Source organism: Neovison vison, chromosome 13, assembly GCF_020171115.1.
Source record: "Neovison vison isolate M4711 chromosome 13, ASM_NN_V1, whole genome shotgun sequence".
In the NCBI taxonomy this organism is placed as follows: Eukaryota; Metazoa; Chordata; class Mammalia; order Carnivora; family Mustelidae; genus Neogale; species Neogale vison.
The window spans coordinates 107,008,944-107,153,122 of NC_058103.1; the positions used below are offsets into that span (position 1 = coordinate 107,008,944).

Here is a 144,179-nt window from a genome sequence, read left to right on the forward strand (position 1 = left end):
ACTTGCAGGCAAAGAATAGCTCCCTCCACACCTCCCCTTGTATTTAGATGCATTTTTGGCTAGTGTTTCTACTAGAAACCCCATGTAATCATCTTGCAGTCTTCCTTTCTCCACTGCAAGCATATGATCTCATTCATGTGTATTAATCACATCACAGTTGGCACTAATCAAGGCAAGACTACAAATAGGGAAGGGATGGGGGGAAGGAACATTTACATCAATTAATTTTAGCAGCATCTTTATTGCAACAAAGAACCTGTAATAAAATGCAACAAAACTAATGTTTCACTTTACATGATTAAAAGCCATGTAGCTGAAAATGAGAAAACCCATAAACTTACTGGAGACATGCAATTCTTTTTATACAAGTCAATGCTTAAAACAGCAGGCACTTTATGTTCTAAAATTAAAGACCTGAACTCCAATTGTGCTGAACACAACATAAATTTGTATTTGGGTTATTCAAAAATAAACATACAAATATTACTTTTTCTCTCTGTGAGGGACTTCTGAAAGTCCCTTCTGATTACCTAGAACCGTCTCTTGACAAAATAAGAAAAGCAGGAGCCAGCACCTAACACTAACATGTCTCTATAATGTAGGCTGCAAGGTGGATAGGTGAGGCTGGGTAGGGTTGGGAAAGCGGGAGTCAGGGAAGTTTCCTTACTAATTTATGTCTGCTGGGAATGGACACTCACCTGCAAATCTCTTAGTTTAGACATGGCCATGTCTCTTTTCTTACTTCAAATAGCTCTAAGTTAGGCTCCCAGGCTTAAGCAAGCACTCTATTCTATACCCCAATTCCCAAATCCCCCACTACTAGGAAGACACATTTAGGGTTAACAGTTTTAATTAACTTCAGAATGTCATATACTAATTAGAAGTACTGCTTCATTAATAAGCATGCTTAGCATTTACTTTAGAATGGAAAAATTAACCATTTTATGTTATCTTTAAAATGTTTCATAGGAATATATTAATAAATACTTCTTTAAAATTTTGCCTTTTCTACATATCATTTAAACTACCATGAGTCAGGGCATCTGGATGGAGTCTAGTACCAACTGAACACTAACTGGCTGCATGGCCATGGGTATATTTTCTCCTCTCTCTACATGTAGCTTCCTCCTCTAACCAACGAGAACATTAGATTATATCAAAGATACAACAGCTTGAAAAATTTATGATTCTACAAGAGTGAGAGATCTTACAGGAGTCAATCCACCTAAAGAGAGAATTATGTTACAGACAGGTGGGATATACTTTCTGTAAGGAATAAAATAAGTAAGTAAAAAAAAGTAAGCATCAATATCTATATCTCATTCTGTTAAAAAGTAATGCATGCATTGTGACTTCATCCTCTTGTACGAGTCTTTCGAAATGAGCCAGCAATGGCAACAAGAGAAGACCCTTCATTCCAAAATGAATCTCCAGACAAAGAGGATACATAGTTTACGATACCTTCTGCTTCTTTCAGAGTAAGAAGGGCCCAGCAGTGATCACAGATGAGCAGCTACATTGGCTACTGCTTTAGGTGTCTGTGTCAGTCCAGTGTAAAAATCACCTATTATTTTCTCAATCCAATTCCATTCTCTTCAGAAGACTTTGTGAAAGTAGCCCACAAACAACTTCGGGATCACCCTGGAAAGACTGTTAGAAATGCAGATTCCTGGTCTCCACCCAAATCAATAAATCCAAACTTCTAAGAGTAAAGACTGCATTTCTTTTTAACAATAAGCACCCAGATGAATCTTAAGGAGATTCTGAGTCCCACTGCTCAACAATGCATAAGCAGCTCTACCTGATAATGGCTGCTCGAGTGCACCTGTTTATCAAGCCTGCAAAACCCACCTCATTGGATGTTTAACCCAGTGCTTTTTGGCTCTTTCCAAAAAATGTTGCTACTTTTATATACTCTTAGCCTTTCAGATGTTACCCTTCAGGGTGTGAAGAGTTTTAGTGACATTTCTACTGATTGTTTAAAATGACTACAATGTTTCCCACTTCAGTTTTTAAAATGAAACTCAGTCAAACCGTCTTTCTGGATGTGAAATCAGTCATATATTTTCCCCCTACAGAAGGAGAATGGCATTTAATGAACTGGAGCTTATAACAGAGGCATCCCTTGTCATAAGAGGAAAGGAGAGGCAAGAGGAAAACACTGGTGAATTCAAGAGTACATGAGGTTCTTCAAGGTTTGTTTCGGTAAAATGAGAGATGCCATTTGAAAGAAAGAGCCTTACTGGGTAAGAGGTTTCAAATGAGTAGATGTCTAAAAACGACTGGATACCATTTCCACTTTGCATATTATATAATAGATCCCTAGAGGGATAGATCCCTGGAGGCCAATCAGTTCACAAAAACCACCTTTGATAGTCAGATTGTATACTTAAATCAAGGGGGAAAATACTTTCTTGGGAAGAAAAATTACCCAAATCAATTTAATTTAACATTGAAAAAAATATAAACACACCTTGGTATGGGGAAATATCATAAACAAGAAAATCAATACATACACAGATAATAAGGGAAAGTGTGGTACCTATGATACAGTATAAATACACAAACAGTAAAACCCAATCCCCTTCCCAAGGACAAAACCACCAGGTCACCCTGCCATTTCTGGACCTCCCCCACCTCCCACGTGGCTCTCAATGATGAATTCATCTCTGATGCACGGTCATCACCCTTACTAATGGAGGCTGTGCTCTCTACGAGAGAAATCTACTCTCTGTAGTAGTGAGAAAGAAAAAGAGAGCAATTTTTCTTAGAGCGTTGTTTAAAAGTACCAGAAACAACTTTCCAAACACTGAGGCGTGTGATAAAAAGGGTCAAACTCACAGGTGCCTTCTCTGCTGCTGGCAATGTGACCCAATAACACCCAAGACTCTAAAATGACAGACTCCAATCAGCACCTGAAAGCCTATGAGCTCCCTTAACAGTCGAGTGCTAGGGCTAAACTAGGAAAATGTCATGGCCATTTCAGACATTGCTTAGAGGCTCTGAATGCTTAAAAATAGAGCCATGGCTAGCTGGGCATCAGTTTATGGTGGAGAGGTGGTCTGGATACCTCTTGAAGTTCACAATATCTAAGATGCTCAAATAATTTAAAAAGTTTAAATTTGTAAGGTTACCAAAATGAAGATGAAAATAACAAAAAAAATGAAAATTAGAAAAATAACTAAGGAACTTTTCCTCCCTGAATAATGTTAGTCTGTAACTGTGTTGGAAAGACAGTGATTTCTTCATTCTGGTTTCCTTTAACTAACATTCTAGCAGTTTAAATTTCACCCCCCAAACTTTTTCATAAGGATTTTTGGTCATATTTTACTTCTACTTGGTTCTTAAGCAGATCCTCTCCTTTTCCTCCCCCTGTCATTCTCCACACCCTGGCATCTCCCATCCTACCACAATTCCCTTCCATCACCCTAGAACGTTGGAACATTTCAGTAAGGAAATACTCAATGGAAACTAGCCCCACTAAATTTTCTGAAGAATACAAATCAATGTGTACTTTTCCCTTTTCTTAAAGAAGATATTGCCTGCAAATATTTAAGCTCTAACCATTTGATTAAAATTTTTCTGCCTGTAATTATCAATATTGTAAGACTAATTAAACCATGCTACATGTACAGTTACTTGCCTTTGTATGAAAGGAAAAACCCACTCTGTCATATCATCAGAGAGAACTATTTATAATAGATACAGCTGAAATTGGCTAAAATTGGTCAGAGCTTGAATGAAACAAATTAAGTGTTTTTAGGAGGCCACTAAGTTATCCTTGGAAAGTCATTAATGACTGGTTAAGTCATAGGTTTAATAGTGATTAGTTTATAACATGCTGGATACACCCCAAGCAATGAAGCATAAGCTATTCAATCACATTTAAGTGCTATCAAATCTGTAACTAGTCAGAGTTTCTGGAATTGAACCAAACCAATCACTAATAACATCATATTTTAACAAACTCAGAAGTATACCGTAAAAATACACTAATTAAGTCCATGAATTTTATAATGCTATTAAGAAGTGAAAATAAGGTAGTATGGATACATGGTGCTAATGTCCTATTTCTTTCAGTAATTCTCATGGTATTGCTGGGTCCTTTAGAAATACGTGTCATTCAATTTTGTGTGTGTGTGAGGTTATTAGATTACTATCCACAAGCTGCAGGCGCCTGCATGGCAACAAATGTACTTTCAGAAGTAGATGTTATGTGGCAGGTATCAAAGTGTGATGATCAATCCCATGTTTTCTATCGATTAAACCTCCTCATTTGGTTAAATAGCCAGTGTATACCAGAGTTCTACACAGGTCAAAACTAGATCACTTTCAGAGCAGCAATACGCGATCCAAGGTTTTCTTGAAGGTAGTGCAAAAGATGCAGTTCATAATGTTCTCCAGATTCAGGGACTCTTATGCTGTGTCTCTCCTGAGGATAGATCTTAAACAACAATAACAAAAAAATCAAAATACAGAAAGTGAGAAATGAATAATACATCTCCTTCCAAAGCTTTCCATAGAGTTTCAGCAGGATTAGTAATACAGAACACAGCCTCTCCAAGATACTACACACATATATCTGACACAAAGGCCGCTCCCCTTTTTATCATTCCTTGTGCACTCCAAGGCTTACAGAAGGATTTATGTATAGATCATTGGGTCTCCAAGTGTGATCTAGAGACATCTGGGCTCCTTAGAACCCCTTTCAAGGGATATGCAAGGTCAAAGCCACTTTCAGAACAATTTGCCTTTATTCACTGTGTTGGCATTTGCACCAATAGTGCAAAAGCAATGATGGGTAATAAATGTGCCAGTACCTTAGCATCAATCAAGGCAGTGACATTAAATTGTATTGGATGTCACCGTATTCTTTACCACTACACACCTATAGTAAAAAACCCAAAGTTTATTAAACTGCAACCCTTGAAGAGATGTCTTTTTAAATGTTCTCTGGTAGGGGCACCTGGGTGGCTTAGTCATGAAGCATCTGCCTTCGGCTCAGGTCATGATCCCAGAGTCCTGGGATCGAGCCCAGCATCAGGCTCCCAGCTCAGTGGGAAGCCTGCCTGCCTCTCCCACTCCCTCTACTTCTGTTCCCCCTCTATGTCTCTCTCTGTCAAATAAATAAATAAAATCTTAAAGGAATGAATGAATGAATGTCATGTGGCGATACAATGGAAAGAAAGCAGAAAGCACTTCCACTATTAGTGGTTCTAAAGGAAAAGCACTTATGAAACTGAGTTGCAAGCCACACTGCCACTTCTTTCTTTTTTTCTTTCCAAGATTTTATTTATTTATTTGACAGAGAGACAGAGAGAGGGAACACAAGCAGGGGGAACGGGAGGGGGAGAAGCAGGCTTCCTGCGGAGCAGGGAGCCCAATGTGGTGCTTGATCCCAGGACGCTGGGATCATGACCTGAGCCGAAGACAGAGGCTTTAACCCACTGAGCCACCCAGGCACCCCGCTGCACTGCCATTTCTTAAATGGAACTCCATTTTCAACTTGAAAGAGTGACAACTTGAAAGAGTGACTGGTGAAACAGAGTTGGGTATCTGGCAAACATCTGCACAAAAATGAATGAAGTGAGCTGGTCACTTCAAGAACAACACTGATAGTATTCATCACCAATGATGAATTTTGAGCTTTTAAGTAAAAATTAGAATTCTGGAAGACAGGACGCCTGGGTGGCTCAGTTGGTTAAGCAGCTGCCTTCGGCTCAGGTCATGATCTCAGCGTCCTGGGATGGAGTCCCACATCGGGCTCCTTGCTCGGCAGGGAGCCTGCTTCTCCCTCTGCCTCTGCCTGCCTCTCTGTCTGCCTGTGCTCGCTCTCTCTCCCTCTCTCTCTGACAAATAAATAAATAAAATCTTTAAAAAAAAAAAAAAAAGAATTCTGGAAGACTTGCATCTGCCACTATTAGCTCACGAGCTTCCCCAAACTTAAAGACTTTTCTGATGAGATCAGGGGTGTAATATTAATATATGTGATTTAAATAAAATAAAATAAAAGATAATGTAAAGAAAAATATATATATATGTGATTTAAAAAATACCGTATAATGAAATGAACCAACACTGAGAAGACTGACCTCACACAGTGAACCAGTATCTTTCAGATGACCAATGTATATGTAAAAAATCCATTAGAAGAACAAGATCCAACAGATTTTAATGTAACATAGTATGACATGTTTTATAAGTGGTGTCAGACTCCACACTAAAACTAACCTTTAAGAAACTAAGATCTGTCCAGTTTTGGTGTAGTAGCCAAGAAGAATATCCACAATTATCTGAAAAAGCTAAAATACTTCTCCCCTTTCTTAACTACATATTTTGTGAGGCTGAATTTTCTTCATGTAATAGTTGCCCCTTATCCACAGGGGCTACATTTCAAGACCAACAATGGATACCTGAAACAGCAGATAGTACCAAACCCTAAAGATAGTGTATTTCTTCCCATACATACCTACAATGAAGTTTAGTTTTATTACTTACTCAGACACAGCAAGAGATTAAAAACATAACTGATAAGAAAATAAAACAACCGTTAACAACATACTGTAATAAAAGTTACCTGATTGTGTGGTTTCTCTAAATATCTTGTACTATGCTCACTCATCCTGCGATGATGGGAGATAAAGTGCTTATGTGATGAGACGAAGTGAAGTGAGTAACAGGCCCTGTGATTTAGCGTTGGGTCACTAGTGACATGACATGATGTCAGAAAGAGGATTAACCATGCCTTCTTTTTTTTTTTTTTTTTTTTTAGAGAGGGAGAAAGAGTGTGGAGTGGGAGGGGCAGAGGGAGAGAGAGAATCCCAAGCAGTGCCCACATTCTGCATGAAGCCTGACATGGGGCTCCATCTCACAACCTGAGACCATGACCTAAGAAGAAAGCAAGAGTCCGACGCTTAGCAGATTGAGCCACCCAGGAACGCCAACAATCATCTGCTTCTGGACTTCGGTTGGCTAGGGTTAACTGAAACCTCAGAAAGTAGAACTGCACATAATGGGAAACTACTGTATACTTTAGCCAAAACAACACTTCCCAACAGACTGTGTATGGAAGTAGATGAGAGAATCCAGGTGTCTTCCTTAAGCAGACATTAAAGGGATTTTACAAAAATGTAAAAACAATGCTATTTCTTTCTTTTTTTTGTATTTTGGACAACAGTTTTTCTCCCCCACAAAAATTATGATTTGTGTTAACATGTAATAGTTGATTATTATTTTTTTTAAAAAGTATTTTAAATTTTTCTTAGTTTTGGGGATGCCTAGCTGGCTCAGTTAGAAGACCATGCGCTCCTGTTCTCGGGGTCGTGAGTTCGAGTTCCATACTGGGTGTAAAGATTACTTAAATAATAAATAAACTTTAAAAAACAAAATTTTTCTTAGTTTTAATACGTTCTTTGAGAAATATGGTCAGACAAAACCCACATAAACAAAAGCTCTTTGGTGTGCATAGGGGTCCTGAGACCAAAATGCTTGAAAACTGCTGCTACAGACAAACAGCTCATAGTTTATCTACATAAATCCTAAATTTCAACTGAGACATGAAACGGAAAAAGTAGTATTTTTCACTCTTAGGAATAATAATCTGTGAAAGAAGTACAAAGGAGGAAAAAAATGAATAGGTTATCTTTTAAAACCCTTTTTTTTTGAGTAATGGAGCAATGAAGGTGGTTAACCTATGGCTTTCTATTCCAATGTCAATATAAAAATTATAAAATTAAAATAAAATAAAAAATATAAAATTAAAAGACCATGTAAAGAAAAGCAAAGGAGGATACTGAATAGACTCCTGTCATTTTTTCCATGGTTACAAACTGAAAGCAGTTACAGATACACAAGTCATATAATCTAGTACTTAGCCCATATAGGTCATATAGGTCAGTTCTTAGTCCAACTTCAACAGAATAGGCCCATATTGGTCATATAAGCCAGTTCTTACCCAGCTTCAACAGAATCTTATTTTTTACCCAACTAGAGGCGCTACTAACTATGCCTATGACTTTAGATCTCTTAAGGAGAGAGCGGCCACAGCTGAAAATTCAGCCTTACTCCATAGTTAATTATATTTCAAAGTAATCAAATCACTAATCACTACTTAATTCAATCAGAAAATAAAAAACTCACCTGTAAATCATATGGCTTTCCAGCCCTCACTAAAAAACTCAGTAATATACTGGTGTGTGCAAAATGGACATTCTCATCCAAGAATCCATGTAAAAGTAGTAAACGATTTGGTCTAGAGAAATGAAAATATCACAGGATTAGGCAAAATAGAGTTCTTGGGAAAACCACTTAACTCCTTTGATCACAATTAACTATTGTTACTATTATAGTTATGTAATATATACAACTATATATAGTTATGTAATATAAAATACAATTATATAAAAACATATATAACTATGTAATACAGTTAATGTTAATAATAAAGTTAACTTCCTTATACTATAATGTTAAAATAAGAATTCAACTTTTTTTTTTTTTTAAAGATTTTATTTATTTATTTGACAGACAGAGATCACAAGTAGGCAGAGAAGCAGGCAGAGAGAGAGAGAAGGAAGCAGGCTCCCTGCTGAGCAGAGGGCCCGATGCAGGGCTCGATCCCAGGACCCTGGGATCATGACCTGAGCTGAAGGCAGAGGCTTTAACCCACTGAGCCACCCAGGCGCCCCAAGAATTCAACATTTTCAATAATAAATTTATAATACAGTAACCAGACACTACATGTAATGAAAAATTGTGTTTAATTTCTTATGAAGATATTGGCATATATCAATAATCATAGCACGTTCCTAGAGAAAGAAAAATCATAAACGTTGTCTATAGAATATATTTAAGCAGAAACATAATTTTTCACCTTGAAACAGTTATGTATTTAAACTTCTTTCAGCACAGTAATTGCTTCAAATATAAGTTGTAATAAAACCAGATTATATGAACTGGTCTGTAATTCAGCTTTGAGAACTAGTCATGCCGTTTGAGCAGTCTATAAAATATTAGTCTTGGTTTTACAGTATTTGTAGTTTTCATTATTATTAAAGACAAGTTTTAACACTACAATTTTAAATTTATAATCTTAATTTTAAAGCTTGAACTTACTCAGAGGGAAACTTTTCTGCTTGCATGGCCACAGATCCTAAGTAATAGCCCTGCTCATTCTGGTCAGGGTGGCCCATATAGCGTTCTGTGTAGCCTGTATCATAGAAGATCCACAGAGTGACTGGGGCCCCAGCAATAGCAACCTACAGAAGACAACAGTAACAGTCAAGTGTGATCCAAAAAAACAATGGCTAGCAATAAGAATGTGTAACTGCAAATTTATAGGCTAAAATTATCCTTAGGCTTTGGCCCCACAACTGGGGCTTACATGGTCTCAAGCAACTCAGAAAATCAAAGTGAAGTGCCAAGGTTAAGAACTTGATACTTTGTGAGTCAGTTAGCTTCATGCTCCACAGGTATGCCACATACTAAATCCTTAACCTGGGCTAGCTGAAATACACACGCCGGTCCCTTTGTTAAAAGGGGAGACTGAACTAGACAGAACATGTGAATGGCTCAGTGCAAACTCATTCCTGCTGCTGGGGGAAAAAAGTGTGACAAGTCTCAGCTCTATATAGGAAAGTAGCCATTTCTTTTTTCTTTTTTAGCCTCTGTTGGCAGTTCAGAATTTTAAACAATGAATGAAATATATTTAAGCACTAAACACTTTCCCCATTTTAAGGTTCCCACACAGTTTTATATTTAAATATTCTAATTACTTTCTCAACAGCTGCAAGTCTGGGAAAATTATGGCAGTTTTCAGAGTTTATTTTGTGGTTATTATAAAGAGTATCTGAATATACATGCAAAAGCAAAAACCCTATCATTTTCGTTCTTAAAATTATTTTTTACTGTAAGATAAAATCATGTTATTGAAATAGTAAAGAAGAAAAACATTTCTTTTTTATTTTTTTTAAGAAGAAAAACATTTCATAATTGCCATTCTCTTAACAACTTTTAACATCTTTATGTATTTCCTTCCAGCATATTTTTCTAGGAAGTTATTTATAAAATTGTAACCATCATTTATATATTTAATAGGTTATTCCCTCAATAAAGATTTACTTAGGACCTACTATGTGCCAAGAATTGTGCTTGGTTACTCAGGTTATAGTGATATGCAGGGCACACAAGTCCCCACCCTCAGAGCTTGCAATCCAGCAATTAAATTAGTAATTACAATTCAGTGTGTGTGTGTGTGTGTGTGTGTGTGTGTGTGTTTTACTAATCATGACTATCTCCCACAATCTTTGGCGTGTCTATAAATAGCTAACAACTGGCCATCAATTTGACAAGTGTTTTTTAATACATACATATAGATAGATACGTAAATATATATCTCACATGGCTGTTAGATACACAAATCTTAACATTCCATAATACTGCAAACTCTGTAAACCTTCAGAAAATAGACACTTCCTCATATCCTGAATTGACAGAAAAGTCAACCTCTATTGCAAAAAGAAATACAGTAGGAAGTCACATACCCTGAAGATATCTGACCTCTGCATTAATGCCATCAGGGAGAGGTATCCTCCGTAGGACCAGCCATGGATGCCCACACGATCTAAGTCAATGAAATCATATTGAGAAGCTAGATACTGGAGTCCTTCCACCTGATCATCAATTTCTATTTGACCCTGTCAAAAAAGGGAGAACATTTCACTGATTCTGATAAATAGAAGTCTCATTACCAGAGTGTTTTTAAAGCTGAAAATGGTTTTTACTAAAAATACCTGTAGTTTTAAAGAATTAATTATAAATTGAGATTCTGTTGCCCAAAAAAAAATTATTTTAAACTCTATTCAGCGATAGGGGCCTATAGTTTCTGTTGCTAGCCAGTCCTAGAGTTTAGTTTCCCCTTAGTCACAAAGATCTTTCCTACTGAGACCCAAATTGTCCCTCGCTATATGGGTATTTCCCCCTTCCATTTGTTCTGTTGTCTGCTAAGAGGTCAGCATCTTCCTTGTAACAAGCCTTCCTATACCCAAAGACAAAAAATCAGCCCCCTTAAATGGTTGACTAAATTTACTTCTTCTACGTCTAGGAACTGAACATACACTACTTCTTTAATGTCCTATTAAGTCCTAATTCCTACCACCACCACCCTGTCTGTATTACTAGGCCTGCCAGTGCACACAATCTCACTTCACTGAGCCAAAAACAAAAATAAAAACAAAAAAACTTACATGAGAATACAACATAAGGTCAAAGAACTGGCTGTGGGAGAAAATCCCATGTCTTACTCAGCATGTCCAATACACTGGCAAACACAGTAACTGCCTTACTGTGTAAAAGGAACATCGGATTCTCATCATTTCCCAAAGCAGCAGAAAGGACATGGGGCATCTCTAAAAGGTAGCATTTAAAGCTTCCTGTAGAGAGAAAGAGGCTTGTCACAAGGAAGGCACTAATCAGTTGGTTTCTCTCTTCACAGAGGACAGAACAAATCTCAATTATTCCTCTCAATAGGGCACAGGATGCTGAAAACTACGGTGCTCCTTTCTGGCTAAGCTGGATATACAACATAGAAAGAAAGGGTATTTCTCTGTAAAAGTGGTTCTATCTCAGCTCCCTGCAGTTATATACAGGTAAACAGGTAGACGTGAGCTAGACTACTGAATATCAAGTTGCATCTTCCCTCCCAACCCTGAACTCTAACACAGACACACACAGACAAACAGACACACACACATTCTCTCTCTCTCACTCATTCACAGCCCCTTTTCCCAACTTCCTCTCTGAGATTTCATACCAAACAATGAAACACAAAATGTAAATGTCTTTAAAAGAAAAATGTTTGTATGCTCACACACCATTTTGTATTTAAAGGCGCCTTCAAATTTAAGCCCTCGGTGACAGGATCCCCTGTTGTCTATCACTACAACCACATAACCCAGAGAGGCTAGGGTATTCAAGCGGAAATACTTGACTCCTTTAAATCGATTATTCACCAACTGCACCTGAGGAAGAAATACAACTTCAGTGAAATTTATTATATGGTAGCATAAAAAAGCATTAAGAGGCAGGATGCTGTGGAAAGTAGAAAGCTTGAATTTTTTGTATTATTTTGCTTTTAAAATAAAATTTTATTTTCTTGTAGCAAGAACACATCACAAGATGTACCCTCTTAACAAAATTTTAAATGTACAATACAGTATCATGAGCTATAGGACAACGTTGGACAAATCTCTAGAACTTATTCATCTTGCATAATTGAGACTTTGTACTAGGCGATTAGCAACTCTCCTATTCCCCCTCTCCCTCATTCATTTTTAAGTTAACTTAAATTTCTCATGTTTATGTTGTTTCTTTTTCTTTTTCAACTTTACAGTCAAGGTCCAGGGGAATTACTGAGCAACTATAGACTTTAAAACTGCAACCAAGATACTCATTACATACGAGACAAGAGATTTAAACTGCCCCCTAGAAAAAGGTACTAAAGGGGCGCCTGGGTGGCTCAGTGGGTTAAGCCTCTGCCTTCAGTTCAGGTCATGATCCCAGGGTCCTGGGATCGAGCCCCGCATTGGGCTTTCTGTTCAGCAGGGAGCCTGCTTCCTCCTCTCTCTGCCTGCCTCTCTGCCTACTTGTGATCTCTCTCTCTCAAGTAAATAAATAAAAAAATTTTTTTTAAATAAGTAAAAATCTTAAAAAAAAAAAGTTACTAAAATCATTATTGCTACCCTGAAGAAGTGTGTCATTCAAATGACGGAGACAAGGATATTAAGATCATTTTTCTTTCCTACCAGTCTCTTCTGGGGTTGTCCCTGACCAGTAGCAGAAAAATTTAATATTTTAATGAAACACTGTGACCAGTTCAGTTTCCTTTTTCCTGTTATACAAATCAGTGCAAAAAGTATTATAATTCTTAAACCACTTATCACACTATCATGTTTAAAACTGACTGAGAAACTAAACACACGTTTAGTGCCTTAACAGAAATAAACTAGAGAAAAGAGGGGGCGCCTGGGTGGCTCAGTGGGTTGGGCCACTGCCTTCGGCTCGGGTTGTGGTCTCAGGGTCCTGGGATTGAGTCCCGCATCGGGCTCTCTGCTCAGCGGGGAGCCTGCTTCCTCCTCTCTCTCTGCCTGCCTCTCTGCCTACTTGTGATCTCTCTCTGTCAAATAAATAAATGAAATCTTTAAAAAAAAAAAAAAAACTAGAGAAAAGAGGACTACATTTTTTTTAAAGTTTTTTATTTAAGTAATCTCTACATCCAACATGGAGCTTGAACTCATGACCCCGAGATCAAGAGTCACATGCTCTTTTGAGCCAGCCAGGTGCCCCTAAAAGAGGACTTTATTTATATATTTGACATAGAGAGAGACACAACGAGAGAGGGAACACCGGCAGGGGGAGTGGGAGAGGGAGAAGCAGGCTTCCTGCAGAGCAGGGAGCCCAATGCGGGGCTTGATCCCAGGACTCTGGGATCATGACCTGAGCTGAAGGCAGATGCTTAATGACTGAACCACTCAGAGGACTCAGGCACTCAGAGGACTTTAATTGATACAGAAAAACTTAGAGAAGGTTAGGGTTTGGTGGACATGAAGACAAACATTAAACAATGACAAAGAAGATTCTGGCAAAAATGAAAGAAGTTTTCATGTTGCTGTTTTTTTTAAAGATTTTATTTATTTGATTGACAGACAGAGATCACAAGTAGGCAGGGAGGCAGGCAGAAAGAGGGGGAAGCAGGCTTCCTGCTGAGCAGAGAGCCCAATGTGGGGCTCGATCCCAGGACCCCAAGATCATGACCTGAGCTGAAGGCAAAGGCGTAACCCACTGAGCCACCCAGGTGCCCCTTATTTTGTTTTTTTAAAATTTATTTATTTAGAGAGAGCGTGAGTTGGGGAGAGAGGAAGAGGAAGAGGGAGAGAGAGAATCACAAGCAGACTCCCCGCTGAGCACAGAGATCTATGCAGGGCTCTATCTCAAAAGCAGGGCCCAGTCTTACAACTGTGAGATCATGACCTGAGCCGAAACCAAGAGTGGGACATTAAGAGACAGAGCCACGCAGGTGCCTTAAAAATGAAAAGTTCTTTTCCTGGCTGAAACCAACAGGAAAACCAATTCAGCAATTTAAATAAGACACCATCTTCACACAATAAATACATACTGAGCATTTATTAGGATAGACTAGGTTGTGCATGCTATGTGTAAAGAATCTTCTCTTTTTATGTAGAGATTTTATTTACTTATTTGTCAGACAGAGAGAGAGGGCATAAGCAGGGGGAGCAGTAGGCAGAGGGAGAAAGAATCTTCTCTTTTTGAATTTCTGGATATCCAGTACCTCTGTAGCAACTGCGAAACTGATCTTCCTGTTTCTACTCTTGTCCTCCTACAGTCTATTCACACGGTAGCAGAGGGATGATTTTAAAATGTAAATTACATAAGACTTTATAGCTTATCTCCCTCCAACTGATAACGAGTTTAGACCTTATTCTAAAATCCTTACCATTGCCTTTTAAGACTTTACATCATCTGGCCCTTGGCTATTTCTCTGACCTCACCTAATACCAAATCTCTACTTGTGCACTATATTCTAACCTTATTATCAACTATACCAACTTGATTCTAATCCCAGGACCTTGACATTTACTGTTGCCTCCGTCTGCAATGCTCTTCCCTCAGATCTTTAAGGTGATTCACTCCTCCTCATCTTATGTACATACCCTCAGAGACCTTCCCTGAACTTCCTACCAGAACTCCCATTTTAGTCTCTTTGCCACCCCCTTTCCCAATAATTATACATAGCACTTTCATTATATTAAGTTATATCATTTATATATCTAGTCACTTATTATTTCCCTCATTAAACTCCATGAGGGTGGGACATTAGTCTGATTTGTTTGCTACGGTATCCTCACAGCCTAGAACAATAGCCACATAATAGGAACTCAAAGACTTTTTGCTGAATAAATGAATGAAAAATGGAGATAGGAGAATGATGTCTTCCCTTTCTTTTTTTAAAAATTTTTTAAAAAATTTTAATTCCAGTATAGTTAACAGTGTTTTCCCTTTCTCTCTTGGGAGGAGGGGCAAAAAGGAAAGGAGTTGAAAAAAGAAATAGTAGGCACAGAAAATGAGTATTTAAAGAAAACAACTTCAGGGTCCCTAGGTGGCACAGTCGGTTGGGTGTCCAACTCTTGGTTTCTGCTCAGCTCCTGGTCTCAGGGTCCTGGACCAAGCCCCATGTCTTGCTCTGTGCTCAGCAGGGAGTCTGCTTGAGGACTCTCTCTTCCTCTCCCTCTGCCCCCCTTCTCCCCTCCCTGCCCCATGTGCTCAAACCCACTCTCTCTCTCAAATAAATAAATCTTAAAACTACTTCACTTCTTTGCCTGTTTCCACACACAAAATTGGCCCAACTGCCTGATACGAACATGTGCCCCAAGAGCCAGTGTTTGTGCCTTTGCAGCCAGAGGTCTGCTATTTCTGAAGGAAGATACTTAAACATAATGGCCTTTGCCACTGAGAATTCAGAAGTCTCCTTCAGTACCAGTTCTACAAAACCTGTGCCCTGCTATCACTAAGCCCGTTTTCTTGTTCATTTGTATTTATAAAACAGTGTCTAGCACATACGAAACATCACAAGGATTTGTTAAATAAACATTTTAAAACATACAGCTGTTATTAATAAAGAGTTCAAAGAACTAAACCTAGATGACTTTAATCAGATATATTTGCTTTTTTTGGATTTTACTTTTGTCCAACTATAGACATTGCTACATTTAGTGACAAAGTAATTCACTTCGTGTTACAAATTGTGACACTGTTGCCAGTCAGTAGATTCCCACTTTGACCTGAATATATACTAAGGAACATGATTTGGACTAATAATAAGATTTAATCAAAAATTTATTTTTAGGGGTGCCTGGGTGGCTCCATCAGTTAAGCAGCTGCCTTCGGCTTAGGTCATACTCCCAGGGTCCTGGGATCAAGCCCTGCATCAGGCTCCCTGCTCAGCAGAGCCTGCTTCTCCCTCCCTCTGCCTGCTACTCTGCCTACTGTGCCCTCTATCTCTGTGTCAAGCAAATAAAAAAACCTTTTAAAAAATATTTTTATTTATTATTATTTTTTAAAGATTTTATTTATTTGACAGAGATCACAAGTAGGTAGAGAGGCAGGCAGAGAGAGAGAGGAGGAAGCAGGCTCCCCGCAGAGCAGAGAGCCTGATGTGGAGCTCGATCCCAGGACCCTGGGATCATGACCTGAGCCGAAGGCAGAGGCTTTAATCCACTGAGCCACCCAGGCACCCTATTTACTATTTTTTTACTTGAAAGAGAGAGCAAGCCCGAGCAGGGGGAGTGGCAAAAGAGGAGGGAGAAGCAGGTTCCCCAACCAGCAGGAAGCCTGATGCAGGCTCAGTATCAGGACTCTGGGATCATTGACCTGAGCTGAAGGCAGATGCTTGACCTACTGAGCCATCCAGGCACATGCTGTGGCTTTTAAAACATTAGTAACATGGAATAATGTAAAGGAATCCTTTAGTCTTAAAGATCCACATAACCAGTTAGTCTTAAAGTGTATTTGTCACATATATCATATATCATTTCTTCACTGGAAAGGAGAAACATCCTTCTTACTAACTTCTTACTTACTTAGCCTTAATATAAAAATAATATACCAGAACATGTAAAGCTTCTGAGAGTGTCTTATAATTTCTTTCTTAAATTTCTTTGTATTAATCCCAGATTAATTTTAAGTATTAAATTTAAGTATTAAATTAATACTTAAATTTTAAGTATTTATTCATTTGAGAGAGAGTATGCAAGTAGAGGGCTAGGGCTCGAACTAATGAATCTGAGATCACAACCTGAGCCAAAACCAAGAGTCAAATACTTAACCAAATGAGCCACGCAGGCACCCCAAGACTTTTTTTTAAAGTTTACAAAGATTTGGTTTCAAGTTTTTAACAGAAGGCTAATTTGACTATTTATAGTTTTGTTTATCATTTATGTATAGATGAGTATAATACAAATGTGAATCATGTTTTGTTTATAAAACAACTTAACGATGGCAAAGTGATTTAACTTAATCTATGCTGTCATTGCTGAGATTTTGTGGCTTATGCAGTTATTTTGCTTTTATGTTATTTTTTGTATGTCTTTTTCTTTTTTTTCTATTTTTAAAGTACTACACCCGAAGTGGGGCTTGAACTCATGACCCCAAGATCAACAGTCACATGCTCTGCTAACTGAGCTAGCCAGGGGTCCCTACTTTTTGGATATCTTAGCATCCAGATACCTTTCCAGATATTGATTAACTGGATATAATTATAAAGGATATTTATGGAGGCAAGAGCTGCATTATAAAAACAGGATAACTATATTCTATTTCTTTAAGGCCCTAACAGTAAGATAATATAATCAATAAACTTTTTTTTTTTTTTAAAAGATTTTATTTATTTATTTGACAGAGAGAGACCACAAGTAGGCAGAGAGGCAGGCAGAGAGAGAGGAGGAAGCAGGCTCCCTGCCGAGCAGAGAGCCCCATGCGGGACTCGATCCCAGGACCCTGAGATCATGACCTGAGCCAAAGGCAGCGGCTCAACCCACTGAGCCACCCAGGCGCCCCTCAATAAACATTTTTTAAAAGTGCCAATTAACCAATGCACGTGCCCCAAATACCTTACTCTGATAGTCAACAGGATTTACTTAATATTCACATGCTAATATTTAATCAAGAAAAAGGAAAATTCAGGTGTAAATTTCTTACAATGCTGAATGGTACTGTAGCAGTTGCCTACCAAGATGGTAAAAGTATTCTGGTCTGCTTGAGAGATACAGACTTAGAATGAAGAGGGGGAATTCATCAGGCTACCAAGTCTTCCGAAAATATCTATTAAAACTCTTTTTATTGGGGCGCCTGGGTGGCTCAGTGGGTTAAGCTGCTGCCTTCGGCTCAGGTCATGATCTCAGGGTCCTGGGATAGAGCCCAGCAGCGGGCTCTCTGCTCAGCAGGAAGCCTGCTTCCCTTCCTCTCTCTCTGCCTGCCTCTCTCCTGTTTGTGATCTCTCTCTGTCAAATAAATAAATAAAATCTTTAAAACAAAACAAAAAAAACCACCTCTTTTTATTTACCAAGACAGTTAACTACTTAATTTCACTTCCCAAACAAGTTTCTTCTCTACATAAAAGGTAACGTATTTATCTGCTGACATGAATATTCCATCCCCCATTACAGTTACAGTCCTACTGTAAATTAAGAAACTGACACTGCTTTATAAATTAGCCATGTAACAAAACCCAACTTCTAAATAGGAATTAGAACACAAGCCAAAGTCAATAACAGCAGAGGCCCAACAATGCTCTTAACTTGAACTGACTAGACATTTAAAAAACAAATCACCTAAACACACTCACACGTATATATACAAATATGCCCACCTCAAAGGTGGGTGGAAGGACAGGCGAAATGAGTGATGGGGATTAAGGAGTGCAGCTGTAATGATGGGCACTGGGTGATGTATAGAATTGCTGAATCACTATACTGTACATCTGAAACTAATATAACAGTATATATTAACTATACTGGAGTGAAAATAAAATAAAATAAGGAAATACACCCACCTGAGGACCACCATATATGAACAGCACAGTGGGGTATTTCTTTCCAGGCTGTAGATCATGAGGTTTGTACAGCATCCCATACAATGTAAATCCAGTAGTACTTTCAAAAGAGAAAATCTCTGGAGGGGTGTAGTCAGGAAGAGGACCTATGAGGAGATAACAAAAAAAAAGTACATAAAAGGAGTTCTTATGGGAGCTCTGCAATCTGAGAGCAAGGACAAGAAACCATGACCCCACAACCCCCCCCCAAATAAAATGACCATCCCCCTTGCCAGTGATAAGAAATTACTCAAGAACATTTATCTTTACGAAAGAAAATTAAATGAACATATATATTAAATTATTTCAACAAGAGGTACACAATAATCTGAATAATCCTTACAGCCTAGGAGGTGTTTAGATGCAGAAGTATACAAACACTTTGTGCTTGATTCAATGTAACTTAATGATGGTTAAGCCATATATCTGACCAGAAACTGGAAGCACAAATTTAACTCGGTTTAACTTGCTCATAGCAGGTACTCAATAAACATTTGTTTCTGATCACCAGAGAGTAGGCCTAACCAGGACCCAGAAAAAAATGAAAGTGATGATCAGTATTTGATTTAACAAAGCTATACAAACCTGTCCTAAGTCTCTGTACACTGGATGATGTCACAGTCTAAGCAGAGATCATCACCATATTACAAATCTACCTGCGGACACTGGAACATGCCCTGTGGTTTTGCACTAGTTTGTTAATCCCTCCGCAGCTATTCATGAAGGAAAATGCTTAACAGGAAAAAGGATTTGATACATAACATTTTTTGTTTAAGAAATCAAGCATTTAAAAAACAGGTAATTCACAGTGCTATTCACTCCCTATAGAACAAGTGTTCTATCTTTTATTAAAATGGCCACTGTAGGGGCGCCTGGGTGGCTCAGTGGGTTGGGCCGCTGCCTTCGGCTCGGGTCATGATCTCAGAGTCCTGGGATCGAGTCCCGCATCGGGCTCTCTGCTCAGTGGGGAGCCTGCTTCCCTCTCTCTCTCTCTGCCTGCCTCTCTGCCTACTTGTGATTTCTCTCTGTCAAATAAATAAATAAAATCTTTAAAAAAAATAAAATAAAATAAAATGGCCACTGTAAGCGCTTAAAAAGTTAAGAAAGCTACCAGCTTGTTATTCCCTAAAGCTGCAGCTTCCCTGCTCAGTCTTATTAGTTCCATGTACATTTTCTTCATCTGTTTAGCTGGGAAATTACCCAAACATGTGAACAAATCATTTTTTAGCTGATATTGTGACTATTTTATTCTTATTTTCAAAAAAGCCCTCCAGGGACATTTGGCTGGCTCAGTTGGAAGAGCGTGTGACTCCTGATCCAGGGGTCATGAGTTTGAGCCCCAAAATGGGTGTAAAGATTGCTTAAATAAAAAATAAAACGAAATTCAAAAACTTCAAAAAGGCTTCCAAAACTGCTTTTGCTTGGAATGGGAGGTAACCCATTTTATCTGGTGGCTGATAGAACAGGAAGGGTGGGATCAATCAGAACTCAGAAGCTCAGGGCCAAGTGGTGGTGAGAATTGAGAATTGTGGACCTATGAAATGGGTTTAGTGCACTTATATACAAATCCTGCATAAAATTGGGTTCAGGAAAATGAGTACCTGCTGAATCCAAAATGGTGGCCCAAAATTCCTTTGTTTTGCAAGTTGGGTCATCTTCAGGACTTGACAGCTTGTAAAGGGACACACAGTGTGGGTTCTTCTGGTTACTATACTTACTTATAAAGAAGTCACAATGCTAGAGAAAGGAGAAACAATTACTTTTTCCCCATGGAAAAATAAAAAGGTGCTACATCTGTCCTGGTGCTAGAGCAGGAATGTGGTTAGAGTTGGACCATTTATGTCCATATACAATGCTGAAGTTAAGAGTAGACTTTTTAGGGGCGCCTGGGTGGTTCAGTTCGTTTAGCGTCAGCCTTAGGCTCAGGTCATGATCTCAGGGTCCTGGGAGAGCACCACATTGGGCTTCCTGCTCAGCCAAGAGCCTCCTTCTCACTCTCCTCTGCCCCTCCCCCTGCTTGTGTGCACTCTCTGGCTTTCTCTCAAATAAACAATTTTTTTTTTAAAGGTAGACTTTTTAAAGTTTTTCCTCAGAGGATCAGACTTCAGCAGGCCAATTTCACTGATTTTTACATTATTCTAAAGGAGTATAACATAAGCAGAAGGTTTTTATATGATAGGAAACTCTTTTCCAACAGGGACTTAATACCTGGCTTATGCAGCAAGAGTGGGAATAGCCACGGTCAGTCAGCCTTGTCACCTCTCCAGGGTTTACATAACTGACCACGTATAGGTGATGTTCCAAAGGAGAGTCCTTGGTGCCTTCAAAATATACCAGCTTCCTGACTTCATCAACCTGGATCTGTAAAAAAAAAACAATAGAAAAATCAGTGCTAGCAGGACACTGGCCAGCTTAGTAATTCAACAAACAATTCCCAATTTTATTTAGAATCATTTTAGTCACCCTTTGACTTGTGCCTCTTAAAAAATTTTGCTACCAATGTTAATAAACCTGAGCTGGTTTTGCTTATGACTTTTACCTAAGAATAGATTTTGTCCACAAGGAAAAAGGACATTTGAATTGCATGCTATTGTTAGTTTCCTATGTGGTTGAAATGTGGGCTTTTCTTAAAATGCGAGAGTTATTTCATTAAAATTACAACACTTTACAGGGAAAAAACATACCTATATCGCAGCTTAGGTCAACCATTCATGCATATATAAGAGTCTAATTTTAGAAATCTGCATATTTCTCAGTGCAGTATTATCTTAGGCAATACTTTTTTGGTTTTTCTTTTTTTTTTTACAAACTTGCAAAAGTACTTTATCTATGGGGTTGGGAAGTAACAACTCAATTACAATTTTAATACTGGTATAGTTTATAAATAAGTATAGATAAAATATTTTAAGTCTTGGGGCACCTGGGTGGCTCAGTGGGTTGAGCCTCTGCTTTCGGCACAGGTCATGATCTCAGGTCCTGGGATTGAGCCCCACATCGGGCTCTCTGCTCGGCGGGGGGCCTGTTTCCCCTCTCTCTCTGCCTGCCTCTCTGCCTACTTATGATCTCTCTCTCTGAGTCTAATAAATAAAATCTTTAAAAAAAATCTCTCACTGTCTCTCTCTCTCTCAAATAAATAAATAAAATCTTAAAAAAAAAAATCTTTTAAGTCTTCATTCAGAACTCAAAAAAACTGTAAGTAAACTCACAGCTGAAGTCATTTAATATTCTTCACAAATTATAGGAGTCTAAATAAATGGCTTTTATTGTCCCTTTAAAAAATCTTCTACCAGTATACTCAAACAGTGTTTAATGAAATTCAAATTTTTTTACACAGCAAAGAAAACAAAGATACATTTCCAGAAGCAAGTATTTTAAAATGCCACATTTTCTCTAAGAAGCTGTTTCTTCATTATTAATTATATTTTAGCACACACAGGGATAGAAAGAAACACAGTTGAGATTAAGTAGTGACATATACAGAAAGGATACAAGGGAGAGGAAATGCCAGAACAAACATTCATGAAGTTTCACAGGCATGTGTCAATCTGCGCAAATGGTTAGGATAGGTTCTGCTCTTGACCTAGCAGCTGACCTTTCAAAACTGGAGAAATTACTGGTTAATTTCTCCCCTGATTTAAAGGTTCTTTCTTTGCTTCATGTGACTACTTTTATTAAACAGAAGTATCAGAATCACTTTGAGAGGTTTGTGAAACAAACTGCTGGGTTCTGCCACCAGAATTTCTGATTCAGAGGGTCTGGAGTGGACCCAAGAAATTACGTTTCTAAAATGTTCCCAGGTGATGCTTAGGCTGTGCAGCTGGTCCAAGGACCATACTTTGAGAACCACTCTCCAACACTGAGGAGAACATGGGCTTAAAAGGCTCAAAGCTTTACCCAATTATTGCCATTTGAAATCTTTGGGTGGGAATAAGGTCATTGGCAAAAGCAGAGGAAAATGTAACTTAAAAAAAATAAGGCCAGGGGCACCTGGGTGGCTCAGTGGGTTAAAGCCTCTGCCTTCAGTTCTGGTCATGATCCTAGGGTCCTGGGATCGAGCCCTGCATCGGGTTCGCTGCTTAGCAGGGAGCCCGCTTCCTCCTCTCTCTCTCTGCCTGCCTCTCTGCCTACTTGTGATCTCTGTCAAATAAATAAATAAATAAAATATATAAAAAAATAAGGTGAGGATAGAGGGGATATGGAAGAGTAAGAAAGAGAGACACAAACACATTACATAAGTAAGCATGACCGAAAAAAAAAAGAAGAAAACTAAATAAGAGTGTGATCTATGTAAATACAATTCTGTGGGTTCCCTCAGTATTATCCAACCATTACACAGCAGGAACTTTACAATAGTATAATTTTTTATTATCCACAGCAAGACTGTTCTCAAATGATAATAACACCCAGTTTCCTTAGACAGAAAAGATATATTTGGATATATAACCAGAAGGCCATGTGAGACTCTCAGTGGACATTAGACTTTAATGGTTACTTGTGATATTCTGAAGTTTTTACCAATAAAACCAAACCTGAAACCCAGATCTTCACTTTTTCTCCTTTACCACCTTGGGGACCAAGTGACTTCTATGGCAGCCAGTACACATAATCCTTTAATAAATCTCCAAGTCAGTTTGAGGAAATCAAAGGCCTTCCCTAAATTCTGGTAGCATATACATCAACTTAACTGAGTGTATCACACACATAAAGGGTGAAGTTCTTAGAGTTCTCAGGAAACTGACCACCTAACTGAAAGTACAAATAAAACACAAGGTACTGGGGGGCACCTGGGTGGCTCAGTGGGTTAGGCCGCTGCCTTCGGCTCAGGTCATGATCTCAGGGTCCTGGGATCGAGCCCCACATCGGGCTCTCTGCTCAGCAGGGAGCCTGCTTCCTCCTCTCTCTCTGCCTACCTCTCTGCCTGCTTGTGATCTCTGTCTGTCAAATAAATAAATAATTTAAAAAATCTTAAAAAAAAAAACCACAAGGTACTATAAAAGGCAAAAGAAAAAATAATTAGAATTCATTGAATTGCTACAGAAAGCTGCATGCTAAGAGGAAAGAGGGTGGGTTTTCCTCCTTTTCCATATCAACCTGCACTCTGTGTATATGTCCACCACTCTTTGAAGTTGCTGGATAGAACTTGAAATTTGTGAGATAAAATAAACAGGTAAGTGAAAGAGAAGCACTACCTCAGAAGTAGTAAATGCAATTTCTAAAGCAGAAATGACATGAGCCATCCAAAAGAGATACAAAAATAATTTTCAAACAATATCTCAACTTACAACTTTGGCAGACTCAGAAAATATGGACCAGCCCTTTCCTTATTAAGTAGCAACACTATAGTTGAAAATGGTGAACCTAAGTAACCAGAACACATCGAATACCAAGGCTATAAAATGGGTGATTTATAATTTTAACTAAGATTCTTCCTTTCTAAAACTTGAGTTCTTCTAGGCCCTAACTTAATATTGTCAAAACACTGGGGTCATATGAAGTTGTACTACAGCTTTTCTGTACAGCATAAACACAGCAAATGTTGACCAAACACATCAGGAAAATAAAAGAGCATACGTTAGATCCATGCCGGCCAAGAACTTCCCATTCACCACTGGTAATTGCTATTTCCTCTTTGACAGGACACTTGAAATCACCTAAAGATAAACATAGTTATCATTCAGCACTCTCTATCAGACTATAAGCAAATGAAACAACAAAGAATATTACTCTAATATTACTCTAAGTTAAACAATTCAAGTTATATCTGGGATAATGAAAATGTTTTGAAACTAGACATAGGTGGTGACTGCACAACAGCAGGAATGTACTAAATGCCACTGTTCATCTTATTTTTCTTAATGTTTTAATTTTCATAAAAAAGTAATCTCTATGCCCAACATGAGGCTTGAACTCAAGACACTGACATCAAGAGTCATATGCTCCACCACCTAAGCCAGGCAGGTGCCCTGCCACTATTCATTTAAAAATGTTTGTTCAAGGGATGCCTGGGTTGCTCAGTCGGCTAGGCCTCAGACTCTTGATTTCAGCTCAGGTCATGATCTCATGGCTGTGAGACTGAGCCCCAAGACAAGCTCCACACTCAGTGGGGAGTCGGCTTGAGATTCTCTCTCCCCCTCTCCCCCTTGAACCCTCCCCAACCATAAATATAGAAATCTCTAAAAAAAAAAATAAATAAGGGACGCCTGGGTGGCGCAGTTGGTTAAGCAGCTGCCTTCAGCTCAGGTCATGATCCCAGCGTCCTGGGATCGAGTCCCGCATCGGGCTCCTTGCCTGGACGGGAGCCTACTTCTCCCTCTGCCTCTGCCTACCTCTCTGTGTGCCTGTGCTCACTCTCGCTCCTCTCTCTCTGACAAATAAATAAATAAAATCTTTAAAAATAAATAAATAAATAAATAAATAAAATGTTTGTTTAAAATGTTTATTCCATAAATGAAACAAGATGGGATTGGGAGGGAGACAAACCATAAGTGACTCTTAATCTCACAAAACAAACTGAGGGCTCCTGGGTGGAGGGGGGTTGGGAGAAGGGAGGTGGGGTTATGAACATTGGGGAGGGTATGTGCTATGGTGAGTGCTGTGAAGTGTGTAAACCTGGCGATTCAGACCTGTACCCCTGGGGATAAAAATATATGTTTATAAAAAAATAATAATAAAATAAATAAATAAGTTAAAAAATGTTTATTCTAAAGTGGTTAATTTAGTGTTATGTGAATATTTCACCTTACTTTGAAAAAAGTCTATAGTTAAAAAAATCCAAGTTATGAGTCTTCACAATACAATGGAATAATGGTAGAAGGATCCCTGTATATCAAGTAAAAACAGCAAAATAGCTTCTTTTTTCTTTTAAGATTTTATTTATTTATTTGACAGACAGAGATCACAAGCAGGCAGAGATGCAGGCGGGTGGGGGGGGAGCAGGCTCACCACCGAGCAGAGAGCCCAATGTGGGGCTCGATCCCAAGACTCTGGGATCATGACCTGAGCCGAAGGCAGAGCCCCCAACCCACTGAGCCACCCAGGAGCCCCAGCAAAATAGATTCTGATGGCAAAGCGAGAAAAGAACTCAAAAGCAGCTGTATTCCTAGACCTAGCTCAGGAAACCCATTTTAAATGGGTTTTAAAACCCATTTTAAAGTCTAATGGGTTGGTTGACAAGGCATTTTCTCTAGAAATGCAATGAACTACTTAAAAAGCCACAAAAGAAAAATTTTTATACAATTGTTCCTCATCTGCCAAAAATAAACTGGGTATTACCATGGTAAATGCCAACATGTCCCATTTGTCTTTAAGAGATTCTGTCTGGGTAAAGACAACTCTCTCGGTGGCTGGTGGCTGAAGCAGGAGGTTAAAAAATGGAAACCATTTCTCTTTGCCTAATAGCATTGTGGGAAGAGATAGACAGGGACAGACTGAGATGGTGAGATGGTGAGATGGTATGGGAGTCTTAACTAGGGGTCCTGTAAGGTTAAAGAAATTGATTTATTTTTTCTTAGACACAAAAATTCAACTTAGTACTTTAAATTTTATGTCCAGGAAATCTATATAAGTATTATTTGATATATATATGAAACAAGTACTGATTGTTTCACATTATAGCCACTTGAGGAAGAAGAGGGAAGAGGAAGATGAAGTGGTATTAAGGAAAAAGGAAGATTTGGAGCAAGAAAGTCTAAGAAAGGAGTGGAAGGGAAAGAAGAGGTATATAAACTAAGGGGCCCAGAAAGAGACACTGAGAGGGAACAAAGAGGCCAGGCTTTAGAGACGAATGTTAACTTCCTACATTCTTCAAATTTTAAATTACAAAATTTTAAGTAACCAACATTTTGTCACTGTTTCCCAAATACTGTTTTAGTTAATTAATTACTATTCACAGTTCTTTGACCCGTCTTCATCACTAAAATTTCTGGAAGGTGCCTGGGTGGCTCAGTTGGTTAAGCCTCTCCCTTCGGCTCAGGTCACGATCCCAGGGTCCTGGTAGGGAGTCCTGCATTGGGTTCCCTGCTCAGTGGGGAGTCTGTTTCTCCTCCTTCCTTGCTGCTCATGCACTAAAATTTCTGGAATTTCTTAAGTGAATTTAATTTATCAACAATAGAGGAGCTGGTAAGGGCAATGTCACACTAAGGGTCAAGTTAAACTAAGGTTCTCAAGGAAGAAATTCTTTGCCTTGGATATACAAGATCCAGACTGCCTTAAAAAAATTAGGCCGAGAAAAGGAACAGAGTCATAGGCAGTATTTATTTTGTTAGTCCTAAGATGTAGCTCATGTTTCCCAAGTAAGAAGGAAATTTAAAAGGACTTGTTCAGGGGCGCCTGGGTGGCTCAGTGGTTAAGCCGCTGCCTTCGGCTCAGGTCATGATCTCAGGGTCCTGGGATTGAGCCCCGCATCAGGCTCTCTGCTCAGCAGGGAGCCTGCTTCCTCCTCTCTCTCTGCCTGCCTCTCTGCCTGCTTGTGATCTCTCCCTGTCAAATAAATAAATAAAATCTTTAAAAAAAAAAAAAAAAAGGACTTGTTCAGAAAAACATGCAAAGTTTTTGCAAAGTTGGCAAAGTTGGCGAAGGATTCAAACAGACATTTCTCCAAAGAAGACATAGAAATGGATAATGACAAATGAAAAGATGCACAATGTTACTAGTCATTAGGGAAATGCAAATCAAAGGCACAATGACATGCCACTTCATACCACTTCACTAGGATGGCTATATCCAAACAAACACACAAACAAACATACCACACAGAAAAATAACAGGTGTTGGCAAGGATGCTGATGAACTGGAGCCCTTGTGCACTGCTAATGGGAATGTAAAATGGTGCAGCTGCCATAGAAAAGAGTATGGTGGTTCCTCAAAATATTAAAAATAGAACTGCCACTTGATCTAGTAATTTCACTTCTGGGTATACACCCAAAAGAACTGAAAGCAGAGTCTCAAAACAGGTATCTGTGCACCCATGCTCATAGCAGCGTTAGTCACAATTGCCAAAATGTGGAAGGAACCCAAGTGTCTGCAGAGAGATGAATGGAAGACATAATGTTGTCTCTACATAGAGCTTTTATTTAGCCTTAAAAAGGAAGGACATTTTCACATGCACTATGACATGGATAAAACTTGAGGGTATTATGCAAAGTGAAGACAGACATAAAAGGGCAAATACTGTATAATCCCAATTATATGAAGTATCTAGAATAGTCAAAATCATACAGACAGAAAGTAGTTGCCAGTGGTTGAGGGGCAGAATTGGACAACATAATTATATCAATCTGAAGAGCTATAACTATATTAGCTTCAGTGTAGATGCAGACAGTATTGAAAAGAAAAAAGAAAAAAAAGGGGGGGGCGCCTAGGTGGCTCAGTCAGTTAAGCAGTTGACTTTTGATTTCTGCTCAGGTCATAATCTCAGTGTCCTGGGATGGAGCCCCATGTTGGGCTCCCTGCTCAGCGGAGGGGAGGCTGCTTCTCCCTCTTCCTCTGCTCCTCTCCCTGACTCATGCTCTCTGCCTCACAATGCTGCTCTCTCTCACTCTCTCTCATTAATAAGTAATCTTAAAAAAACCCACAGTATGTAAAACCAAAAACAAAACTAGGAGGTAAAAATACCTAATAACTAAATAACATTTTAAAACAGCCTTTTCAGTCTAAATATGACTTCGGCTCACTTTAAGCAAATTAAAAATTACAGTCAAGGCAAAAGTAGAAAGCAAAAATAAGTAATTCCTTTCCCAGAGATTACTCAATAGTTTCTTATACAGCCATCAAGAACACTGTCCTGTAATTTCACATATGTATTTATACTTTAGCTTCACTTACATATTAAGTTTAATGAAGCGAGTACTGATGCTTATAGAGTATATAAAGTATACAAAAGAGGCATTATATTATCCTGCCCCTCCCACTTTCTGCCCCCAACAAACAGATGTATTTTCTAAATAAGAAAGGACTTCTTACTTGGGGCAGGCAGCCCACCACTGGATCGTTTGTATTTGCTCTCCTTTAAAATGGATGTGATTTTGTATAAATGACGGAAACCTGTTTTGCATTCAGAGGCAAAAATAAATTCAATTTCATCTTCATGACTTTGGGGAAAAACATGAAAGATGTCATGGATCTGTAAAATGAATAGCTTAATTTACTATACACATTAATGAAAATACTACATAAACAATTCAATTACGCTAAAGAAAGAAGAATTAATTGATATACATTCTGAAACATAAGTAACTGTCAGTGCTAACATAAGTAACTGTCATTCTGAAACATAAGTACTGTATATTTACAATATAGATTCTATCTTGTCCTTTCAGATTTATCTCACTTTAGTCACAGACTTCATCACTGAGAAATAAACATTCCCAAATGGTGAAAAAAGAAAAATATGACCAAAAGCTTTTTCTTACTCATTATCTCTATAATCCTTTGAAATATGACATGAGGTTTAATGATATAAATCTTATTGCAGAATCTTATTCTTATCCAAAATTTTATGACTTTTCTTTTCCAAAGAGAAATACTATAAAAGTTGAAGGGTGAATCATATAAAGCCTGTACTCAGCCAAGAAGTGATCTGGCTTCATTTATTTTGTATCTTGTTTAAGAAAATTATAAACTCACTCCCAACTGGTAAATTTTGGTATAGTTTGCCAACTTGAAAGAGAAAATCTCTTCTATATTTCCACTCAGGTCCTCCTCAGAGGTGCTGATGAGGTGTTTTTCAATACCTGATGTGTCCGGGAACAAGAGAAAATTTGTAGCCGGGAGATGTCATTTCAGTGACATCTTTCTATCTACAAATATTTTGATTTACAATGTTCAAACTAAGCAAATAATATTCATGTTTACTCTGAATTTAAAAGATTCATTTTGATAGTTTGCTATAAAACTTTACTTGCTCTAGCATTCTGAGAAAATATATAACCAAGTACAGAAAAGCATACATACATTTATCCAGATGTCTGTGGTTTCTTCATAGATAATTAGTGGCGTCACAGAGTCAGGCACCGACTCGATGAGTCTCTGTCTTTCCATGGCATCATCTTCTACTGGGATAAATAATTCAGGTGAGATCAACACTATCTGTAGGCGAGTTTGGGAGCGATCTAGTAGAATGGACCAAGCACTATTTAAACAAAACAAACAAACAAAAAAGCACCAAAAATAAAGCCATCTCTCAGAAAATGAATATTCCCCTACTCTCTCCTCTAGTACCCATCCGTTATTTCTGTAATCACAATTAAGGAACTGCTTTAGTAGATGTTAAATTATCACTTACAAATGGCTAATTAAAAGTATTAGCTTTTTCTATACTTATTTTTTACAGTTAGGCTTGAGTGGAGTTTTTTAAAAGGTGGTTGTCTTTAAACTCCTAAAACCACATATGATCTATGACACTGTTTTCTCCCCTTAGTGTCAACAACTGGCAGTCTTGTGAAACTCTGGTTGCCTACCTTAGGAACTACATATAATCTCCTTCACATAAAATCTACAAAAATTTTGCTTAAATTATATAATAACAAAATACAGATGTCCTTACATGTAAGCCCTAAGGTCATACAATTTAACCACAGAAAGTACTGAAACCATGACTGGCTATGTAAAAGACAGAATGAAAACGCAATGTTCCTATGCTTACAAGATTACAAATCTGCAAGCTCACTTAGCTCAGGAGAAATTCTCTGTGCAGAAATAACTACTCTGCAAATTTACATGTGAAAGCATCTTCAACTGAAGGACAGGCCTAGTAACACACATTTCTAAAGTTCTGGATTCTAAATTACTTGTAAAAGAGTGACAATTTAACATACGCACTATTTTCCCTCTGGAGTCCATCCAGCTCTGGCAATATATTCAACTCCTTCAAACAGAATCTCAAAAGGTTGAATTAGTTCCTTATCTATGACATCGATAATCTATTTAAAAAAAAAAGGAATCAAGTTACAGAAGACTTATATCAGTAACTAGCTTACTAGTCTACTTAATCATTATCTTTAACAACATGACATTTTTTCAGACTTAGGTATTTAAAAAGGCACGAGATACAGCAAAACCAGCAGTAAGTTGTGGGTTACTTACATTGGTGAGCTCTTCATGTCTAAAAAAGTTCTAAGCACAAGAATTAGTACAGTCTAAAAGTCTTTTCCCATGAGTTTATATATACTAACAGAGCCCTTGCTAATAACTGGTAAAAACAAGTTTTAATCACTTTATTTAGACTCTAGTACCAAAGAAAAATAATAATCCCTAGTTCCCAACATTTTAGCCTAAATATGATTTGTGTAATATATTAGTGAAATGGCAACTTTTCCCTTTAAAAATCCAGCCAACACAAAAAGTAAGTTTAAAAAAAAAAGGGCAGGGCGCCTGGGTGGCTCAGTGGGTTAAGCTGCTGCCTTCGGCTCAGGTCATGATCTCAGGGTCCTGGGATCGAGGCCCGCATCGGGCTCTCTGCTCAGCAGGGAGCCTGCTTCCTCCTCTCTCTCTCTGCCTGCCTCTCTGCCTGCTTGTGATCTCTCTCTGTCAAATAAATAAATAAAATCTTTAAAAAAAAAAAAGGGCAAAGGATCTGAATAGATAGTTCTCCAAGGAAGATATACAAATGGCCAATACGCACATGAAAAGATGCTCAATGTCATTAGCCATCAGGAAAATTTAAGTCAAAATCACAATGAGATACAACTTCAAGCTTATTAGGATGGCTATAATAAATACGACAAACAACAGAAGTGTTGATGAGGATGCAGAGATTGGAAACCTCACACAATGGGAATGTAAAATAGTATAACCACTTTGGGTAAACAGTCTGGCAGTTCCTCAAAAGGTTAAATAAACATGTAGCTATCATATGACTGAAAAATTCCACTTCTCGGTATCTATCAAGAGAAGTGAAAACACACACAGATTCATGGTTGCATTATTCACAATAGCCAAAAGGTGGAACGCCCTAATTGTAACTGGTAAGCGGGTAAATAAAATGTGGTGTAACCACACAGTGGAATATTTTTGGGTGATAAGCAGCATGAAAGTGCTGGGGCGCTTGCCTGGCTCAGTCGGAAGAGCATGTGACCCTTGATCTCAGGCCCCATGTTGGGTGTAGGGATTAAATAAATTAACACAAACTTAAAAAAAAAGAAAGATAGTGCTGATACATGGTGCAACATAGATGGAGCTTGAAGACATGATGCTAAGTGAAAGAAACCAGACTAGATACTGTATGATACCATTTATATGAAGTGTCCAGATTAGACAAATTTACAGACAGAAAGTAGATCAATGGTTGCCCAGTGCCAAGGGACACAGGAAGGTTGGAAGGTGATGATTAAAGGATGTGGAGTTTCTCCTGAAATGTTGAATGATGAAATGATGAAAATGTTCTAAAACTGACTGTGGTGATGGCTTCTGTGAATATACTAAAAGCCATTCAAAACTTTAAATGAGTGAACTGTATTGTATGTGACTTATCTCTCAACAAAGCTGTTAAAGTCTATTAGAGAAGACTGGGTTTTTTATTGTTTTGTTTTTTAATTAGGTTCCACACCTAGCATGGAGCTCAGCGTGGGACCTGACGCACCACCCTGAGATCAAGACCTGATCTGGGATCAAGAGTTAGATGCTTAAGGGTGCCTCAGGGGCTCTGTTGTTGTGTCTGCCTTTGGCTCAGGTCATGATCCCAGGGTCCTGGGATTGGCCCTGCATCAGGCTCCCTGCCCAGCCGAGAGCCTGCTTCTCCCTCTCCCACTTCCCCCACAACTTGTGTTCCCTCTCTCACTGTCTCTGTCAAACAAATAAATAAAATCTTAAAAAAAATTAAAATTAAAAAAAGGCAGAAGCTTAACCGACTGAGCCACCCAGACTTTTTTAATTAATCTTGTGTGCATTCAGCTTATAAGCATTTGACTATCCAAATGTAAAGCAGCAATACAAGGGAAATGTGGGACATCCAACACAGAAGGTGAGTCACTAGTCAATGAATGCTGTCTTTTAAATATTGATCTGGAAAATTAACAATGGCAAAGAGGAAAAACTTTTAGAAAGACGTGGTAAATACGCATATCCCTATATTCCTATCTTGGGAACCAGCAAAAAGTTTCCAAAGTATGGTCCACAGACATCTCAGCAAGTTAAATGGGTTTAAAAAATTAAAAAGTGTATCTAAGATATCTACTAGACTGACACAAAAAGTCAACTTGGCATTTTATACTTACTCTTCCTTCAGCATCAATTATTATTTCTGACATCTTAAAGGTGACTTTTGGATTTGCTGTGCCTTTAGAAAGAGACATGAATAATAATCCATAATCAAAATTATTCAAACTAATTTTGCCAGATCAATCCCTTTCATACTTTAGTTAAGTCAGGAATATTGCAGAGTCAGGGACTTACTGTGTAAGAATCTCAGAACTTCAATTCAAATTCATAATTCTCAACATAGGTATAAAAAGTATATATATACTTAAAAACATCAAGAGTCAATACAAAATAAATAGGAGAAATTCTGTATCATTTTGTAATTGACATGTAAACAGCAAAATAGAAAAAAAACCATTGACTTATTATGAACATAATCCCTTAAAAATCTTAGTTTCCTAGCAAAAATTCCTCTTTTTTCATTCTTGAAGTAACCAGCTTTGTGCACTTACAAACCTTTGAAAAGAATTAAGTAAGATCAGCCTGTGATTAAGAAATCTACTTCAGTGACACTTAATGAATAATCTATCTTTACGAAAGCTGTAAATGACTAATTTGGCCATACCTTTGGATGACTATAGAGAGAATCTTGTTTGGAAAGTAGAAATGAGTGAATATAAATGTCAATGGAATATAGTACCTGTTTTAGGATAACGGAATGAATCTGCCCTCCTTGTTTCCAACATAGGGGATGTAACATGAATAATTTCCACCTCAGATTCATCATTTTCTTCATACAGAATTCTTAGAATTTTGCTGCCACTGGGAGCTTTTAAAAGGAATTTAAATATTGAAAATTTAGAAGAATTATTCCAGAGAGTAATCATAACCGACCACTCCCTCTAGTAGTATATTTCCCATAGTGAAAAATAAATTTATGTAAACACTGCCTTTTTTTTTCCCAATTTATTTATTTTCAGAAAAACAGTATTCATTATTTTTTCACCACACCCAGTGCTCCATGCAAGCCGTGCCCTCTATAATATCCACCACCTGGTACCCCAACCTCCCACCCCTCCGCCACTTCAAACCCCTCAGATTGTTTTTCAGAGTCCATAGTCTCTCATGGTTCACCACCCCTTCCAATTTACCCAAAAGCACATACCCTCCCCAATGTCCATAACCCTACCCCCCTTCTCCCAACCCCCCTCTCCCCAGCAACCAACAGTTTGTTTCGTGAGATTAAGAGTCACTTACGGTTTGTCTCCCTCCCTATCCCATCTTGTTTCATGGATTCTTCTCCTACCCACTTAAGCCCCCATGTTGCATCACTACTTCCTCATGTCAGGGAGATCATATGATAGTTGTCTTTCTCCGCTTGACTTATTTCGCTAAGCATGATACGCTCTAGTTCCATCCATGTTGTCGCAAATGGCAAGATTTCATTTCTTTTGATGGCTGCATAGTATTCCATTGAAACACAGCCTTTTGCATATCAAAGTCTCACTACTTTGCACTAGGAAGGTGAGTTACTACTAAATCACTCTTGCTCATTAAAGAAAGGTAAAACCTGAAGATAATGATATCTTTTGGGGGAGTGGTGGTGGTTGTTTTAATTTAAGTAGGCTCCACGCCCAACATGGGGCTTGAACTTATGACCTGGAGTTCAAGAGTCACATACCCTACTGACTGAGTCAGCCAGATGCCCCTGTACCTATACATATTTAACAGGGTAAGCACACCTAGGACTTCAGTCCATGCATACCTTAAAATGCATTCCTTGTTGAAAAATAAATTACTCAATTATATGTATAATATTCCCTGTAACAAAAATGCTATTTTTAAAAATTTTTATTTATTTATTTGAGAGAAAGAGAAAGAGCAGGGGAGAGAGGCAGAAAGAGAGGGGAAGAGAGCCACAAAGAGATTCTGTGAGAGCAGATGTGGGCTCAATTCCATTACCCCGACAGACACCATGACCTGAGCTGAAACAAAGAGTCGGACACCCATCCAACTGTGCCACCCAGACACCCTGAATATAAATGCTAGTTAAACAGAATATAGCTTTCTTTTTATGGTTTCTCTAATTCATGTTAGAATCTTGTTCTAACAAACACAGTTATGGCAAAACATTTTACATCTGAAAACTGAATGTCCAAATCTAAGACATGGCTTAAAAATAAGTATTTTTCATGGTCCCTCAGAGAAATGTTCAAAATAGGAGCTGCTGGGGTGCTCAGTGAGTAAAGTGAGCAACTTTTGATCTTGGGGTTGTGAATTCAAGCCCCACACTGGGCAAAGAGCTTACTTAAAAAATCAAAAATGCAATCCATTATTATGTCATGAAATCTATTAATGGGTAGTAACAAGCACTTAAATATACAATGAACAAAAAATATACAATATCAGAGTGCATTACACATAGAGGTAAATATTGCTTCATAAGATTTGTTTTTAGTTTTTGTATACAATATATCTATAAAACATTAGGCTAGAATATAAAGCAAATTTCTAACTAGATCTTCAGAGAAAGCTGTTTCACAGGCAATAAAATACTTGTGAATTCATCCAGCAAAGGGAGGAATTTGTGCCCTTTTCCTGATCCATTCATACACTAATTTGGCCATACATTTATGCACTCCAGTCAATCCTACGTTTTTACAGGAATGCACTGGGTATAGGATTTTCTTTTTATTTTGTCACCAATATTGCCACTAACACCAGCCTCTACATGAAAGACTGGCAAAAAGAGTTAAAGACCAGAGTTATTAATGCAATTACTTTTTTATTTTTATTAGAATTACTTATAGTGGGATATAACCTATATATTCTAAATAACTACTGATAGGATACAATCTTCATGACTTCATAATCTACTATTCAGGACTTAGCATCGAGCACTTAACTAACTGGCAGCTGAATCTCATAATATTTTAGTTAACTTCTATTATTTTGAACCCCCTTACTTGTTTCAGCTTCTGGACACCACCAGTAGCCAGAGTATCTATCAAATTCTTCTTGAAGAACAAAGGTAGCAACTCCAGCTGATCTGGGATCTTCTTCCATGTTGGCTAGCTCTAGACAAACATAAATAGCAAAATTATCACAGGAAGTTCTCTAACTTTTCATAGGTACTAAGCACAATGATTTGCATGCTGAATGAAATCTGCATGCATAATGAAATGTAGCTGTAGTATTGTGGGGAAGTCTGGAGCCAAATGGACTGGATATAAATCTGAGCTCCATCATGTACTAACAGACTGAACTTGTGCAAATCAACCAACCTCATTCCACTGAAGTGTCCCATTTGTAAATGGGAATAAGAGTCGTTAGGGTCAAGTGAATTAATTCACATAAAGCACTTAGAACAAAGCCTGAACCAAAATACGTGCTCCATAAAAGTCAGTTATTATTTCCCCCATTTAGCTACTAGCATCATGGAAAAAAAGGATACATGGAAACAGGCACAGTGATTTGTAACTTCTACCCAAAGAAGTCCAACTTTAGACCTAGAATGGGTCTTAAACATCATGTAATCTTCATCCTTCTTCCTCTCTCCCCTTCCTGCAGTCAACTTTTATCTGTTTTACACTTTCCAGTAAATAGTTTGAAGGGAACTCTTGCTTTAAAAATAACCCTCCCAGGATGCCTAGCTGGCTCAGTCAGTTAAGAGTCTGCCTTCAGGGTCCTAGGATGGAGCCCCCCTTCCAGCTCCTTGGTCAGTGAGGAGCCCGCTTTTCCTTCTGCCTGTCGCTCCCCTTGTACTTTTCCTCTGACAAATAAACAAATGAAATCTTTGAAAAAAAAAATATATATATACTCCCCCCCAGCCCATCCCAAAGTCATAAATTTTATAAATATCATGACATGGAAGGCTGCCTGAACAGCTCAGTTGGTTAAGCATCTGCCTTTGGCTCAGGTCATGATCCCACGGTCCTGGGACCAAGCTCTGTATCAGGTTCCCTACGCAGGAGGGAGCCTGCTTCTTCCTCTATCTCTGCTGTTCCCCCTGCCTGCGCTCTATGGCATGCGCGCGTGTGCATACACACACACACACACACACACACACACTTTCTATGTGTCAAATAAATAAATAAAATCTTTAAAAAAAAAAAGATTTCGTGAGCGCCTGGGTGGCTCTGTGGGTTAAGCCTCTGCCTTCGGCTCAGGTCATGATCTCAGGGACTTGGGATCGAGTCCCGCATCAGGCTCTCTGCTTGGCAGGGAGCCTGCTTCTTCCTCTCTCTCTCTACCTGCCTCTCTGCCTACTTACGATCTCTCTCTGTCAAATAAATAAATAAAATCTTAAAAAAAAAAAAATTTCATGACATGGAGAAATATTTGTAATATACTTGGATTTAAAATAGCCCTATTACTAAATGGCATGTACACTATAATTTCATTCATAAAAATGTTAAACATACATTTTAAAAAAGTGTTGGGATATAAACCAAAATGTGGTTCTCTCCAAATATGAGACAGACTACGGAGAAGCATTTTTTTATTTTTATTTTTTTTAAGATTTATTTATTTATTTATGAAAGAGAGAGGGAGAGAGAGCGAGCACAGGCAGACAGAGAGGCAGGCAGAGGCAGAGGGAGAAGCAGGCTCCCTGCTGAGCAAGGAGCCCGATGTGGGACTCGATGCCAGGACGCTGGGATCATGACCTGAGCTGAAGGCAGCTGCTTAACCAACTGAGCCACCCAGGCATCCCAAGGAGAAGCATTTTTTAAAAAAACTGTTTATAATTAACAAAATTTTAGGTGTGCTATCTGTGAAAAATGTATATATTTGTGTAACCGATCACACCCTATCAAGACATATGATATTTCCAACACCCAGAATGTTTTCTCCTGCCTCTTCTCAGTCAATACCCATTCTCACTCCAGAAGCAAACATTCATCTGATTCCTGTCACTAGAGGTTAGTTCTGCATATTCTAGAGTATTATATAAGTGAAGTCATACTTTGTCTGCTTTTTGAGATTCACCAATATTGTTACATGTATCAACAATCCATTCCTGTTTATTGCTGGATGGTATTTCAGAGCATACCACATTTTGTTTTGTTTTTTAAAATCCATTCACCTATTAATGGTATCTGGGCTGTTATCGTCATTGTCATTTATTGGTGATATGAATAAAGATACTATAATCTTTCTTGTATAGGGGTCTTTGTGGGTGTATGCTTTCTCTTGAATAAAGACCTGGGAGTGGCATGACTGGATAGTATGATGAGTGTTTAACTTTATAAGAAACTGTCACATAGTTTTCCATAGTATTTGTATTATTTCATATTCTAACTAGCCACGTGTGAAAATTCCTCTCCAACATTTGTGTTCTTAATCTTTTTCATTTTAGCCATCCTAATGGGTGTATGGTAATGTCATAGTGATTTCAATATTATAGACAAGCATCAATGTGTTGTTTTTGGTTATCTGTATTTTCTATATAGTCAGACAAATGTGCAACATGATTCAATAATCCCCTATCCAAAAATTCTGAGTCCAGAAGTGTTTGGAACTCAGAATTTGGGGGATTTTTCATATTTATCATATATCTACTATGTAATTATGTAACATCTCTGGCAGGATAATCAAATACCCTGTAATTGAATACACTAATATTCCTGTAGCAAACTTATGAATAGACGCACTAAGTAGAATTAAGATTATAAATAGCCTCAGGTCAGTTCAGGATAGGTTTTGCCAGCAAATGAGTTTAAGCTCTCAGCTACTGAAAACTAAGCTCAAGTTTTTGTTTTTTTTTTTTAAGATTTTATTTATTTATTTGACAGATCACAAGGAGGCAGAGAAAGGGGGAAGCAGGCTCCCCGCTGAGCAGAGAGCCCAATGCGGGGCTTGATTCCAGGACCCCGAGATCATGACCTGAGCCGAAGGCAGAGGCTTTAACCCACTGAACCACCCAGGTGCCCCCTAAGCTCAGTTTTTAAAAGTTTTTTGAATTTCGGAATTAATGATATAGGCAAAACCAGTGTTCGGTTTTCCTGCATCTTTCAACTACCCCAAAGTTATACCCACCATATTGTTTCATATTTGTTCTCTTTTGGATGTGAGAACCACTCATTTCTATCTCCCTTTCACTTACTATAGACTTCAATTATTAAGAGTTATTTATTACATGAATAAAAGGTATCGCTTTGTTCTTCTGATGGTCAATATATCATTTGAGAGTGGAGGCTGGTACTATATTACTTTCACATTCCTTTTCATACTAGGCAGAAAGGAAACACTTGCACATGTTCACTGACTAACCCCATCAGAAAGCCAACTTTCACTTGGAAACTTACTGTAAGCAGAGTTAAGAGTGAAGATGCTTACTCTGTACCTATCTTTCTACTTAAACACATCATTCTTACTAGGTTTCAGACACCATCCTAAACACTTCACAAATATAAACTCATTATAACCTCATAAGAGCACTATAAATGACACACCTTTTTAGATACAGAAACAGAGATTGGTTAAATAACTTACTCAAGGTCACAGAAGTACAAAATGGTAGATCTAGAATTCAAACTGGAATGGTTCTAGACTGCATTTTTATTTTTTAAAAGATTTTATTTATTTGACTGAGACAGCAAGAGGGGGAACACAAGCAGGGGGAGTGGGAGAGGGAGAAGCAGGCTTCCCGCTGAGCAGTGAGCCCCTTGTGAGACTCAATCCCAGGACCCTGGGATCATGACCTGAGCCGAAGGCAGATGCTTCATGACTGAGCCACCCAGGAGCCCCTAGACTGCATTTTTAACAAGTACATTAATCTTGAAAATAATAAACATACCACATACCTATATGCACAGAAAGGAAAATAATAGTAAGAACAATACTATAGCATCCTGCAGGGTGCTGGTGCTTTCTACTTTAAATTTTGTCAAGAAAGAGATAGAGGCGGAAGGAGGGGGAGAGGGAAAGTATTAAGCAGGTTCCACGCTGAGCACAGATCTCACAACACTGAGCTCATGACCTGAGCAGAAATCAAAAGCTGGATGCTTAACCCACTGAGCCACCCAGGCGCCCCTAAATTCTGTCAATCTTCACAATATCCTGTGTGGAAAAACAATTCTACAGAAGAGAAACTAGACTAAAAAATCTTAATTCTATCGGTTACTGTCAGAGCTTTGCACTCCCAGCCTCAAGTAGGATAACTAGTACATAATGAGAGTTCAATGTTTGTTAAAGCATAAAGAAACAGTAAGGATTTCCAACTTAGATTTACTAATCATCAACCTAATCCTACTGTCATTGGTAGCCGTTCTGATTCCCTGACTCCAAATGGAGATGCAAAACATGTACTTTTCTTCCTTCCTTCCTTTCATTCATTCTTTCTTTCAATATTTATTTATTTATTTGACAGAGAGAGAGAGAGAGAGAGAAAGGGAGAGAGAGTGGGAGCAGGGAGGTAGTGGTGGGTGGAAGGGCAGAGGGAAAGAGAGAAGGAGGAAGCAGCCTCCCTACTGAGCATGGAGTCTAACACGGGGCTTGATCTAAGACCCTGAGATCACGGGGTGCCTGGGTGGCTCAGTGGGTTAAAGCCTCTGCCTTCAGCTCAGGTCATGATCCCAGGGTCCTGGGATTGAGCCCCACATCGGCTTCCCTGCTCAGCAGAGAGCCTGCTTCCCCCTCTCACTCTCTGCCTGCCTCTCTGCCTACTTGTGATCTCTGTCAAATAAATAAATCAAATCTTAAAAAAAGAAAAAAAAAAAAGACCCTGAGATCACGACCTGAGCCAAAATCAAGAGTTGGATGCTTAATAGTCTGGGCCACCCAGGCGCCCCCAAAACATGTGCTTTTCACTTAAAAAGTTCCCTATTCCATCCCCTTTGGCCTATCTGATGTTCCATAGAATCTTTGTCCACTTAAACCTGGATAACTTCAACAGTCAAGTTTTGGTGTCCTCGCCTCTAGCCCTGGGCTTTTCAAACACAACTTTCACAAAGTATCCAGAACAATTTATCTATAATAGGACTCTGACCACACCATCCAATTGTTTAAAACTTTCAGTGTACCCCCACCTCATGTTAGAGACTCTGCTGATTTACATGAGATACAGATAACCTTTGTCTTGATTACCGTTATCTTCTTGATTCAAGCCTTACATTTTAGAACTGTCAGACTGCTTTCAACTCCTCATACACCACCTTCTGCATTAAGACCTTTCTCAGGTGGTCCCCTCACTGGAATGTACCGGTTAATGTGCAGTCAAATCTAAGATCAGGTTAGGTGCCAATTAGGTGTCATCTCTTATAGGAAGCCTTTCTTGACCACTATCCCATACTGATACCCTCACAACACCCTACATTTGCTTATCATTCTGTTTTATTATTCATATAGTTTCCTTGAGGGTCTGGGTTATGTCTTACTCAACTCTGTACTCTTAGTTCCTGCCGTGTTACCTGGTGCATAGGAACTTAACCTATCTTTATTGATTGATTGGATAGCTAGAACAGATTTCTTGACTCCTAATTCAGTGTTCTTTCTACCAACGAAAATCGTTTAGGAAAAGGCTTCTAAAATAACTTAATCAGAAATATGCCCAATAATTCAGCTTTGTGAACACTGGATTAAATAAGATTGAACAAATGAATTTTGAAAGTGACCATCCTGGGCGCCTGGGTGGCTCAGTGGGTTAAGCCGCTGCCTTCGGCTCAGGTCATGATCTCAGGGTCCTGGGATCGAGGCCCGCATAGGGCTCTCTGCTCAGCAGGGAGCCTGCTTCCTCCTCTCTCTCTGCCTGCTTGTGATCTCTCTCTGTCAAATAAATAAATAAAATCTTTAAAAAAAAAAAAAAAAAAAGAAAGTGACCATCCTTCACTGTGGAACTTACTAATCTTTTGTTTCATGTGTTCAAAGAAAAAGCAATATACCATTTCCCATCTTTCATTTGTATGAAAGCTTCAGAGGAAAACATCTACATCTTTCCTGTGCTTTGAGCAGTGATTGAGAAGTGATTACTATAATCACTTCAATGAAAATTAATTATTTCGGGCGCCTGGGTGGCTCGGTGGGTTAAGCCGCTGCCTTTGGCTCAGGTCATGATCTCAGGATCCTGGGATCGAGTCCCGCATCGGGCTCTCTGCTCAGCAGGAAGCCTGCTACCCTTCCTCTCTCTCTCTCTGCCTGCCTCTCTGCTTACTTGTGATCTTTCTCTGTCAAATGAATAAATAAAATCTTTAAAAAAAAAAAAAAAAGAAAATTAATTATTTCCACAATACACACAATTCTACAAAGTTTCGTTTTTCCTATTATGATAAAGTAGGCTCTCCAAGAAGGGTAGATAAATTTTTGTGTATTAGGTATTTGTTTGTTTCCCAAAAGCAAGATTAATTTTTTTAAAGATTTTATTTATTTATCAGAGAGAAAGAGGGAACACAAACAGGGAGCAGCAGCAGGAGAGGGAGAAGCAGGCTCCCCTGATGTAATCAAGGAGTCTGATGTGAGACTCGATCCCAGGACCCCAGGATCATGACCTGAGCCAAAGGCAGATGCTCAACCGACTGAGACACCCAGGTATCCCAATATATATATATATATTTTAAGATTTTATTTATTTATTTGACAGACAGAGATCACAAGTAGGCAGAGAAGCAGGCAGAAAGACAGGAGGAAGCAGGCTCCCCACAGAGCAGAGAGCCCAATGTGGGGCTCAATCCCAGGACCCTGAGATCATGACCTGAGCCGAAGGCAGAGGTTTTAACCCACTGAGCCACCCAGGCGCCCCCCAAGATTTTTTTAATTGAAATATTACTTTAATGAAAACAGTTTTGGGGAAATCCTGGCAGTCTTAGTAAGCTAAAGAAACAATCATGTCAGAGGTGCTACAATGCTATCTAAAAATGAACATTAAAATAAGGCAGCATTATGTGGGTGGTACCTATTATTTATCCTCTGTACTTTTTTAAAGATTTGAATTTAAAGTATAAAGGTAACCTACTTTGCCTCAATTTCAAAAAGTGAGCAAAGGCAAAATTTAAAAAATGCTTTTCAGAAAAGTAAATTTGAAGAATTATGTGTTACCATTGTGCACATAGGTGAGCCTCCTTTCTTCTCTGGTTACGATGTTAGATATCCAAATATCATTGCTATGTATAAAAGCAATCCAGTCTGGATCAGCTGGGCATAATTTGGGATCCATGCGAATGTTGGGACAACTAGTCTCTACTAAATTCGGCCGTAGGGGTTGTTGCTAGAAAAGAAAAGACATTTTTAAAGCAAGTATCAGGCTGATACATACTTTATTCATTTGCCAACACCCTTCCTATAAAATGAACAATAATTCCAAGTAAAATGTCAACTATAACTGCTCCTCAGAAAAATACACTTTTGCAAGCCTTAACTTACAAGGACAGACTCTTTTTTTTTTTCTTACTATCAATTAGAAAGCTAAGGGTAATAGGAAAGTAAACAAAGATTTTTTTTAAAGATTTATTTATTTGAGAATGAAAGCAAGAGAGAGCATGAGAGAGAGAGCACTCGAATGTACATGGAAGGGCAGAGGGAAAAGGAGAAGGAGAAAAGCAGACTCCCTACTGGGTGCAGAGTCCCACAACCCATGACCCATGAGATCATGCATGACCTGAGCCAAAATCAAGAGTCAGACACTTAAAAAAAAAAAAAAAGAGTCAGACACTTAATCCACTGAGCCATCTGGAGGGCCCCAATAGGAAAGTAAATAAAAAAATATAATAGTGCTTCATAAGTTTTATTATCCAAACCTGTTTAATTATTGCTTGGTAAATACTTTTATTAAGCACTTATTTATTGACTACTTATTCAATATTTCAAATTCATTTGACCAATATAAAATAGTACACTCAAAAAGATTTAACAAAAGCCAGGATCATACAATTCCAACAAAAGAATAGTTCTAATACCATTTAATAGTTCTAATTACCATGTAATTACGGAGAGGGGTGCGTGTGTGGCTCAGTTGTTGAGTATCTGACTCTTGATTTCAGCTCAGGTCATGACCTCAGGGTCATGAGATCAAGCCCCCACATCAGGCTCTACACACACTGGGGATTCTGCTTGAGATTCTCTCTCCCTCTGCCCCTCCCCCACTCACTCTTGCTCTATCTCTTGCTGTTTCTCAAATAAATACATCTTGGGGTGCCTAGGTGGCTCAGTTGTTAAGCATCTGCCTTCAGCTCAGGTCATGATCCCAAGGTCCTGGGATCGAGTCCCACATCAGGCTCCCTGCTCAGCAGGAAGCCTGTTTCTCCTTCTCCCACTCCCCCTGCTTGTATTCCCTCTCTCGCTGTCTCTCTCTCTCTCTCTCTCTCTCTGTGTCAAATAATTAAATAAAATCTTTTATAAAAAAGAAAAAACAAAACAAAACAAAAAAACATAAAAAATTGCCTGGAGTGGGCGCCTGGGTGGCTCAGTGGGTTAGGCCGCTGCCTTCGGCTCAGGTCATGATCCCAGGGTCCTGGGATCGAGTCCCGCATTGGGCTCTCTGCTCAGCGGGAAGCCTGCTTCCTCCTCTCTCTCTCTCTGCCTGCCTCTCTGCCTACTTGTGATCTCTGTCAAATAAATAAATAAAATCTTAAAAAAAAAAAATTGCCTGGAGTAAAAGCAAACATTTAAAACCATTTATCAGGGGCGCCTGGGTGGCTCAGTGGGTTAAGCCGCTGCCTTCGGCTCAGGTTATGATCTCAGGGTCCTGGGATCGAGTACCGCATCGGGCTCTCTGCTCAGCAGGGAGCCTGCTTCCTCCTCTCTCTCTCTGCCTGCCTCTCTGCCTACTTGTGATCTCTCTCTGTCAAATAAATGAATAAAATCTTAAAAAAAAAAATAAATAAATAAAACCATTTATTAAAATGAATTAAGTTTCTTGGGTGCCTGGGTGCCTCAGTCAGTTAAGTATTTGGCTCAGATCATGATCCGAGGGTCCTGAGATCAAGGCCCACATCAGGCTTTCTGTTCAGCAGGGAGTTTGATTCTTCTTCTCCCTCTGCCTGCTGCTTTGCCTACTTGTGATCTCTCCTTGTCAAATAAATAAATAAAATCTTAAAAAATCAGTTAAGTTTTTAGGAGAACCAAAATTAGACTGCCTTGCCGTAACAATATCTTCCAAAATCCTCCTCAACCTTAACTCAGAAAATGGGCATTGATGTCCTTTACTAAATCTTCCTACATAGCAAGTATTTTTAGCATTTAAAAAATTACCTATTAACGTCACTGCAAAAATGATTAATTCTTTACACAAGAAATTAATACTTATGTATCTTGCTTTCTTTACTATTAAATTTCTCACTTGGTGGGTAGATTTAATTTTTTGGTTTAATTACCTTTCTGATTTGGATGCAAATAACCTTTAGTACCCAAAAACAGATTTAACAAATAGAAACATGAACTTACAGTAAATCCTTGTGGCCCTCCATCTTTTACATGATAAATTCCACTACCAGCTTGAAACAGAAATGTTCCACTTTCTTGGTGATAATCATAGGAAGCAATTCCAACAGTTCCAATGCGTTTCCTTTCTCTTAATAGTTCTTCTTCTCGAGAATACATTCCATAGTCCAGTGTTGCCTAATGCAAAAGGAAAGAGAAGTCACCTACTTCAGTCTTCTGAAAGCTTTCCACTGAAATCCTAGCATCTCCCATATTACCGAGTCTACATGTTCAATGACTCCAAAATGTGCCAGTTAACACTAAGCAAACTAATTTTAGGAAGTTTCCTGGAAGATTTACTGGTAAAGGGTCTCTAGATGATTACTGCATATAGTGGAGAACGAGAATTGTCTCATCACTTGGCTTGGCATTCTAGACTTTCTATAACTTAAATGTAATTGAGCAGTGTTACATGTAGTTAAGAGCACAGACTCTGAAACCAAGTGGTTTGAATCTAGGCTATGATACTCATTAGAACACTGACTTTGGGAAGTAGTTTAATTTCTTCAAAAGTAATTGTTCTCACTTTCAAAATAGTAATATATCATTTACTTCAGCTTTGTGAAGATTAACTTAGATAAAAACACGTCAAGCGTTTAGCACAATGATTGGCATAGAGTAAGTTCTCAAGTATCAGCTGTCATTAATACCTTCCCACCACATCTATTAATACTCTTCAAATAAAACCCTAGATCGGGGTGGTCATGTCACTGACATAAAACCCAACATATGAGTTTCTGCCTCCTGGTCTTTGTCTGTTCCACTATCCCCTTTGAGAGGCTATTTTTCTTTCATCCATCCAAGTTCTACCATTATCCCAAAACCTTAGCTCTGATTCAATCTTGCCAAAGAAAGTTTCCTGATCCACTATGATGTACAGTCATCTCTTCTTTAAAATTTATGTAAGAGTTACTATGTCTTTTACTTATTTGACTGTGATACCATTTTTCACTCTTTTCAGTATTTCTGACTAGAAACAGGTTAAAAAAAAACTTAAGAGCAGACTTTGTGTCACTTTGTTTTCCTACCTGCAGCATCTGTTAAAATCTCTCTCAAAGACTATCTGTAATTAATGACTGATGATGATGAGGGGTTTTCCTAAGCTAGAGATATTATTTGGTGCAGGTATAAGATTTAAAAAGGAATACAAAGAAAACAAATTGAGTAAGTGCTAACAAAAAAATTTATATCCACATTTTCCCTCTGAGCTCTTAATACTTTGCGTATAATAAATAAGGGAAGCAGACATGGTTTATACTATCAAGGATGCCTTACAAAGGAATACAGATGAGTATTCCTGGCAGAAATGTATCACTCCAGGGTGCCTGGGTGGCTCAGTGGGTTAAGCCGCTGCCTTCAGCTCAGGTCATGATCTCAGGGTCCTGGGATCGACTCCCACATGGGGCTCTCTGCTCAGCAGGGGGCCTGCTTTCCTTCCTCTCTCTCTGCCTGCCTCTCTGCCTACTTGTGATCTCTCTCTGTCAAATAAATAAATAAAATCTTTAAAAAAAAAAAAAAGTATCACTCCAAAACTAAGCTAGCACACAAAGTAAACACTGTTCAAGGATGGCAAATACATGTGTGTACTTGCAAACCTAAAGTAATGTTAGGTGAGGATAAATATGAGACAACCTAGAAATCTTTCTAAAAACACACCTACTTTTTTGTATTCACTGTACCACTTCTTTATGAACACTTAATTACTTGTATCTACATTTATACATGTGTGTTAAGCTCCAATAGAAAAAAAAACCTGTAAATTCAATGAACATATAGTTTTATTAACTCTGATCGCTTTAAGTAGCTCCAATAGAAAAAAAACCCTGTAAATTCAATGAACATATAGTTTTATTAATTCTGATCCCTTTAGGTATCTCTTAAGACTCTTCTGATTGAAGCCAAAATCAGTTCTGAGAATATGATTGTATTTTAATTTCTCCCCTCTTACTCTCCCTGAATGTCACTGGACTTGGTCTGTACTTAATATGTCTTAATAATCAGAACACAAGAAACTTCACAGCTAAGAAATTAACTTTCACAAGAGAACCTGGTAATTATAAATTAACTCAAAATGAATCAAAGACCTCAATGTAAGAGCTCAAGCTACTTAATTCACATATAAAAAAATAGACAAAAATCTGTGTGACCCTGGATCAAACAATAGTTTCTTAGATATGATGTCAAAAGCACAAGCAATGAAAGAGAAAACAGAATGACTGTACTTTATCAAACTTTAACTGTGTGCATCAAAGAATATATATTAGTTTCCTAGGGCTGCTATACCACAAACTTGGTGACTGAATACAACAGAAATTTATTCTCTCACAATTCTGAAGGATAGAAGCCCAAAATTAAGAGCTCAGTAGGGTCATGTTTCCTCCAAAGGCTCTAAGAAAGAATACTTCCTTGCCTCTTTCAGCTCTGGTGGCTCATGGACTCTTTGGTTTATGGCAACATTTAATTGTAATCTTCAGATGATCTTTACCCCTCTGTGTCTGTTTCAAATTTCCCTCTCCTTTGTCATGTAAGAATACCAGTTGGATTGCCTGGGTGGTACAATCAGTTAAGCATCTGACTTTAGGTCAGGCCATGATCTCGGGGTCCTGGATCAAACCCCAAGTCGGGCTCCCTGCTCAGTGGGAAGTCTAATTCACCCTCTCCCTGTCCCCTCCCCCAGCTCATGTCCTCTCATTAATAGATAAATAAAATCTGAGGGGGAAAAAAAAAAGAATACCAGTTACTGTATTTAGGGTCTACCCTATACCCAGAATTATCTCATCTTGAGATCTTTAATTATATCTGGAAAGACCCTATTTCTTTTTTTTTTTTTTTTTAAGATTTTTACATTTACATTAGATTATTTATTTGACAGATGGCCATCACAAGTAGGTAGAGAAGCAGGCTGAGAGAGAAGAGGAAGCAGGCTTCCTGCTGAGCAGAGAGCCCGATGTGGGGCTAGATCCCAGGACCCTGGATCATGACCTGAGCCGAAGGCAGAGGCTTTAACCCACTGAGCAACCCAGGCGTCCCTGAAAGATCCTATTTCTTTTCTTTTTTTTTTTTTTTTAAAAGATTTTATTTATTTATTTGACAGAGAGAGATCACAAGTAGGCAGAGAGGCAGGCAGAGAGAGAGAGGAGGAAGCAGGCTCCCCGCCGAGCAGAGAGCCAATGCGGGACTCAATCCCAGGACGCCGAGATCATGACCCGAGCCGAAGGCAGCGGCCTTACCCACTGAGCCACCCAGGCGCCCCGAAAGATCCTATTTCTAAACAAGGTCACAGTCACAAACACCTTTAGGATTCGGACATATTCTTTTGGTGGTAACTAATCAAACAATACAACACATAAACCATAAAACCCCCAAGCAACCTGAATACAAAATGGGCTAAGAATCTGAACAGACATTGCTCCAAAGACACACAAATAGCCAATAAGCACATGAAAAGATGCTCAATATCACTAATAATTAGGGAAAGGCAAATCAGAACCAGAATGAGATACCACCTCATACTCATCAAGATGGCAACTCTAAAAAGCCAAGAAAAGAATAAGTATTGGTAAAGATGCAGAGAAACTGGAACTCTTGAGCACTGCTTGTGGAAATGTAAAATGGTGTGGTAGCTGTGGAAAATAGTATGGCAAATCTCTCAGAAACATAAAAAACAGCTATATGATCCAGGATTTTCACTTCTGGGTATATACCTAAAAGAACTGAAAGTAGGAACATGAAAATATATTTGTATACCCATGTTCATAGCAGCATGGTTTACAACAGCCAAAATGTGGAAGCAACCCAAGCGACTACTAATGGATAAATGGATAAACAAATATGGTATATACAAACTATGGAATATTATTCATCTTCAAAAAGGATATTCTGACACATACTACAACATGGACAAACCTTAAGTACATTATGCTAAGTAAAATAAGCCAGGTACAAAAGGACAAATACGGTGTGATTCTACTTATACGAGGTTATCTAGAGTAGTTACACTCCTAGGAACAGAAAACAGAATGGTGGTAGCCAGGGCCTAGGTGGAAGGGTAATGGGCAGTTATTATTTAGCTTGTACTGAGTTACAGTTTTGCAAGATGAAAAAGTTCTGTGGATGGATGGTGGTGATGGCTGCACAACAATCTGAGTGTACTTAATGACAATGATGTACATTAATGTACACTTAATAATGGTTAAGACAATAAATTTTATATGTATTTCAGCACAATTTTTTTTTAAGATTTTATTTATTTATTTGACAGAGATCACAGGCAGGCAGAGAGAGGAAGGGAAGCAGGCCCCCTGCTGAGCAGAGCACCCGATGTGGGACTCGATCCCAGGACCCTGAGACCATGACCCGAGCCAAAGGAAGCGGCTTAACCCACTGAGCCACCCAGGCGCCCCTCATCACAATTTTTTAAATGAAGATATAAGAACTTCAGATTAAGGTAAATGATAAACAGAAGAAAAAGGATGTCATGAAAAGCATCTTATCCTCCATAAAAAAGGATAGCAACTGTGGAAAGTAACTGTGTTTATTTATTTATTTTTTTTAAAGATTTTGTTTATTTATTTGAGAGAGAGAGAGTGAGAGAGAGAGAGCATGAGTGAGGAGAAGGTCAGAGGGAGAAGCAGACTCCCCATGGAGCTGGGAGCCCGATGCGGGACTCAATCCCAGGACTCCGGGATCATGACCTGAGCCAAAGGCAGTCGTCCAACCAACTGAGCCACCCAGGCGTCCCAGTAACTGTGTTTAAATGTATAGATCTAAATTAGTGATTATAGTACTAAACACTCATCAAAGATAATTATGACTGATTTCATACTAATTAAGGACTACTGCAGTTAAAGAGCAAAAAGACAACTCACAAAATGGGAGAAAATGTCTGCAAATCACTTATCTGATAAGCACCTGGTATCCAGAATATATAAAAAATGCTTACAATTTAACATTAGAAAGACCCAATTTAAAATGGACACAGGACACGCACACAGAGACTTCTTCAAAATAGATATACAAATGGCCAATGAAGACATGAAAAATGCTCAACATCACTGATCATTAGGGAAATCCAAATCAAATGACAATGAGAGACCTCTTTACACCACTAGGATGGCTATAACCAAAATGACAGACAATAATAAGTATTAGGGAGGATGTAGAAAATTAGGAGCCTTATACACTGGTGGTAGGATAGTAAGATGGTGCAGCTGCTATGGAAAAGCCACTTAGTACTTTCTTAAAAATTTAAACAGTTACCACATGACCCAGCAATTCCACTCCTAAATATATATCCAAGAGAACTGAAAATATAAGTCTACACAAAATATATTTTAACATATATGTTAAAAGAAGTATTATTCATAAAAGCTCAAAAGCCCAAATGACCCAGATACCCATAAACTGATAAATCAAGTGTAGGAGACCCATAAAATGAAATATTATTCAGCCATAAAAAAAAAAAAATGAAGTATTGTTATCTGCTACAATGTGGATGAGTCCAGAAAATACTGTGCTGAGTGAAAGAAATGAGTCATGAAGGTCCAAATAGTGACTGCATGATTCCATTTATATGAAATGTCCAGGATAGGCAAACCTATAGAGACTCAAAGCAGATTAATAGTTGCCTGGAAGTGAGCAGCTAGGTGGATAGGGAGTTTCCCTTTGGGATGACAAAATGTTCCAAAATTAGATTGTTATGATAGCTGTACAAATAACTCTATGAATATACTAAAAAAACCACTGAATTCCATACTGGGGTAAGTGAACTGTATAGTATGTGAATCCTATCCTAATTAGGCTTGTAAAAAAAAAATAAAAGAATGGAAAAGTATGGGCGCCTGGGTGGCTCAGTGGGTTAAGCCGCTGCCTTCGGCTCAGGTCATGATCTCAGGGTCCTGGGATCGAGTCCCGCATCGGGCTCTCTGCTCAGCAGGGAGCCTGCTTCCCTCTCTCTCTCTCTGCCTGCCTCTCCGTCTACTTGTGATTTCTCTCTGTCAAATAAATAAATAAAATCTTTAAAAAAAAAAAAAAAAAGAATGGAAAAGTACATTCCATTCTAACACTAATCAAAAGAAAGCTAGTGTGGTTGTAATAACATTAAAGTAAATTTCAGGGCACCTGGGTGGCTCAGTGGGTTAAGCCTCTGCCTTCGGCTCAGGTCATGATCTCAGAGTCCTGGCGATCAAGCCCCACACTGGGCTCTCTGCTCAGCAGGGAGGCTGCTTCTCCCTCTCTCTCTGCCTGCCTCTCTGCCTGCTTGTGCTCTGTCTGTCAAATAAATAATCTTTTAAAAAATAATAAAGTAAATTTCAGAATAAAAAATATTGTGAGAAACATGGAGGGTCATCTAGTAACAATAAAGGAGTCAATTTATCAGGAAGACATAATCATCCTATCCACTTATGTACTTTATAACATAGCTTCAAAATATATGGAGATTTCAACATTCTCCCTCAAATAACTGAAATAACTAAATTAGTAAGGATACAAAATTTGAATACAATAAACTAACTTCATATAATGTTCATTTATAGACCCAGGAACAACAGAACACATATTCTTTCCAAGTAAACACAGAACATTTACCAAGATGGATCATATTCTGAGCCATAAGACAAAACTCAAAAACTGGAAGAGATTCAAGTCGTACAAATTATGGTCTCTGAATACCATGGAATTTGGTTAGAAATCAAATCTCTGGAGAATAAGTGGAATAAGTGGAAACTAAACAGTACACATTTAAATAACTCATGGGGTAAAGGGAAAATAGGAAGTATTTTGAAGTAAATGAAAATGGAAATATGACATATTAAAATGTATGGGCTGTAATTAATTTGGTACCTAAAGGGAAATTTATAACGCTAAATGCCCATGTAGGAAAAAAAGAAAGGTCTCCAACTAGTAACCTCAGCCACCACCTTATGAAACCAGAAAAAGAACAAATGAAATCCCAAGTTAGCAGAAGAAAGGTAATAAAAATGATCAGAGGGTAAAAGAATGAAATAGGAAATAGAAATTGATAGAAAAATCAAAGAAACCAAACAGATAGTAACACGAAGTCAGACTCATTAGAAAAAAAGAGATACTTTACAAGAAGTATCAGGAGAGAGAGAGGAACATCACACAGATTCTGCAGACACTAAAAAGATTAGGGAATATTATGAAACTTGTACCAAAAAATTCAATACCATGATGAAATGAAAATTCTTTAAAAGACACAAAGAACCAAAGCTTACTCAAAAAGAAACAGATAATCTGAACCTGAATAACACTACCTATAATAAATAAACTGAATCTGCAGTTAAAAACTTTTCCACAAAAAAAACTACAGGTCCAGTGAATTCGACCAAATTCTTCCACCAAATTAAAAGGAACAAATGACTTCCAACTTATGCTGTGGCCAGAATAACACTATTACCAAAAATCATACACAATATTGTAAGAAAAGAACTTTATAGACCAATATCCCTCATGAATATATAAAAAATTTTAAACAAAATTATAGCAAATTGAATCCAACAATACTTAAAAAGGATAATAAATCATAACCAAGGGAGTTTTATCCCAGGATTGCAAGGTTGATTTAACATTCAATAATCAAGTGATGCTTTGTCATATTAACAAATTAAAAAATAAAAAAAGAAAGCTTTATGATCTTTTCAACAAACACAGAATAAAACATTTAACAAGGGATGCCTGGGGGGCTCAGACAGGTAACCATATGCCTTCAGCTCAGGTCATGATCCCAGGTCTTGGGATCAAGTCCTACATGGGGCTCTCTGCTTTTCGGGGAGCCTGCCTCTCCCTCTGCCTGCAGGTCCCCTGCTTGTGCGCTCTCTTTCTGAAAATAAATAAATAAAATGTTAAAAAATATTTAACAAACTCAGTATCTGTTCCTGATAAAAGTCCTAAGCAAGCTACAAACAGAAGAGTACTTCCTCAGCCTACCAAAGGGCATTTATGAAAAACCTACAGCTAATAGACTTACTGGCTAAGGACGGACTGACTCCTCCCCTAAGATCAAGAACACAAGAACATCTGCTTTCACCATTTCTATTCAACTTTGTACTGGAGGAGTTAGCAAGTACAATAACCCAAGAAAAAGAAACAAAAGGCATCCATATTGGAATGAACTGACAGTGTTTACAGAAAATAAAACTGTTTATACAGAAAAATCTAATGGAGGCTACAAAAATCTAAAGGAACTAGGGGTGCCTGGGTGGCTCAGTGGGTTAAACCTCTACCTTCGGCTCAGGTCATGATCTCAGGGTCCTGGGATGGAGCCTGCATCAGGCTCTCTACTCAGCAGGGAGCCTGCTTCTGCCTCTTCTCTGTCTGCCTCTCTGCCCACTTGTGATCTCTGTCAAATAAATAAATACAATCTTTTTTTTTTTTAATAAAGATTGTATTTATTTATTTGACAGAGAGAGAGATCACAGGTAGGCAGAGAGGCAGGCAGAGAGAGAGGAAGGAAAGCAGGCTCCCAGCTGAGCAGAGAGCCTGATGCGGGGCTCGATCCCAGGACCCTGGGATCATGACCTGAGCCGAAGGCAGAGGCTTTAACCCACTGAGCCACCCAGGTGCCCCAATAAATACAATCTTAAAAAAAAAAAATCTAATGGATTAAAAGAGTTTAAATAAGGTTGCAGGATAAGATCAATACACAAAATCACCTGTATTTCTAAATACTGGCAATGAACAACCAGAAACTGAAATTAGAAAATATCATTTACAATAGACTAAAAAATCTGAAATACTTAAAAGATAACACTTACGAAAGACTATACAAGACCGGTACCATGAATGCTTGCAGATGGGTGGAAGGTGGAGACTACAAAAGGGTACAAGGAAACTTCTGTGGTTAATGACTGAGATAATGGTTTCACAGGTACATACATAAGACCAAATCTATCATATTGTGTACTTTAATATTTGTAGTTTATTATGTCAATTCTATCTCAACAGAGCTTTAAAAATTGAAACCATGTAAGTACCAGATGAAAACATTAGTGAATTCTTTTATAATTTGGGGATACAGGAAAACTGTCCTAACAATGACAAGAAGACACAAATTCTAGAAACAATAAATATGATAAATTTGATACAGAAATCTTTTTTTAAAAAAAGATTTCATTTATGTATTTGACAGACAGAGATCACAAGTAGGCAGAGAGGCAGGGGGGTGGGGTGGGAGAGGGGGATGCAGGCTTCCTGTGAGCAGAGATCCCGATGCGGGGCTCGATCCCAGGACTCTGAGATCATGACCTGAGTGGAAGGCAGAGGCTTAACCCACTGAGCCACCCAGGTGCCCAGATACAAAAATCTTTCACATGGCCAAAACACACACATACACACACAAATGAGTAAAAATACAAATGACAACCTGGAAAAAGTATCTGCCAACAAAATCACAGACAAAAGGTTAATATCCCCAACATATAAAAGGCTCCTAAGAATGAAGAGATGCATCACCCCGTAGAAAAATGGGTTAGAAATATGAATAAACAATACAGAGAGAAAAAAATACAAGAAACTTTTAACCATATAAAAAGATGATCAAGGGCGCCTGGGTGGCTCAGTGGGTTAAGCCGCTGCCTTCGGCTCAGGTCATGATCTCAGGGTCCTGGGATTGAGCCCCACATCAGGCTCTGTGCTCAGCAGGGAGCCTTCTTCCTCCTCTCTCTCTCTCTGCCTGCCTCTCTGCCTGCTTGTGATCTCTCTCTGTCAAATAAATAAATAAATAATCTTTAAAAAAAAAAAAAAGATGATCAATTTTGTCTATAGCAGAAATACAAATTTAAACTATATTGCGGTCCATTTCTATCTATCAAATTGGCAAAAATCGAAATGCTTGATTACATACCGAGTTGGAGAACTTGTAGGAAAACAGGTACACTAATACCCTATTAGTGGAGATTCAAAATGGCACAGTTTCTAATGAGGGAAATTTGATACTCTCTAGCGAAATAATGAAAGCACATATACCTTTTGGTCCAGATATTTCATTTCTAAGAATCTAGCGTAAAGGCATACTGGCAAAAATATAAAGAGTTGTATGCTCAAGTGGTTTCACCAGGGTACTATTTGTAAGAGAACAATTGAAAATAACTGAAATGTCCATCAATAGGGAATTGATTGAAGATGATTAGTCTGCACAACACAATACAGATGTAAAGAGAAATAAAAATTATGTATAGATTCCTATGGAGAGGTCTGAAGGATACAATGTTGTCTGAAAACTGCAAGGCAGAAAAAAATGTATATTGTATGTTACTATTTATCTAAGGGGTGATATGAATGTCTATACACTCACATTTTTTCCAAAAAAGGATAAGCTATTTAAAACTAAAAGCGTATCTAGATGGAAAGGAAAGGAAATAGAGTAGAGGAGACAGGATTTGTTTTGTGGATTTGAATTCGGAATCCTCTATTTTATAAAACAAAATTCTATTAAAAATAAAGGAATTCCACCACTTGAAAACAAAATGAAGCAAATGCACCTCACTATATGGAACCAGTGGCATAACCACATAGAAAAAAACAATTCTAACTTACTCTTGTAAGTAATCACAGTGTTGATTCCTTTGTTATTTTTCCCCCTTCGTTATTTTGAAACTGTTGAGTGTGTAATATGGGGTAAAGCAAATGAGTAATTATGTTGTTGCTTAAACGGGGACCTTTGGCATTAGAGAAAGGAGAGACATATGTAAGATAAATGAGGTTGAAGAAAAATCCTGTAGGGTAAAATCTGAATTAGATGTATCAGTCTGAACTTAGAATTTATCTGAATTGATATGGATTCATACTGATACCTACAATTCAAACAGACACTCACACACACGCACACACACACACACACACAAAATATCTATATATTCCCTAGTGTGTTCAATAAAAAAAGCCCAGAAACAATTACCAACCCAATAATAATGAACGCCCCTAGCACCCAGATCATGGTCTCTTACTACCAATTTCCTCTACAGGAACCAAAGTTCATGATTTAACATTCAATAATCAGTCACTCAATGACTGACTCCAAGCATGGGAGAGGCAATGTGTAAGACGTAACTTCATACTAGCCTAGCATCATACTAGCAAGGAACATGTCATAAGGATCTGACATGTCAAGTTGAAGGGGCTGCCACCAGCCAAAAATAAGACAACTTGAACAATAAGAATAACTATCAATGTATCAAAAAACATCAAACAAGTTTACTCTATAAGTTTATGAAGATACCAAAAAAAAATCCAAAACCAAGAAAAACCCAAACACCCCTCCAAAAAACCCTAACCGATCATCTATGGAGGACTGTAGGAAACAAATTATTTGGAAAATGATAAATAAAGGGAAAGAATCAAACTTTATCCTGCCTTTTCATTATGAACTCCACCCCAGGGTGCACACCTCAGAATAGCGGTTGAATAGTAATTTCTTTTTATAGAACTATTTCAGTTAACAAATAAAGAAGGAAATGATAAAACATCACTGTTTTATAACTCCTAATGAATTAATAAATCTTGGCAATGATCAAAGGGTGCCATCATCATAAGAAGAGAAATAAGGCTCCATATGCCTCTTGAAGGAAGCACACCTTATCTATGAAATATTCTTTCTTCTAAATTATGGCAGAATATATATAACATAAAATTTACCATCTCAGCTATTTTTAAGTGTAGAATTCAGTAGTGTTAAGTGTACTCATACTGTTGTATAACCCATCTCTGGAACTTTTTCATTTGGTAAAACTGAAACTCTAGGGAGCCTGGGTGGCTCAGTGGGTTAAGCCGCTGCCTTCAGCTCAGGTCATGATCTTAGGGTCCTGGGATCGAGTCCCGCATCGGGCTCTCTGCTCAGCAGGGAGCCTGCTTCTCTCTCTCTCTCTCTCTGCCTGCCTCTCTGTCTACTTGTGATTTCTCTCTGTCAAATAAATAAATAAAATCTTTAAAAAAAAAACAAACAAAACCACACTGAAACTCTATACCCAGTAAACAACAACTCCCCATTGTTCCCTTCCCCTAGTCCCTGACAACCACTTTCTACTTTCTATCTCCATGAATCAGACTACTTTAGGTACCTCATGTAAGTGGAATCATAGAGTATTTGTCCTTTTGTGACTGGCTTATTTCACTTATCCTAATGTGTTCACGGTTCATCAACATTGTAGTGTATATAGAATTTCCTTCTTTTTTAAGCTGAGTAATATTCCACTGTATGTATATACCACTATTTGTTTATCTATCCATCTGTCCATGGACACTTGGGTTGTCTCCACCTTTTGGCTATTGTGAATAATGCTGCTATAAACATGCGTGTACAAATATGTTATACATATTTGTTTATGGTCTATGGTCTATATACAGACCCTGCTTTCAAAAAAAAGCAAACCTGGGTCTGATCAAGTTTCTGTATCTAACTACCTATTCATATTTACAGAAAATAAAGGGGACCAAAAATATAGATCAAATACCACCACTGGATAAACAACCAGCAAAACAGACCTTTCTTTAACAGATAAAGTAGAATGAGGGGGAAAAAAAAAAGGATGGCGGGTAAATCAATAAATTAAAACAGACCTATTAATCAATTGAAAAATATGAATACTATTTAGATCTTGATTTGTACAAATCAAGTATAAAAGTTATAGTTAAAAATCAGGGAAACATGAACACTAGTTGAATATTTCATATGAAGAGAAGGTTAACAATTGTGTAATTATCATAACACTGTGATAATGTCTAAAAAGAATCTGTACCCTTTCGACACACACTGATTTATTTAAGAATGAAGCAACATATCTTGCTCTGCTTCAAAATAATCCAAGAGGTGGGGCTAGAAACTACGTGGGGGGACTGGCAGGTTTACAATGAAATGTAAATGGCCAGGATTTGATAATTACTGATAATCATGTATGATTCTATTAGTTTGAAATTTACCATAATGAAAGTTTAAAATAAAATACAACTTTGATTTATTAATTTCCAAACTGTTCCATGAGGAAACTACCATTATTTTGGTTCTTTCTGTTTTAAAGAAAAGTCTTAAGCCTATGGGAAAAACAACAGCCCTGAAAAACAGTTACAGTCAAAATGATTAGTTACTATGGAAATTATTTTTTAAATTCCTAATACACATTTTAGTTCATTTAACCTAAAACACTGTTTAATAAGGAAATACTCAATATAAAATAATAAATGAGAACCAAATGGGCAAATAATTATATCCAAATTATGATCTTGTTCTTGGGGTGTTTTCGACTATTTGCTTTTTGTCTAAAGATAAAATATTGAGGGAAAAGACAATACTAAACAAAAATAAAACAAAAATAACCCTTAAGCTTTGATTCTAGGTAAACTGAATTCTACATTTATAAACAAAAACTGAACTTAGTACCTTTTCTTAACCCTTAAGTTAGCACTGTTACTAAGAATCAGAACTATAAATTCAATTTAAAGATTTAAATAAAAGGCTTTCTAGAAATATAATTATTTTAATATGAGCTCTTACCTCAAAATGTGAGAACTATATAACTAACAAGTTTATAGAAGGAAAGGTGGTAAGACAGGGAGAAGCTAGTTTTAAAAATCAGAATTATTGGGGCGCCTGGGTGGCTCAGCAGGTTAAAGCCTCTGCCTTCGGCTCAGGTCATGATCCCAGAGTTCTGGGATCAAGCCCCGCATCGGGCTCTCCGCTCAGCGGGGAGCCTGCTTCCTGCTCTCTCTCTCGCTCTCTCTCTGCCTGCCTCTCCGCCTACTTGTGATTTCTGTCAAATAAATAAATAAAATCTTTAAAAAAAAAAAATCAGAATTATTATACCCCTTAGTTTCAGATGTTCAGAATTAAATGGAATTTAAAAGTTAGACATTCAAAAATATAAAAATATTTTAATTCTTTTTGATTTACATCTATGTCAAGTATAAAACCCCACCTGAATTTCTGCCTCTTAGTAAAGGCAGTATCTGAAAATGTATACCAGTCACAGGAATAGCAGTGTTTAATCCTACCTGAAAAAGATCCAAAAGAGGCTTCCAAGAGAGCATTAAGACTGCTGCTCTGTTGATGGTTTTGGGAATTTCAGAATAAAACAGTGTATTTTCTCTGTTCTCACCAGACATAGCTGTAAGAGAAAATAGTCATTTAAAAATTATTTTCAAATAGCAATCTACTTCAATTACAGTCTAAGTAAGTACATAAATCTTTTTTAAAAAGATTTATTTATCCATTTTTACAGAGAGACAGAGGGCATGAGTGTGGGGGAAGGGTAGAGGGAGGAGAGAATCCTCAAGCAGACTCTGCACACAGTGTGTGGAGCTCAACATGTAGCTCAATCCCAGGACCCCAAGATCATGACCTATGCCGAAATCCACAGCTGGTTGCTTAACCGACTGAGCCACCTAGGCGCCACATAACACACTCTACAGGAAGGTTAACAAGTAGGAGATGTACATGCCATTTGTCATGAAAATTTTCTTCAATAAAAACCCAGGTTTCACAGAAAAACGCTCAGGTTTCATTTCACATCTTGGTCCCTCTCAAAACAAACGTAAAAGTGTTAAGATGATATAAGGACAATTGTCATTTTTAGTTTTTTGAAAATTGTTAAGTCTCATACAAGTTTGCAATAGATTTATGAAATTTCAAATGGGGTGCTTTGTGGCAAGAGCAGATGACTAAGTTTCTTTTTTTTTTTTTTCAGAGGCTTTTAAACTACTTATTTAGAAGTATATATAGGTCTAACTGAATTCTAATTTTTCTTCATTATAAATGTCCTATAACCATAGTCTGAAATAAATTTCAGCTGAAAGTATATTCATTAAAACAATTAAAAATTCTGATATGTGATTTGCTAAAAAATCTCTTTGTCCTTTATTGGGGAAGGGGTGAGGTAAATAGGCCTGTACTAAGTAGAAACCAGGCCTATTCTATGAAATCATGTAGTAATTGAATGTGAATATCACAGCAGTGTAGAGTGAGCTACATAAAGAGAAGTAATACAAACTATGATTATGAAGATGTGAACCAAAGAAAACTTGAAGTAAAACGAAGCCCTTCTTCAATAAAAGGTGCTAGAATGGTATCATTTCCAAAAAAACTAGGGAAAGGTGAAGGAAGGAGAAAATAAATCACAAAGGAAGAACAAGGAACTCTCTTGGATAGAACTGATCTTCAGCATAGTGTTTCTGATAATGGCAGAGAAGGTAGTCTGTGGAAGGGTAACTTCCATGTTAGCCCTTGCAGAAGCTGGGGATGAGCCCCCAAATATTCACATCTTCCTTTATTTTCCTAAACTCTTCTTAAACTTTCTTAGTTTGTATTGCCTTTGGAGTAAAAGTTAGATATGAGCTGGAATGCACTTTAGCATTTGCCTTTGTCTTAAATCTATTCTGTATATTCCAGAGTTACTGTGTTCTAGAACTGTCAGGACTGCAGTCACCTATCTACACCACTCATAATTTAACAAAATGTGAACATATCCTCCTTAAGCCTTGTCCTTCTAAGAGTCCTCAGTCCTCAAATATGAAAAAACTGATTCTCATCCATTTTTCAAATGAGAGCTATTCCCCACAATCATTTTAGTTGCCCCTATTAAAACTACTCCTTGCTCCATAACATCCTCCCTGGCTCCATACATGCCCAATAAAAACTTCAAGACATTCTAGGTATGCACACATCAGTTCTATGTACGCACAAAACAAACTTTTCCCATTATTTCTCTCCTGATGACACAATGGAACACACTTTTTGGTGTTCAAAATATATGAAAAATTTTTAAAACAAATGGGGTGCCTGGGCAGCCCAGTCAGTTAAGGCCCTGACTGTTGATTTCAGCTCCGATCATGATCTCAGGGTGGTGAGATCAATCCACCCTCAGGGGGGAGGCTGCTTCTCTCCTCCTCCCTCTCCCTCTGCCCCTCCCTCTACTCTCACGCTCTTATCGTGCACACACACCTACTCTCTCTCTCAAATAAATCAATAAATCTTAAAAAAAATATTTTTGAACAATGGATTTATAAAGAGAAAAAGTATTAACTTCAGAGGAATATAAAAGATTTGAACAGGGGCGCCTGGGTGGCTCAAGCCGCTGCCTTCGGCTCGGGTCATGATCTCAGGGTCCTGGGATCGAGTTCCGCATCGGGCTCTCTGCTCAGTGGGGAGCCTGCTTCCCTTCCTCTCTCTCTCTGCCTGCCTCTCTGCCTACTTGTGATCTCTCCCTCTCTCTCTCTGTCAAATAAATAAATAAATCTTAAAAAAAAAAAAAAAGATTTGAACAAATGAAAAGGCATACAACTATCTTGAAAAGTTCAATATTTTGAAGATTGTCAACTTTCCCTAACTTCTCCAATAAATACAATGTAATCCTACAACAGTATAACTAACATCAGGAGAAAGAAGCTATACAAGCTAATTTTAAGTTCTCACAGAAAAACAACCAAACAAAAATAATCAAGAAAAATGTGATGAAAGGTAACTAGTGCTATCAAATAGTAAAACATACAGAGTAAGGGTAATAGAAGTAGCAGCAGCACAGTATTAGTACTTCATTTAATAGAGCAATGGAACCAAACAGGAAGTCCAAAATATATAAAGATTTTAAGAAATATAATCCTGGAGTTGGGAGAGACTTTCTAATTAGGATGCCAAAACCTATAGAGAAGTACAAATTTAACTATCAAAAGAAAAAAAAATCACAAAGATTATAAATAAGTCACAGAAAAAGAAATACACATGTTGAGGGGCCTGGGCGTCTGCCTTCGGCTCAGGTCACGATCCCAGGGTCCAGGGACTGAGCCCCATGTTGAGCTCCCAGCCAGAGGGAAGGCTGCTTCTCCCTCTCCCCCTCTCCCTGCCTGTGTTCCCTCTCTTGCTGTTTCCCTCTCTGTCAAATAAATAAATAAAATATTTTTAAAAAAAAGAGAGAAATATATACAAATGTCTTTTAAACATGTGAAAAGATGCTCAACCTCACTTGAAATTATAGCGATTAACCTTGTTGGAAGGATAATTTTGCAGTATGAACCAAAATTCAGAATATACACACCTTTTATCTCAGCAGTTCCACTCTTTGGAATTAGTCCTATATGTAAATTCACAAATTCAAAATGATCCAATACAGTGATATTTATCGCCTCATTTTTTGCAACAGGATAACAGAAAAGCCTAAATGCCCCTTATTAGAGGCATTGTTAAGTAAATATGGCACAATTATATAATGGAATAATCTAAGTGGTTAAGAAAATGCATCTGTAATTACTGACAGGGATTAATGCAGAGTATCCCTAAAAAAATACATATGTAGATGAACGAAATAACTTCGGAAGAAAGGAATAAACCTATTTTTAAAAATGTAATAAACAAAGGGCACCTGGGTGCCTTAGTTGGTTAAGAGGCCAACTCTTGATTCTGGCTCTGGTCATGATCTCAGGGTTGTGAGACTGAGTTCGTCCTTGAGTCTGGACAGGCTCAACGTGGAGTCTTCTTGTCCCTCTCCCTCCCCTTCCGCCCTTCCCCTTGCTCACACTCCCTTGCACGCTCTCTCGCACAGTGAGCTCTTTCTCTCTAAAATTAATAAGCAAAATCTTTTTTTTTTTTTAAAGATTTTATTTATTTATTTGACAGAGAGAAATCATAAGTAGATGGAGAGGCAGGCAGAGAGAGAGAGGGAAGCAGGCTCCCTGCTGAGCAGAGAGCCCGATGCGGGACTCGATCCCAGGACCCTGAGATCACGACCTGAGCCGAAGGCAGCGGCTTAACCCACTGAGCCACCCAGGCGCCCCAATAAGCAAAATCTTTAGGAAAAATTTAATAAAGAAAGAACTAAGTCAGTGGCATAATATATTTAATTTAGACAGATCTTAAACCTGGAGTGAATAGGCTCAGGAAAAAGACACCCAAACCAACCTTGGTTGAAAAAAATGAGAACAGCAATGGTCGAGAGTGATTTTATTGTTTGTGTTCTTCATCTGACCGTTCCTAAGGAAAGGTGTTTTGTTCCTTTAAGGGAACATCATTGATTCATTATTTATTCCCCAAAATTGGGAGTACCAATTGTATCTAGATTTTGAAATAAGAAAGCATTTCCTCTCAGAAACTATAACCTCATACTCACCAAGGTAATATATCCTGTCTGAATGAGGCCCATCTGGATCATTCCTCTTCACAAACATAAAATCATGTGGTGCCTTAGCCATCATGTAGCCATGATATTTTCTGGTATCAGCAAGGAGCTTTTTAAGCTGACTCCAGGAATATCGCTCAACGTAAAAGGGCTCCAATTTAGGCTGATCCTGTGATTCAATATTCTCCTCACAATCTGCAGTTTCAAAGATCTCAACACCCAGCTGTTCTGTTTCCATCGCTGCTGCCATGTTGCATTTTCCTAGAAAAATAAGGCACATGAAGTTGTTCACAGATCTGCCTTCTTTTATATTAATGGGCATGACAGTCTGATAGTGCTTCCCCCACCAAAGGGGCAAGAAAAAAAAATGCTCTTCAGCACAGTTGCAATAAAACCTAATAAGAAAAGTAATAGCTCCACCTTCTCTGTGTTCAGTTTAAAAAGGAGATTTTTTTTTTTTTTTTTTAAATTGAGGTCATGTCTATTTCACTGTGACTATAAATCCCTTTAGGAACTTTTATAAAAGGCTGTCCTTACATATCTCTTGCCAAAAATTCCTTTTTTCTTTCCCACACTGGAAGGAAACAGGCCATATGCCAGTTGGCTGCTATGCTCCATCCAAGAGCATGCCAATAGTGAATCTAAATGTGTCAAGGAGTGAAGTGTTTTTGCACTTAAAAAAGTAACACGTTTGATAAATGTTGACTTCAGTTAACAGAAATAATCACAAGCAATTAGAACAGTAATAAAATTGCAGCAAACAATGTACTTGTAATAAGCTTCCTAGGGCACTTACCAAGATAATATAAATACTGTTTCTGTTTAAGTGGAACTCCAAACAACAAAAGATATAACTGCATAACACATTTTTCTTTGGTTTCTGCTCTTGCCTAGATATCACTATCTTCTGACTACTTTTGGTGACTATAAATAATTTATGTAACTATTATTGCAAATTATATAACTTTTACTTTCATGATTAAATGGGAGAAAAAAGATACTATCTTCAAACAGCCTTTTTTTTTTTCTTAAAGATTTTATTTATTTATTCGACAGAGAGAGAGATCACAAGTAGGCAGAGAGGCAGGCAGAGAGAGAGAGGAGGAAGCAGGCTCCCTGCGAGCCCAATGTGGGGCTCGATCCCAGGACCCTGGGATCATGACCTGAGCCGAAGGCAGCGGCTTAACCCACTGAGCCACCCAGGCGCCCTTCAAACAGCTTTAATTAGGTCAAGTTTATGCAAAAAGCATTTAATGTTTGGGGCGCCTGGGTGGCTCAGTGCGTTAAAGCCTCTGCCTTCAGCTTAGGTCATGATCCCAGGGTCCTGGGACAAAGCCCGACATCGGGCTCTCTGCTCTGCAGGGTGCCTGCTTCCTCCTCTCTCTCTCTGCCTCTCTGCCTACTTGTGATCTCTGCCTGTCAAATAAATAAATAAAATCTTTAAAAAAAAAAGCATTTAATGTTTGTACTACTGATATCTGATATAAATCTGAACCCAATTTCCCAGTTCAACCCCAAAACAGTGTCAATATTTCATCTACTAATGATATTTCTTGTCACTTTACAAATTCAGAAAAGGATGTATTTTCTTTTGTCTATTTCAATATTTAAACAACATTTCAGCATTTAAAGCAGCGATGTATCAGAAAAAATAACAAGCACTCTTATGACAAGACACTGTGTGAGATTCTGAAATGCGTTATTTGTGAAACTACCAAAAAGAAGCAACACAAACAAAAATTCTGAAGCAATCCGTGGATTTGGGAGAGAAACAGGTTACATTTATGTAACTACCTCTAGAACAACAATCAATGCATGGTTGTATATTTAATATGATGTCGTTTTTTAAAGCTCAATTTCCCAGGTTAACAAGTGTCCACAGTAACTACCAACCACAGAGAAAGAGTAATTAGCAGGTGGGGGTTGCGAATTAAGTCCACCAGGCTAGCACTATGGCATGCAAAATGATCTGAACTGTGTGGCTAGGCTAGTGTCTTTTTTTATGCTACAGTGAATCATACTATCAGTTTCAATGTAACAGTAGCTAAAGTGACCAGAAAACCCATTCAAGTAGGTATCCAACCTGTAACATTACTATAATTGGGCATTTATCTCCAAGGACCAAAATCCAAATAGCTCAGCAGAGAAAAAGTCATTTGGCTCAACTGCTACTTAGCACACTGATAGTAAGTGGCAGTATAGGACATGGGGGCCTGCCCATCTAAAAGCCAATGGGAGGCCTACTTGCTATCAAATATGTCAGTGGATCTAGTTTGATTCTAACAGAATTTGAGACAACTGAGAGAAAAAGCTATGCAAGCCATACTCATTATCCTCACCTCCCTATTTGTTAAATTTGGAACTTCATGTCCAAACCACTGCTCACAAGAACAAGGCTACGGAATATAACCAGGAAGCTCGGCAGGCAGATTTCACAAGGCTTACTGCCCAGCTTCCTGAGTCACCATCAACTTGACATCTCTCCCATGTGAAAGCTGCATTAGCTCGCACTCATTAATAGCCAATTACCTGCTCTCCCTAAACTGTACTAGGTCTTTGGACTATTTCTGTCTCTCTCCACACACACACATACAAAATTTAACGGTTCAAATGACATTCTACTATTCTACTTACAGTAAATGAATATTCCACGTTTTCTAGGATATTTTAGTAATTTACACAAATGTGTAACAAAATCATTTAAGTTCCAGGATTTCCGTAGCACCATATATTCAAATACATTAACAAAGTTCTAATTTCAAAAATTAAAGAGAATCAGCATACATTTTCAGCACAGTGCATGTGTGTCACTGCCCCACCTACCTCTTCACTTAAGGCCCTTCCCTCGTGCCTACCTGATTGTATTTTCATCTGCTCAGATCTCTTCCACATTCAAAGAGACCTTTTTTCAAGTGACTCAACTTCAAGCACAGATCCCTCTGCTCATCTTGCTCTCTTCTCACAGGAGTCTTTCCTTTTCTCACCATCCAATCCTGCTCACCAGGATAATGAAATAAGATATAAGGCTGTTGATCATTATTGAAATGGATCATATGAGGCCAAAAAGAGTAAATCTAAGGTCCCAAATAGATATTAACACTAGTATAGAAATATTCTTCTTGGTGTAATATATAATGCCTGAATTATTTTGTATCTGTACTTTAGATTATTAAAATTTTATTTTTTTAAAATCCCAGAAATGTATACCCTAAATTTACTCAAAAGGATATCCTGACAATAGTGTAAATCCTGACATCTAGATGTACATTAAAAGGAAAATTACAGAAGAACTTTACAAGGTATAAAAGGCACACAAATGTAACTCAGGTGGGTATTGCAAATCCTCAAAAATGACAGATGATTGATTACTAACATTTATTTCTGTGTGCTTGGCCCTGTTCCTGCTTTCACATTAGTAATACATTTGTATTATTTTACATAATACATATTGAGCTGGTTGGAGACATAGAGTAGACTCAGAGAACAACCAAAAGGAACTATAAAACAAGCCATTTTCATGGAAAGGAAATTAACTTGCATTTAATCATTTTTTTCCTAAGACCAAGAATGTGCTATCCATTTTAAGTGCATTCCACTTTTGCTCCTCTCCTTTTTAGCTGTAGTCTGAAAATAATTGAATTAGGTAACTTTTCCATAAAAGGAAGCATTAAGTTGCTGGAATTCTGGCTTAGTAAAAGAAAAAAAAGGGGGGGGGGAATCTGTGATTACACTTCTACTTCGTTATCAGCTTTAATTCTGGGCTCTCATAGCCCAAGTAGGTGATGGAGAGAGATGTGGAGAGAAAAGCTCAGGGGCAAATGGAAGGAAGACAACGGACTACGATGTCAAGACACTGTCCCATGCACTAAGCCCCTCACTCAGAGAAGCGCATCTTGGTTACAGGATAGCTTCAGAACTCCCCAATCTGGACATACTCAACTGCCATTCTTATTTTTAATCCAAGAGTCAAGCAGTCATCCAGTTGAACACCCCACGCCTCACTGAAGCCTAGCTATTTCACTCTTCAGGGTCCATAGCTAGTTGAGAGGTTCATTATCACTAACTGGGGCAAAGATCTTGAAAGCTATGAATGGGGAAGAAGAGGATAGGTCTAACAGAGAATGTTGAGAATGAGGGGATGCCAAGTCTTAGAAGTCTCAGAAGTGTGTGTGGGGAAAGGTGGGGTGGGAGAAAGAAATGTTATCTATCCTGCCCCCCGGGGAGGGGGGTGAAATAGAATGAGAAGGGGCCGGTGAGCAGGGAGGGAATCGACCTAGAGTGAGGAAGGAAAAGAAGACCGGCTGGGAAATCAGAAAAATCTCAGTCCGAATCCGATCCGCCACAGTCGAACTTGAGGCAGATCCCTTCTGCTCTGCGGGCTTCCGTTTCCTCATCTGCAAGCCCGGGCAATACCCGGCTCCCAACCCCGGCGAGGCTCAATTAACATAACGGACGTGGAAGTCCGGAGGCCAGCACCCAGCGCTCAGGGGGCGCCCAGTGAACGTTGGTGGACTCGGAATCTCGGAGCCTCGGCTTCCTCTTCCGGCAAGCGGAGGCCCCGCCACCAGCTCGGACCCGCGCAGGGCGGCGCGCCGGGTAAACCACAGAGCGGGCTAACCCGGAGAGCGCGCCGGGCGGCTCCTCCGTGAGGCGGAGCGGAGCGGCCGGGCTGGGGCCCAGGCCTCGCGGGCGAAGGGGAAGGAGAGGGGGCGGATACTGCACCTTCCCCCCCGGCCCCGCCCGGAGCGTCCCGACGCGTGCTACGGAGCGGGCCTGCGCCGCTTCATGCCGCGCCGCCTCCACTCCCGACCCCGCTGCGGCGGCTTCCTCGGCGACCGAGCCGGTGGTAACCCAGGCGCAGAACACGGCACTTAAAGGCGGCGGCGGCGGCAGCGGCAGCAGCGGCGGCGGCTGCGCTCCGGTACTTCCGGTTCCTCGCGCCCCGCCCTCCGACCAGCCAAGGCTCGGCAGGGCCAAGAAGGGCGCCGCTCCCTGCTGAGTGGGGTGCTTTGCCACAGTGCAGTCTAGTGGCCGGAGGAACGAACCGGGCGCGGGACAGGGACAGCAGCGGTGGGGGACCGGTGAAATCCAGAAAGAGGCAGAGACTTGCTAGAAATGGCAGGACACACTGTGGCGCGCCTCTACTTAATCTTTTTTATTTTTTTATTTATTTACTTTTTCATTCAACAAATATATACTGAGTACCCGCTATGTGCCAGGTAGAGTTGTAGAAGCTGAGATTAGAGCAGGGAGCGAGCCAGCGAAAATCCCTGCCCCTTCGTAGAGATGACAGAGCAGACAGACCAAGGCCTTGTGGGGGTCGGGGGGTCGGGAGGAGTTCTTCTAAGCAGCTCACTGCTGTGGTGGAAAGAAACCTAAACTTGGAGTCAGAAAGCTTGGCTCTCATACTAATTAGTAATCTTTAGCAGGTCACTCAGTCTCTTTGAGCCATGGCTTATCAGTAGAAGAGACATAACAGATTAGTTATAATTGAGAAAAACCATATGTGTCACAGTAACACATAAAGATGAGGAAAGTGGGGCCTAGGGCAGGGAAGGAAGTGACTTGCTACAATGACAATAAGGGGGTAGGTCCGTGACCCATAACTTTGTCCTATTTTACACAATGCATTGGCTGAGAAAAAGGGAACCTGGGGATGATTGGGAAAGTGGCAGGTGTAGAACGGAGGAATGGAAAAGAGGGGCCTCCCTCCTTTTCTATTACTACAAAGAGCAGTATGTCAGAGGTGTGTGTCATTAGAATTTATTATAATGGCACAATAAAAGATCTATTTGGGTGCCACGTTCCATTCCTCCTTATACAGTCACTCACTTTGAGGCTTTTTTTTTAGCTGAGCTCCCTTAAAAGTACAGTCATTTTCACTGGGACTCCCTCTGTGAATTTTCTGCAAGTGACCTGCAAGTAGGGTTTAAAGCTTTGAATGCACATGCGCATACTAAGAGAATACAACATAATATCCCGCAGTTCACTTCCTTCAACTAAGTGTTTGTTGAATCGCTGCCATGTGCTTATCACTGTTCTAAGCACTGGGACTGCAAGAGTGTATAAAGTAGACAAGATTCCTGTGTGCAGGGCGCCTGGGTGGCTCAGTTGGTTGGGCAACTGCCTTTGGCTCAGGTCATGATCCTGGACTTCCAGGGTCGAGTCCCGCATCAGGCTCCCAGCTCCGTGGGGAGTCTTCTCCCTCGGACCTTCTCCTCTCTCATGCTCTCTCTCACTCATTCTCCCTCAAATAAATATATAAAATCTTTAAAAAAAAAAAAAAAAGATTCCTGTGTGCAGTTTACACCCTAGTAAAAGGAAAAAGTCCTCACAAAAGGCAACCGAACAACAACAACAAAAAATGTATGATTTTATGGATTCGGAAAAAAAAAAAAAAAAAAAACAGTCTCTGGAGAGGTTAAGTCACTTGGCTAATTATGGATTGGTCTAGATCAGATTCCTTGGTTTTCAATTTTATTTTTCTCTCTGGTTGGCTTAAAAAGCCTCAAACCAGAGAAAGCTATAGGGGAATATCTCCAACATGTACCCTGGCAACCTTGCATGTATTTACATAGGTCTCAATGGGCCTCGAACCAAAGCTTTTCTGAGTCTTAGCAGAAGGCTCTGTGATCCTCCCAGAACAGCAGAGGATGGGAGGCTTATGAGGATCTTAGGGCACTGTCCCCTGACAGCTTCTCATCTCCTAGATTCTGATGAGGTGTGGGCTTTCTGCCCTACCCCCTCAGAACAGAGCTGCAGAATAGAAGAATCACTTGGCTGCCATCTAGAATGGGCTTCTCAGCAGCTGGCTATCCCACAACTTACATCTGGCCCCTTCTGTTTCAATATTCTCTGTTATGATTTGTGGGACAAGGACCACTGGTCATCAGCACCTTAATGCATTTGTTCTTTCGTTGTATAGTAAGTAATAAACTACCTGAATCTAAGGTGGCTCGTTGTATTTTTACTGGCTGACTCAGTCAGGCCTGGGTCTTGCCAAGCTTGTATGTGTGCTTGACAAAGCCTACTCAGCTTTTTGGGGCCCTGAGCTCTAGGAACTCATCAGGAAAAGGCAAGATGTCTAGCACATGAGGCTGAATAAATAGCATGGCAGTGTCGACACAGATCTGTGCCTTGATAACAAAAGTGATGTTCCAGCTTAGTGGATCGCAGGCAGGAAGTGTGAGTAAAACTAGGGTGGCAAGGCCAAGGGAGAACCATTCCTAGGGAATTCTGGTCTGCATCCAGAAGCCATGCCTGTTTGAGGCAATCAGGTCTTGTCCGGGTCTGGGCTTATATTTTAGAGACCCTGACAGTTTTCTCATTAGGCCTCAGCAGAGATCAGCCTAAGTCCTTCTGTGTGTAACACTTCATGATCTTCAAGCAGTGGTACTTTTTCTCTGGGACTCATGTGTAAGAGCATGCACTCCTGGAATCAGCCAGACATGAGTTCACATCATGGTTCCTCTCCTTACTGACAGTGATATTGGGCTTTCCTAAGCTTTATTTCTTTCATCTGTAAAATTAGTTTGGGGGTGCCTGGGTGGCTCAGTGGGTTAAGCCACTGCCTTCGGCTCAGGTCATGATCCCAGGGTCCTGGGATTGAGTCCCGCATCGGGCTCTCTGCTCAGTGGGGAGCCTGCTTCCTCCTCTCTCTCTCTGCCTGCCTCTCTGCCTACTTGTGATCTCTCTCTGTCAAATAAATAAATAAATTCTTTAAAAAAAATAAAAAATAAAAAAAAAATAAAATTAGTTTGGTATGGGTGCCTTGGTGGCTCAGTCATTGGGCGTCTGCCTTCAGCTCAGGTCATGATCCCAGGGTCCTGCAATCAAGCCCCACATCGGGCTCCCTGCTCAGCAGGAAGCCTGCTTCTCCCTCTCCCACTCCCCCTGCTTGTGTTCCCTCTTTCACTGTCTCTCTCTATGTCAAATAAATAAATAAAATCTTTTTTTTAAAGATTTTATTTATTTATTTGACAGACAGAGATCACAAGTAGGCAGAGAGGCAGGCAGAGGGAGAAAGCAGGCTCCCTGCTGAGCAGGGAGCGATGTGGGGCTTCGATTGCCCAGGACCCTGGGATCATGACCTGAGCCAGAAGGCAGACGCTTAACCCGACTGAGCCACCCAGGCACCCCAATAAATAAAATCTTAAAAAAATTTTTTTTAAATGAGTTCGGTAAGATCACTGAAATGAATGAATGAAATATATAATGCATTTAAAGTGCTTAGCAATGCCTAGTGCCCATTAAGCATTCCATTTATTAATTCTATTTATGAATGGTGGTGAAGATGTTAAGATCACAGAAACCTACCCACCTCTCAGGTGGGTAGGAAAGGAAAGAAGAGGAAGCAAAGGTAAACATGAGCTCTGGATATGTCCCAGAGATCTACTATTGAGGCTGGGGCCATATCCCCAGAAAAGACCATCCTGGTTCTGTCCCTCAGCACTCTGATCTTTGTTTACACACAGACACACATGCACACAGACACTGTATCTATACCTGTACCTATACCTAAAATCAAAGAATCACAGAATCAACAAATTGACAGTGATTTTGGAGATGGTTAAGCCTAATTCTTTTATTTCACAGAAAGAACAACAAAGGCCCAGAGAGGGAATATGACTTGCCCAGAGTCACACGGCTGCTTATTAGCAACTCTCACATGGAACTTCCAAAATCAAACTGGCCACAAGTATTAATCTTTTCCTAGGTTAAGAGCATGGCCCAGGCCATAGGAGGAGAAAATTCTGGGAACTCTGGCTCCCAGAGGGACATGCCCAAGCCTTGCTAGGTAACTCTACCTCTGCCACCTCCAGGCAATGACAAGCATCATTCTTCCAGTTTGAACACAACAGTCTGACATCATTACAGAAAGATCCATTCGTCATTTCACTACCCTATCATAACTTTTTTTTGTTTGTTTTGTATACATCTTTCACATGGGTAGCAGGAGCAATATTTTCAAGGCACATACATATTTGTACTACATTTAATTTCCTAAGTTTTTCTGTAATTCAACTTGTATTTATACGACCCATTTCACTTCATAGTAAAAAGTATAACCTTGGTTGGGGTGCCTGGGTGGCTCAGTGGGTTAAGCCGCTGCCTTCGGCTCAGGTCATGATCTCAGGGTCCTGGGATCGAGTCCCGCATCGGGATCTCTGCTCAGCAGGGAGCCTGCTTCCTCCTCTCTCTCTGCCTGCCTCTCTGCCTACTTGTGATCTCTCTCTGTCAAATAAATAAATAAAATCTTAAAAAAAAAAAGTATAACCTTGGTTAATTCCAGGCACACCCAATCATTCCCAGGCACAATTTAGCATCCTTCCTGGTGAAGGGGATAATGGCCAGTCCCAATTCTATACCAGGATCTCCTAAGATGTCCTTTGTCCCAGCTGTACTGGTTGGAAGAGTGTCCTCCTCAAATCCATGTCTATCCAGAACCCCATAATGTAACCTTATTTGGAAATTGGATCTTTACAGATGTTATTAGTTAAAGTAAGATCATGTTAGAATAGAGTGGGTCCCAAATACATTGACTATGTCCTTATAAGAAGGCCATATGAGGGGCACCTGGGTAGCTCAGTTGGGGAGGCATCTGCTTTCATCTCAGGTCCTGATCCTGGGGTCCTGGAATGGAGCCCTTTATCGGGCTCCCTGCTCAGCAGAGCCTTCTCCCTTTGCTTCTCCCTCTCCCTCTGCAGCTCTCCCTGCTTGTATTCTCTCTCTCTCAAATAAATAAAATCTTAAAAAAAAAAAAGAAGGCCGTATAAGGACACAAGAACAGATACACCCCCAGAGAAAGTCATGCAACAACAGAGGTGGAGTTTGGCATGATCCTCCTACAAGCCAAAGAGCAGCAAGAATTGCCACCAGCCAACAGGTTGAATTCTTGTCTAAAACCTTCAGGGGAGCATAATCCTGCCACCAACTGATTTTGGATTTGTAGCCCAGTAATTGTAACAGAATAGAGTTCTGTTGTTTTAGGTTCTTCCTTCCCCATCTGTGATATTTTGTTATGACTGCGGTAAGATATGAACATTCCAGATAATCTTAGCTATGACCTCCCCCACCATCATGTGGTACTTAATGAGATCTGTTATCTATCAGTCTCTAGCTGGCAGTCGACACTCTTCTGTTCCTTTTTGCCCCAAATATTAGTCCTTCTTACATACTCTCCTGAACCTTTACCCATACCCACATTCAGGAAACTGTGGGTCCTCTTGCTGATAGTCAGCTATTACCTCCACTAGGCGTGCCTGCTTCTCAAGGGTCTTGTACTAATGCCTGGTCATGTGCATAGGTTTTGTCTTTCCCTAGATCCCTAAACCTGCCATGGGTGTTGAGGGGAGATCTACTATTCCCTTCAGCTTTGGATAAGCCCTGAAGGAGGTGAGGGCAAGATTCAGGTTTTCCCAAGTTCACTCCCTTAGTTCTCTCTGCCCCTTTAAAAAAAAAAAAAAAAAAAAAAACCCTCCCGCTGGGGCACCTGGGTTGCTCAGTCAGTTGGGGGGCTGTCTCCTGATTTCGGGTCATGATCTCAGGGTCCTGGGACTGAGCCCTGCACTGGGCTCTGCGCTCAGTGGGGAGTCTGCTTGAGGATTTTCTATCCTCCTTCCCTGCCCCTCCCCCTGCCTGCTCTCTCTTTCTCTCTCTCTCTCTCTCCCAAATAAAGAAATAAATAAATCTTTTGGGGTGCCTGGGTGGCTCAGTCAGTTGAGTATCCGACTCTTGATTTTGGCTCAAGTCATGATCTCAGAATCCTGACATCCACCTCCGCATCTGGCTCTGCTCTGGGCACGGAGCCTGCTTGAGATTCTCTCTCTCTCCCTCTGCCCCTCCTCTCACTCATGAGCACTCTCTCTCAAATAAGTAAGTAAATAAATAAAATTTTTATTAAAAAATACAATTTATAAATAAATCTTAAAAAAAAATCCTCTTGGGGTTTACTGAACTCTGAAGTCAGGTTTATCATTTGTGTAAAGGCCACCAAGTGGAGTCCCTTAGTTCTTTTTTGACTTTTTTCTCCCTACTCTGCTTGGAAATTTTTTATTTAGTCTGCATATTATTCCAAATATTTTATTGTGTTTTATTTTGTTTGCTTTTTTATTTAAAGTCAAGTTACTTAACCTATAGCAATGGTTTCAGGAATAGAATTTAGTAATTCATCACTTACCTGTAACAGTACTCATCACAAGTGCCCTCCTTAATGCCCATCATGCATCTAGCCCATCCCCCACCCAACCTATTGCAAATAATTTCTGTTTTACATGTGCATCCAGGTTTAAAGAGAAGAATCTGACATCTCTGTTCTCTGTTCCCATTATTACAACTGCAGAAGAGCAAGGGTTGCCACACCTTAGCTCCCTAATTGGGAAGGATCAAGAGTTATAAAGAAGCAAAACAAAAACCCAAGATACTTCCCTGTATTGCAGCATTACATAAAGTTGCAATTGGAATTTTTTTTAAAGATTTTATTTATTTATTTGACAGAGAGAGATCACAAGCAGGCAGAGAGGCAGGCAGAGAGAGAGGAAGGGAAGCAGGCCCCCTGCTGAGCAGAGAGGCCGATGCGGGCCTCGATCCCAAGACCCTGAGATCATGACCTGGGCCGAAGGCAGTGGCTTAACCCACTGGGCCACCCAGGCGCCCCTGGAATTTTTGAAAAACATTTTTTTTAAGATTTTATTTATTTATTTGACAGAGAGAGATCACAAGTAGGCAGAGAGGCAGGCAGAGAGAGAGAGGAGGAAGCAGGCTCGTTGCTGAGCAGAGAGCCTGATATGGGACTCAATCCCAGGACCCTGAGATCATGACCTGAGCCAAAGGCAGCGGCTTAACCCTCTGAGCCACCCAGGCGCCTCTTGAAAAACATTTTTATTTTTATTTTATTTATGTAATCTCTCTGACCCAACATGGGGCTTGAACTTACAACCCTGAGATCAAGAGTCACATGTTCTTCTGACTGAGCCAGCCAGGCACCCCTATAATTGGAAATTTTGTATTTTTTATCATAAACATTTTCAATATTGCTAGTTTCTAATTCACCACTTTGCTCTGCTGTATTGTTTTCCCCTTGAGTTGTTATACTACCATTTGGTTGGTCATTCTCCTTGTGGGATTGCCAATGTTTCACCATGGAACACCATGAACATCTTCACCATGGAACACCACAAACACTACAAACCTTTCTTGAAGTTATTTTTATTTTTTATTTTTCAAAAAGATTTTTATTTATTTATTTTGAGAGAGAAAGAGCACACGAGGAGGGAGGGGGCAGAGGGAGAGAGAAAGAATCTCAAGCAGACTCCCTGCTGAGCACGACCCTGAGCTTATGACCTGAGCCAAAACCAAGAGTCAGACACTTAATAAATGCATTTAGATAGATAGATAGATGATTATAACTCCTACTATTCCACTATTTTTTTTAAAGATTTTATTTATTTGACAGAGAGAGACAAGTGAGAGAGGGAACATAAGCAGGGGGAGTGGAAGAGGGAGAAGCAGGGAGTCTGATACAGGACTCCATCTCAGGACCCTGGCATCACAACCCGAGCCGAAGGCAGCTGCTTAAGGACTGAGCCACCCAGGTACCCCCTATTCCACTATTTTTAACCCAAAGTGTAGCATACCAACTGCTGCACCTGGCATTCAGGCAGGCAGTTCAGAGAGCCAGGAATTATCACATAGATCAAACTAAATAGGATGGAAAGGCCCCTGCCCATACCCAAGGGGTAATTTTGCACATTGTTTTAGACTAAAGGTTGACAGACTGAGTGGAGGTTTTTTTCTGTCAATGACTTGACTGCAGTGCTCACCCTTTTGGAACAGCTGGGAGGTTACAGGAATATGGGCTGGGTTCACCTAGTGCCTTAGTAGTAGGTGCTTGGGCTGGCCCAGTGAGTCTCCCTCTCCACTCAACGTTGTGCTGCCTAGACAGACAAACATGATTTTCATTAAGGAAAGTTCCCTGGGTGATTCTGGGTGAGGCACAAGATAGCCAAATTCTACAGCTCATTTTCTAAAACTCCTTCCAGGAATAGAAGATGCTGTAAAGAGGTGAACAAGGCTGGAAATATAGACTTAAGCACCGAGTGAGTGTTTCATTCACAGCAAGTATTCAGCCACTGCCTCCTGTGGCCTGAGAAGAGTGAGATGGCCTTGGCCCTGGGGCTCAGAAGTTGCGTCTAGAAGGTAGGACAAGTGAGCAATGCTTTATTTGCATTTTTATTTGGCTAGTATTATCATAACACCCTCAGCCTTACTTTCATCATTCGGCTTAGGCATGTTACTTGGCTTTGTCTTTTTTTTTTTTTTTAATCTTTTTTTTTTTTTTTAAAGATTTTTATTTATTTATTTGAGAGAGAGAGGCATGAGCGAGGAGAAGGTCAGAGAGCGAAGCAGACTCCCCATGGAGCTGGGGAGCCTGATGTGGGACTCGATCCCGGGACTCCAGGATCACGCCCTGAGCCGAAGGCAGTCGTCCAACCAACTGAGCCACCCAGGTGTCCCAGGCTTTGTCTTTTTATCTCCTCTGCCATCTTTTAGTTTTGTAATTTACCTGGAAGTTACTCGTGCCTCTATTTCATTTTTTTTCTTATTGGACTTCCCCTGGAGAGAGGGGTCCTTAAAAGCTGGTATCTTTGCAGGAAAATTTAGAAATAGGTGGTAAGACCATTAGAAAGGACTGACTCTTACTCTTATTTGAGGGATCTGGAAACTCAGTCCAAGAAAAGTTTCCAGTAGATTAGCTGTGGTGGTTAGTTGAAGAAGGCTGGACAGGCCCCCTTCCCAGAAGATCTGAGGCAAAATGTCAAGATTTAGTCTTTTCATTTATTAATAGTTTTCACCTTGGATGGAGGTCAGCTGATAAGCCTCAGGTTTTAAGTACCCTGAACTGATTTTACTGTTTATTACATACCCACCACCAGAATGGTTAAACTAGAAAGACTGAAAATACCAAGGGCATAAAGCAACTAGAACTTTGAAACATTGCCTGTGGGTTTGTAAACTGATCAGAAAACTTTGTGAAACAACTTACCGCCTGTGTTTTTTTTTTTTTTTTAAAAGATTTTATTTATTTATTTGAGAGAGAGAGAGACAGTGAGAGAGAGCATGAGCGAGGAGAAGGTCAGAGAGCGAAGCAGACTCCCCATGGAGCTGGGAGCCAGCGATCCCGGGACTCCAGGATCACGCCCTGAGCCGAAGGCAGTCGTCCAACCAACTGAGCCACCCAGGCGTCCCTCCGCCTGTGTTAACTAAACTAAAAAAGGCAAAATCTGCTTATCTGCTAAAAGCAACATGCATTTCTACTCCTATATCCAAGAGAATTAAGCAATTTACATATCAAAAGATAGGTACATAAATGTTCATTGCGTTCCATTATTTATAATAGCTAAAAATGGGAAACAATGCAAATGTCCTTCATCAAGAGGATGGATAAATAATTTGTGGTATCTTCATACAATGAAATACAACTCCACAGAGACAAACTAAAGCCATTCCATTTAATGAAATTCAAGAACAGACAAAATCTACTTTATGGTGAAAGAGGTCAGGATAGAAATTTTGGAGGAAGGGTTAGAAGGCAAAGGTATACTGATAAGAGAGAACACCCAGGGATGCTGGAAATGTTCCCAATCTTGATCTAGATGGTACTTAAGTAATTACACAGAGATAAATAATTAAAAATTCAGCTTAAGCTAAACATTTCAAATTTGCACATTTCCTGTAGACCTCAATTTTTAAAAAGTGTCCTACATTGGATCTGCATTGTATTAAAGGCAATGCAATGAAAACACTTTGATCATTTTAAAATTCAAGACTATCAAATTTACTGTTTTCGTTATCCCATACCCAGCAGATTGCATCACCTCCACCCAGTCTGCCTTTTATCAATCCCTCCTTACTGACAAGTGGTCCTGCCAAGCACATATTTGATTTGGCTAACTGCCAGTTTGACAAACTTCCCTGGTTCGCAGGAGTCTATGGGATACAGGACAAATACCTCACTGAAGCAAATAAAGACTTTCCCAATTCACTCCTTATCTGCCTTTCTAGATCAAGAGTGATTTCTATTCTTCATGCCCTTAATCCCAGCACACAGAAATTTCCCCATTTCTTCACCTTTGGACTCCTGCTCCATACATCCGCTATCCTACTCCTGCTTCTTTCTCTACCAAATCCCTCCTCACATTCCACTATCCCGCTCTCAAGGACTCACTCTCAAATGTCCACTCATGGTTTCCAAAACCCTCAGTTTCCACTTTCCTGACTTTGTAAGCTCAGTGCCTTCACCATATTAAAACCCCCATATTTTATACTATCCACACCCTGATTTAAATGTTTCCTGAGAGCCTGCATCATTTCTCTTCATCTCTGGATCCTAATGCTCAGCGCTTTACTAATTAAAGGGGTGCTAACAGAACTGAATTATAAGTTTCATTTTTGTCCCGGACTTCTGGTTTTCACAGTAATGTTGCTTCCTATTAAATTCTTCACTGTAGCAGACTCAGGAATGAAGGTGGTTACAGATGAGATAGCTTACACACTAATTAGTGCTGTATCTAGTTTGGGTTTCCTATTTTAAGAGAGACAAGTCTCTTGTCCAATAGGATAGCCGCTATGAAGTCGCTATTTAAATTAAATAAATTAAAATAAATAAAATAGAAAATTCAATTTCTCAGTCTCACTAGCCACATTCGAGTACTCAAAAACCCCATGTGGCTAGTGGCTACCATACTCAACCGTGCAGAATGGAACATTTCCATCACGGCATAAAGTTCTATGGGACTGCGCTGAAAAACCTCTGGCCTTTAGACTTACGAGATCTCTCCTCTTAGAACCCCCTTCCATCCTCTTCCCACAGTGCTTCCCCTATAACCATCACCATCCTTATTCTGTTCGTAACTGCAGAATTCCAGGACGGCAGGGACTGTGTCGTACTGCTGTAACTCCAGTGTTTAGTTTTGAAGCCCCGCGCTATTAGTAGGCGCTCAGTAAACGTTGAATTAATAGGTTATAAAACCTGAGGGACTTTCAAGATACACCAGTCCCAAGCCCTTTCCCACGCTGAATGGGTCCTTTAGGTGTCTCCAGCATTTTTTTTTTTAATTTTTTTTTTTTTTTTCACAGAAATCACAAGTAGGCAGAGAGACAGGCAGAGAGAAGGGGAAGCAGGCCCCCCGCTGAGCAGAGAGCCCGACGCGGGGCTCGATCCCCGGACCCCGAGATCATGATCCGAGCCGAAGGCAGAGGCCCAACCCACTGAGCCACCCAGGCGCCCCAGCAGCATTTTTTTTTTTTTTTTTTTTTTTTAAGCCTATCTTCAAGCACCGTCCTGGAGGAGAGAGAAAAGCACCACCACCCACCCACCTGCAGACTCTGAAGTTTCCAGGCGGCCGCCTCAGGCTCTGGCGTCACCGGCCCTTCCCACCTCTGCCCGGGTCCGCCCCCTCCCTGATTGAGCAGAGGCCAGGAGCACGCGCCGCCCCCGCCCCTAATCTTCATTGCGCAAGCGCAGCCTGCGAGCTTGGGGCGTTTCGAGGTGGCCGGCTGCCGGCGCTCAAGAGCGCGGGGGTTTGTGGCCTGCGTTCGGCCGGCTCCAGTCGCGCACTCTCCGAGGCAGCGAGGCGCAGCGATCCGTCTCCTCGCGCCCTGGGCAGTGTGGCCATGGAGAATCAGGTGCTGACGCCGCACGTCTACTGGGCTCAGCGACACCGCGAGCTGTATCTGCGCGTGGAGCTGAGTGACGTGCAGGTAAAAGCCGGTGAGGGTGGCGGGACGAGCGCCGGGTTGCAGCCCCGGGGACCTTCCGATCTCCCCCATCCCCTTTGTCCCGGGGCGTGCTGGAGAGCCTGCAGTGCGCCAACGGGTTCGGCGACGCGGTGCACTTTTCGGCGTCCGGGCCGGGGCAGAGGCTGGCCCTCGTCGAGGAACACCCGTAGACCCCGGGCCTGGGGCGCAATCCCCTGAGGGCTGCAGGTACCTTCGGATGCTGCGTGAGCCCTGCGCGGCTCTCGGAGGCTGCCCCGGCCTTCTCTTTGTTCACAGCCTGCGGCCTGATGGAGCCCGCGCCCGGCCCCGGAGGCCTAGCCGTCGGGGTTCGGGTTTGCCTAGGCCCTTCGAGGCATGGGATGAGCTCTTTGGGCCGGGGGTGCAGAATGAACGGTGGCTTGCTGGGTCCTGGCTGGACGTTTGGCGCTGGCCAGAGAGGTCCTGCCAGGCCGGTCTGACGTTCGCAAGGCCGGTCGCCGCTGCCCCCAGAGGGGCCACACCCACCTTCCAACCGTTCAGTGATGGAAATCATTCTTGTTAATTTTAATTTTAAAATCCGGAAGACCCGCTGAAAGTGATTTTCCCCTTGTTCAGAGGGCTGTGAGCTCAGGTTTGCGGAGTTGCATAGAGAACTTAAAAATTAAGTTACATCAAGCATTTATGTTTGATTTCCTTAGCTCCCTGTATGACCTGGTCCATGCCTCCAGGACCCGTGTACCCCCTGCCTCTGTCCAAACCATCCAGGACTCCAGGTTTTGAGAAAGTGTAGGGTTTTCAGTCTGGAATGTTCTTTCTCCAGTCATCCTTGCTCCTTATCTGTGACATCTATGGCAATTTGTAATCTCCTTCATTCCACTTAACTTTCTCTGCCTTTGACTCAGTCGTTCATATTTCTCTCTGTCCACCTGTGTGGCATATTTCTTGCAAAGTGTAGGTGCTCTTTGGATATGGATTTGAATTTGTTGAATTGAATCTTTGTTTCTGGAATTTAAACCCGTTTTCCTGTTGAAAGAGAAAGACAGTACTGGCCAGAATGCCTTTAAATAGGATGTGACATTGCATGGCGTGGTAAATCAGACTGCATTATACTTTTGCATCAGAAGATGAATAAATGTACTGTACTGTCTCCTTCTACTCTGCTCCAGGGTGTTGCAGGAAAGAAGGAAACAAACAAAATCGTTGTTGGTGGGGATCAAAGTCTCCATCTGGAGAGGGTTCTCAGTAACTGTGGAACATGTGCTATGACAGTTTTTTTTTTTAAAAAAGTAATTTAGCCAAGCCTTACGTAGACCAATTAAATATAGGCCCTCCCCTCTCTAGATGTTATCATGTAATAAGGATGTCCTATTCTGGGATACTTTGAAGCTGCAAACACCAAAGGTGCTTTTAGGGGAATAGGATGGTGGTGGTAGTAGAAAGAAATGGAAATTAGTTGGACAAATGAAAGGATGCATCATACTTATATTTGTTTTGAGAGATCTAAACCTCTTTGTTAAGAAATAGGAACACATGGGCGCCTGGGTGGCTCAGTGGGTTAAGCCGCTGCCTTCGGCTCAGGTCGTGATCTCAGGGTCCTGGGATCGAGTCCCGCATCGGGCTCTCTGCTCAGCAGGGAGCCTGCTTCCCTATCTCTCTCTCTCTCTGGCTGCCTCTCTGCCTACTTGTGATTTCTCTCTGTCAAATTAATAAATAAAATCTTTAAAAAAAAAAAAAAGAAATAGGAACACGTGTTAATCATCTTTGGTATATTTAGAAATATGAGAGGTATACATTTGAAAGTTATTGTAGTTAAAGAAATGCAAAGGTGGAGGAAAAAAATGGAAGTTTCTTTTGGAGAGAGAAATCCTTTTATTTTGGGGAAAAAATAAATCCCCCCCCCACCAAAGTAATGTGTTAATACCACTCATAAAAGAAATCCTCTACCATGTGTGAGGTACTAGAGCTTTACAGAGATGAGTCAGCCAGTCTCGGTTTTCCAAGAGCATACTATCTAGAAGAAGCATATTATCATATACAGACAAAAAGTTTTGTGTAGGAGTATGTTTATTGGTAGAATTGGAGTTGGATATGAACCAGGTCTCTGGTGTTAAAGGAATTTGTTACCTCTCATGCTTAGTTAGAGATGACTTCCTGAAATGAGATGAAGTGTTCTTTTTTTTTTCTTTTTAAGATTTTATTTGTTTATTTCTTTATTTGACAGAGAGAGAGAGAGAGAGAGAGCAAGCAGGTGGAGTGGGAGAGGGAGAAGCAGGCTTCCCGCTAAGCAGAGAGCCCGATGGAGGGCTTGATCCCAGAACTTTGAGATCATGATCTGAGCCGAAGGCTTAATGACTGAGCCACCCAGGCACCCTGAGATGAAGTGTTCTTGTCAAACTGCGATTGGAAGAATGTTCCAGGAAGAGAAAGGCGTAGACTCTTAGGTTGTTCGATTTGTCCCGTGTCAGTGCAACTACAGCCAAAGTGCCAGGGAAACACCCCTGGTTAAACAAGGTGGGTTTATTATTCATTTCAGGAAGGAAGATCATAGCCCATGCGGGACGATGATGTCTCATTAAGGGGGTTAGAACTGATTGTAGGATTTAAATGCTGTCAGAAAACGGGCAATTCTGTGGTTGGCTATCAGAATAAATCCTACCTGTAGGGAGGAGAGACTAGCAAAAGAATAAATGTAATTGGTAGAGAAGTCACAGTCACTCATTTTGGCCAAGAGAAAGTATTTTGGGAGTGGCATAGCAGCCATTTTATTGGTCTGTGCTTACATAAAATTATGAAATGACCTTTGTCTCATTTCACCGAGGTTTCAGAATAGCCTTGTCCAAGATTGGTATTCTGTGCCATTATGTCCAGGAGAGTAAGATTGCCAAGCTGTGAGTGACAGGCCACCCTCTGAATGTCAGGGCTGCTGGGTTATTTTCTTTCTTTCTTTTCATTTCTCAATTGCTCAGTGCACGGCTGTTGAACCTGTAATTCAGGCTCTGGATTAAACAATTCATTTATTCAATGAAGACCATGTGTGCAGTGCCTCCTTTTATCTCATTAAGCTAAGTATTGGGTTGTTGGACAGCTCTCTGTCGCCCCCTGCTTTCTGGCGTTTCCCATAGTTACTGAGTTTTAGTGTTGAATTGCAATTTAGGGAAATCAACTCTGCTTCCCTCCCTTTCTGAGACACAGAGAACTGTCCAGTTTTCACATCTCTGTTCTGTCCTTAGAGCACAGGGCTAGTGGCTCCTGAGAAACGTCCACTAATGTGAGGAGGAATGATGCACAATAAAGACTTCCAACAGCAGCCTTGTCTGTGTGTGACGTGAGTGGTAGCAAAGATGCTAGCAGGAGTCCAGGGGACTAGGGCAAGGCTATTCTCAGAATAGAGTTTATTTTCAAGAAAAACGTAATTGACAGGTTTGTGCCAACAACCATAGTTGTTAAAGCATTCGTTCATTTATCAAGGTTTTGCTTTGTTTATTTTAGTTGTGTGTGAACAATGTGCATACCTGTGTTTGGGAGCTGTTTGACAGATACTGTTTTTGTCCTTATTTGATAGACACTCTGGTGGAAAGAGGGGTAACTGAAGAAGTGAGATTGGGGTCTTGGGGTTCTACTTCCTGTCTGGTGGCTGTGGGTAATTCATTTAGCCCTTATGTCTCTCGGTTTCTTCCTCCAGATAAATATGAATGCACCGAATTCACAGGATTGTTTTGAGGTCTGAATTGGACAATGGATTTGAAAGTGCTTTGTAAATTCTAGTTTGCTATTCAAGTGAAAGGATTATTATTGTGATACTAAACCTTAAAAGAGAGAGAGAAACACAAAGGGCAGTAGAATAGGGTAGAGTCTATTAAGCAGAGTTAACCATATATGAAAACTTATTGTACAGCAGAGGTGGCTTTACATATTAATTGGGGAAAAGATGAACCATTTGGGAAATTGTTTGGGGACAGGTGGTAATCCAAATAGCAAAAAGATTATATAAGGTCTCGCCACAAAAGTCAGTTCCAGGGGGGCTAATGACCAGAATGCATAAAGCAAAACTACTAAAAGAAAATATCGGAGACCATCTTCATGATTTTGGAACAGGGAATAATGTGTTAAATAAGACACATGAAATATAACTCCTGAAGATTAATTTAAGACAAGCTTGAAAAAGATATCTACAGCACGTATCACCGACAGGTAATTAACATCTGAGATATGTAAAAGACCACCTACAAATCAATAAGAAAAAAACATATTACTTATTAGGAAAAGGGCAGAAAATATAAGCAATTCAGAGTAAAAGGAAACAAGAATGACCAGTAAACCTGAAAAGATGCTTGATCTCAGTCGTAATCAGGGATATGTAAATTAAAGGGATAGTATTTGTTGGGCGCCTGGGTGGCTCAGTGGGTTAAGCCACTGCCTTCGGCTCAGGTCATGATCTCAGGGTCCTGGGATCGAGTCCCTCATCGGGCTCTCTGCGCAGCAGGGAGCCTGCTTCCCTCTCTCTCTCTCTGCCTGCCTCTCTGCCTACTTGTGATTTCTCTCTGTCAAATAAATAAAATCTTAAAAAAAAAAAAGGGGGGATAGTATTTGTTAGAAATTGATAATATTTCTTATATTAGGTTGGGAGAAATGAAAAGTCTAACACTACCAACTATTGTTGAGATTGTTTAGCAATGGGACATTTTTATACAATCCGCCCACCCCAACCTCACCAAAGACCACCAGAAACAGCTTTTTGTTTTAAAGTTAAATTAAATTTATTTAAATTCAGTTAATTAACATATAATATATTACTCATTCCAGAGGTAGAGTTCAGTGATTTCATTAGTTGCATATAAACACTTCAGGCACCCCGATTATAGGTAACTTTTAAAGAAGCTCCCTTTTAGGGCGCCTGGGTGCCTCAGTGGATTAAAGCCTCTGCCTTTGGCTCAGGTCATGGTCCCAGGGTCCTGGGGAGCCTGCTTCCTCCTCTCTTTACCTGCCTCTCTGCCTACTTGTGATCTCTGTCAAATAAATAAATAAATAAAATCTTAAAAAAAAAAAAAAAAGAAGCTTCCTCTTGGTGGGGGGGGGAGGCTGAGCAGAGTCATCAGTGGTGCAGTGTTCTTGGAGTCCAGAGAAGAGGGGAAGGCTTTCTTTCTAAAGGATGTAGGCCTTGAGCTATGTTTTTTTTTTTTTTTTTTAAAGATTTTATTTATTTATTTGACAGACAGAGATTACAAGTAGGCAGAGAGGCAAACGGGGGCGGGGGGAAGCAGGCTCCCACAGAGCAGAGAGCCCGATACGGGACTCGATCCCAGGACCCTGAGATCATGACCTGAGCCGAAGGCAGAGGCTTAACCCACTGAACCACCCAGGTGCCCGGTTTTTTTTTTTTAAAAAGATTTATTTACTTATTTATTTTTGAGGGGAGGTGGGGAAGGTCAAAGGGAGGAAGAGAGAGAGAATCCCAAGCACATTCCCTGCTATGCACAGAGCCCCACTCAGGGCTCGACCTCATGACCCTGAGATCACGAATTGAGCCGATATCGCAAGTGGGTTGCTTAACTGACTGAGCCACCCAGATACCCCTTACCCTGTTTTGTTAAGTGTAAGTAGAATTTGGATCCAAATAAGGTAGATTGCAGGGGATTTGAATTAGTATGTACACCCAGAGTATAATGCAGCTGGAAAAAGAAGGAGTGAGATCTCTATGAAATGATGAGGACTGATCTAGGTGAAAAAAGCAAGGTGTGTGAGAATGTATATTATATTCTACCTTTAATATAGGAAGGAAGGGATATAAGACTATCTGGGTATATTTACTTAGTTTTTGGAAGACGTGTGTGCACATGTACGGAGGAAGGATAAAACAGAACCTCTTGAAATGCTTACCTGTGGGTAGTGAGTAGGAAATGTTGTGGAGGGACATGGGTTTGAGGTAGGACTTCTGAAGATACGTTTCTACAGTTTGACTTTTCACCCATGTGAGCATTTTACATAATTCAAAAATAAAAGAATACAATGGCAAATCTTGAAATTTATTTCAAACAGAATCAAAAGGATGTAACTGTATATCAAGTTGATAACATAACCATCCAGATAAATAACTTAATAAAACTAACTTCGAACACAGTACTCTGGTTCTTTAGTAAAATGAATTCTAAGAATAAAAAGAAACATACTTCACTCAGTAGGTTTATTGTCAGGAGGAATACTGATATAATTCCGAAAGCTTTTGAGGATCAAATAAGGAAATGTGTTAATGCTATTAGGAACCAAGGTTTTCGGTGTAAGAAAAACGGTAAAAATATTGAATAACAGAAGACGAGAAGCTCTGTAATAGTAAATTTGAATTGGAAATTTAAACATATGACAACATGACTTTTAAAATTCCTAGCTAGATGCTAAAAATGAGCATTGAGTGTACCTCAGTGTGCCAGATCATGTTTTCTTTTCTTTCTTTCTTTCTTTTTTTTTTAAGTAGGCTTTATGCCCAACATGGGACTTATTAAACTCAGATACTCTACTGACTGAGCCAGCCAGGTCAGTCAGTAGCCACATCATGTTTTCTAAGTTACCATTCAAGGCTCTTTGAAGAAACGGCTGATTATTCCAGGTCTATGCTAGAGAAAGCACATCCTCAAAAGCCACAAAGTCATGTCAGAATCACATAGGAGCTGGTTTGAAAGGATTTCCACTGGCCAAATTTGTGCTCATTTGAACAGCAAAAGGAGCAAGAATAGTAGTGGACTTTGACAGAGGGAACTAAAAAAGAAGAACCATCAGTCCAGAGTGATACTCAAAACGAAAGGAAGATGGAGGTGTGGGGTGTGGGGTGGGGAGGCCTAGGGGAAGGGGCGGGAGATGGGTGTGGTTCCAAAAGGGCAGCACTAGGGATCTTTAACAGTTCAGTATCTTGACTGTGATGGACAAACCTACGCTTGTAATAAAATTGTATAGTACTTACACATATACACAAATGAATACAAGTCAAACTGGGAAACTATGAATAAGATAAGTGAGTCATATCAATGTCAATATCCTGACTGTGATATTCTACTATAGTTATGTAAAATACTGTCTTTGGGAGAGACTGGGCAAAGAGTACAGGGGATCTCTTGGTGTTATTTCTTATAACTGCATGTGGATTTACAATTACCTCATTAAAAATTTCAATTTAAAAAATGAAGAGGGAAGAGAGAAAGGGAAAAACTCTTCCTTACAGAAGAATGCCAGCTAAAAATGAAGATGGAATGATTGAATTAGAAAATCATCACTGTGAGGTCTCCAAATCAGGCAAGGATTAACAGTGGATGACCGTTCCATTGGAGGAAAGAGTAAATTACTTACTAATTACAAAAGAAAAAGTACTTTTAAAGTAGAGAGTTTGGCAGTCCCTATCAATTAAATGATCAAGGTTAGTATCACCCATCTGATGGTATGGGCCTCCTACTACGATGCCTTAAGAACTACTCATATAAAAAGAAAAAAAAAGTACCTATGTCACCTATGAGATATTCTTGTCAAAAATGAATAATAAGAAGGAATGTCCAGACAAATCCATAACGTGATATATTGTCTAAGACAACTGGCATGGATTAAAAATAATAAAAGTAGAAGTCTATATTGGGTTAAGATAGAACAGTCAAATGTAATGTATGAAAATTGATTGGTTTCTGGATTTGTGTGTGTGTGTGTGTTTTAAACGTAAATGCAGGAGTGGTTTATTTAATTTAATTTAATTTAATTTTTTAAAGATTGTATTTATTTATTTGACAGAGAACAAGAGAGCACAAGCAGGGGGACAGGGGGAATGACAGAGGAAGAAGGAGAAGTAGGCTCCCGCAGGACCCTGGGATCATGGTCTAACCCCAAGGCAAACGTTTAACTGACTGAGCCACCTAGGCGCCCCATAGTAATGATTTAAAGATAGCCACATCAAGAGCTCAATGGAGAAATGGACTTTCTTTATTCTTTCTTTGAATCTGGGCAGGTCCTGTGGCAATTTATAGAATGCTGCAGAATGATACTGTGGCCATTCCCAGGCTTAACCTTTTTAGGAGGACTGCCGGCTTGTGCTTCTGTTTTAGAACACTTGTTGAGATGTTCCCTCCCAGAACTCAGCAGCCCAACTGTGAGAAACCTAGATCACACAGAGAGGTCACACGTATGGGTACGCTGGTCAGCAGTCCCAGGTGAACTCCCAAATGACAATCAGTGTCAACTCTGAGCCATATGAGTGACCATCTGGGATGTTCCCATCCAGTATTCGACAGCCGTAGCCACCGTCCAGTGGAGCCTAACTGTGCAGCTGAGCATAGTTTAGTGTCAGATAATAAAATAGTGTTTTTTTGTTTTTTGTTTTTTCATAGTGGTTTTAAGCCACCAAGTTTTGCATTACAGTAGATAACTGAAACAAGTAAACATTTTTCAGGCCGTTGTTTAAATAGAAACTGTTTATTAGAGGATATAGAATTTTTGTTCCTAGGTGTGAGAAAATTGTAATTATGTAAGAGAATGTCCTTATTTAAAAGCAGCATGCTAAAAGGTTTAGAGGTGAACTATCTGCAACTAATTGTGAAATGACTGAGAAAAGTCGTGTATATAAAAAGCAAGTGTGATTAAATATAATCAACTGATGAATGCCATGTGAGTATTCATTATACTATTTTTTCCTCAATTTTTAAAGTGAATTAAAATTTTTCACAATAAAATATTGGGTTGAGACACTGTTCTGGGGGAGATGCCGTACACCCACCTTTGTGTTTGATGATTCACTAGAAGACTTCATGGGATTCATTATGTAGTTGTTCTGGCTAAGATTTATTACAACGAAAGGGTATATGACAGGATGAGCAAAGGATTAAAAAAACACAGGTGGAGTGTAGAGAAATTCCGTGCACAGGGCTCCTCATCCTCTCTCCTTCCTGTGAAGGTATACACTTGAGTTGCTCTTTTTTTCCAGCAATGAAAACTGCAGTAACTTATGTGCAATGTTTCTGCCCAGGGAAGCCCGTTAGAGAGTCAGCACCCGTGTACCCAAATTCTAGACTCCCAGAAGGAGAGTTGGCGTTCACCACTAATCACATTGTAGGCATGGTGAACCAACTGTTAGGTGATGGAGGAAAGCCAGGTTTCCTTTTTTTTTTTTTTTTTTAAGATTTTATTTATTTATTTGCCAGAGAGAGAGAGAGAGGAGCGAGAGTGAGCACAAGTAGCCAGAGAGGCAGGCAAAGGCAGAGAGAGAAGCAGGCTCCCCGCCGAGCAAGGAGCCCGATGTGGTACTCGATCCCAGGACGCTGGGATCATGACCTGAGCCGAAGGCAGCTGCTTAACCAACTGAGCCACCCAGGCGTCCCGAAAGCCAGGTTTCCTAATGCCAGCCAAGGGCTGATCTTGGAAGCAGTCCTTTATAAAGACAGCAGCCTCAAGATTGCCATATAACTGTTTTTTGTGCTTGTATTAATCACACACATGTGCAAAACTAAATACTAGTGATTTAGATGAGCTCTAAATGTCTAAAGGTAGCAGATAGTTCACTGACCTCTGTAGTTTTGTCAGAAATTATGAAAATGGGATGAATTAATTTCAATTCACTCAAGAGTTAATGAGACAGTAGGGATTCAGAGATGAGTAAGACACAGCCCCTGCCATCAAGGAACTCAAGTCTAGAGGGGCAGATAAACCAATAAACAATGATTGGAGAACAGTGTGGTAAGTATTATAATACAGGTGAAGACAAAGCACTAAAGAAACTATTAATTTTTATGTTGGAGGTGAGTAGGAGGGAGGAAGAGGAATTAATATTTGGTCTGGACTTTGGAAGGTGAATAGTATTCAACAGGTATGGAAACTTAGAATGGGCATTCTAAGGCAGAGAAAGAAAAGCAATGAGAATCTAAGTCCTTAGTAGTTACCAGATTCTTTACACATTATTATAATTCAGTTCTTACAACAATATTGTGAAATGAGCGGTGTTACTGTTGTCTTAAAAATAATAACAGTTGTTGGGCGCCTGGGTGGCTCAGTTGGTTAGGCGGCTGCCTTTGGCTCAGGTCGTGATCCCAGAGTCCTGTAAACGAGTCCTGTATTGGGTTCCGTGCTTGGCGGGGAGCCTGCTTCTTTCCTTCTGCCTGCTGCTCTGTCTGCTTGTGCTCTGTCAAATAAATAAAATAAGATCTTTAAAAAAAAAAAAATTAAAAAATGACCGTTGTGGATTTGAAAGTGAATGATAAAAATAAAAAATGGGGGCACCTGGGTGGCTCAGTGGATTAAGCCTCTGCCTTCGGCTCGGGTCATGATCTCAGGGTTCTGGGATTGAGCCCCACGTTGGGCTCTCTGCTCCACAGGGAGCCTGCTTCCCCTTCTTTCTCTGCCTGCTCCTCTGCCTACTTCTGATCTCTCTCTGTCAAATAAGATCTTTAAAAAAATAAAAAATAAAAAGTGGTATAACTAGGATTTGAACCCAGGTCCATCCAACTTCAGAGTCACTTTTTCCCCTTTTCCCTATTCATTTCTCTTTTATTTTTTTTTTTTATTTTTATTTTTTTTTTAAAGATTTTATTTATTTATTTGACAGACAGAGATCACAGGTAGGCAGACAAGCAGGCAGATAGAGAGGAAGGGAAGCAGGCCCCCTGCTGAGCAGAGAGCCCGATGTGGGACTCGATCCCAGGACCCTGAGATCATGACCTGAGCCGAAGGCAGCGGCTTAACCCACTGAGCCACCCAGGCGCCCTCATTTCTCTTTTATAAGCAAAGGAACAATTCCTCTAATAAAATATTGGCTAGGTTATGCAGATTCTATAAACAACTAAAAATGTTCAGTAAAAATCTTAAAATCATCATTAGAAATCAGCATTAAAATCATCATTAAAAATTATAGGGGAAACTCTGATAAAGCTGAACAGTGAAACTGCTTTTACCTTAAAAACATTAGCTCAGGGACGCCTGGGTGGCGCAGTTGGTTAAACGACTGCCTCCGGCTCAGGGCGTGATCCTGGAGTCCCGGGATCGAGTCCCACATCAGGCTCCCAGCTCCATGGGGAGTCTGCTTCGCTCTCTGACCTTCTCCTCGCTCATTCTCTCTCTCACTGTCTCTCTCTCTCAAAAAAAAAAAAAAAAAAAAAAAATTAGCTCAGCTGAGTGAACTTGAACTTTGGCTTTGACAGCCCAACAGAGTCCGGGGACAAAGTAAGGCCAAAGCCCACCAAAAATTCAATATGTAATAGGAAACCCTTCTCCCTGTAAACTACTTCAGAGGTCCCTACTCTTTGGCTAAGGATGAGCTAAAAGTAAATCCATCTCAGCTCTTCATCTCCAGAGGGCTTAACACTGAGCAAAGTAGCCCAGCTCCCCATCTCCAGAGGGCTTAACACTGAGCAAAGTAGAGGAAACGGTCCTTGAGGAGTTAAAATCATTGGTTGGCTTTTAAAAGATTATGTAGCCCAAATGTACACAATTTTGAAGATCTAAAAATCCTCAGGTCATGAATTTAGTTTAAAATGGTCTCAACTGGTAGAGTGGGTCATTATTATATATAATAACTGGTATCATTATTTTTAAGACACCCAGCTCTTAGGTGCCTGGCAGAAGCCAGTGGGGATCCCTGTGATCTAGCTATGCTGATATTGGGTAAGAGTTTTATTTATTTTTTTATTTTTTTTAAAGATTTTATTTATTTGACAGAGACAGATCACAAGTAGGCAGAGAGGCAGGCAGAGAGAGAGAGGAGGAAGCAGGCTCCCTGCTGAGCAGAGAGCCCGATGAGGGACTCGATCCCAGGACCCTGAGATCATGACCTGAGGCGAAGGCAGCAGCTCAACCCACTGAGCCACCCAGGCACCCTCGGGTAAGAGTTTTAGACCAAGATGTATTTTTAGAGATAGAAAGGTCAGTTCATAATGATAGAGGTTTGAATTCATCAGGAAGGTAAAACAATATTAAAGTTATATGTAACTAACACGGCCTCAGTACTGCATAAAGTAACAGAAATAGGAGAGACCGACAAGTCGACAATAGTTGTTTCTCAGTAATTGATAGAATAACAAGATAAAATTCAGCAAAGATACAGATTATGTGACCAAATAGTTAACAGTGAATCAGTAGAAATATATAGAATCCTGCATGTAAATTCCAGAATACACATTCAAGTTCACTCAAACATTTATACAATTCATACTGCTTCTGAATGCAAGTCACCACAAATTTGAAAGGATTAAAATCATACAGAGAATGCCCGCCGATCACAGTGCAGTTTAGGTGGAAGTTAATAACAAGATAACTAGAAAATCTCATGTGTTTGGAAATTAAATACTTCTCAGTAACCCATGTGTCAAAGAAATGATAATATTAGGAAATATGTTAGACTGAATAATAATGAAAATACTACATTCAAAGCTTGAGAGATGCAACTAAAGTAGGGGTTGGCAGGAAATTTATATTCTTTTTTAAAAAAATTGTAGCTGGCATATTAGTGTTGAGTGTACAGAATAGTGATTTGACATCGGTGTACATTATGAAATGATCACTGCCAGAGTCTAGTCACATATGAGGTTATTAGTATATTAGTGACTAGATTCTCTTTACTGTACTTTATGTTCCTGTGACTTACTCATTTGATAAGTGGAAGTTTTACTTCTTAATCTTCTTTACCTGTTTCACTCATCGCCTTCCCCCCTCCTCTCTGGCAACCACCAGCTTGTTCTCTGTACTTTTTGAGCCTGTTTCTGTTTTGTGTTCTTGTTTTGCTCTTTAGATGCCACTTAGAAGTGAAATCGTACAGTATCTGTCCTTTTCTGTCTGACTCATTTCACTTAGCACAGTAGCCTCTAGGTCTGGTCATGTCATCATGAATGGCAAGATTTCATTCTTTTTGATGGCCGGTATTCCATTGTGTGTCTATGCCACAGCTTTACCCACTCATCCGTGGATGGCCGGTTACATTGCTTACGTATCTTGGATGTTGTAAATATTACTGCTTTGAACATTGGGATGTGTATGTCTTTTCAAATTGGTGTTTTCATTTTCTTTGGAATAAATACCCAGATGTAGAATTGCTGGATTGTATGGTAATTCTATTTTTAATTTTTTTTAAAGATTTTTTAAAATTTACCTAACACAGAGAGAGATCACAAGTAGGCAGAGAGGCAGAGAGGGAAAGAGGGGGAAGCAGGCTCCCTGCTGAGCAGAGAGCCCGATGCTGGGCTCTATCCCAGGACCCAGAGATCATGATCTGAGCCGAAGGCAGAGGCTTTAACCCACTGAGCCACCCAGGCGCCCCTATTTTTAATATTTTGAGCAACCTCCATCCTGTTTTCCATAGTGGCTGTACTAATTTACATTCCCACCAGCAGTGCACGAGGGCTCCCTTTCCTTCACAACCTCACCAAGCTTTTTTTTTTCCTTTTGGATAATAGCCATTCTGACAGGTGTGAGGTGATACTGTGGCTTTGATTTGCATTTCCCTGATGATGAGTGATGTAGAGCATCTTTTCATGTGTCTATTGGCCATCTGGATGTCTTTGAAAAAACGTGTATTCAGATCCTGGGCCCATTTTTTAATTGGATTTTGTTGTTGTTGTTGTTGAGTTGTAGAGGAGTTCTTGATATATTTTGGATATTAATCCCTTATGGTACCTATCACTTACAAATGTCTTCTCCCATTCAGTGAGTTGCGTTTTTGTTTTGTTAATGGTTTGCTTCACTGTGCAAAAAGCTTTTCAGTTTGATGTAGTCCTATTTGTTAGTTTTTACTTTTGTTGTCCCTGCCTGAAGAGTAGGATGCAAAAAAATATTTGCTTTCCTTTTTTAGAAGATTTATTTATTTATTTTAGAGAGAGAGAGAGCGAGCGCGCGCAGTGGGGAGGGTCAGAGAGATCATCTGAAGCAGACTGCGTTGAGCACAGAGCCCAATGTGGGGCTTGATCTCACAACCCTGAGATCATGCATGACCTGAGCTGAAACCAAGAGTTGGACACTGAACTGACTGTGCCTCCCAGGCGCTGCCCGAAAAGATATGTCAAAGACCAATATCTGGGAGTATACTGACTATGTTTTCTTTCTTTCTTTTTTTTTTAAAGATTTTATTTATTTATTTGACAGACACAAGGAGGCAGAGAAGAAGCAGGCAGAGAGAGAAGGGGAAGCAGGCTCCCCGCTCAGCAGAGAGCCCCATGTGGGGCTCCATCTCAGGACCCTGAGATCATAACCCGAGCCAAAGGCAGAGGCTTAACCCACTGAGCCACCCAGGCGCCCCCTGACTATGTTTTCTTTAAGGAGTTTTATTGTTTCAGGTCTTATGTTTAAGTCTTTAATTCATTTTGAGTTTATTTCTGTATATGGTTTAAGAAGGTCATCCAATTTTCCCAGCACTATTGATTGAAGAGACTGTCCTTTCCTCATTGCATGTTCTTGCCTCCTTTGCCATAGATTAATTGACCATGGAAATGTGGCTTTATTTTTGGGCTCTGTTCTGTTTCATTGATGTATGTTTCTGTCTTTGTGCAAGTACTATACTGTTTTGGTTACTATAGCTGTGTAGTATAATATATATATGTCTATCTACACACACACATACACTATAGCTTTGAAATAAGGGAGCAATCGGATAAGCTATTGGGGTCTTTTTGTTGCTCTGTATAAATTTTAGGGTTATTTATTCCAGTTCTGTGAAAGATACCATTGATATATATATATATATATTTTAAAGATTTTATTTATTTATTTGACAGACAGAGATCACAAGTAGGCAGAGAAGCAGGCAGAGAGAGAGAAGAGGAAGCAGGCTCCCTGCTGAGCAGAGAGCCTGATGCGGGGCTCAATCCCAGGACCCTGGGATCATGACCTGAGCTGAAGGCACAGGCTTTAACCCACTGAGCCACCCAGGTGCCCCGGTACCATTGATATTTTTGATAGAGATAGCATTTATTTTTTATTTTTTTTAGATTTTATTTATTTATTTGACAGAGAGAGATATCACAAGCAGGCGGAGAGTCAGGCAGAGAGAGAGAGAGAGAAGCAGGCTCCCGCCAAGCAAAGAGCCCGATGCGGGGCTCGATCCCAGGACACTGAGATCACGACCTGAGCCGAAGGCAGCGGCTTAATCCACTGAGCCACCCAGGCGCCCCTAGAGATAGCATTTAGTCTGTAGATTGCTTTGGATAGTGTGGACGTTTTTTTTTTGTTGTTTTGTTTTTTTAAGATTTTATTTATTTATTTGAGAGAGAGACAGTGAGAGAGAGCATGAGCGAGGAGAAGGTCAGAGAGAGAAGCAGACTCCCCATGGAGCTGGGAGCCCGATGTGGGACTCGATCCCGGGACTCCAGGATCATGACCTGAGCCAAAGGCAGTCGTCCAACCAACTGAGCCACCCAGGCGCCCCTGATAGTGTGGACGTTTTAACACTATTCTTCCAATCCATGAGCATGGAATGTATCTTTCCATTTATTTACATCTTCTTCAGTTTCTTTCCTCAGTGTCTTGTAGTTTTCAGAGTACAAATTTAACCTCCTTGGTTAAATTTATTCCTAGCTTATTTTATTCTTCCCGATTCAATTGTAAATGAGATTGTTTTCTTAATTTCTCTTTCTGATAATTCATTATTAGTGTATAGAAGTACAGATCTCTGTATATTGATTTTGTATCCTGTAACTTTATGGAATTCGTTTATTCTAGTAGTTTTTTGGTGGAGTCTTTATGGCTTTCTGAATATACTTTCATGGCATTTACAAATAGTGATAGTTCTACTTCTTCTTCTTCTTCTTTTTTTTTTTTTTTACCAATTTGGGTACCTTTTGTTTTTATGTTTTGTCTGATGGCTGTATCTAGGATTAACAGTGCTATGTTAAATAAAAGTGAAGAGTTAGGACATCCTTGTCTTCCTGATTTTAGAAGAAAAGCTTTCAGCTTTTTGCCATTGTGTATATATGATGTTGGCTGGGAATTTGTCTTATATGGCCTTTATTATGCTGAGGTGTATTCTCTACACACACTTTGTTGAGAGGTTTTATCGTGATGATACATTTTACCGCTGAGCTTCTCATTGGATAAAGTTTGTCAGATGCTTTTTCTTATCTATTGAGACGATCATATGACCTTATCCTTCATTTTGTTAATGTGGTGTATCATGTTGATTGATTTGCAAATACTGAATGGTCTTTGCATCCCTGGAATAATCTCACTTGATTATGGTGTGTGATCCTTTAATGTATTGTTGAATTCAGTTCGCTAATATTTTTTCTAAAGTTTTGAGAGATGGTGCACAGCCCCGGGGAGGGGCAGAGGGAGTGGAAGATGCAGGCTGCCTGCTGAACAGGGAGCCTGATGTGATGTGGGGCTCTATCTTGGGACCTGAGCTGAAGGCGGGTGCTTAACTGAGCTACCCCAGCACCCCCACTAATATTTTGTTGAAGATTTTTGCTTCTGTGTTCATTAGCGATATTGGTCTGTGTTTTTTTGTGGGGGGGGATCGGGTTTTTTGGTTTGTTTGTTCATTTGTAGTGTCTGTCTGGTTTTGGTATCAGGGTAATGCTGGTCTCATGGAATAGGTTTGGAAGTATTCCTTAGTCCTCACTTTTTTTTTTTAACAGTTTGAAAAAGATGGGTATTAACTCGTCTTTAAATGTTCAGTAGAATTTACCTGTGAAGCCATCTGGTCCAAGACTTTTATCTGTCAGAACTTTGACTACCGATTCAATTTCATTCCTTTTTCCTTCCAAGTGACTTAGAGTATGGGAAACACACTGAGTTGGGCAAGAAGTGACCTGGGTGGGAACCTTACCTCCAAGATGTTCTAGAACTTTAGCTTTAATGAAAATATTTGCATCAAAGCCCTGTTTCCCTTACTGAGGAACCATGCCTTTGGAAGTGTAACCTCTTTTGTTGAGGTTCCCTAACTCCCTCTTCCTGCCACAGAGAGGATCATCTAGAATTTTATTGCTCCTTTGGGTCAGCATCTCAGCCTAAAGTCTGTACTCCCAATAGGGAGTTTCTCAACATAAAGCTTGGCTCAAATGCTCCCTCCCCGCCTGCATTCATTCTTTCCCTTTCCCTAACACTCTTGACTGTGAATAGAGAATGCAGTCCCCCTCTCCCCATTGTTATACCCCCTCTCCAATCTTCTCTCTGTCATTTGTTGGTTTCCTTCCATGCCTGTTGGAGCACAGAGAGCTGAGCCTGCAGGAGGAAAACAAATGAATTAGTCACAGCGCTAGAAACACGCTGCTCCTTGGTTATTAACTTTGAGCTGGGGGGTAGGAGGGGAGTCCTTTCTCATCCATTGAAAAAAGAGCTAAGTAGTTACACTCTAAATTATGCTCTTAACGTCATGTAGCAATTTCTGGGAATAAGTGAACAATCTGGAGAATTTTGATCTCTTTAGGTTGGTTGGGATGGGGGTTAAGAGGATGGAGCCTGAGGTGAGGGCACTGCATGCTTCATTTCGAGTGAAATCCCTTGCGATTGTTCAGCCCTTCTGCGGCCTTATAGGTCTCACTTTGGGTGAACCTCTCCTCAGCCATCCTGTTCTTGTTGTGCTTGCTCTCTTAACACAACACTTAACTGCTTTTTACTACTCTTTTGGTCTTGAGCGTATGTTACTTGTACTATTTGAGATCTTCTGACAGGAAATGACTCATCATCTGTTCCACTAGACTCTTTGCTTCCACAGCTCCGGGGCTGAGTCGTAGAGATCTGGGTCCTTCTCGGAAACACCTCCCATAGCACCTTTGTACCATTTGCCATTATGGGAATGGACTGACTCAGTATCTAATTGTTCTGCACGGTTAGAACAGCTTAGGGTTATTCTTACAGATGCCTACAATCTCAGATGGGTACAGCTAGATGTAGCAAAACCCCGCTCAGAGCTGCGCATAAACAACTAAATATATTTTCTGGGGGAGGCACAGGTAGGAGGCTAAGTCCCTAAGGGGGAAGGATGGAGGGAAGTAAGCCCCGGTTTTAATTTCATTTTTCTCCTATTAAAATGCCCTTCTCGCATCCTTGGTCTCTTTTCACAGAATCCTGCCATCAGCATCACTGAAAATGTGCTGCATTTCAAAGGTCAGTATCCGGGCAAATGCTGTCAGCTCTCTACACAGCTAAAGAGGCATGGTGGTGGTTTCTTTTTCTTTTTATCTATTTGTTTTATTCACTTTCTATTAATGCTCACCTCTCTGCTGCTCTTGGGGTAAACTAGATCATTTATAAACATATGATTAGGAAAGTCAAAGAACTTACGAGGACTTAGAAGTCCTGCTTTCCTCTTGGAGAGGCAGGAGATAGAGTGAGAAAGAATCCTGGGCTGGAAATCAGGACATCTGTCTTCTAGCGCTAATTCTGCTGTCCTTGGACCACTTGCTGACTTCTCTGGACTTATAAAAGGAAAGCGTTTGGTTATAATCTGTATTTCTCAAATTTTAGGACTCCTGAGAAAATGTTCTAAGGATCCGTGGACCCCAGTTTTTGAGAAAACATGTGAAGATTTAAATACGGCCACTTTAAGTGATATTTGGTTCTGTTGCAGCTGGGAACACAGCTGCAAACACGGCCTCTAAACTTGTGTGTTCATACTTGATTATAAGGTAGCTTTCTAGAGGATCCAGAATACACTTCCTTTTTTTTTTCTTTTTTTTTTTTTTTAAATATTATAATCAAAACAAAAAATAGAAATTTTCTTAATGAGACTTTGCAGCTCTCTGAGGCCACGCTCACTGGCCAGTTTAAGAAACACGGCATTCTAGATGATACCTAAAGCCTTTGCAGCTCTGACAGTCTTTGATTCTGTGAATCTGCCGCAGTCTCCTTTCTCCTTGGTTTGTCAGCAGATGCACTGCTGTGCCTGAGGGCAGGTCTGGATTCTTTGTCACCCAGTGGGGTGGGATTCTCCCTACTCTTTTTGTTCTCCGTCCTTGGAGTGTCATTAGTAAGTGACTGGGGTTGGGGGGCAGCGTAGGAGATATTGATGAATTTCTGCTTTACTGGAGGTTCCATCTACCTTCACACGCTTGCATGAACGTGCAACCTGGCTTTTGTATCTGCTTTTCTTTTCTTTTTTAATAGATTTTATTATTTATTTGACCGACAGAGATCATAAATAGGCAGAGAGGCAGCCAGAGAGAGAAAGGAGGAAGCAGGCTCCCTGCTGAGCAGAGAGCCCTGAAGCGGGGCTCCATCCCAGGACCCTGAGATCATGACCTGAGCCCAAGGCAGAGGCTTTAACCCACTGAGCCACCCAGGCGCCCCTGTATCTGCTTTTCAAGAGCAGTTGTGGTAGCAGCTTAGATTTTTTTCAGTTAAGGGACGGAAGTGTACCTTGCCACTCGGAGGTTATGGACTGACTGCTCGACCTTAAGGAATTTATGGTGTTAGAGAACAATAGCCACCCGGAGCAGATACTAGGCAAATTATACCATATGTGGCCAGATGAGGAAGGAGAATCCCAGGAGGGAACCAAATAATGGGCAAGTCAGAGAGTTAGAGGAGAAGGGATGTCCAGCCGTCCTTCACACCTAGGCATGGCACCTTTTTGTTTTGGGGAAACGAGCCATGTCAAGGCATGGGAAGGGCGTAACGGTCAACCCAGGGTCTTTTCTCCCAGATCCATTTATGCTCTCTTAGGAGCGAGCTGAGGAAATTAGATATATTTCTCTTTTTCGCTCCATTCAGGATATATTAAAGGAGAAGTCAGCTTCTTCATTTTCTGTCCCTGGTTGGGAGGTGTTAGATTCATAGCTTTCTTTGAGGTAGTTCAGCGTTTCCATACACCCTGCAACTTTCCTTAGCTGCAGTCAAGCTAACATACCTACCTGGTATGTCTCTGCCCTGGATTCAGTGCCAAAGTAAACGCAAAAGTTAAATTTATAGCTCTGTGATACCGTTGGCTTTGCTTTCAGTATTCTTTTTCCTGCCTATTATTTGAACTTGGTTGTTATCAAGGCCACATTGGGAGATGAAGTAAATTATTCTGGAACTGATCGTCAGAAGGACATACAGAGATAAACTTTTGTCTGGGATTCAGCTTATCCAGTTGTCTGAGTAGCTCTGCTCATGGGCCCCCGCTGGTTTGGGCAGGGCCCATTACTGTTCATATGCCTCTGAACAAACTGCACCAAGCTCTTCGATGGCCTTGCCCTCCAGCTCACTTCAACTCACATTTCTTTCTTTGTAGCTCAGGGACACGGCGCCAAAGGAGACAACGTTTATGAATTCCACTTGGAGTTCTTAGACCTTGTGAAACCAGAGGTATGTCCTTTCTTTTCTTACTTCCCTTTACATTTTAGGAAATAAATATGAGTGGTTTAGTGAAATAGGAGGATAGAGGTTGTGGGGGGTGGAGATGAAAACCAAAGGAGAATATAATTCTTTTTGTTGGGAACTGAGTCCTGATTTTAGCTGCAGAGGAGTGGGAAAGTCAGAGGGCCCCAGGAGAACCTGGCCTCTGCCTCCCATTTGCTAGCACTGTGAACAATTCTCTTCACTTCTGTGAGTGAGTTTCCTTGTGTTCCTTGTGAAATGAAGGGTTGGACTAAGAAATCCTCAGGGGCCTTTCCAGCCCCGATAATCTCTGGTGTTAGTGAAGACAGAGGAGTATGTCTGTGGCAGGGAGCAGAGTTACATAAGGCAGGTGAGGCCCATGCCAGGGGCTTGCTTTCATGTGACTTTGCTTCAGGGGCAGTGGAAATCAGAAAAGGTGGAGGCAGCCGACCTTTAGAAAGAATGCGGGAAATATTGTTGAAGTTTCCTTTCTCTCAGAGCTCAAGGGAAACTTTTATGGCAGGAAGATAGAGAATCTATTAGGAGGTGTGTTTCGGGTTCTGGAATTACATTCTTCTCTCTCGGGGCTTGAGCATACTGATCTCTCTGTGCAGGAGGGCTCAGTTGTTTCGGTTGGTTTAATAGTCAGCAGTGGTTTAAGGGGTAGAGAACCTGTCACGGGGCTTGCTTTAGAGGCAAAGGAAGAGGCCATGTAGAAGAATAATGAACTGGAACAGCCTCTGAGAATTTGAGTATAGCTGGAAGGTTGTTCTAGGCTATCCCTTGTGATAGAGCTGTAACCGATCCAGTAAATTCCAGCCTTGGAGAGACCTTTCCAAAACAAGGGCTCGCTATGCGGGGGCCTACTGACTGCTCAAATTCAGTCGTCTTCATGGGAAGGAGATTTGGAAGGTGAGGATGTACTGAGAATGATTGGATGCTGTGCCAGGCATGGTAGAGATCTGGCAGGAGGTTCACCTGGAACCAGAACTATCTTACCCTGATTTCTTCCTGTGTCCTTCAGTGGAGGCTCAGAGAAAGACTGTGCCGTTCGTACCAGTACTTTGCTGTGCCAGCCCTTGGTCTGGAGGTTCTCTTTGCATCACTCCTTGTAGGAGCAGAGAAGAAAGGGGAACGAGCACGCCCTGCAGCGCCTCTGTGTAGCCATCCCGGCTTGGTGCAGTGGAAGGAGTCGGGGGACAGGAAGGAGAGGGCATTCTCACATTCTCACTTTTTTTTCTAGCCGGTTTACAAACTGACCCAGAGGCAGGTAAACATTACAGTACAGAAGAAGGTGAGTCAGTGGTGGGAGAGACTCACTAAGCAGGAGAAACGCCCACTGTTTTTGGCTCCTGACTTCGATCGCTGGCTGGACGAGTCTGATGCAGAAATGGAGCTCAGAGCCAAGGTCAGTAAGAAACGCCCCGTCTAGACAAATCATAAGGAGCACAACTTATTTGGAAGTTCTTTGGGCTACCTCAGATACCTATCTGGGTCTGATAGAATAAAGACAACATTGCAAATTCAGTTAAAGACCTGGAAACAATTTTTTTGTTTGTTTTTAAGATTTTATTTATTTGACAGAGAATGCACATGCACGTGTGAGAGGGCATGTGTAGGGGCAGGGGCAGAGGGAGAAAGAGTGGGAGAAGTGGACTCTCCTCTGAGCAAGGAGCTTGATGTGGGGACCCTGGGATCATGACCCAAGCAGAAGGCAGATGCTTAACCGACTCAGCCACCCAGCCGCCCTGGAAACATGGTTTTATAGAAGTACTGGTCATATGTTTTGTAGACTGTCCCTCAACTGGGATTTGTTGAATGTTTTTCTTACAATTTAGAGAGGATGATGGGATTTCGGGGAGGACAACCACAGAGGTTTCATTCTTACTGTGTCACATCACGGTTATACACTGTCAGGACGACTTAGCACTGTTGGTGCTTATCTTGATAATCTGGCTGAGGGAATGTTTGTCCAGTTTCTCTGTTGCAGAGTAACTCCCCTGCCTTTCTTCACTGTGACTCACTATGTCCAGCCCATGCTTAAGGAGTGAGGAGTTATGCTTCCCATCCTTACTGCGGAACATCCAAATACTTTATTTGGAATTCTTCTGTATGGGAGATTTGTCTGTTCTCTTCCATTTATTTATTCAGTCATTTATTTATATCCACATGGACTGATGAATATTTGTTTTATAGTTTGGTTTATAATCCAGTACTCTATTATTCATATTTATTTTGTTGTTCATGTTGTTCTAGCTTTGGACATTGGAAGCTCTTTCAGTTGGCTCTTCTGTCTTTTTGACAAAGCTCCGTCATTGTGGGGCTTTTTTTTTTAATATCCTTAATTTCTGCCACTATAAGCTACTGCAGGCTTACCTTGTGGATTCCCTGCTCCAGCCCTAGAGTCAGCCATTCTTCAAGGAGTTCTGTTCTTTTTATTGGAGAGTCATAGTGGAAACTAAGATCTGAGCTCTAGATATTGTTTCTAGATTCTCCCAGGTGACAAAGTGAAGAACTGTATGTGTGCAGACTAGCCCATTCATACCCTGCCCCTACCTATAAATATTTCTGTATGTATGCATTTGTATCTCTATTGACCTAATGCTAGTTCTTAACTGATGTTGGAGACATGATTTTAGCTTCTGGAAAAACTATGCTAAAAATCTAGAAGTCTTAAAAAACAAACAAACAAAAAAGAGCAATCTGTTTCCTTCCCTAAACTTCTATTTTGTTTCTACAACCATGACACATCTGGAGGTCTTTTCCAGCTCCAACACTCTGAGACTCTCCATGTTGTAGTTTGGAAGCCAGCTGATTGGTTGAATTCTCCTGAGCACTGGATGGGCATTCTATGGTGCTGGGGCTCCCTAGTCAAGGAGGGGTCAGGCCTGTGGGCACCATGAGCTAGGACATTTGCCCCAGTGACACATGAACACAATTGGTGGTGGTGGCTTTGGGGAAGTCGGGTCACTTACCCAGCACATGGACTTTTGCAAGCATCTGGGAATTCTAACCTGTGTTCTTGGAAAACTTCTGTCCAAATTCTAGGAAGAAGAACGCCTAAATAAACTAAGGATTGAAAGCCAAGGCTCTCCTGAAAGTAAGTTGCCTCTGCTGCTGTGGTAGTTACAGTTAGCCAGCAACAGAGATGGGGGTGTGGAGGGGTGCGGTGCGGCAGGAGAGCTAAAAATGATGAGGTGCTGAGGACTCCTTAATGGCCAGGGCTTACTCTGCACACCCACATCAGAAGCCTTCATTTTTTCTAGTGTTTCCCTTCTCTTTGGAGCCTGACATCATCTGAGGGCACCAAAGCTGGTCTAGGAGAAGGGGAAGAGCCTTAGTCCCCTAGACTGGCCCAGTGTCAGTGGTAGCAGACCCTGCCTAGACACATGGAAACACCACGTAGGCCCAAGGCTACATTTTCTCTGGCTTGGTCTTTTTCTCCCAGATGAGTGTGGTTCTCAACCTCAGAAACTCTGTTTCTGTTTCTCTCCGTCCCACCGCTGAGAAGCGAGAAGCTCTGTAAGTGTCTTGTCTTCTGGGCGATAGCGATGAGATGCGGCAGCTCTTTGCTCCTTTACTGCTGGGTGGAAGCTCTGTAGCAGGCCCTTGAGGGGTGAGCCAATGAACTTGGCAGGGCACAGGCTCTCTAAGAGTATCCGTTCTGGGGTGAGGACTGTGAAAGACTATACAAAATGCCTGCAGAAAAGCAAAATAAAACCAAGGTTTCTCATGAGTCCATATATTTGCAAGTTTTAGGGGACCTTGTGTGGCGTACCGGAAGGAAGGAAGGGGAAAGTTTTAGAGTGGCTGTTGTCGAACTATGTCCCATGGCTCCCAGGGATGCTTTGGAGGGACAGGCCAAGCAAGCGCGTCCACTTCAACCCAGAGAAGTTCTGCTTCTGTGTTTTATATGTCAGGTTCTGAATAAAGTTTGTTTTGAAAAGGAGGTTTCATTGCTTTAGAAAAAGATTGACTAACCACTAATGGAGAGGAATATTCCTTTAGAAGAACAAAGAAGGGGTGAAGTTAGGTGGAGGCAAAGAATTAAGATTTGAGATTAAAATCAATTTTGAGGGCGCCTGGGTGGCTCAGTGGGTTAAGCCACTGCCTTCAGCTCAGGTCATGATCTCAGGGTCCTGGGATCATGTCCCACATCGGGCTCTCTGCTTGGCAGAGAGCCTGCTTCCTCCTCTCTCTCTCTGCCTGCCTCTCTGCCTACTTGTGATCTTTCTCTGTCAAATGAATAAATTCTTTAAAAAATAAAATAAAATCAATTTTGAGCTTGAAAATTATTTGAAATTTAAGTTAATTTTGGAGGGGGGTTTAAAGGGATAAACTTCAAATGTAAAAATTCTTATGTATGGATTTTTAGGATGTTAGATCTAAGGCTTTTACTGTTTTATCTCAATTCATGAAGTTTCCTGATGAAATGAGCTCTTGAGGATGGCAAAGTCTAATACATTTTTGTAGGTTTTTTAAAAATTATTTGCTTATTTATTTGATAGAGTGTGAGCAGGAGGAGGGGCAGAGGGAGAAATAGGCTCCTGCCAAGCAGGGAGCCTGATGTGGGGCTTGATCCGAGGATCCTGGGATCATGACCTGAGCCGAATGCAGAGGCTTAACCACCCAGGTGTCCGTACATTTTTGTAGTTTTGAAGAAAGCGTTTTAGTTAAATGTTGCAAAAAGGCTGACTCTTTTACCTTAGAACTAGGTTGCTTTTGATTGACCACCCTATTTTTTTTTTTTTAAGATTTTATTTATTTGGCAGACAGAGGTTACAAGTAGGCAGAGAGGCAGGCAGAGAGAGGGGGAAGCAGACTTCCCGCTGAGCAGGGAGCACAATGTGGGGCTTGATCCCAGGACCCCTGGATTATGACTTGAGCTGAAGGCAGAGGTTTAATCCACTGAGCCACCCAGGTGCCCCTGACCACCCTATTCAGCGTGATTATTTGAGCATCTGCCAAGGCTTACATGCAGAATGTCTGTTGCCTAGGAGTAAATATGGAGCAGCAAGAGCTCCATAGCTCTTCTCTTGAGAATTATCCTTTCCTTTGCCCCACTCATTTGATTCAGTCATGACTCTGAGCTCCTTACTCCTTCTTTAACTCTGTAATTGGCTGTGTCTTCCCGAGCCTTAGGCTACAGACAAAATTAACATTCCTTATCCTCCTGCTTCTCAGGCTATACTTTTTCTTCTTTGCTTATGTCCTCATTCTACCCATCTTCCAAAGCCCAGGGCAGGTGCTGTGTCATCCCTGCAGGCTTGCCTGCTTCCCACTTCCCCAGCCAAATCTGATTTTCTCACCTTGAGGGTTTAACAAGACACCACCTGTTACTCTCTCCCTTGTGTTATGGCTTTCAGATTGAGGGTGACATCAATTCTCAACATCTTTGAATTCCACGAGAGCCCCTCAGGACCTCACAGCTTCTGGGTGTTCAGTGGATCCTTGGTTGGATGCATATATGAACGACTATCAAAATTCTTTTTTTGTTACATTTTTATTTCTTTGAGCTAGTTTGACCTACATGACGTTAAAAAATTGTGGGAATGGAGGAACTGTAGATTATATGAAAATGACAAGAGCAGGAGCAGGGTGTAGCTTTATCTCCCTTCTTTAATGCCTTGTACAATGATCAGTCACTCCCTGGCAGAAGTAATTTTTCTCCTTGGATTTATAATATCTGTACACTTAGCACTTCAAGGTCATGAGGGGAAAGACTGCTAAAGACATACCTCAGACTGCAGTGTCCATAACTTTACCTTACCCTTTTCTCTTTGGGCCTAGGAGCCCAGGCTGGTGCACATCTCTGGCCAGAGGTCTGGGAGCTCAGGGCACCCAGTGGGAGAGAGGGGTGGAGTCACCAGGTCTGTCCCCACACCTGTCTGTTGCAGCTCAGCTTGTGATAGTTTCCTGTCTTGCTTTGCTTTTCAGCTCTTACAAGCTTGAAGAAAGGATACCTGTTCATGTACAATCTCGTGCAGTTCTTGGGATTCTCCTGGATCTTTGTCAACATGACCGTGCGCTTCTTTATTTTGGGAAAAGGCAAGCACAAAATTTCAACACTAGTTTTCTTGCTTTCGATTATTTATTTATTTATTTGACACACGGAGAGAGCACGAGCATGGGAAGTGACAGGCAGAGGGAGAGGGAGAAACAGACGCCCCACTGAGCAGGGAGCCGGATTTAGGGCTCCATCCCGGACCCTGGGGTCATGACCTGAGCCAAAAGCAGACACTTAACCGACTGAGCTACCCAGGCGCCCCAGCACTGATTTTCTTTTGTCAGTAGTTTAGCCTATTATCCACTAAAGGTGTCAGCAGTATCCTGCCTTTGGTATTAATAATAACCCCCTACCTTTGTGTAGCACTCAGGCCTTTCATTGTACTTCCGTGTCTCTGAGTTCCCTTGGCCTTGTGAAACAAGCAGGCTGGAGATTGTGTCCATTTAACAGGGGAGGAAACAGGCTTAGAAATGCTCCAGATTCACACAGCTGGCCAGAGGCACATTTTGGGCTAGTGTTCCTTTCTCTGCTCACTACATGGTAGCTCATTCGTAACCAAATAAACTTACGTGGTATTTCCAGTGCCAGAGTTAATGCAAGTCCAAAAGGGGTCTTGCCCTTTGGAAGCCCAAGTAGATTCTCAAATGGCCTAATCTAAAACTGAATGAAAAGACTATCATAAAGATAATTGTTCTTTTTTTTTTTCTTTTAAAGATTTTATTTATTTGACAGAGATCACAAGTAGGTAGAGAGGCAGGCAGAGAGAGAGAGGGGAAGCAGGCTCCCTGCTGAGCAGAGAGCCCGATGTGGGGCTCGATTCCAGAACCCTGAGATCATGACCTGAGCTGAAGGCAGCGGCTTAACCCACTGAGCCACCCAGGCACCCTATTCGTTCTTGATACATTAATTTGTGTGTATGTTTTTTGAACTGTATATTTAACAGAATTTTGACATAAAGTAAATGACAATGGAAAAATTTTGAGAATGTGATCTAAAGTATTTTGAAGTTGTATTATAAATAATAAATCGGTAATAAAATTTGTGGGAAGAAAGGATAATGAGGGAGCACTTTGTCTGTTATGAAAGAAAGATAATTAAAATAATACAGGATTAGTATAAGAAGAGAATATCAATAGAGCAGATTAGGTGGTCCAGAAATAGCTTTTACATTATATATGTATCTCACAATTATATATGCAATATTAAAGGAATCATGAGTCAATGGAAAGGGAAATATCCAATACTTTTTTATTGGATGGGAATTCTAATAATGTTTCCAGGGAAAATAGGTTAGGTTTGGGTGCATGAAGGAGGCAGGGATTCTCTTGGACTCTTTCCCTCACACTGTGTACAAAAATAAATTCCCCCCAAAAGATTTAAGAGTCCTATATCAAAAATTTAAAACGTAACAAGATACAAGTAAATGTTTATAAAAATCTCATTTGGAAAGTTAGGACTTTCTTTCTTTTTTTTTTTTTTTTTAAAGATTTTATTTATTTGACAGACAGAGATCACAAGCAGGCAGAGAGAAGAGGAAGTAGGCTCCCTGCTGAGCAGAGAGCCCAATGCAGTGCTTGATCCCAGGACCTTGAGATCATTACCTGAGCAGAAGGCAGAGGCTTTAACCCACTGAGCCACTCAGGCGCCCCAAGTTAGGACTTTCTAAGCTTAAAAGAGAAGAAATCATAAAGAATAAAGTCAATATATTTGACTACAATAAAATATGTAAATTCCTGCATATCTAAAAATACCCCACTAAAACAACACTCAGATTAAAAGTATATGGAGGTTAGTAGCATGGAGATGGAGTTTGTGGAAAATTGCAACAGCTAGCAGGGGTTGATTACATATAAAGAATTTGTTACAAATTGATCTAAAAACATCTAGATCCCATGGAATAGATAAATGGAAGTCATGTGCAGGTAGTTCCTAAGAGGGAGTAAAACCAATTAAATATACAAAAAGATGTTTAACTCAATAATGACGAAGGAAATAAAAATACGATTTTGTCAGTTTTGCAAAGTTAAAAAAGATAACTAATTTAAGAGGACATATGCTCAAGTAGACACACCAGTGGCTACTGCAAAGGGCATGAGCACAGCTCTTTCGTTAAATCACTTGGCAAAGCTCATCAAGACACCTGACACCAGACACCTGACTGTTCATATCCTTGAAGCTGGTTATTTTACTTCTGGAAGCATGTTCTAAAGAAATCACCAAAACTACAAAAAAAGCTTTTTCAGAAGGTATACACTATGGCATTGTTTAGATTAGTGACAAATGAAAAGCTGCTAGATGCCCATCAATGAGGATTTACTTCAGAATAATCATTCAGTGGAATGTTGTGAAGCAGATAGAAAATATTTAAAGAGTTTATAGTAATATGGAGAAATACAACAGGCTACAAAAGTGAAGTATAAATTCGTTCTTCCAGTTATATCACATTATATAAAATGGGGAAAGTACTGAACCAATACATGCAAAAAGATTGGAAGGAATGCACCATCTGAAAATGGTTTGGATGTGGACAGTTTAAAAATTTGTCCCTGTGGGGCACCTGGGTGGCTCAGTGGGTTAAGCCTCTGCCTTCTGCTCAGGTCATGATTTCAGGGTCCTGGGATCGAGCTCTGCATCAGACTCTCTGCTCAGTGGGGAGCCTGTTTCCCCCTCTCTCTCTGCCTGCCTCTCTGCCTACTTGTGATCTCTCTCTCTCTGTCAAATAAATAAATAAAATCTTTAAAAAAAATTGTCCCTATATTGTAGAAGAAATAGGAAAAATATCAGCATAATGGAAAATAGAAGCTCTGTTTACAAAAAGGGGAAAAAATCCTATAGTCTTTTTTTTTTAGCCCTTAATTTTCCCATCTGAGGGGTTTATAGTGGGTGAATTGTCATTAGCTCTAGAGTCATTTCAAAGAAGTGCATGTTGTCTTTCCAGCCTTCTTAAGACCTTAGAATTCTGCAAAGCACAGCGGCAGGCTAGTGAAGACTTCACAAATGCCTTCTGTCTTAGAGTCTCATGTGACCAAAGGCCTATAGATGAGTTACTTGAAAAAAGGAGGCAAGTCTCAGACCTGCAGTTTTTCTTACTGTGGATTGATCACAAGTCTCATGGAACGAACAGGGACATGCAAACACCCAATTATCTAATTTAACATCGTTAGATTGACTCTCTGTTGTTCCTGTGCAAGCCTGCATGCCATTAGGTGATCTAGTCCAAAAGCTCCTAAGTTATCTGGGTCATATGTTTAAGCTGCTTGGATTTCTCATTTCTATTTTGGCTCTCAGCCCTTTACCAGCCACCTTCTAGAATGGAGCTGCTGGTTTATTTCTTCCCTTATCAGGCGTCAGAGACGTGGTAAGAACCTGGTGCATGGCACCCAGTTTGCCCTTTGGAGTTTTCTCCTTTTGAATGAAGGGTGTTGGTAAATGGCAAATTTTTTAAAAAATATTTTATTTATTTGAGAGAGAGTACAAGTAGGGGGAGCAACAGATGGAGAGGGAGCAGCAGACTGAGCGCAGAGAGCCGAAGGCAGAGGCTTAACTGACTGAGCCACCCAGGTGCCCCTAAGCTGATGTTTAAACTGTACTCTTTTGAGCCTTCTAGAAATGCTATCTTTGGTGGTCACTGGCCTAACTGTGCCAGATCCTTGGAGGCAATCCTTGTGTTTAAAAGGCAAGGACTCAGGAATCCTAAACCTAGTGCGCCGTGTAGGCCCAAGAATTGTCAGTAGTACCGTGGTTGAGAAACAAGGCAAAGAAGCATGTAGGAAGGCAGGATGTCAAGTAAGGATCAGTATGAAAAGTAAAGGATTTTATATAATGGTCTGCTCAGAACTGATACGGCATTCGCTGATGTTCTATAAGCAATAACTGTCATTTTAAATTACTACATAATAGTCCATGAAGTGGATTTATTATAGTTTATTTAAACTTTCCATACGCTTAGGCATTTAGACTGTTTCTACTTAGGAAAAATGTTTCAGAGAGCAAAGTTGTTCCTAAGAAACTTTTTTGTTTTTGTTTTTGCTTTAGATTTTTTAGTTAGGATAGATTCTTAGAATAAGAATTACTAGTATGAAACATGTAAACGCCAATATGATTTTTGAAAGTTTGTTTTACTCAGTACTTTTGCACCTCTGCATTTATTTATGGTTGTATGATTTTGAGATTTTAAAAGGCTAGATTGCATTCAATGTATGTGCTGTAGTTTAATTTTAAATTAAATAGTGGATCTGACTTCTCACCATGCCTGATACATAGATTTTTCAGCTTATAATAGCTTTTTTCTTGCATTTTATTATTAGTATTAGTATTTTAAAAAGATTTTATCTATTTGACAGAGAACAAGGGAGAGAGAACATAAGCAGGGGGAGCGGGAGAGGGACAAGCAGGCTTTCCGCTGAGCAGGGAGCCTGGTGCACGCTTCCATCCCAGGACCCTGAGATCATGGCCTGAGCTGAAAGCAGAACTTAATCAATTGAGCCACTCAGGCGCCCTTTTTCTTGCCTTTTAAAATGAGAAGGACATACATAACCAGTAGAGTTTACTATTCATGACCTCACAGGTTTGTTCCCCTCCAGCTTAGTTTGGATAGTAAATTTGAATCTGAGTGGCTATTTATTATACTTTTCCTTAAATTCCTTTCATGCAAGTAGGTATGTAGTTTGAGACATAATCCTGTTGGAATTCACCTCCTGATTTACCCTTATTGTGTATTTGTCCCATAGAGTCCTTCTATGACACATTCCACACTTTGGCCGACATGATGTATTTCTGCCAGATGCTGTCAGCTGTGGAAATGATCAATGCAGCGATTGGTGTCACTAAGTCACCAGTGATGCCTTCTCTTATCCAGGTACTGAACAATTGACATCAGATTTCAGTAGTTAGTAGGTATGCCTCACTTCGGTGAGAAGTTACAATGAGTAAAAATCTCTTTGCATGGAAATAGCATTATTTTATCTGAAAGAGGAGGAAAACTTTTAAGCCCAAGGATATTTTCCAGAGTAGACTTTTGCCATTTCAGGTCTGGTTTTTTTTTATAATATCTTCATGAAATCACGAAGTTATAAAAGGTTTTAAAACTAGGGAAACTTGATTCTCAAGCAGGAGCAGAAGAACTTACCCACAGTCTTCTCAGGTAGTGATATGCTTGGTTTCCTCCCAACTTGGGTAGGTGAAGGCAGTGCAATCCTAGGAGCTCTTTTCACTGTGGACTTTCTTCCGTATACGAAGGGGACTCTTTTGACTGGTGTGGGGATTCCCCCTCCCCTTGATAGGTCTATGTTGTTTCTTCATGTTTGGAAGATTGCTATCAGGAATGGGGCATCGGATTCTTAACTTCCTTGCCCTCTTTCCTGTGTAATCATATACTATTAAATACAGCCCCCCACTGCTGGCTCTGGAGGCAACAGGTGATTTCTGGTTAGTCTCTTCTGGAGTCCTGTTTCTGTAGTTCTACCTTTTCCTGGTATACCGGCCCTGGCATGCTGATAGTAGCAGTTGCAGGGTAAAGGGTTTTAATCCAATGGCCTTGTTACTCCTGGGGTTTCTGTTCTTGGAGAGAAGCCGCTTTTGTTCAGTCTATAAAATAAGAAGATAGTGAGGGACCCACTGATGTGGAATAATACTTTTTGTATGTCAAGGTCTAGTGCAGATAAGCATGAGGCTGGAATTTCTAGGTTACGATGGAAGGGAGGCGTTCAGTACCCTCCCATCGCACCGCTCCGAGGAGGGCCGTTCATGGAGAATGCAGTGTGAGCGCAGCCCCCGGGAGTTGGGCACGTGCCAGCATCGCTCTGACGGAAGCAGAATGCGGAGTAGAAACAAGTCACAGATTACTACGTTGTATTTCAGAAAGTTTAAAAACAGGCAAAGTGAAACAGTGTACTATTTAGAAATACGTACATAAACAGGAAACCTATAAAGAGAAGCAATGGAATGGTTAACCCAAGGTAGTTACTTATGGGCGCTGCCATACTGGTAATGTTCTCGTTCTTCACCTGGCTTACGCAGACACAAAAGTGCATTTGGCAGTACTCTTTACACTGTGTTTGAGTGTGTGTGAGTGCTTTTGAAAATCAACTATTCGTGATGATCTATTTACACACATATACACAGTCTATTCAGAAAGACTGCTTGGGGTACTTTAACTTGTTCCAAAACTGGAACAGAGGCTTTCACTAGCTGAGCTCAGGCTTTTTTTTTTTTTTTTTCCCCTTAAGATTTTATTTTTAAATTTTTAAATCTCTACCCCCGGTGTGGGGCTTGAACTCATGAGCCTGAGATCAAGAGTCACATGCGGGGCGCCTGGGTGGCTCAGTGGATTAAGCCGCTGCCTTCGGCTCAGGTCATGATCTCAGTGTCCTGGGATCGAGCCCCGCATCGGGCTCTTTGCTTGGCGGGAGCCTGCTTCTCTCTCTCTCTCTCTCTGCCTGACTCTCCGCCTGCTTGTGATCTCTCTCTCTGTGTCAAATAAATAAATAAAAAAAATCTTTAAAAAAAAAAAAAAGAGTCACATGCTCCACTGACTGAGCCAGCCAGGTGCCCTTGTCTTTTTCTCTTTACCCTGAATTTAGTGGGGCTAAGTTTTAGGTAACACATTTATATAGTTTTTGTGGAATATATTTTTAAACCTTTTCCTCTCTTTTGGGTTCTTTTAATAGCTATGTGGAAGAAATTTCATTTTGTTTATCATCTTTGGCACCATGGAAGAAATGCAAAACAAAGCTGTGGTTTTCTTTGTGTTTTATTCATGGAGCGCAATTGAAATTTTCAGGTGGGTAGAAATGCCAGCATAGTGGATTGAATGCTTCTCCTTTCTCTGGGGCTGCTCTCTTCTGGAGGGAGTTTTTTCCAGTCTCATTTGGTTTGAAGTTAGGGTTCCGTGTGTAGGGAGCTCTAGCTGCATCTTTGTGCTCTGAAAAGGTGAGGCACGTTTGTTTAAAGCAATCCTTGGATCATAGTACCAGCCTGGGTACTGGAGAGCAGAGGGAGTCGAGAGGTGCAGAGAGGTAGAAGACCCAGCGTACCCTTCAGAATCCTGCTGTCTTGCTGGAAAGAGGACTCATCCACATGGAAGAATTTTGAAAGAGGAAGAAACATGGGATTGAAGGGGTAATCAGGCTGGAACTAGTGAATACCAACCTTCTAGAAGGAAAGATAGAAATAAATCTTTTTTTTTTTAAGATTTTATGTATTTATTCGACAGAGATCACAAGTAGGCAGAAAGGCAGTCAGAGAGAAGAGGAAGCAGGCTCCCCGCTGAGCAGAGAACCCGATGCGGGGCTCGATCCTAGGACCCTGAGATCATGACCTGAGCTGAAGGCAGCGGCTTTAACCCACTGAGCCACCCAGGCGCCCCAATAGAAATAAATCTTGACTACAGGATTACTGAAGTTTGAGTCAACCTCTTATCTGATTCTGCTATTCTCAGTTGTCAATAGAAGAAATATTAAAAAAGGATCCAATTAAAGTAGAGGTACTTTTCGCCTGAAGACCATACATATTCCATTTCTTTTTTGGTCAGGTGGAGCAGGGGTTTTGCAAAATGACTCCTCAGCTCTAGGTTTGGGGATATTTTGGCAAAGTTAAGTTGAAAGGGAGAAGAGACAGTAGCAGCCCTAGACTGTGTCTTGAGGTAATTTTTTAAATTAACACATAATATATTATTTCCTTCAGGGGTACAGGTCTGTGGTTCATCAGTCTTACACAATTCATAGCAGTCATCATAGCACATACCCTCTCCACTGTCCCATCACACAGCCACCCCATTCCCTCCCCCCGCAACCCTCCAGCAACCCTCAGTTTGTTTCCTGAGATTAAGAGTCTCTTATGGTTTGTCTCCCTCTCTGATTTTGTCTTGTTCCTAGATTGTGTCTTAACTGTGGTCTGAATTCCGTAGTATCCCTTATACCCTCTAATCTACTAATACAAAGGTGAAAGAGATTTTAAGTACTTAATATTAATTCTGGGAAGAAAAATTTCTTTTTTTTTTGTTACCACTTTTTAAAGAGTGTGTCCGATTCTAGATGAGGGGTCTTTTGTATAATTTTGAAATTGCTTTCTTTGAGTGAGTGAGTGAGAGAGAGAGAGAGAGAGCAGGGGAAGGGCGGGAGGAGAGGGAGAGAGAATCTTAAGCAGGCTTCATGCCCAGCATGGAGCCCAATGTGGGGCTTGATCCCATGACCCTGAGATCAGGACTTGAGCTGAAATCAAGAGTCAGACACTTAACCGAGTCACGTAGGCCCCTGTTTACTTTGGTAACAATCATTTATCCAGAGATAAATTGCCAAGGTGTCTGTCATCCTCACCTACTTAGAACATAGATCAGATCTAGTAATAAAGGCAGAGAGCTTTTGAGCATTCATTCCACATGCTGAACTATTCCACAGAGGGGTCTTATAGGACCTAAACTTAGTCTACTGTCAGAGAGTTCACATCCATTGAAAATTGGGGTAAGAGTGTGATGGGAGTTTGTGGGTAGATAGCCTAGGATTAGAATTCTGTTCTGAAGAAGCCATGTGTGGCTAAGTGTGAAATTATTCTTCTTCAATGACGTTCTAGGGTTGCACTCAGGACCTGAAGTGCTTTTCACATCCGAATTTCTTATTTTCAATAGGTACCCCTTCTACATGCTTTCCTGCATTGACATGGATTGGAAGGTGCTCACGTGGCTTCGTTACACTGTGTGGATTCCCTTGTATCCTCTGGGATGTTTGGCAGAAGGTACTTTCAAGAACCCTAGGTTTTATAAGCTTAATTCCAAAGGATAGCTAAGCTGATAGGACAGAGCTTTCTTCCTTCCTCTGACATACAGGTGTTAGACTTTTTAAGAATTTCTTTCTAGTGGCTTCCTTCCATGATACTCCTGGTACCCAGACTATTCCAGGGAAGTAGCTTGTTTTTATAAGGTTTGGAAGCTGGGCATTCATGTATCGCATGCTTCCTATTTATATTTAGAATTTTCCAAAGCAGGTTCCTATCAGTGATTTAATTTTATTCGTACAGAAACCTAGTGAGTGAGTCAGGTAGGGTTTTTCTCTCCACTTTATAGAATAGAAAACTAAAGCTCAGTGCTGTCAAAAGTAGTGTTTCTTATTCATCTCGTTGTCAGCTTAGAGGCTCATCGTTTATGGAAACTAGGGGGAGAAATGGAATAGACATGTGCCAGCCCCTCTGTACTATTGGGAGGGAAGCATTTTCGGCACACCCAGAACTGACACTGTGGAGGGTAGAAGCTTCTCTCACTAGAGGGCACTGTATTTCATTTGCTTCTGACAGGTTCGTGTTTCTCCTTTCAGCTGTCTCAGTGATCCAGTCCATTCCAGTATTCAACGAAACAGGAAGATTCAGTTTCACATTGCCATATCCACTGAAAATCAAAGTTAGATTTTCCTTTTTTCTTCAGATTTATCTTATCTTATTATTTTTAGGTAAGTACTGGCTCTGTAAGACTTTTTCCAGTCACTTCTTAGAGGGCAAAGTTAAATGATACAAAGTTTTCGAAGCCTTTGTTAGGATTTTTATTTCCAGAAGAGGAACATAGAGTTAGAGAAACATAATTTTTTACAACAGACCTCCCGAGGACATATATACAAATGCTATATGTATTTCTTCTATATCGCCAGCGACTGAGGGATCTTGGTTATGCTCTTGGTCACTGGGAATTCACCATATTTCATGTTTAAAACAATGTAAGAAGCTTTTCTTTTTTCTTTCTTTCTTTTTTAGAAGAAGCTCTTTTAAAGTAGAATACGAAAAAAGAAAGGTAGAATAAGTACATTTTAATTTTACTAGTTTCAGTGACATATTCCTTATCCAAAGTTTACAGAGGTGATAATACCACTGACAGCAAGGAAGGAAGAAGGCAGTCAAGGTCTCTGAGCAGCCAAGAAAAGGTCATAAAGCTTCAAACAATAGGAAAGCACCCCCTGCTCCAGCCCCACTCCTCATGTAAAAACAGCTTATATATTTACCTTTATATAAAATCAGTTGCCTTAATTCATAAAAACTAAGAACTAAAAGAAGTAAACCTAATTATTCCAAGTATGAGAGATTTAAAAGCTTCCTAAGCATAAAGACTGTTTACTTTAGATAAAGTTCCAATGTATTTTTTTTTTTTTTAAAGATTTTGTCAGGGAGAGAGGGAGCACAAGCAGGGGGAGTGTCAGGCAGAGGGAGACTCAGGCTCCCCACTGAGCAGAGAGCCCGATGTGAGGCTCCATTCCAGGACCCTGAGATCATGACCTGAGCTGAAGGCAGATGCTTAACCAAGTGAGCCACCCAGGTGCCCCAGTTCTAATGCATTTTAATATAATTTACATATTCTCTTGTTTTAGTTTACAAAAATCTTAAGGTGGCCCTAAATATGGCTGTGTGGTCTTCTAGCGTCAAGATAGTCTATTAATTATCTATTGCTGTGTAACCAATTACCTCAAAACTTAGTAGCTTAAGACAACAAATGTTTATTATCTCAAGTAGCTTCTGAGGGTCAGGCAGCCTAACTGGGTGGCTCTGAGTCCCTCCTGAGGTTTCAGTCCTGCTGTCAGTCTGGCGGGGGGTGCCATTTCTGCACTTGACGAGGGCTAGAGGATCTATCTGCTCCAAGCTCACTCATGTAACTGTGAATAGGAAGCTTCAGTTTCTTGCCACAGTATTTCTCCATGTGGCTGCTCAGGAACACAGCTTCCCCCAAGATAAGTGGTTTGAGAGCCAGAAGCCACACTTTTTTTTGCCTTTAAAAAAAAAAAAAAAAAAAAAAAGGATCTACAGGGGTGCCTGGGTGGCTCAGTTAGTTCAGTGTCTATCTTCAGCTCAGGTCATAGGCCCAGGGATCCTGGAATCAAGTCCCACATCAGGCTTCTTGCTCAGTGGAAAGCCTGCTTCTCACTTGCCTGACGCTCCCCCTACTTGTGCTCTTTCTCTCTCTCTTTGAAAAAAGCATCTATTTTTTTAAAGAAATGTGACATACAACATTGTATAAATTTAAGGTGTACACCATGTTTTTTGAGTCACTTATGTACTGTGTATGATTACCGCTAGTAGACAGGACTCGTACCTGTATCACGTCTGTACTGCTTTCTGTCACCTGTAATCTCAGAGGTGACATACCACCACTTTGCTGTATTCTGTTGGTTATACAGACCAACCTGTTCTAGTATGGGAGGGAATACAAAAGGGCACGAGATATGCAAGAGGTAGGATCACTGGGGACCATCTGGGAGGCTAGCTGCCCCAGTGAGAGGAAGACCACAAAAAGTAAATCCAAGAAGCTAGAAAGCTCCGTTCATTTAGCATGGGGGGACAAGAGCCCTGCACCCTTAGGAGCCCCTCAGGAAACCAGCACATGGCAGAAACACAATTAAATATTATACATTATGGGTATAGATGATTTGCCCAAAGTTACTTTTTGGTCAAAGGTTAAATTTTATTCAGTTTCTCCTTCTCTATTTCAGAAAGATTTCTAACCAAAATATGTGAAAATGTTTGGCCCTTGAAGGGAGTACTGAACTGAAAATGGACTCATTATGAGAGTTCTTTACTTCTATTACTGGATAAATCTAGTGTTACTGTAGCCAGGCTCCATGAGGTGTGCATACTGAATATGTTAAGAGAGGACTAAGTATTGGAAAGACACTTAAAATATCTTACCCGAAAAGCTAGAAGGGTAGAAGCATTTTAATGTGCATTAACCCTACCAGCTTTGCTTTATGTTGTCGTACACTCTAATTTACAAGGTTTTGCATTCCTGTCTAGTTTGCCCACAATGTAGTTGTTCTTATTCTTTAGAAATAGATCTTAAATTTATGTAATTTAGAAGCAGTACTACACCCAGTTATGTTTGCATATAGATCAGAGTGTTTTTGTAAACATACATTCTCCCATATTAAGTCTGTAAAATTGGTGTTTTTAACCTTCTTGTACAATGAGGAAACTGAATGAGGATAAGCCACAGAACTAGTTAGTGGTCAAGCAGGATTGGAAGATTTTTCTGACACTGAAATCCTGCATTTTCTAATTTACTTCCCAGAAAAGTGTTTCATAACTTTTAGACTATTGCTTAATGCATGTTATTGTGTTGCCTTGAATTAAAAATTGTGGGTTGTTTTTATACTTCAGATTTATGGATTTCATTTTATGTAAATCTTACCTTGAAAGAATGAAGGAAAACTGAACTCTAATTAATGAAATGTTTAGGGGTGAAGAGTATGGATTCCTGCAACTTAGTGAAATACATCAAAAATCAGATAGGAATGAGCAGGTGACAAAGTGAATATAACAAAAAGTTAAAGTTTAGATCTAAGTGTTGGTTCACTGAACAATATTTTACTTTTTATATGTTTGAAAATTTTCATATTAGAATATGGGAGAAAATAAAACAGTAAACCCACTGGGAAAAAAGAGTGGTCTCTAATGCACTGTTGAGAACTTGGCCAGACTTGTAATTCCCGAGCACCCTGCATTAAGCACTGTGCCATGGGACAGGACAAGCAGCCATCTAGAAATTGTCCCTGTCCCAAGAGCTTCTGGTTATAAAGAGACAGATTCCATTTTCTCATTGGCTTTGTTCTTTTTCAGGGTTGTACATAAATTTCCGTCACCTTTATAAACAGCGCAGGCGGCGTTACGGACAAAAAAAGAAAAAGGTCCACTAAAAAGATCTTGAAGACTTCTTGCCAGTTTGAGCCTAATCTATAATTCTTACAGTTTTACCTTCTTGTACTGATGTAAAAGTTTTTTTAAAGTTAAATGATTAAATTCTCAGTGAGGCTTATTTCCTTCCCCCCATAACATTCCTGAATTTACCGTATTATCTTAGTGTAGTACTTGCATGACATGGATTCCCGATATCTGAGGACAGGTTTGTTCTTGTATATTCCATTAATGACAGCAAGAGACAGCCCTACCCCCAAGCACTCCTTGTCCAGTCGCTTTCACATGGGCCAGAGGTCCTACTTCAGTGCCCTAACCCTGCCAGATACTGGCCATTCTTACAGCTGGCCTTTGTTCATTTCAGCTGTTGCTTGGAGGGTAAAAAAAAGAAAAAAAAAGGCACTGTTCAGGCAGGACCTTATACATTCTGTCCCTGAGGGGTGGCACTGATAAAATATTTGAGTCTGATTGGGGCTAGAGAACACATTACTTCTGAGCATCTTTTGGCTTCTACCACCACCTGTCATGACCGTGTTTACCTGTGTGCACACCGAGGAGGCACAGAATGATCTGGGAGAAACGAGGCAGAACCTTGGAACACCATGATCACTTATTTCAATCCTAGCTAAATCAGAATGATCTTCAACACTAGAGAAAGATGAAATGTTAGTTTAGAAAACGGTGAGATTATAAGCGTTCCACACCCAAATGGCTACAGGTGTCAGAAGGGTCAAACCGTTAGTGAGACAGCTGCCGGAAGGGTAGCCTGTGGCAAACAGGAAGCAGAAGAAATGCTAGGCAGACCAGTCCTAGCCTGTGCATGTACATAAAATGGCTCTCTTCCTTCTTATGTGCTGGCTAAGTCCATTTCCTTGTAAACCTGTCAGAATGGCTGGTGGAACTGACCTCAGAAATGCCTTTGTTCTCTTGTTGTTTCACTGGTCAGCTCTTGGAGAGGGAAAACAGTGGGAATTTTGGCTAGAGAATCTTGAAAAAGCTTCCTGGCTGGAAACCTACCCATAGAGGACCGAGGAAAGTAGAGACATTGTAAAGTTTGGCCATTGTCAAAAATATCATGGTTTCCTCTAAAACATTCCAGGTTCACCAAGTAAAATATGTGTTAGAAGTAATGCTTGTATAAAAGAATTTAAGAACATGGTAGCTCTTTCTGTTCTGCCATTTCTGTTGTTCTTCAGTGAGAGGGGACTCGATAAGTTACACTGTTTCTCTGAGCCGGATATGGAAACTTGGTTTGACCTACTAAAGACATCAGATTAGCATAGGCTGGCTGATTTTTTTTTTTAATAAGTTCATTGCACTGAAGGATATTTTGCATGTTTGTAACTTCTGTCAACACTTGTTTGTGTTAACTTCTGTTCTTTCACCTGACTTTATTTGGACAGATCAGCTTTGCAGTATATGCTGCATCTTTGTGGCAGAAGCCTGTATTCTTAGTGATTGTTATAAACTCCTTTATTGCTATCTGAGAAAGCAAAACATTGTGTATTTCTATTAAACATTTACAGTCAAAATCCTAACAACTTGTGCTTAAAGATCATTTAGTCTGTTGGGTTTTCAGGTTGCTAATGATAAAGTCATTTGTTCAGACAAAATATTATACTGCACTGCATGGTGAAATGTTAAATTCAGTGTATGAAAATGGTTGCTTGGGGTGAAGCCTGCAGAAGGGTTAACCTCTGGAGTCCACAAAGCACTGATGACAGAAAGCTTGGAGGAGTTACCTGACTAGCCTAAGGTCCTGAAGCTAGTGAATGAACTGATACCACACTGATGAGAGAACAGTCAGATCCACCGGGGTGGAACCTGGCTGAGGCAGAGACCTAACCAGTGTCAGAAATAAGTCCATATGGAACCCAAGAACTCTTCAGGACTTAAGAAATCTGTGCCACTTAGGAAGGTAAAATTACATCCAGGTGATAGGACAGACCAAAAGACAAAGACCCATTAGTTTCCCAATGAATCCATTTTCTAGAAAATCAAGTATTTTATTTTCATTAAAAAACAAAACCAAACCAAAACTTGAAGTAGGAATCATTTTATACATTTATAGCTGCGGTTTAAGTCTATATCTCAAGACATACTACACCAGAGGGTTACCATCAAGTTTTTGCCCAAGTTCTAAGGACAGTTCTGAAACTTAATGATGTTGGACTCCCATTTAGCAAGTCCCAGACAGTCTGGGCTGGGCTGCTCATTCCAAGGACAGAAGCTGGAAAACGTCCTTAGGGTTGGAGAGGAGAAGAGGTACCTTTAGCTAGCCCGAGAACCCCCGCTGATTAGGAGGAAGTGGGGAGAGCTCTGTATTTATCAGTCCTTTAAGTTACTCAGGAGGTGTGCCCATTGTGGAAGCAACAGTGGTTTTTTTGGGGCTTACAGACTCCGCTCCAGAAAACCAAGGTCAAAGCCCAAGCAGCACAGCCCAGCAAGTGGTGCTTCCAATGCAACCTCAGGGAAGTGTTGGGGGGAAGGGGAGCTCTTGCAGAGGTGAACAAACTGGAGTTTTTACCCTAAATCCTTTTCACCTGTCACAAAAGAAAGCAGGAAGGCTCCCAAAGTCAGTTTCACATTCTTTCAGTGCTGCTCCCGGAGAAGTCTGTATGCAAAGGCGTGATGTTGTGCTCGTAGCCGGCATACTCAGACGTGCCCGTGCTGGCTAGCTTGAGCTGCTGGGCAGCGTGGGTCAGCTGGAAGGCGGCGTCCGGGTGCGCTGTGTCGGGCAGCAGCGTGCACTCCCTTTCCAGCATGTCAGCCACCCCTTTGAGCAGGTCCAGGAAACCAAATGCCAGGGCAGCCTTTCGTAAACGGTTTAGCTCCTGAAACAAGATAAAAAACAAACAAACAAACAAACAACCCCACCAGTGTTCCTTGAAATGTACTTTTCTTGTCACATACTTTCTAAGTGCTCAACTTAGAATACATTTTTCTTGATCCCTGAACTTGTGAGCATTTTTACAGGAGAACAAATGCTTGTGCAGAGATGCCAGTAACAAGAGACTATGAGGACATGCCAAGAGGATTCCTCTTGGTGATCAGACTGGCTGACTGAAACAGGCGTCCATCACCACAGTGGGTGAGCGCTTACACCAAACATGGTGAGACACTTCCCACACATCATTTCATTCACTCCTGTCAGGAGGATGACTTTTCCCGTTACTCAGGCATGGCAGAGGCTAGCCCCAAGCCTCAGAGGACTCTGAGCCCTCTGCTGCCTCTTCTCTGGCTGGGCCTCAGACTGAACAACAGTGAACATGTTTGGAGGAGGCTCTGGAGGATTCAAGAAGTCTGACCTGAAAGACTGCCACCAAAAGAAGGGTTGGGTAGTGGATGGAAGCAGAGAACTACAAAGAGCCCCATCAACCACTTAGCAGTGCAACTAGGCCACTTGTGTAGCCTCTCTGAGGCTCAGTGTTCTCATCTGTAGAGTGAGAAGGAGGACCTCTTCCATGCCCGCTGTGGGGGCTCACGCAGTTGCCCGGCAGAAGCCCTTCCACATCTGATATGTGGGACTCTGTAAAGCCAGAAAAGAGAAGTGGGCTTTCTGACCATCTCTCTACTATCATATGTTAACAAGGGGGAAAGTTCAGAAGAGGGCCAAAGTACAAGTGTGCCTTCTTGACTAGACAGCTGACGACTGTAGGGGATAAAGGGACTATAGCCAAGGGGGGGGTCATTAAGGGCCTGTGTGAACTATATGGGCTTCAAGGGGAGGGAGGACATGGCTGGCTGAGCAGCTCTCTGAACTCTGATTAAGGTTGCTCTTGCTTGAGTTCACCAGCTTGCCACATAATTAGGTTTGAAGACAACAGTGACATAAAGGTAATGAGATAACACCCAGACAAAGTAGCCCCGTCTGTTCTCCGGAAGAGATGCTAGCCTTGGGTAGGCTATGTGCACCATAAAACATTAGTAGCTGGGCTACAACTGACAACACAGTGTGCCTCACACTGCCACTTAATTTAATTTCAGCAAACACCAGATGGAAAGGCAAGAAACAAGGTGTTTACTTAAATGAACCCCCAACTCTACCCACTGGTTATAAATTTATTCCCTCCACCAATAGCTCTGGTTTAGCTAGGCAGGATTCTGGAGGGCCATCCTTTTGCAATTCATATAAATACAATTTTAGTAGTCATTCCTGGAAGCAGCTTCTCTGGTAGTGTAAGAATGTTTTGGGAGATCATCATCCCAGGAAGTCACCCTGGTTGTCCAGGGTTAGACTGGATACTCATATGAGAGTGGTAAGGAGAGTTCAGGGTTTTGACTCACAGATTCTTTTGACTCCTTTCCTCAGCCATTCAGAGCAGCATCAAGACAGAGGAGCCCTTGTGCACAGAATCAGGCCACTTAAACACTTCCAATTCTTGGATTTTTAGGGCAGCAGTGGACCTATCATTTCTTTGGACTTTACAATGAAAACACTGAGGCACAATCCAAACATTTCTCATGCCTGTCCATGTTCACTCTTTAACCCCATACTCTAATTGCTGTGAACCATTTATTTTGGGGACATATCCCAGCCCCACCCCCTGCCCCACTGTAATTCTGACAGTCTTACCTTATAGAATGTCTGTGTTTTTTCAGGTAGTTTCCTTGCATTTCTTAAAATCTTCTGTACATCTGTCTGTCAAGGGTAATAAGATTTCAACATTAGGGTTCTGTGGTAAAAGGGGAAAGAATACAAAAGGATGGTGCTAGATGTTTAGAGGAAAGAAATTGGGAACAGAGGTGCAATGTCAAGATGAGGATCCCTCTGAGTCAATGTCACTGTAGTTTACATTAGTAAAGCACCTCCCTCCTTCAAAATGTTTGATGATAATAAATCCCTTAGTAACAGAAATGAACTTGTCTCACAAAAATAAACCCAATAAACCTATACATCTATGGCCAGCTGCTTTCTGGCCAGGGTGCAAAGACCATTCAATGGGGGAAGGAACAGGCTCTTGGACAAATGGTGCCAGGACAGCTGGCTATCCACATGCAAAGAACAAAACTGGATTCTTACTTCACACCATATAAAACAAACAAAAAAACAACTCAAAATGGTTCAGAGATCTAACTCCAAGAGCTAAAACTACAAAACTCTTAGAAGAAAACATGGGCATAAATCTTCATGACCTTGGACTGGTCGTGATTTCTTAATTATGACAACAGCAGCATAGCAACAAAAGAAAAAAATTGACAAATGTTCTTAGCAGTATTATTCACAATAGTCAAAAGGTGGAAACAATTCAAATGTTCATCAACTGAATGAAATCCAAAGGAAGGAAGTACTGATCTATGTTACAACATGGCCAAATGCTGAAAACATTATGCTAAGTGAAGGAAGCCAAACACAAAAAGTCACATGTTACATGCTGTTATTTATATGAAATATCTAGACTAGGATGAATCCAGAGTCCAAAAGCAGATTAGTGGTGGCCAAGGACTTGGGGAAGTCAGGAATGTAGAATGACTTGCTTAACAGGTATAGGGTTTCCTCTTGGGGTGAGGAAAATGTTCTAGAACTACACAGTGATGATGGTTGTATAACATTATGATTGTACTAAATGCCACTGAATTTAAAATGGCTGAAATGGTGACTTTGATGTTACGTGTTTTTTTCACAATGGGGCGCCTGGGTGGCTCAGTGGGTTAAGCCGCTGCTTTCGGCTCAGGTCATGATCTCAGGGTCCTGGGATCGAGTCCCGCATCGGGCTCTCTGCTCAGCAGGGAGCCTGCTTCCCTCTCTCTCTCTCTGCCTGCCTCTCCGTCTACTTGTGATTTCTCTCTGTCAAATAAATAAATAAAATCTTAAAAAAAAAAAAATACATCCAGAACAAAACAAAATTTAAAAAGTCATTTGAGAAAAATTCAGCTTTCCTTTTGAGAGGGAAGTACTGGGGTCAGGGATGGCAGGAGAGAACTTGATTTTCCAACAAAACCCCTCCCCCACAGCCACGACAGGGTGTGTCCAGTCTCTATGCAAAGAAGAAACTGTGCCATCAACAGAAGCTATTTCCCCTGTCAGGTGGCCTAAGTAAGTCAGTAAGTCAGTGGAGGGAGAAATATCACTGAGCTTGCATGAAAGCAGCATACCTCGAGAATAGTGTAATCTTAGCTTTCCATAAAAGTGTTGTTATTAAGGTGTACTGCCATTGCTTGGGTTCTACTGTGGGGACAGAAAAATAACCCCATGAAGTTTTTATATCCTTCTCAAAAAACTGTTGTCAAAGATAAAACCCATTCTGTCAATGCCTCACCATGTCAAAAATTTTACACTGAAATGTACACAATGCCAGGAAAGTATGTCTCTCTAGAACTAACATGCTTCCTTCTGTCAGACAAGAAAGGTTATATATAACCCTACATGTTGCTCTTCTGACCTTGATAGCAGAAAGCTCGGAGCCAAATTGCTCAAATATAATCATTTTGCCTTGAGTTCCCGGTGCAATTGTCTCCCCTCTTCCTCTAGGTTTTGTACGCTCTAAATTTTTTAAGAAGTGATTTTGCTGCATACGTGTTTTACTGTAGGCCACCTCAAATCCTTTTTGGAAATAATGACAAACATTAGAAGTAAGTGAATTACTAAATATCAAAGGAAAGGAAAATCAAATCAGATGTCTTAATTGCCTGCCAGAATCCCTCCCCTTGTCCCCAGCAGAAAGCAACTTGAAAGGTAATGTTACCTGCAGGCCACTGGGTTTGATCCAGACGGTCACATTCTGAGCATAACTGCGTTTGTTTTTGGGCTGCAGGGGAAATGGGCTCTTATTGTCATCCTCTCCGTAAGGATTTTCTTTAGCATCTTAAAAGGAAAACACAATCTTGAAATGACATCTGGCAAAACATAATCAATTACATTTCCAATTAGGCTAGACACTCTCTGAATCATTCAATCTTCTTCATCCTGTTACTTCCCTAATTAAGAAAATCCATTCACTTCCCTCAGGTTAGGGAACCTGTTCCCAAACAATGCCACTGATGTAGGAGACTAAACAATCAACTGAGGCCCAAGTAGGTAAAAAACCAAAACCAAAAACAAACCCAGCTTAATGTTTTTAAAGAGACAACCTTCACTTATTTGCTTTATCAATTGAGATCAGAGAGAATAAAAGTAATACATGCAAACATTCTAAAGTACATATTTAAAGAATATATAAACACACATAATACAATTCTTTATAGTTTGGCCCAGTGCTCTAAAAGAGAACTTCCGGGACGCCTGGGTGGCGCAGTTGGTTGGACGACTGCTTTCGGCTCAGGGCGTGATCCTGGAGTCCCGGGATCGAGTCCCACATCGGGCTCCCAGCTCCATGGGGAGTCTGCTTCGCTCTCTGACCTTCTCCTCGCTCATGCTCTCTCTCAAATAAATAAATAAAATCTTTAAAAAAAAAAAAATAAATAAAAATAAAAGAGAACTTCCTACAATGATCGAATGGTAGCCACCGGCCCATGCATCTACTGAACACTGACTTGTGGCTGAAGTGACTGAGGAACTGAATTTTAAATTTTACTTATTTCAATTTAAATGGCCTCAGGTATCTAGTGTCTACTGGACTCGACATCATAGGTCTAAGCGCTGAGAAAATTCCAGAGGAAAATTAAAGGTAGCCACATTAAGGAAAAGGGCAAGAGAAGAAATACTTTTTGGTGAAATATACTCTATGTCATCATGGCTTATTAGTTATTGCTTTCAAAGATTTAAAGCTCAGCTGGTTTTTTAGCCATGTGAATAAATAAAGGTTTCTGTTTTTCTACCTGCTTCCCAAGCCAATGAAACTTTGCCACAAACTCACAAGCCCACTTATATCTACTGGCTCATTTTATCCTGATTACTACCGCCTTCTGGGGTAGACACAGCTGGGATCATTTCCCAACCAAGTTCAGGGAGCTTATATCCCTTGTCCAAATGTTCATATTTCCAACTGGAATGAACCCAGTTTCTCAGAGCCAGAAGCTCTCTAACCCCAATTTGGTAATTTAAATGTTTTATACTGGCCCCACACTATGTGTCAGTGCCCCCCACCCAACCCCTCCAAAAAGTATCGGCCCAGTTTTCCAGGCATATTTCCACAAATACTTGCATATATATAAGCCATGCCAGGATCCCAGCAGTCTTCTTCCATGTAGCACATTTATTTCTAACTTGCCTGCCACTACTTCGGTTATTTCCTCTGACTGGAGCGCTCCCCTTCCCTCATCCATTTATTCCCTTACTCACTTGCTATACTAAGTCCCCACTATGTAGCAAGCACTCTGCTAGGAAGTGTGGCTAGAGAGGATTTTTTTCTAGACTCAAGGAACTTACAGAATAAAGAATATTTATTAAGTTCCAAACACGTTAAATGTATACCTTCTTTCCTTACAGCAACCCTAGGGGGGGAAATATTAATGGTCCCATGAAAGATGAGGGAGCTGAGGCTCAAAGAGGTTGGATCTTCACAGGCTTCACAGTTACTCAGTTGGGCCTGCTTGCAAAGGTAACACTTTTTCTACCACTAAACCTCACCATTCCTCACACATCCAAACTTACTTATATTCCAGGTCCAGATCTTATCCCACCTTCTCCACAAAGTTGTCCCAAGTGTTCCTGGCACACAGTCCTTTCTCTAGAACCTTTTCTACCGTAGCACTCAGTATCAGTATCAAACTTTGCAATATCTAACCACAGTCTATTTTGTACGGTCTCTAATTATTTGAAGCCTATATGTGGTGACTGGTTTGACAGACAAAAAATACTGCATCTATGAAAAAAGAACAGCGAACTCTTAGACATAAGAAATATGGCAGCAGAAATTAAAAAAAAAAAAAACAACCAGCTGAAGATACCTTAGAGAAATTAGAAAACAATGGAAAAATGGGTGGAAGATAAGAAAATCATATACAAATCATCAACAGATGTTCTAGAAAAGGGAGAAGAAAGGATACAGAGAGGGGGAAATCAAACACATGATTCATGTTCCCAGGACTAAAGAACAGACTTGCCAGATGGAAGGGTCCACTGAATGCCCAGCACAATGAATGAAGAAACCAACAAGTAAGGACATGATTCTGAAAACCCAGAACGCAAGGGATACAAAGAAGCACCTCCAGTAGTGCAGAGGAAAAAGAGATCTGGGTCAAAGCCCTGACAGCATTGCACTAGACTCTCAGGAGCAACACAGGAAGCCAGGAAAAAAAAAACGGAGCTATGCATCAAAACTCTAAGGTAAAGTCATTCCAACCAGCACTCAGTATCTAACAGAATCAACAACTGAGTGTAAGGGATGAAACATAGACATTTCCAAAGATGCAAGATTTCAAACGTCTACTTCCCATGTAGCCTTTTCTCAGGAGGAGTCACGAAACAGGGGAGCCTCAGGAGAGACAGGCAGGGAAGGCTGACAGCTACCCAGCAGGCACAGAGAACAAATAGTCCACTTATGAAACAAGCAGAAGGGAAAGGATTCTAAGGGGAAAAAAAAGAAAATGGACAAAAATACCTGAAGAATGTATTTTACTTAGGAATTAACAGTAAGTACACAGAAAAGAGCAAAGTAAAGCAAGGAGAGGGGAAGGCCATGAGACAGTCCAAAGGGAGGGCTGGCTGTCTTCATCTGCTGCTGCTCGCCGCCCCCACAGCCTGCCTGCCCAGCTCTTTCCCAGAGTCTCTGAGGAACCTCAGTGTCTTTCCAAGAGCCTTCCTTTAAAGGAAGTTAGAAGACAGCTGACCTTTGAACAACATGGGTGTGAAGCGTACAGGTCCACTTACACACAGAATTTTTCCTAAAGATACAAGTACTATAGGGCGCCTGGGTGGCTCAGTGGGTTAAGCTGCTGCCTTCGGCTCAGGTCATGATCTCAGGGTCCTGGGATCGAGTCCCGCATCGGGCTCTCTGCTCAGCAGGGAGCCTGCTTCCTCCTCTCTCTCTCTGCCTACTTGTGATCTCTGTCAAATAAATAAATAAAATCCTTTAAAAAAAAAAAAAAAGATATAAGTACTGTAAATCTATTTTCTCCTCCTCAGGGCTTTTTAAATAACAGTTTCTTTTCTCGGGGCGCCTGGGTGGCTCAGTGGGTTAAGCCGCTGCCTTCGGCTCAGGTCATGATCTCAGAGTCCTGGGATCGAGTCCCGCATCGGGCTCTCTGCTCAGCAGGGAGCCTGCTTCCCCCCCCCCTCTCTGCCTGCCTCTCTGCCTACTTGTGATTTCTCTCTGTCAAATAAATAAATAAAATCTTTAAAAAAAAAAAAAAGTTTCTTTTCTCTAGCTTTCTTTATTGTAAGAATGCAGTATATAATACATACATATATACACACACTAATATATACATATATATGTACATATAAATACATATATATACACAAACATAAAAAGTATGTGTTCATCAACTGTTTATGTTATTGGTAAGGATTCTGGCCAACAGTAGGCTCTTACTAGTGAAGTCTGGGGTAGTTAAAAGTCATAACCCCCACATTATTCAAGGATCAACTGCACATTTATCTTGGCTGCTACAAAAAAGAAAAAAGTACCTTTAAAAAAAAAAAAACTGGTGCAGAGAACAAAGAGCTCCAAAACAAAATGTAACTCAGTGTACCACACGGCTTAGTCATTTAGTCATAAATAACGTTCACATCATCTAACAAGGACAGAATACTACTTCACCCAAAAAGAACACTATAATCCCACTGGAAGGATAGAGGAAGGGAAAAATATTCTTCCTGGGTGGGGACAGTGGCGGTAAGAGAGCTAAGCAGTCAACCTTAAAAAGTCAAAATGACATTTAAAATGAAAAGAAAAAAAGTCATGAAATACATACTTATATTATTTAGAAATGTAAATACCAAAAAAAACCCCAAAACCCTCTTACAATTAGAAGTTGTAAGTAGCTGTTACTAAGAACAGAATGAGAAATAGGAGGGATAGGTATAAACAACCGCACCATTTTGCTTGCCTTGTTTTAACTAAGAATAAATAAAAAGTTCTTTGACATTGGCCGTGGAAACATTTTTCTAGGTATGTCTCCTCAGGCAAGGGAAATGCAAGCAAAATAAAGCTGTTGGGAGTATACCAAAATAAAAACCTTTTTGCACAGCAAAGAAAACCATCAACACAACAAAAAGGCAACCTACTGAATGGAAGAAGATATCTGTAATTGATTATATCCAATGAGGGGTCAATAACCAAAATATACCAAGAACTTATACAATTCAATATCAGAAGAACAGATAATACAATTAAAAAATAGAGGAGCTGAACAGACATATCCAAAGAAGACATACAAATGGCCAACAGACACATGAAAAGATGTGCAACATCAGTGATCATCAGGGAAATACAAATCAAAACCATAATGAGATACCACCTTATACCTGTCAGAATGACTAAAATAAAAAAACACAAAAAATAGGGGCATCTGAGTGGCTCAGCTAGTTAAGCATCGGACTCTTGGTTTCAGCTCAGGTCAGTCGCATCATGGGTTATGGGATTGAGCCCTGGATCAGGTTCGCCACTCTGAGAGGAGTCTGCTTGAAAGATACTCTCCCTCTGCCCCTATCTCCACATGCATACTCTCTCTCTCAAATAAATAAATAAATCTTTAAAAAAACAAAACAAAACAAAAAACAAGTGTTGATCAGGATGTGGATAAAATGAAACCCTTGGGCCATGCTGGTGACAAAAGAAATGAGTGCAGTCGCTGTGGAACACAGTGTGGAGGTTCCTCAAAAAATCAAAAACAGAACTACATGGTTCATTAATTCCACTACTGAGTATTTACCCAAAGAAAATGAAAACACAAATTCAAAAAGATATATGCACCCCTTTTACTGTAGCGTTATTTAAAACAGCCAAGATATGAAAGCAACCTCTACGTATCTGTCTATAGATAGATGGATAAAGAATATGTGGAACACACACACACACACACACACAGAGTATTATTCAGCCATAAAAAAGAAGGAAATCTTGCCATTTGTAACAATATGGATGGATTTAGAGGGCATAATGCTAAGTGAAATAAATCAGAGAAAGACATGACATGATTTCACTCATATGTGTAATTTCAGAAACAAAACAAATAAAGAGACAAAAACAAAAACAACCAAAAAACCACCCAGACCTTAGGGCACCTGGATGGCTCAGTCGGTTAAGCAGCTGTCTTTAGCTCAGGTCAAGATCTCAGAGTCCTGGGAACAAGCCCCCCAACAGGAACCTCGCTTGGCAGGGAGCCTGCTTCTCCCTCTCCCTCTGCCCACCTGCCTGCCTGCAGCTCCCCCTGCTTGTGCTCTCTCTCTCAGTGTCAAATAATTAAAAAACAAACAAACAAAAACCCAGACCTTAAACAGAACTGGTGGTTGCCAGATGGGAGGTGGGTGGGGGAAGGATGAAATGAAGGGGATCAGAGTATACTTATCATTATGAGCACTGAGTAATGCACAGAATTGTTGAATCATTATAGTGTACACCTGAAACTAACACTGCGTGCTAATTATGTTTTTTTTTTTAACATCTGGAAAAGTAGGTAAAAACAATGGGTAGAATTTTTCTTGTTGTCCTTTCACTGAGGGGCTAGACCTTCCACATTCCTAGCTTTACTCAGAGATTTCAGTTCTTTGTCTGGTTTGGAAACAAAGTTGCATCCCTTCTCCTGCATGAACTTTAAAACCCCAGATCCTGCATCCTAGCTCAAGAGCTGGCCAACTGCCTGGTTTTGAGTTAAAAATGGTTTTTACGTTACATAGTTGAGGGGAAATAAAAATATTTCATGACACATGAAAATTATGTGAAATTCAAATTCTGTTGTCCATAAGATTATTTTATTGGAATAGGTCATTCCTATTCATTTATGTATTGTGCTACAATATTGTATTGTGCAATAATATGCAATATGTATTGTGTATATGTATATGTATATATATGTATATGTATTATAGCACAATATATAATATGCAAAATTCAGTAGTCATGACAGAGATCATATGGTCTGCAAAGTCTAACATACTTACTATCTGGCCCTTTACTGAAAAGCCTTACTGCCTAGCTTCTAGGGTCAATATTCAATCAAAATCTTTTCTAGACTTCAGTGGCAAAGGCATCCTTCAGGCCTGACATAAATGTACATTGTTTAAGACAGGATAAGCGGGCTGTGTATTGTACATGTGTATGAGACACTACTTTCTTCTTTTGTCTTTTTATTCTCTTGGCTTCTGTGACATCACTTTCTTCCACTTTTCCTTCTACTTATTCCTTCTCATTTTCCTTTATTAGCACCCTTTCCACTGACCCCATAGTTAACCTTTTCTAGGGGTTTGGTTCTTGGCTCTCTTTGTGCCTTAATTACATATTTTCCTGAGGCAAGGGCTTCTTAAAGTGTGGTTATGGATCACCTGGATTGTAATCACTTGAATAACACTAAAACTGCAAGTTTTTTGGGCTGGAATCCAGACCGAATGAATTAGAATCTCCATAAGCGGGGACCAGGAAACAATTTTTAAACAAGTTCTGGGTTGTTTTTTGTTTAGTCTTGTACACAAAAACTCAAATGTGTGAATCACTGCCCTAAGCAATTGTCCTAATTCTCACCATTTTAACTATGCTTATAACTAAAAATTATATATTCAACTCTATCCTCTTTCAGGAACTCTAGCACGAATTGTCTCTAGCCTCCTCTACCTAAATCTCACATGCAAAATGAGCCAAGTTGATTCTGCCTCCTGAGTATCTTTTGCATGGATCCCTATCCTCCCTGTTCCCAGCCACTGCCCCTGTTCTGGCTCTCATCCTTACATCTCCAGGACTGTCACAGCAGACTTATAACTGCTGCATGCTCTTACCTTTCCAAATCCACACTCTACAGAATTATCTTTCTATCTTTCTTTTTTGAAGATTTTATTATTTACTTATTTGAGAGAAAGAAAGTGAGAGAGCACATGTGCCTGAGCAGGGCAGGGGGAGAGGGAGAGAAAATCTCAAGCAGAGTCCCCACTGAGCACAGACCCCAATGTGGGGCCTGAGGTCATGACCTGAGCTGAAACCAAAACAAAGTCAGATGCTTAACTGACTGAGCCACCCAGACATCCCCAGAATTATCTTTCTAAATGCAAATTTATTAGTTCTCATTTGAATTTCAGCCATACTACGTATCTCCGGGGAACACCAGTACCCAGAAAAAAAAGTCTCCTAACTGGTATCTCCACTTCTCATATTCATCCCCTTCAGTGGCTTCCCAGTATCTGCAGAATAGTCTCAGCTCTTCACCATTTCAGAGGAGGTGTGCCCTATTCCAGCCACTGCCAACTTCTAACCCACCACGGGGCCCTCCCCGCCCCACCCTCATGCTTTGTGTTCTAGCTTTGCTTTTCTATAGGTGATCCCTTTGTCCAGAATGCCTCTTCTTCCTTCATTAGCTCACCAAATCTTTTTCTTCAAACCTCAGTTTGGGTGTCCCTCCTCTGTGAAGATTTTCCTGTGTCCTCTACGCAGAGCCGATCATCCAGGCCAACCCTGTTCTTGTACAAGTCTTTTACCCCCTATAAGTTTGTTCAGTAGATGTTTCTGAAATTGAAATGGGCCCAAATGAGTCCAGAATGACTCTATAGTTGGAGCCTGAGTACCTAGGAATACGTAGGCCTCAATCAGGAGCAGGAAAATCATAAAAAGGAACAGCTTAGGAGGGAAGGGTTAAGAGACGATGGTTTCTCTAACAAACATGCTGAGCTGCTTGGTACTATGGCAGAATATCCAGGTGGAGAGGTCTAACTAGGAACTGGAAATATGATATGCAAGTTTCAGGGAGAGATCAAGTAGGACCAGAGTTATACATCTAGGGGAGTCTGAAGCTATAATGGCTGATGGAATAATCAAGAGAGAATAATAATCCAAGAGAAGAAGGCAAAGGAAAACATCCTGAAAATCATGAGGCAAGAGGAAGACAAGACAACAAGATAAGGCAAAGCTGCTAAAGAAACAAGTATCAGAAGAATGCAGTATTAGGAAATCTAAGGGAAAACATTTTCAAGAAGGAAGGGGATTAAATTATCTATAAATGACTGGGGTTACTGAGTTGAAAACAGTGTACTGAAGAAAAAAATGTTTATGGACAGTAGCTTTTCACTCTAAGCAGTCAGAGCACTTATGTTTACTTAAAGCAACCTAAATGTCAGTTTCCCTTGACGTAAAGTTGAAAGTTCAAACATCACACTCTGCTGGGGTTCTCCATGCACATATCCACATTAGAGACCACAGCACATGCATCAGGGAGATCACACAGCTCTCTGACTGCAGTCAGAGCCATTCAGAATAGCAGAGAGAAAACAAAGTCAAGATAAGTAAAATCTGATCTGGGTTATACCTGAAATAGGACCCAACTGTGCCATTTTCCCTAGCCATGGGAGAGGTTCTGGGCCAGGCTCAAAGAGAGACATCATGAGGTTTGATTTCTTCTTGCTGTCAGCTTGGGAGTAGAGCATTCCATGCCATTCAGGACTAGATGGAGAGAAGATGGAAGATCAGAAGAATGTCAAGCCTGGGACTATGAAATTATATAAGTCTAGCCAGTGTTTTTCTCTTGAAAAGACATGGGTCTTCAGCTTTGAAATTAGGCTTTTTTACTAAAGCCAAATCCTAAAACTGAAAATGCATACTGCTATCCTCTGATATTGCCATTCCTCTCGGAAATGTATTATTATTCAATTAGGTAGATATAGAAATCAAAAGCAATCTTAGGAAAGAAAAAAATCACAAGGGCAACAAATAGCTAGAGGTGGGGAGGACAAAGGGATGTAACCCATGTTTCAGCTGCCTCCCTGAGTCATTCACAGCAGCACCAACACAGAGCAGGATTTCTAACAAAGGGCACAAAGCCATCACCCAGCTCTGTTCCTGCTTCTCAAAAGGCCCTACGGGACTCTCATATTCAGAGCTAGTCAGTATAAGCAGCTTGAGTATCAAGAAATACAGCAAACTTAAAATCTTTAAAAAAAAAAAAAAAGGGATGCCTGGGTGGCTCAGTTGGTTAAGCAGCTGCCTTCGGCTCAGGTCATGATCCCACTGTCCTGGGATTGAGTCCCACATTGGGCTCCTTGCTCAGCAGGGAGCCTGCTTCTCCCTCTGCCTCTGCCTGCCATTCTCTCTGCCTGTGCTCGCTCTCCCTCTCTCTCTGATAAATAAATAAAATCTTTAAAAAAAAAAAAAAAGAAATACAGCAAACTAATACCTAATAAGAATTGCATTCTTCTTTTTGAACCAGGTAATTTTAACTCAAGTAGAAATGGAGCTTCACCTGAGTACTCCTAACCTCTTCATCTTCTATACCAGTGAACCCCAGGTGATGGCCAGAAGATGATCAGTCACCTCTTCTTTCCTAACAATAGGTATTATAGAAAGGGAAGCAGATGGTTTTGCAAATTTCAAGACTGTAGCAAATGTCAAAGCTAGAGAGGTGTTCCCCACAGGGAAGGGTTACAGCACAGTGGTTGTGAATATGGGGTCTGGAGTCAGGATGCAAGGATAAGGACCCTGGCTCTTTCATTTATAAGCTGTGTGACCTTAAGCAAGTTCCCTGATCTCCCTAAGCCTCAGTTTCTCATCTATACAATAGGGAAAACACTGACATCCTCTGTATAGTGTTGTTGTGAGGGGTTACATAAAATTAATATACGTAAAGTGACTGGAGGAGCGCCTGGCACATGGTAAAATTTTCAATCAATATTCTTGATAACCTTTTTCATTTAGTTCTACCTCCTCATCTTATAGCTGAGGAGCCTGTGAATATTGCTGAAGATCCCTGAGCAAGTAGCAGAACTGTTATAACTGAATCCAGATTTCCCAGATAGAAAAGAGGAAAACTATAGGATATAATATAAAAGGATGTAATATAAAAAGATATACTATAAAAGGATATAATATAAAAGCAATATAACTAAAAGGCTCACTCTGTACTTATTCTAGGGGATAAGTACAAGTTTAGGAGGTGATGGTAGGTGGGGAAAGAATGGCAGGGGGAAGAAAAAGGTGATAAGGAAAAATCTGGGAAATATTTCACTCTGTCAATTGATTCTCCCTCATTCAACCAAAGGTAAACAAAGTTCCTTACCCTAACTGAACTATTGCCACCATTCCTTCTACTTTCAGGCTGCCATGGAGCAGGACACAAAAGTTGGGTATTTTGCCCGCAATTTGATTGGCTGAATTTTCATCTTCGTTGTCATCAGTTATGCCAGTACCCACCTCATCACCTTCTGTGAAAAGATCAGAATAAGATTAGCTGGTTGTTTCTAGCCTTGGAAGGAGGGTATTCAGTTATAAAAAAATATTGTAACAAGTAAGAAAAACTCCTTTTCTCATTTTCCTATGTCCATATAAAATTCAGTTTTCACATATTATATGAATTCCTTTTATTTATTTATTTTTATTTTTTTTGAACCATGAACAGTTTATATGAATTTCTTTTAAATGAAACATCCCAAATAGGTAAACCTATAAAAACAGAAAAACATTTAGTGGTTACCTGGGGCTGAGGGAGATGGAAAGCTAGGGGTTGACAGCTAAAGGGTTTCTTTTCTGGTGCTGAAATTAAAATCATAGAAATGGTCTTGCAGTATTCTTAGGAAACATTCCATTTCAAAAAAATCAAATCCAGTAACTATTCCTTTCCCCTAATTCTGCAAAATGGGCTATCCTACTATCAACTATATACATTTAAGAATAACTTTAGATCATAAAATGCTTCATCTGTATCATTAGAATAGGAAGAGAACTCACCTTTGTTAAGTGCTATTGGTAGGACCAGATGTCTGGACAGAACTGGGGGACTTGAAATATCAGCTATATCAATAAATCCCACTATTTCCAAGTCTGAAAAGAATGAATCAACACTGAATTAATGGATAGGGAAATACATTATTTTCTATGTACTAGGCTTCACAAATATAGTGTTTAGGTGAGGAATTCAGATGTGACTAGGAAGGTTATTAGACGTTTCTCTGGATGACTCACAATTTACATTTTCAACAGCTCAAGATACATTTAATGATTTAAGTTGTAAGACAAACGAGTCAGACTTTATTTTTATGAGGCTAGGACCCCAGCCAAGGCAAAAGCTTAAACATCCAATCCCTCTGTTCAGTCAAGGATGTTAGGGTCGGCAGGGGGCGTCATAGTCAAGCACTTCCACCACTCCATCCTTGCAGGAGGAGCAAATGTCCTTGGACTGTAAAGCTATTATTAAAAACATTTCCGTGAGAAAGAAATACATTCACTAGAAGCCCAAGGTAGCAGTCTAAATATGACAATGATTTCTTTGCTTTACAGAAGCTATATTAAAGACCCAGAGTACTTGCTGGAAACCTAATAGGTAAAAAATAAAAGCTTTATCCCAAAATACTTTTTTTCCCCCAAAATACTTTCTAAAAGTTTATTTTCTGATTACACAAATAGTAGAAAAACTTAGAAAACACTAAAAAGTGTAAAGAAGAAAAATAAGGTCACTCATTATTCACCATCAAAAGAAACATCTATTAATATTTTATTGAATTGCTTTTCAGTCTTTCACAGACATACTCATATTCTCAAAATGATTTTTTTAAAAAAGATTTATTCATTTGATAGAGAGAGAGAGAGCGCGAGCAAAAGCAGAGTGAGTGGCAGGCTGCAGGGGAGAGAGAAGCAGGCTCCCCGCTAAGCGGGTAACCTGTCATGGTGCTTGATCCCAGGACTCTGGGATCATGACCTGAGCAAAAGGTAGATGCTTAACTGACTGAGCCCCTCTCAAAGCAATTTTTAAAAAAATCAGGGTCATGGTGAGTACATTGTACTTCTATGTCAGGAAATTTGCTTCTCTGGAGGTTTACTGCCATTACCTTCTTTAGCTGAATAACAAATGAGTCAGCATAAGCAGTTACGTATTTTTCCTTCGAGTAGCAAAAGGTCTGCATTTCAAAGTGGTGTAAGCTATGACAAAGATCTTGGACTAAAAGTTTATATGGACAAGAAGAGATCTATTCAAAGTTACCCATCAAAAAAGGATGGGAAGGAAGAATATAGCTGATCTGAAGGCAACAAAACATTTAGCACAGCTTAACACACTGCAGTAGTCCATGAAAGAGATGAATGTTGACTTCCAGACAGCCAGAGGCTAAAGGCACAAAAAATAAAAAGCCTCTGCATGCCCTTTACTCTCAGACTCCTTCCAAATCTGCACACCCATAAGTGAAATGAATATTTACCGTGCACTTAATTCTATTATAACTGGTTGACCGGACATTTACCTGGTGAACACCTACTAAGCATCAGATGCTATGCTAGGCACTGAAGGTACAACGATAAAACCGTGATGGCTGAATGTGTACCCACCACTCAAGAAGTCCATCCACCAACTGGAGACAACTCTCCTCTCCACTCTTCCTCATGACTTCTGACTCACTTTGCCAATCTCAGCCAAGCACACCTCCAGCACAAACCAGGGAAAAGCAGTAGCTTGTCTCCTTTTAGTGAAAATACAAGCAGCAGGGCTCGAGGGGTACAGTGTATCAGAGTGGAGACCTTAGAGAGACCATGACTCATCTAGAGATTCTACTCACCTAGCCAGTCAGTATGAGAGGAAGTGACTTGTCCAGGATCACACAGGAAGAATCACACAGCCAAATCTAGAAGCTAGCTCTTCACAGATGATCTTAATTATGATGCTAATCAATCTTAGTATCTCTATTAAGAATTACTTCAGGGATTTCATGGCTAGTGAATCTGGTCATGATTTCCAACTCTAGTAATTTGTGGCTACAGTTACTAGGATTGGAGATCACAATGAAATATTACAAGCCTGCCACCATTTTGGCAATGCCTCCTTCCATTCAAAATGTCTACACTGGTGATGACAACAGCACCCTAGTGTCAGATTTACATTTCTTTTTAACCCTCCTGGATAGAGAAGATGCGAGAAGTTATAAGAAAATAAAGATAACAAAAGAACTAAGAAGAAAGTTAAAAAAAACACATCACCTGTGTTGATGACTTTAGGGATGGGATCGATTTCCTCATCTACAACAAAGGGCTCTGGTCTGGGGAAGACCTGCACATCAGCAGTGAGATGGCCACACTTGAGAACAGCGTGGAAAGGTGTATACGCCAGATCTATCAGTTTTCTAGAACATGATGATTAATTGTTATAAGAAGAGTATTTCTACGATACATATCATTTATTTCAAGTAATTTTTTCAAGATGTTAAGTTTATTTTTCCCTTCAAATCAATTCTTAAAACTATGATCTGACCATTTGTGAAACAGAACAAAATATGACATTTTTGGTGAGGAAATTTCAATTTTGAAAAGCCCAAAAGCAAGTTAATCTTTTGAAACTGCTGAGTCATTATAAGGAAGTCAGTATCTATAGGCATTATTGATTTAGTCCCACTTAATTTAAAAGGGAATGAACTTTTAAAAATCACTACTACCAATCATTTTGTCTGAAAATTGTGCAACTTGGGGAAAATGAAATGACAATAATTAGAAAGAGTGAAACAGACATTACAGCTGAATATCAAATTATAATAACAGATTGTAAGAAGGCAAAAAAGCTGTAAGCATATACTTACCCAAACATAGACTGTACATTTTTCAAGCACAGGGGGCCATCAATAGTAAAAATCTGTCCTTCGCCATTGTTTAAATCTATGAGACGTTCAAGGCAATCCAAGGAATCAGTACTCTGAAGCTACAAAGCAAAACAGATGACCCTTTTAAAGTGGCACACAATGCCAAATTATTATCAGCACACCAAGATCACACCCATCACAATAACACAGGCAATAAATAAGAGAGATTATTTTTTTTAAACAACCTGAGGCGAAAATAACTATAACAATTTTGATTCAAGGTTACCAAGAGGAATGCTATATAAAATGATACCAGTAGAGCTATTTTACTCAGAAGTAGTTTTACAAAGATTCTCAGAAGTGACCACAGTTGGTATTTACACAGTATCTTCTCTCCAAAGTGTTTCTAACATCTTTTCGGTGAGAACTATCATTATCTACATTTCACAGATAGAAAAACTGAGGTGAACAAATGTTAAATAACTTTCCCAAATAAATGGGAAAACCAGGAAGTAGAGTTTAATAAAGCATACTTCACAGTAATGTTACTTTACCAAAAAAGTTCAAGTATATTTCTGTCAGTGTTTCTGGTGGAATGGACATAAGAATTTCTAAACAAGGTAAATGTCTAATACCAAAAAGAATATTTTAACTCTTATGCATCTGAAGAGTCTTTGTGGGAAGCAGGATAGATAGCAACTCCTGCCAGCTATGTTTCCAGAGATGGACAACACTCTGAATCTTCAAAAAGCATTTGAGACCTAGAGCCTTCCAAATTTAGTGATTAGCCTCAGCTGAAAGCAATGGAGTTCAATGTTATAGTATATACAATATAAAACTAATGGAATATATTAAAAATAAAGTCCTAAAATGTATCCAATCAAACTAAAAAGAACGCAGTATTACCTCCTCCAGATTTGCCATGCACATGATGTATAACTTAGATGGGAAAGGAAAAGGTAGCGGAAACCTGTTGCTCTCGCCTCGTTGACTATGAGTAGCTAGGGAATGCCGCAGTGACCCTCTACCAATGCCAAGACAGCCATCTGTCACCAGAACAACCTGTTTTCAAGGAATGAGAGGAGGTTTGTACATGAAATAACATATTTATTTAAAGCAGTCTCATTTCTCCCTAATGGCATTTACACTGAAAAACCCACCTCTGCAGGGAGATAAGCAACAAGGTGAATAAATCTCAAAAACATTGTCAAGTGAAAGAGGACACACTGTGTGATTCTCTACATGAAGTTCTAGAACAGGTACAACAATGCTAAGATAAATCAAATAGAAGCTGTGGGGTGTTGGGGGGATATAGACTAGAAAGGGGAAAGTGAAGAAACTGTTGGGTAATGGAAACGTGCTAGATCTTAATTGGAGTGGTGGTTACACATAGCTGTGTGCATCTGTCAAAATTCAGTAAACTACGTGTTTAACATCTATGCACTTTCCTGTATTTTATCTAATTAAACCTAAAAAATAGTACCTATTTATAAACACTTAAAATCATAACCAACTCATACTAAATTGTATTAAAACTAGAGCCTGGCACTAGACGTCAAGAATGACATGTGGTTCTATTTTACATGTGACCCTAGGAAGCATCAGTACAGAAGTCTGACCTCGACACTATTTTCAAAGATGACAAACTTTATCCATGGTCAATTAAGATGACAACTGTTTTAAAAATGTATTTATAGGGGCGCCTGAGTGGCTCAGTCAGTTAAGCCTCTGCCTTCAGCTCAGGTTACGATCCCAGGGTCCTGGGAGCGAGCCCTACATCAGGCTCTCTGGTCAGGGGGGAGCCTGCTTCTCCCTATGCCTGTGCCCTTCCTACTTGTGCTCTCTGTCAAATGAATAAATAAAATCCTAAAAAAAAAATGTATTTATAGGGGTGCCTGGGTAGCTCAGTCGGTTAAGTGTCTGACTCTTGATTTCAGCTCAGGTCATGATCTCAGGGTTGTCAAAACAAGCCCCGTGTCTGGCTCCGTGCTGGGCATGGAGCCTGCTATTTCTCCTTCTGCCATTCTCCTGCTCTAAAAAAAAAATGTATTTATAAAAGCCATTTAACCAGACATTATAAGCCTTTAAAGTACATTCTTTTTTTTTTTTTTGTCATTTTGACTATAACATACCTTTTTTTAAAAATTTTTTATTTTTTATAAACATATTTTTATCCCCAGGAGTACATGTCTGTGAATTGCCAGGTTTACACACTTCACAGCACTCACCAAAGCACACACCCTTAACCAATTTGTAATCTGAAAAAGCCTTCAAAATATACCAACAATGGAAAATAGTTACAAACTAAATTTCTTCCTCACTGCCTCAGTGATCCTATGTGGTGGCAGATTTTCCAAGCATTCCAGCGAGGATTATTTTTGCTCTTCCTACCCTAGCCTTGTAACTCAATAATAATGGGCCATTAAAGCAGTATTAGGTGACCGTACCATGTGAAGTACCAAGACTGGCACTCATTTCTAAAGTCGAAGAATGCTCAATGGCAGTCACCTAGAGAAATGTCATTTTCTGGGAAGACAGTCAAGTGACTAGATAAGGCAGTTTCCTCTTATACGAACAACTGCTATATAATGATTTACTTCTGCCCCTACTTTTTTCAGATGCTATGTGATGAAATTTTTCATGCAATGTCAAAATGAGACAGACTACACAGATAATGAGACATAGTCCAGCTGTCTGAAACTCTGGTTAACAAATTTCCACATTAAAACAATTCTATTTGACAGTAACTGATTATAAAAATAATCACTAATAACTTCTATCTCTAGTATGATATTTTGGACGTGGTTCACTCTAAAACTCATCAAGCAAACCTAAGTGGATCCAGGCCTGGCCCCGGGCCCTCAGAGTATAGGACATCTCAAATTCAGATTTTTCCTTTTGTAAAGGAAGAAAAAATATTAACAGGCAGAAGGCTGTGTGTTGCACAAGACCTTCCTTGTTACAAATTTTCTGAATTTCTTCTCTAAAATGACTGAAGCAGCAGCAAAGGAAACTGCTATCTACTAGCTTCCAGTTCAGAAGATACTGACAACAAAATTTCATTTATTCAATATACAATATATTCTTATGACATTCTGTATGCAGATTTACCAAACAATGTTTGTGGAATGCCAAACATTTTTATTTCTGAAAAGAAAGTGATCAAAAGGCATTTATGGCATTTATTAAAATGATTTCACCTTTTAGTAACAGCTCAGGGTCTTCATTAACCCTTGAGCTCATACTCTGTAAAACAGGTGGTTTTGTAGTAAGAAAAAAACAAACTTAAAAGGCGGGTTTAGGGATGCCTGGGTGGCTCAGTTGGTTGGACGACTGCCTTCGGCTCAGGGCATGATCCTGGAGTCCCGGGATCGAGTCCCACATCGGGCTCCCAGCTCCATGGGGAGTCTGCTTCGCACTCTGACCTTCTCCTCGCTCATGCTCTCTCTCACTGTCTCTCTCTCAAATAAATAAATAAAAAAAATTTAAAAAAAAAGAAAAAAAGGCGGGTTTACTGAGATATAATTTTTTTTTTTATAATTTTTTTTTTAAGATTTTATTTATTTACCTGACAGACAGAGATCACAAGTAGGCAAAGAAGCAGGCAGAGAGGAAGGGAAGCAGGCTCCCCGCTGAGCAGAGAGCCCGATGTGGGGCTCGATCCCAGTACCCCGGGATCATGACCTGAGCCGAAGGCAGAGGCTTTAACCCACTGAGCCACCCAGGCGCCCCTGAGATATAATTTACATGCAATAAAATTCATCCTTCTTAGTATATGGTTCTGGGATTTCCAACAACTATATTTGGTGAGCAACCACTTCTACAATTAAGATAAAGACCAGTCCTGGCACTTCCCATTTTCCCTTATGCTTCATTTGAGTCAATTCCCTACTGTTCCTTCACCCTCAGGCAACCACAATCTTATTTTTAGTTAAAAAATAAATACCAGTAATGCCACTGACACTACTGAGGATCTGGTGTTTGACCATATAACAAAAAAATCATACACTATGGCCCACTGCCTGTTTTTGTAAATAAAGTCATTTATGTATTTATTAACTGTGGCTGCTTTCATGCTATGACAGTGGAATTGAGAAGTTGTCACAAATATCAAAAAGCTTGCTGACTCCTGTTGTAGATTACTCTAATTTTCCTTTTAGTGATTTGTTTTCTCCTTTAAAATATACTACCACTTCTCAAAGCACAAGCATACTTACTTTTGTGCTTTGTTGCAATATATTCACAGATATTGCAGTTTTTACAAACTGAAGGTCTACGGCAGCCCTGCCCTGAGCAAGTTTATCGGTGCTGTTTTACTAACAATATTTGCTCGCTTTGTGTTTGTGTGTCACGTGGCGGTAATTTTTGCAGTATTTCAAACTTTTTCATTATTACCTTTGTTACAGTGCTCTGTGACCAGTGATTATGACTTGCTGAAAGTTCAGATGATGGCTAGCATTTTAGCAATAAAGTATTTTTTAATTAAGGTATAGACATTATATCTTCTAGACATAATGCTATCGTACACTTAATAGACTACAGTACAGTGTAAACAATTTTATACATACTGGGAAACCAGAAACTTCAAGTGACTCAACTTTATGCAATGTCAGCCTTGTTCTGATAGTC

The 144,179-nt window shown here is 40.2% G+C and overlaps 3 protein-coding genes across 11 annotated transcripts in view; 1 reads left to right on the top strand and 2 right to left on the bottom strand.

Moving 5' to 3' along the window:
• Window positions 1-221: 221 nt before the first annotated feature.
• Window positions 222-68,197, bottom strand: DPP8 (dipeptidyl peptidase 8). Of its 3 annotated transcripts, none has more exons than XM_044231521.1 (21): window positions 68,044-68,197; window positions 66,177-66,314; window positions 63,313-63,582; window positions 59,210-59,322; window positions 45,170-45,343; window positions 42,827-42,995; window positions 35,761-35,871; window positions 33,495-33,623; window positions 32,872-32,933; window positions 30,479-30,579; window positions 29,612-29,789; window positions 28,622-28,781; window positions 24,233-24,312; window positions 20,870-21,022; window positions 20,263-20,398; window positions 18,623-18,768; window positions 11,871-12,017; window positions 10,542-10,694; window positions 9,115-9,257; window positions 8,140-8,251; window positions 222-4,444 (listed from the first exon to the last, which is right to left on the bottom strand). In XM_044231521.1, exons 2-21 carry the CDS (start codon window positions 66,211-66,213, stop codon window positions 4,322-4,324), a joined length of 2,697 nt encoding a protein of 898 aa, XP_044087456.1. In that variant the 5' UTR covers window positions 66,214-66,314; window positions 68,044-68,197; the 3' UTR covers window positions 222-4,321. The 3 variants fall into 3 exon arrangements, with proteins under 3 accessions (XP_044087456.1, XP_044087457.1, XP_044087458.1); XM_044231522.1 differs by lacking the exon at window positions 68,044-68,197 and adding an exon at window positions 67,595-67,945; XM_044231523.1 differs by lacking the exons at window positions 222-4,444; window positions 8,140-8,251; window positions 9,115-9,257; window positions 10,542-10,694; window positions 68,044-68,197 and adding an exon at window positions 11,256-11,429 and having other exon boundaries at window positions 66,177-67,950.
• An 11,663-nt stretch (window positions 68,198-79,860) lies between these two features.
• HACD3 (3-hydroxyacyl-CoA dehydratase 3) lies at window positions 79,861-120,519 on the top strand. The gene is made up of 11 exons (XM_044231704.1): window positions 79,861-80,082; window positions 98,082-98,124; window positions 100,232-100,305; window positions 101,561-101,725; window positions 103,366-103,417; window positions 106,255-106,365; window positions 111,055-111,182; window positions 112,993-113,105; window positions 114,948-115,054; window positions 115,630-115,761; window positions 118,907-120,519. The coding sequence occupies exons 1-11, from the start codon at window positions 79,996-79,998 to the stop codon at window positions 118,981-118,983; spliced, it is 1,089 nt and encodes a 362-aa protein (XP_044087639.1). The 5' UTR covers window positions 79,861-79,995; the 3' UTR covers window positions 118,984-120,519.
• Window positions 120,520-121,021: 502 nt separating this feature from the next.
• The window catches only part of INTS14 (integrator complex subunit 14), a 30,994-nt gene continuing 7,836 nt past the window's right edge, over window positions 121,022-144,179 (bottom strand). For 6 of the 7 annotated variants that reach the window (XM_044231701.1, XM_044231702.1, XM_044231697.1 and 3 more), the window contains 9 exons: window positions 140,457-140,612; window positions 139,551-139,669; window positions 138,958-139,100; window positions 136,723-136,815; window positions 136,055-136,199; window positions 134,312-134,445; window positions 125,668-125,786; window positions 123,558-123,623; window positions 121,022-121,815 (listed from right to left, as the gene is read on the bottom strand). In XM_044231701.1, coding sequence (XP_044087636.1) covers window positions 121,564-121,815; window positions 123,558-123,623; window positions 125,668-125,786; window positions 134,312-134,445; window positions 136,055-136,199; window positions 136,723-136,815; window positions 138,958-139,100; window positions 139,551-139,669; window positions 140,457-140,612 — 1,227 coding nt within the window. In that variant the 3' untranslated portion in view covers window positions 121,022-121,563. The other variant, XM_044231700.1, reaches the window with a different exon arrangement.

Excerpts from the sequence above, each read along its gene's own strand:
- HACD3 (XM_044231704.1), top strand. The coding sequence starts at position 79,996 with ATGGAGAATCAGGTGCTGACGCCGCACGTCTACTGGGCTCAGCGACAC. Across the intron at positions 98,125-100,231 it reads AAATGTGCTGCATTTCAAAG|CTCAGGGACACGGCGCCAAA; the intron begins GTCAGTATCCGG and ends CTTTCTTTGTAG. Across the intron at positions 106,366-111,054 it reads CTTCTTTATTTTGGGAAAAG|AGTCCTTCTATGACACATTC; the intron begins GCAAGCACAAAA and ends TTTGTCCCATAG.
- DPP8 (XM_044231521.1), bottom strand. The coding sequence starts at position 66,213 with ATGTGGAAGAGATCTGAGCAGATGAAAATACAATCAG. Across the intron at positions 59,323-63,312 it reads AGACAGGATATATTACCTTG|CTATGTCTGGTGAGAACAGA; the intron begins GTGAGTATGAGG and ends TTTCTCTTACAG. Across the intron at positions 9,258-10,541 it reads AGAGGTCAGATATCTTCAGG|GTTGCTATTGCTGGGGCCCC; the intron begins GTATGTGACTTC and ends TGTCTTCTGTAG.